Below are 117566 nucleotides of genomic sequence, written 5' to 3'. Positions count from 1 at the left end.
GGTGCCGGCTTTTGATCCCCTCCCGACAGCCGGTCGGACGACCCCCGGTCATGGTCTTACCATTCGGGTCACTCTTCATCTCCCGACTGAAGAGCTGCTGCCAGAGGCCGATCAACCGACTGCGCCCGACACACTATCACCCTGAAGGGGCCTCTCGCTGAGATGTGGGCCGACGCTCGGGCACGCGTCGCCCTGATCCCCATCGGGAATTTGGCTAACAGCCATATGCAGCAAGCCACGGGGGTAAGTTTGTAATCTACCAAGTTTTGTCTTCCTTCCTCCCGATCGGCCACTAATAGCTTCTAATTCTTCTCGTCAGAGATGGGTAGAAGAAATTGCGGTTTCCAATCGCTTGGCCTTGGTGGATGAAGAGCTGCGACAACTGAAGGCTGCGGTTGGTCCGTCCGGCATTCAGGGCCCTTCATATTCCGATCTGCAGAAGGAGCTGAAGAAGGCCCAAGATATGCTGGCGGCCGAACAGAAGAGAACAACCGACCAGGCTCATCATTTGGCCGAGCTCGAGCGACAAGTCAAGTCGCTCGACAAGTCAAGTCGTTCGACCAAAAATTTACCCTGGCCACCACTCGGAAGAATACGGCCATTTCTGACTTGGAAAAGAAGAATGTGGAGGCTCGAGGCCTGGAGCTGAAGGTCAAGGAGATGGAACAGCTTGACCAGGAGAAAGTAAGCCGCTCGGCCGACGCAACCAAGCATAAGGACGAGCTGACCGCTTTGCAGGAATCCCTCTCTGCAGCTCAACTGGCATTCAAAGAGTACCAGGAGGCCGAGCCGAGTCAGGTTGCAGCTCTAAGACAGGGCTATATCCGCTCGCCCGAATTCTTGGAGAAAATCTGCGAGCAGATGTACACAGCTTTCGACTTGGCCATGACTGCCACTATGACTTATCTGAAGTCGAAGGGCCTTCTCCTCGAGTCCACTTCTATTCCGGCCGGCGACCAGGTGTCGCTTCTGGATAACATCCCCAAGACCCTTTATGAATATATTGAGTAGTTTCTGTAATTTGTTCACTTGATTGAACCATCCTTTTTTGTAATTAGGTCACTCGACCTAAAGTTTTGACTTTAATGCAATGTTTTCTTTATATTTGCTGTCTTTTTACATAACCAAAATATGTGTTCATCCGCTCTCCCATTATCACCCCTCTGGTATTCGAAAGGGATTTTTACTAAGTGCCTGGCATTGCCCTGTCGTTCGGCTAAACATGTAATACTTCGCATACTTAATTTTCCGCTCTGATAGCAGAGGTCCTTCGCTATGTACCGAGCAAGTACCTTTTGGCTCTGGGCCGAGCGGAACATAGAGACGATTTAATGATATTGAGGGCGAGTTTCTGGGGCAATTGTATTCTTTTTATTGGCATTCCCCGCTCGGACGTTTATAGACGTCGGCTCATCTCTCGATATTTAACGTCGGAGCACGACGGTCTTCCACTCGGACGTTTATAGACGCCGGCTCGTCTCTCGATATTTAACGTCGGAGCTCGACGGTCTTCCGCTCGGACGTTTATAGACGCCGGCTCGTCTCTCGATATTTAACGTCGGAGCTCGACGGTCTTCCGCTCGGACGTTTATAGACGCCGGCTCGTCTCTCGATATTTAACGTCGGAGCTCGACGGTCATCCGCTCGGACGTTTATAGACGCCGGCTCGTCTCTCGATATTTAACGTCGGAGCTCGACGGTCTTCCGCTCGGACGTTTATAGACGCCGGCTCGTCTCTCGATATTTAACGTCGGAGCTCGACGGTCTTCCGCTCGGACGTTTATAGACGCCGGCTCGTCTCTCGATATTTAACGTCGGAGCTCGACGGTCTTCCGCTCGGACGTTTATAGACGCCGGCTCGTCTCTCGATATTTAACGTCGGAGCTCGACGGTCTTCCGCTCGGACGTTTATAGACGTCGGCTCGTCTCTCGATATTTAACGTCGGCGCTCGACGGTCTTCCGCTCGGACGTTTATAGACGCCGGCTCGTCTCTCGATATTTAACGTCGGCGCTCGACGGTCTTCCGCTCGGACGTTTATAGACGTTGGCTCGTCTCTCGATATTTAACGTCGGAGCTCGACGGTCTTCCGCTCGGACGTTTATAGACGCCGGCTCATCTCTCGATATTTAACGTCGGAGCTCGACGGCCACTAAGGCTAATTTTGACACTGCCGTTCGGCGAAGCTATTTGTCATCCTTTAATTATTTCTGCTTCCTGCATTACAAGGACATAAGCGACCGAAATGTATATAAATTTACATTTAACGCACCTTTCACCCAGCTCGGATAACGTACTCCCGGCCGAACGGCTCGAGGTCTTCTTCGTCGAGCGCTTGGCTTGGATAACATACTCGCCGGCCGAATGGCTCGGGGCCTTCATTGTCGAGCCTTTGGCTCAGATACTGTACTCCTGGCCGAACGGCGCGGGGTCTTCCTCGTCAAGCGTTTGGCTCGAATATTATACCTCCGAACGACTCGGGGCCTTCGGCATCGAGCGCTTGGCTCAGATACTATACCTCCGGCCGAACGGCTCGGGGCCTTCATTGTCGAGCCTTTGGCTCGGATATTATACCTCCAGCCGAATGGCTCGGGGCCTTCTTCGTCGAGAACTTTTGGCTCCGATGATATACGCCCGGCCGAACGGCACGGGCCTTCTTTCGGAAAAGTACGATGAATTCTATTCCTGAAAGAAACTATATCTGAAAGACTAACCTGCCGATCAGCATAAGATCTGACTCAATTTCTCAACTCCTGAATACCCGTGGAGTGAGGTGGATACAACGTACTCGTCAAAATTTATCAAGGCCAGGAGGATGGAGAAACTTCCCGGTCGGTCCTCCATGGCCGCTCGACCCCCCCAGAGGTGGAGGCGGCCTGCTGCGTTATCCTTTTACTTGAGCCTTCCGCTCCTGTTGCTCCACGAGCTTAGCTACTCTTGCCTCTATCAGAGCGTCGAGTTTCTCCATGGAGAGCGTCACCGTGTGCTGTCGTCCAGCCTCGTCCATTGTTTCCGTTCGGATGCAGGAGCGTTCCCACAGACGACGCCAAATTGATCCTGTCCGAATGCTGAATCAACGGACGCTGGGCACGAGGCGCTCTCCGACTGCTGACGTGGATCCTCGACTGGTGGCACGAAGCTCCGGCGAACCTGCACAGAAGTCGGGCCGGGAAGGGGTTCCCAGCGGCGACCCTCCGACGCTCAAGTCAGGCGAAGCTCAATAGAGAAAAAGTGGTTTCAAAACTCGTAGGATGCATACCTCCGGCGAAGAATGAGGGCCTTTATATAGGGCAGCGAAGAAGTGAGTGTACACCTACCGAGGTGTACACGTGTCCATGGCCCATACCCCAGTAAGGGCTTGTCAGTGAGCTTCCCTAACCCATACTGCTACAGTCTAAGCATGTCCTCGATGGGACAGCGGAATCCCCTGTCACAAGATTTGGAGCATGGCCTACACGTGAAACATACCTGCTGCCAGAAAAAGACGTCCCTTGTCCTTTTCCCCTTTGCTCCAGATCTGGCGTCCGAGCGGACAGTTCCCTCAACATCCGGCCGGACATATGCGGTGGTTTACATGGGGAGATTCTCCATCACGTGCTTTATGGAGACTATTAGCAGTATGTTACCTTATGGCTTTGGCCGAGCGTGCAGTCCGCTCGGCCCTGCGACCTTTTCCACTGAGCGCCGGAACCCTGATTTCGACAGGGCGCCTTTAACCATCAGCCAAACATCGTCCGGTTGGCCAGCCGATCGGACCCATCCCTCTCCGGACGTTCGATTCCACCGGACGGCCGGACGGCCGGCCGGCCGTTCGGTCGGACCCGACCCTCTCCGGATGGACGACTGCCACTTTGACTTCCACGTGGCGTTGACTCCACAGGGCGGGGTCCCCTGTTCTTACTACCGGATCATCCAAGATAGATTGTGACAAAAAGAAAAACACTAGGAAAGTGACTCACTCCACTAATGTTCTTTTGGTGCATGATAATCATGCTTTTAATTATGTGTTAAACAAAATATTTAAATTAAGTTTGTCGGTATTATTGATGTGTGTATAAAGTTTATAAGGATTTGATAAGATGCGCATAAAACTCGTGAAGTTTGTGACTTGAGGAGATTGAATCATGATTATTAACTTGGCATGTTATACGGGGTTTTGTGAGTGACCACAAAGGTAAGTTGGAGTCGAGAGTCAAGTTGATAAGGCAATAAAAGTCAATATGAGATGGTAGTCAAAATCAGAAAGTACAGCAGGTCTCCCAGCATAACCCAGGCGATCTTAGAGCCAGTCGGGCATACGAGATTTAGCTTCCCACTTCTCCTGTTCAAATTTTTCAGCATACAACTTGTCGGGCTACAGAGCCGACTGGGCATACGGAGCTTAGCTCTCCACTTCTATTGTGCAAGTTCCTCATCATATAGCCGATCAGGCCATAAAGCAGACAGAACATACGAGAATTAACTTTTCACTTCTCTAGTGCAAGTACTCTCTCAACATACATCTGTCCGAACCCAGAGTTGGTTAGATCTCCAGACTTAGTTCCTCATCTCTTCGGGATGCGGCTCCCAGTCTACATCCACCCGACCACATAGCCAATCGGACCTACGAGAATCAGCTCACTGCTCTTCATATGGGCATGGTTCTCAGCTTAAACTTAGTTGACTCTAGGCTAATTGGATTCCCTCTAAGAGACAACATTATCAAAAAATTATAACAACCTGTCAAAGAATATTCTATTACTAACATATATACACATTGAAGCCTTCTCCTGCCTATAAGAAGATTGTTGTACATCCTCCACTACCCGACCTATGTTGACATCTGACATTCTTTGCAGCCTCATTAATACAGAGGTTATGAAAAACAGTATAAAAAGGGGTCCTCTTCGTTGGACAAGTACACGTGTGCACACACGTATCCATACTACTGTTCTATTGTTCATCTTCTTCTGCATTTCCAGTTGGGTACTATTCGGACTTGAACATCAGAGTGTCTGCACCAGGAACCCCCTCCCTAGTTCTCTTTCTAACGTTCTCATTGGCTCTGTCTATGACATGCATAAGTCTGCAGCTCATAACTCCAGATTTGTCCACATCATTTGGTTCTCCATCTCTTCATCGTCAATATTAGAGCCACTTAGTCAACATGTCAACTCTCTCACTTTCAGATAAGATCGACATGACTAAATTAGTTTGGTTCGATGGTTCGATGGTTCAAAGGTCCAGTGGAGATGGACGAAGAATGACATTATACACCTGAGAGATGATAGAACGAAGAGGATAGAAAAAGCTTAGCAACTTTAATGGTAGTTGCAATTGATTATGTTTAACCTAATCACGTTGTTTGTGTTGACGATAAAATTCATACATTTTATTAATGATAATATGTGGTATATAAATACCATTACAAAAGTGAAAAATAGAAAAACACATAAAATAGAAAAACATATAAAATACTATAAAACAAATAAATATTTAATAATAATAATTATTCTCTAATAATTAGAAAACAAATAAGTATTTCCTAATAATAATTATTCTCCAATAATTAGGAAACAAATAAGTATTTACTAATAATAATTATTTCCTAATACACCCCCTTAAGGTGGTGTCCCAGAAATGATATCAATCTTGCTGCAAATAGCAAACAACCGAGGTCGAGAAAGTGACTTGGTAAGTGCATCAGCCAACTGATCCTCAGTAAGAATATGAGTAACTCGTAGTTCGGAGGCATGCATCAGATCACGAACAAAGTGATAGTCAATAGCCAGATGCTTCATCCGAGAGTAAAAAAGAGGATTAGCTGAAAGATAGGTGACACCCAAATTATCAGTGAAGAACACAGCAGGCATGGTAACCGGAAGAAGCAGGTCTGTCAAAGTGACTTAATCCATTGGATCTCAGATGTCGCAGAGGAAATGGCGCGATATTCAGCCTCAGTTGAAGAGCGCACAACCGTGCACTGTTTGGTAGATTTCTAGGAAACCGGATTAGCACCCAGAAAAATAATAAATGCACCCATAGAACACTGATTATCTGGATCTCCTGCCCAATCTGCATCGGAGAAACCATGAAGAGTAAGAGGTGTATCCGCAAGAAGACGAATGTCAAGATCCCTAGTTCCACTGAGATATCAAAGTAGATGCTTCACAGCGCCCCAATGCGTCTCTGAAGGAGCATGTATAAACTGTGAGAGCTTATTGACTGCAAAGGAAATATCAGGACGAGTCATACGGAGATGTTGTAAGATCTCAACCACTTGTCGGAACTTAGTCGCATCAAAAAATGAAGACCCATCATGTAGAGTAAGACAAGAGCCAGCAGTAATAAGAGTGGAGATCGGCTTGGAGTTAAGCATGTGGTGTTTGGAGAGAAGATCAATGACATACTTTTGCTGAGACAAGAGAAGACCATTTGAGGTTGGGTGAACCTCAACACCACAGAAGAGGGAAAGAGTCTCAAGATCCTTAATCACAAATTTTGCATGAAGTTTACATACTATGACATCAACAGAAGAAGCATCACTCCCTGTAATGATTAGATCATCAACATATGTATGGAAATAGATAAGAGTACCATTATGAAAATAAACAAATAAGAAGGTGTCTGCCCGAGATGTGACAAAGCCATGAGAGACCAAGAAAGTGCGAAGCTCCAAATACCATGCGCGTGGAGCCTGCTTCAGGCCATAAAGCACCTTATGCAAATGACACACATGATCTGGAAACTCAATACTGTGCATACCCGAAGGTTACACCATATAAACCTCCTCTTCAAGGCAACCATTAAGAAACACATTATTGACATCAAGTTGGCAAAGACATCACCCCCGATTCATAGCCAGACTAAGAACAATGCACATTGTTACTGGATTAATAATAGAGTTGAATGTATCATGAAAGTCAACACCAGAACGCTGATGAAAACCTTTAGCAACAAAGTGAGCCTTATATCAATCAATTGAACCATCAGAATTACGCTTAATGCGAAACACCCACCTGTTACTCACAAGATTTTGGTCTAACAAAGGTGGGACAAAAGTCCAAGTCTAATTATGGAGAAGTTCATCATACTCTTCGTGCATGGCTTGCACCCAATTCGAATCTTTGAGCATCTGCATGACAGAGGAGGGTTCACAGGATTGTGGAAGGCTGGTATGAAGAAAATACTTTGAATTGGGTTTGTAGATGGTATTTTTGGAGAGAGTTTGCATGGGATGTTGGTTTTGAGAAGCAAGAGGGGGATAGAGAGGCGGTAAGCTAGAGGGGCGGTCGCCACCAGGCAGCGTGGACGGCCTGACAACAAGAGGTGGTGATGACGACGATGATGACAGCGATGAAGAAGTCGGTTGTGGGCAGCTACGGCTAGTGGCAGATTGTCGAATCGGTGTCGGAGGATCCCACGAGAGGACTGGTGCAACAGAGAGCTTAGAATCAATGTATATTACTGTGGAATTCAAGAAGGAGGTGATGACAAATGGAAAAATATACTCCACAAACTTAACATGACGAGATATAAAAACTCTTTTGAGAGTGACATCATAGCACAGGAAGGCACTCTGGGTGAGAGAATAGCCAAGAAAGACACAAGAGGTTGACTTGGGATCAAGCTTGTGGTGATATTAGGGACGCAGACACGGAAAGCATAGACACCCGAACACTTGAAGCTTAGAAAGATCAAGAATGGTGGTGAATAATTTTTCAAAAGAGGACATGTGGGAAAGACCAACCTTATGCATGCGGTTAATCAAATAGACTACCGCAGCAAAGGCATAAGGCCAGAAAGTGAGTGGAATAGACGCTTTCTGCAAGTTCGTGCCGTCCCTATTACCTTTGATGAGCTATTCGAGCAACTCCTCAGCTATCCGAATAGAAGAGACGTGAACTGTAAGCGCCAGGCAGAATAATTGGAGGTGGTGAGCTTCAACGGTGCTTGAGCATTGACATTGAGAACCACAAGGGCGGAAGGTAAATCAGGAGTATTTGTGAGAGATAGCCTGCGAGTGATGTCGTCGGCGACAACCATTGTAGAAGACGGCTAGTGGATATTGTGGAGAAAAGAAAAAAAAAAAATTGTTGTTAAGCTTAGCGCTCTGATACAATGTTGATGATAGAATTCATACACTTTATTAATGATAATATGTGGTATATAAATACCATTACAAAGTGAGAAATAGGAAAACACATAATATAGGAAAACATATAAAATAATATAAAATAAATAAATATTTCTAATAATAATTATTCTCTAATAATTAGGAAACAAATAAGTATTTCCTAATAATAATTAATTTCTAATAACTAGGAAACAAATAAGTATTTACTAATAATAATAATTTCCTAATAGTTTGGTTTGACCTTCCATAAGACTTAATAAGGGCTTACTCGACCGACAAACTTGATGATCCAAGATGAGTAGTTGAGCCAACCCAATCAGTTTAGTCTCTCTAACCTATCCACTTGATTTGTGCCTTTAAATTGCCTGACCCGATCCGATCAACTTACTAGACTCAGTTGGGTTAGATAATTTTGTAGGACTAACCAAATGTGCATTTGAAGATATAATAAATTACAAGCAGTGGGCTTTGACTTAAAAAATAAAGGAATAGGTTGCCTCGAGTAATGGTGTAACGGAAGTGTGCTCTGATAGATCGTCAATTGTGATTGTTTCTTCATTTATCTGTAGAATCGAGATACGCTAGAGGGGGGGATAAATAGCGCTTGTAACTTTTTCATACTTTTTGGAAAATAGAGAATAACGCAGCGGAAAGAAGGAAAAGAAAAACAAGGCTAACAAGATCAAGTTTTACTTGGTTCGGAGCTTGTGACAACTTCTACTCCAAGGCTCACGATCGTTGATCGCTTTCGTTGGGCAATCACTATAATTTCAAAAAAAACTTTACAAATTGTGGAATTACAAGTGCAAACCTTAATTACATAAATTTAAAATTATACCGACAACGTGGAATTCTGAAATTAGAGCTTTCAGTCATCAGAACAATGTTACGGCTTCATTGGATCATCTTTAGAGTAGCACGCAAGAGAAAGATTGTGAAGATGAGTTGTATTGAAGCATCTGCTCTGTTGGTACAGGTTGTACTAATAATCTGATTTTGATGTATAACAAATAGATTAAAGTTAGATGTAATGTTTATCTAACCTTTTCTACCAAGTGTACAGTAGTTAACTGGTCAGAGGGACCTAATACCAGGCTGAAATCCAGCTAGCTCCGTGGGCCTAATAACTGGTGGGAAGTTGAGATAGGTCTGCAGGACCTGATATCTATCATGAAGTCTGGTTGGATCCGCGGGACCTGACAACCGACCGAAGTACAGTTGGGTTAGCGGACATGACAACTAGCAGAAAGACATGGTGGGTCAGAGGCAAGTCAAGTGACTACAAGTGATAAGTAAAGGTAAGCAACTGGAGGAGAGTTCCAGTGAGGACATGTTCTCCATTAAGCGTCGAGCAAACTTAGATCTATTTGAGAAACCTAAGTTAAGATCTTGACTAGGTCTTGATCTCGTGGAGACAAGATCTAATTAATACTCATATTTTATCATGTTGCGCTAACTCTGTTTTACAGGGTAAAATCCATTTTTTGATTGTCTGGACTAACATTTTCTTGCAGGTGGAAGTTGATGAAGAAAAGGGTTCGGGCGCCTAGAGCGGGCATGTCCAATGGGTGCTGAGGGCGTCCAAGCGATCCGGGTACTTGGAACAGAAAAATCATCCACAAGCTGATGTGGAGTGCGTTGATTGACCGACCCATATGGTTCAAGCGCTTGGAGGAGGTTCCAGGCGCCTGGAATGGACCTATTTAAAGGCCTTCGACCCGGAGCTGCAAAAGAACAACTACAACAACCTTCTCTTTTGCTCGGTGCTTTGAAAAGGCTCTCACAATGGTACTACGCTCCACCAACAACCGAACTTCAGCTTTAATTAGTTTTTTATTATCGGTATTTTTTATATATAGTTCTTGTACTTGCAATTTGTAACCATTTCGAACTATTAGTGGATTACCCAACAAAAGCACTCGACGAGTGCAGACCTTGGAGTAGGAGTCGTCGAAGGCTCCGAACCAAGTAAAAATTTGGTCGTGTTAGCATTGATTCTTATTCCTCCTCTGCATATCTGTTTTAAATCGAATTTTTGACGATCATTATTCACCCCCGTTCTTTCCGATGATACATGCTCATGGTCTCCTTTTATGGACTATTGAAAACGCCTTCAACCCCATTGAAGGCTCCTCCAGCTCGGATTTTTATCCCCAAATCTGTGGTATTGATAAGCTCTGCTTTCTACGAACTTCATCCGTTCGAAAGCGCCTTCGTGCCTCTCCACGCGGGCTTTCATCCAAGGGTCTCGAGGTGCCTCCAATAGCCCCGGAGGCACCTTGAATATTGTTTATCCGAACCTTTTATGTGATTTTCACTTCTTGCCAGATACGTTAGTCCAAAATACCAAACATATCCTGTAAAATAAAGTTAGCATAATTAAATATGAATAATAAATTATTTGACAGTTTCTAGACTGTCTGGTTCTAACTTTTAAATTTTTCGGAAATCCTAGGTCGAACTGATGTTTATTGTTCCCTCAACGGGGAATGCATCCTCACCTACTCTTCTCAGGAGAGTTTACCTTTTGTCAAACCAGTCCCTTAGATCGACTGGACTTTTGTTCAGCGTCCGAGGCTTCGAAACTTCATGCTAGAGTCTGCTCCACGATCTGTCCAGTCTTCCACCTAGTATATATCCGCGACCCCCAGGATTTTCACTAGAGTCCTCGACTCTAGGATTTTTCCCAAAATTCTCGATTCGCCAAGACTTCGCCCAATTCCTCGGACTAGAACTTCGTTGTCTAACTGCAGCTAAGACTTTCTACCTGCTTAGAATCTACTAAGATTTTTACCTATGATAACTTAGGACTTTACTGTAGGTTTAGTTACACTTGTTAGATAACAAGGCAACTTAAATTTGAACTTTTTACTATTATTAAAATATAAATTTGATCATTTAGTGCTTCTTATACCAATATTATCTGAATAGTCGATGAAAATTTTTTATAGGACTGGAATGGAATGATTATTCCAAAATTAGTCAACGTAGGAAAAAAAGAATAGTTGTTCCACACCACTCGAGTTTAAAGAAAACCTCGCGAGGGAAACCGGACAGAGCATCTGCCGCTATATAATGCAACCTTGTGGTATGAACTCACATAGACTTTAAACAGCCACACAATGAGGGCAACTACGTTCCTTAAGTTGTTCTTGTGCTTGCTTCTTATCTCCTCTAGCTCCGTCGGCAGCTCGGAAGCCCGGCTACTAGTGCCACACGGTTCGGTTGCGTATTCTCCGACGACCACCGCTGCAGGAGGAGCAGAGCAGACGGCGGAAGAAATTAACTACGAGGACTCCAAGAGGCTGAGCCCCGGCGGTCCAGATCCTCAGCATCATTGAACGCCCCTTATTTTTCAAGGCTTTGCACATTGTTCTTAATCTGAAGTTACCGAATTGGTCGATTGTTTCTCTTGTAGCCCGTCTTGTACTTCAGAACTTGGATCATATTAATCTCCTCGACGCCAAGATAAAGCTCCATCTATAATAGAATAGATATGGAAGTGCGTTCTCTTTTGCCTGATAGTGCAGTTTGGTGGGCTTTGATTGATTAGGAGTAACGAATCTCCTTTAAACGACTGAAATCTATTTAAGAAAAGGTCATTTGATCAACACAGAGTTAATAATATACGTTAAGTGGCCCAGAGAGTGCTGTGTGTATACATAAACCTCAACTTAACGTAGACGAATTAATTTGTAGTTTCTGAAAGGTGCAATTGGTGACAGATTGTCCTAAAAGTTTTAAGTGCTCTTGAAAGCTTAACTTTGAGCACTATAATCATTCCGTTGAAGCATGATTAGTGTGTATATTATATATGTACACCGAGTGAACAGCCTGACATTAACTAAATAATATTTTAAATAAACTCAAAACTCTAAATATAAAAGATAAAAATAACCCTACTAGAAAAAATAAAAATATTTTAAAAAAGGAAAAAAAAATCTTCGGATCCTTCTGCATCATTTGTGTAACGATAGAACACTCTTCTTGAGCAGGCCAAACTCACAACATAAACATACCAAAAAAAACAGAGTAACAGATGATGAAGGCTTGCAAATTCTTAGATTATTCTCTATATGTGAATGAAAAGATAAGTAAATGTTGACCCCATTCTTCGATCTTACTTGAGAACGTCGACAAACGAACCATCAATGAGTTGGTGGAAATGCTAACTTGGTTGCCAATTGCCTAGCAATAACTAGTATTGGAGGGGAAATTTGTGAGAGTTTGAACGGAAAAAGATGAAAGAAAGAGGGTTAGAATGAGATGAAAGAAAGAGGGTTAGAATGACAACCAAAGGATTCCTTGGCGCAGCCACTCCGGTGCTCAATTAAAATTTTGGCGGAGGGGTCAAAAGAAGAACAAAGAGGTGTTTAGGGTTTTGAATATGTGTGTACGTGTATATGAGCCCATAGGGCGGACTACTTTTTATAGAGTGATGACTAATTTTGATGTGTTATTTACTTATTGAAATAGTCTGAAATTCTGAGATCCACGCGATCGCTATCTTCTTGAAATAGTCTAAAACCCCAAGATCCATGCGATCGTTGTCTTGTTCTTGAAATAGTCTGAAATCTCAAGATTCACGTGATTGTTATCTTCTTGAAATAAACAGGAGTGTCATGGAGTCGGCGGGCATTATCGAGTCTAGAGGCGGCTCGGAAACATTAGACCTGGGATCAAGAACGTCATGAAGTCGAGATACCGTTAAGTTGGGGGCAACTCGGGGACGAACAACTTGAGGTCGAGAGCATCATGGAGTCGAGGGCTATTGATATTTGAGGTCGTACGGACTCAAGGAGTGACTCAACTTTTCCTCTACTCTTCTTGTCACCTCAACAAGATTGTTGACCTTCTTATCTATATGATGAGCGCAGATCTCCCGAACTACTTTTTTGTGGTCCAGGGGATGTGTCACTCGTATTTGCAGCTGAATCGTGGTCGCGATCCGGCCGCAAATTGTTGCGATCCCTTTCTGGGTTCACCGTCCCCATCAGGTTATAGTTTTTGTTCGAAGCGGGCGGCCGGAGATCCCTTGGAGGCCTCCGGTGGTAGATAAGTGGCCAGGTTATTACGCGTCGGACGAGGGTGTCCTCCGAACGACCTCCGGCCGCCCGCTCCGAATAAAAACTATAACCTGGTGGGGACGATGAACCCAAAAAGGGATCGTAACCATTTACAGCCGGATCGTGACTACGATCCAACCGTAAATACGAGTGACACATCCCCTACATCATAAAAAGTGGTCCAAGAGATACTGCCTCCTATATGATGCCTTCTAATTACCTCCCGGATGAGTACACAAAACTAAAAGGGTTTTTTAGGAGAATACTCTTTTTCACTTAGAGCGATGCCGTAGCAGTTGTATCTAAACCAAACTAAAAGGAGAGCTATCATGTCTAGCTCAAACTTATGGGCTCGTACTAAATAGATGGGCCATGCCTACACTTGCCTGACTTGTGTGAAGTGAGACACAGCCCGAGTGCAAGTTTGGTCAAGCATTACCTGTGCGCTAACTTAGGCACAAGTCTTGCCCAAGACAAATGGTCTGACTCCAGAGATTTCCCCTAGCATTAAAATTTAAATGGATGTTTTGGCCAAAATTCTTCCAATTGTTAAAAAGAAAATAGCTAATTAATTTACATAAGTATTTTGGTCAAATATTCCTAAATTACAAAAGAAAATCCAATAAAATATTATAAAATATTTTAAATTTATTTGTAAATACCCTTTCCAACATACTCTCATCTCAAATTAACACCCTCACACTATAATACACTTTCTCCATTATCCTAAGCGAGAATCACTAGTGAAATATGCTCGAGTTTGAATCGGATTTGGACAATTTTCCAAGATTTTATTGTTTTTTTTCTCTCCACACCTCTAATTGAAAAAGTAATGTATTTAAGATGTTTTTGCTATCACTCTAATTCTTGTTTGCTGTTCCAGACCTAACAAAAATGGATGATAATTTTTGATGCGGTGATGAGAAGGGATCCCAATCTGTGGAAGATAGTTGTCATAGTGGAGATCAAAGTCAAGGTGGTTAACGGTCAGATATCATTTGTCGGTCGGACGACCATATCCTGACTGGAGGGAGAAGGTCCCGATCCGTCGCCGCCTTCGACACGGGGAGGAGTCAAATGACCGACACTCAATAGAGGAGACGATGTGCAGAAGTCAAGCCGAGCGGTTTCCCCGCTCGGCGAGGCAACAGGACTTGACATTGACAGAGTGGAACTTCTACAGAGCGACTACCCCGCTCGGACAAGCAGCAGGATTCGACATTGGCACAATGGAGCCACGGCCGAGCGGGCGTGACACTGGCACACTGTTGTTTTGGCCGAGCGGACATAGCAAGAGCATAGAGGAGTTCCGGCCGAGCGGACGCATGCAACGAAGTCTCGATCGAGCATACGGGACACAAGGACAGTGGAGTCTCGGTCGAGTGGTCAGCCCGCTCGGCCTAACAATATACTCTCTCTGTTATCCATCGACATCCTTTTGGGAGTTAATGTCGCTAACACCTGGCATGGTCAACCAGAAGATCGTATGACGTAAACTTCCACTATCACTTCAGAGATATGCTCGGCCTGCTAAGGTACTGTCTCAGGGACACTTTACTGACAAGTCTTTTCTGGAGAAACTTTGGAAAGCGTGCTCACCTTGGGGAACATGCACACGCATTACAGGAGCTCTATATAAAGGGGGTCCAAACATCAGCGGAGGTAGGCGATATTCATTGTTTGCGCTACAGTCTTCTTATTGCTCCGCCTTATATATACTTTATCGTTGGTGACTGACTTGAGCGTCAAAGAGTCAACATCGGGGACCCTTTCCTTGACTCGACACTGACGTCATGTATGTTATAGATCAGAGCGGAGTCTATAGGTGGTCAACAGAAATATCACATCCCTAACTTTTTATCTCTTCACCTTTCGGACAACATCACTTTGCTTCTACTCTTATTCTTGTTTTACATAATACTATAGTTGACCTTGCGAACGAGCTTATCGGTAAAGGATAGATATTTCTACGAAAGGAAGATGGAAGTGCAAGAAAAATTTGATAGGAAGAAATGAAGTGAATGATCAATGAATAACCGCCCCATATCATATATACTAAATGTTGTTTAAATAGAGCACTAACACAGTAATTGCACCAAAATAGCAAGCATGCAATAAACAAGTAAATAGATGAGTAAGGTTAAGAAATTGGTCTCTCCGGTTGAAGCGTCGGCGTGCCGACTGTCTTTAGAAAATTTATTGCCGCCCACGGTGCAGAGGCTCTCCGGGAAAATTCTCCTAAGATCTGACAACCACTCGCGTCATCCGTAGGTGCACTCCAAGACGAACGTCGCACTCGGATTCAACCTCAGATCGCGGAACACCAAGCCTCAGAACAGGGAAAAACTAAACTCTCAGTGAGGAGGAGAAACCACAGATAGATAGAGAAGGAGGAGAAAGCAAACTGCTTTTTTTTTGGTGTGAGGAATGATGAACAGAGACGCAACATTTATTCACGCTGAAGCATTGCTTTGCCAGTGAACCGGGCAGGTGCGTCGCTTCCTCACGCCCGGGCAGGTGCATTGCTTCCTTACGCACGGGCAGGTGCACCGCTTCCTCATGCGAGGACCAAACCCAAGTGTGCTTCCTCACGCTCGGGACAGAACCAAGAACCAGACCAAACCAGAGACTGGCAAAAACAAACAGGTCGCCTGCAAGCGCGAAGCCCACGGAGCCCCCCCACGAGCGATGATTGCGTGCGTCTCGCCCAGTTTATGGATTTCCGGCTCGAACCCCCCGAAACCACTTGATTTGGGCTCGGTCCGCGCATGCGTGTAGGTCCCTTTAACTTTGCTAAGCAAGGATGGAAGAGCTCCATATATAAGGCCTTCCAACCTTCTTAGCTTAGCAATGTGGGACTAAATGCATACACATATTCATTACAAAAAAGAAACAAAAGGAATAGTTTGAATTGAAACTCAACAATCCCCCACTAATTCAAATTATTTTTTGGTCGAAAACAAAGATATGTTCTGAGACTTGGTTGCAATGAGCTTTTAGTGAAAATACCTTTCGGTTAGAATTTTCACCTAAGTACATCAATCTTATTCACATAGGTTTGAAGAGAACTCAGTCTTGATTTTAAACCTTTTATATGTGAAAATCAATTAGTAACAACTCATCATGGGTGACGGTTGAATCCTTCTGGGTTAGTGCATTACGGTCATACCACCGAATCTTGTTTCATAAGTGCTAAGGAGAGTTGCCTAGACCCCCCACACTGCGGCCCCACAGTTACACTTACATAGGTGAGTTCTCCAAGGATGTACTGCGAGCATCCTGTCATTAAGACCTTGAACTCATTAAGAGCTCCTAAGATCATCCTTACTAGCAGTCAAGCATCTATCCAGGGAAGAGACTATGAGATTACATTTCAATCAATTTGATGTTTTCGGTTCACCCTTATAGCTTGTTTATACCACATTGAACCTACTTCTTGGGATCTCCAATCAGATAGGTTGGGTTACCGCTATAGATGAAACTAGGATAGGCCTCAGTCTCATTCCCTTACTGGATCTCTTGATTTTCTCATAATCAAGTCCTTTAGTGAGTGGATCAGCAATATTATCTTTTGAACTTATAAAGTCCAATGACACCACTCCAAGAGACACTAACTCACGAATAGACTTTAATCTTATTCGTACATGTCTATTTTGTTTCTGGTTATACTTGGAGCTTCTAATCTGAGCTATTGTTGTTTGATTATCACAGTGTACTGAAATAGAAGGTATTGGCTTCATCATCAAGGGAATTTCAGAAAGAAGACCCTTAAGTCAATCAGGTTCAGTTACTGTGGTATCCAAAGCACACAATTCTGCCTCAGATGTAGAACGGGTTATAATCGTCTGTTTAACAGACCTCCAAGCAACTACACCGCCTCCAAGTGTAAAGACATAACCAGTAACGCCTTTACACTCAACAGTTTCAGCTATCCAACTAGAATCACTATATCCATCCAGGACTGCAGGTAATCTCCCATACCACAAGCCCAAGGATATAGTGCATTTTAGGTATCTGAGTACTCTGTCTAATGCATCCCAATGCGTTCTGTCCGGACAGCTAAAAAACCTGCTCAATTTCGTTATAGCAAAAGAAATATCAAGTCTAGAACAATTTGCTAAATACATTAGACTACCTATTATTTATGAGTATCTTAATTGAGACACTGCACACCACTCTTATTCTTGTGGAGAGTTTTTAAAGGATCATAGGGTGTGACGACAGATTTAACTTGGCTATAGTCATATTTCTCTAATACTCTCTCAACATAGAGTGACTGAGAAATTGTTATTCTATCAGTTGATCGAGTCAATTTTAGCCCTAAAATCATATCAGCACAACCCATATCCTTCATATTAAACTTACCACTTAAGAGGGCCTTAGTCTCATTAATAATAGAAAAGTTAGAACCAAAAAGTAGAATATCATCTACATATAAACATAAGATAATACAATGATCACCTTTCATTTTAGCATACACATATTTATCAAAGTCATTCATTTCAAAGTCAAACGATAGCATAACTCTATCAAATTTTTCGTGCCACTGCTTTGTGGCTTGCTTCAAACCATAAAGAGATTTAACTAACCTACAGACTTTATTCTCATTTCCAGAAACTACATGTCCCTAAGGCTGATCCATATATATCTCTTCTTCAAGATCTCCATTAAGGAATGTCGTTTTGACATCCATTTGATGGACCTCAAGATATATGGATGTCAATGCTATTAATACTCGGATTGTAGTAATTCTGGTAATAGGAGAATAAGTGTCAAAATAGTCAATCCCTTCTTTCTGTTTGAATCCCTTAGCAACTAGGCGGGCTTTGAATTTATCTACTGACCCATCATGTTTTAGTTTTTTCTTAAACACCTATTTACATCCTATAGTGGTACACCCAGGAGGTAAATCTACCAACTCCCAAGTGGCATTAGAGATAATAGAGTCAATTTCACTTTTAATGGCCTCTTTCCAGTGCTTAGCTTCAGGAGAAGCCATAACATCTCTATATGTCACAGGGTTACCTTCTATATTATAGGTGATAAAGTCCTGGCATAAATCTGTAGACACACGTTGCTTCTTGCTCCTTCTCAGTTCTGTATGCTCACTAGATTCATCTAGTCTAGAGTGACTTGAGAAAGGTGTACCTTCTACGGATAATGGGGCCTCTACGAAAGTAGACATATCTCTAGTAGGAATACCAGATATAGACTGAGGTGTTCTCGTCTTCATAGGAAATATATCCTAAAAAAAATGTAGCATCACAAAGTTCTACAATAGTATTTGCATCTATTCCATAAATTTCAGATTTAATAATCAGAAACCTATATGCAATACTATTTTGAGCATAACCCAAGAAGATACCATCTACGGTTTTTGGACAAAGTTTTTTCCTTCTGTGTTCAGGTACTAGTACCTTTGCAAGGCACCCCCACACTTTAAGGTATTTCAAACTTGTCCTCCGGCCTTTTCAAAGCTCTATGAGTTTTTATCCCTTGACTTCATGGGGACTCTATTCAACACATGACATGAAGTGTATAGAGCCTCCCCCCACATGAAGTTGGGTAACCTAGAACTGCCTAACATGGAATTAATCATATCTTCAAGGGTTCGATTTTTTCGTTCTGCTATACCGTTGGATTGAGGACTATATGGAGCAGTTACCTCCTGAATTATACCTGTATCTTGACAAAATTTTTGAAACAAGTTTGAGGTAAACTCTCCACCCCTATCAGACCTTAACCTCTTAATAGATTTATTTGTTTGATTCTCAGCTTCAGATTTAAAAATCATAAATTTATCTAAAACTTCATCCTTAGTTTTCAGCAAATAAACAACAATAATGAGAGTAATCATCAATGAAGGTAATGAAATACCTTTTATGGTCTCTCGTTATTACATCGTTAAACTCACAACAGTCAGTTTGAATCAATTCTAAAATATCACAATTTCTATCAACTGATTTGAATGGTTTTCGGGTTTGTTTATATTGCACACAAACTTCACATTTTTTCTTATTATTTATAGCATGCTTAGGAATCATGTCTAGATTCATCATTCTTTTTACGGTATTAAAATTGACATGTCCTAATCTGTCATGCCATATATCATAAGACTCAATGTTATATGAACAACCAATATCAGTAGATTTATTTAAGGTAGCATTTTCTACATTGAGTTTAAATAAACCTTCATTAAGGTAACCTTTTCCAATAAAGGTTCCTAAATGTAATATTACAACTTTATTACATTTAAAGTTCAACTCATAACCAGCGCAGACTAACTTTGACCCGCTAATCAAATTCCGACGGACCGCTAGAACATGATGCACCTCATGCAGTGACAGGACTTTTCCAGAGGTGAACCTCAGGTCAACTTGTCCTATCCCAAACACCCTGGCTGTAGAATGGTTCCCCATGGTCACGGAAGTGCTTTCAATTACCTGATAAGTAAGGAAGGCAGAGCGATCAGTACAACAGTGCACATTAGCACCTGTATTAACTAACCATTCATTGGGTTGATAGATCAAGTTTAGTTCAGGTTTGAAGGTAACAAACCTATTGCTGGTGCCGTCACTAGCAGTCACAACATTTGCTTATGCCTTAGTGTTGGATATATTCCTCTGGTTTTTCTTCTTAGGGCAGAATTTGGCATAATGTCCAACTTGTCCACATGCCCAGCACGGCTTGGTTCCATTTTTCTTTTGAATCTTTAGTTTGGGTTTCATCTTGTTCTTCATTTTCTGATTTTTGAATCTTTTTCTTTTCAGATGAGACTACTACGTTTGCCTTGGAATAAAATCCATAGGCGTTCTTTTATCATCATCTTTATGTTGCTTCCGATGTTCTTCTTCGATATTTAAGGCAATCATCAAATCTTCTAGAGAGATTTTACCTCTCCTATGTTTAAGAGTCATGCCAAAATCTTCCCAACTCGGAGGCAATTTTTCGATGATAGACAAGACCTGAAAATTTTCAGGTAATGGCATATCTCCTTCAGCAAGACCATGAATTTGAACTTAGAATTCATGTGTCTGTTCAACCACAGATTTGCCTTCAACCATTTTGAAGTTTAGGAATTTTTCCACAATATACTTTTCTAAACCAGAATCTTCGGAGTTGTATTTTTTATCCAAAAATTTCCACAGCTCTTTAGCCGAAGATGTTGAGCAGTATACATCAAATAGTGCGTTTGAGAGGGCAGATAGGATCCTCCCATGGCAGAGGTAATCCCTTTGCTTAAACCTCTGTAAGGCAACACTATAGGCAGGTTCCTCTTCATCAGGTGAAGGAGGATCTGTTTCTATAACGGAGAATAGCCCTAGTGTAGTAAGCCAAAATTTCATCCGTTGTTGCCAACGTCTAAAGTTTTACCCGAAAAATCTTTCGGGTCTGGCACTAGCCTCATCAGACCCCGTTACCCTATCATTCATCATGTCTATTGATGCTTACAATAAATTCTCTAAAATTGTTGTTTGAGGAGAGCACTAACACAGTAATTGCACAAAAATAGCAAGCATGCAATAAACAGGTAAATAGATGAGTAAGGTTAAGAAATTGGTATCTCCGGTTGAAGCGTCGGCGTGCCGACTGTCTTTAGAGAATTTTTTGCCACCCATGGTGCAGAGTCTCTCCGGCAAAATTCTCCCAAGATCCGACAACCACTCGCGTCGTCCGTAGGTGCACTCCAAGACGAACGTCGCACTCGGATTCAACCTCAGATCGCGGAACACCAAGCCTCAGAACAGGGAAAAACTAAACTCTCAGTGAGGAGGAGAAAGCAGACTGCTTTTTTTTTTGGTGTGAGGAACGATGAACAGAGACGCAACATTTATTCACGTTGAAGCATTGCTTTGCCAGCGAATCGGGCAGGTGCGTCGCTTCCTCGCGCGAGGACCAAACCCAAATGCAACCAGACCAAACCAGGCCACCTGCAAGCGCGAAGCCCACGAGCTGGGGATTTGCACCCCCCTGCGCGGGATGATCGCGTGCGTCGCGCTCGGTTTATGGATTTCCGGTTCGAACCCCCCAAAACCACCTGATTTGGGTTCGGCCCGCGTATGCGTGTAGGTCCCCTTAACTTTGGTAAGAAAGGATGGAAGAGCTCCATATATAAGGTCTTCCAACTTTCATAACTTAGCAATGTGGAACTAAATATATCCATATATGCATTATCAAAAAGAAACAAAAGAAATAATTTGAATTAAAACTCAATACTAAATGGATGTCTTTGAGTACTTTGGCTTTCCTTTAAACTTGAGAAAAGAGAACTTCACCTTGATTTATAGCTCTTCCTTGGAAGTGTGTGGTCTTTCTGAAATATTCCTTTTCCTCTGTGTTTGTGTCAGTTGTGTTCTTTAACAGCTTATTATTTCTTGGCATGCCCTTCGTTTCATTTGTGCATAAGATGACAGCAAGAACATGAAAACTCAAGAACGGGTAGCAGGATTTGACAGCATCCAACTCCTGATCATCCACCTTTCACTTTCAAGGTCTGTAACAAGGTGTGGTAGATTGGAGAAGAATTAAGTAAGATGTCAAGAAACTATGATTGATTTATATGAAACTGCAGGAGTATAATTTATTCCTTGCACACGTAGCATACCTTTTGATTTTTTAAATAGCAATTGGTGATATTTCTTAGTTGCTGTAGTTGGTGCATTAAACATTTTATAGATAAGTAACGCCATCATTGGCAATGTTAAATCATTTTCTTTGGCCGACTTATTTTTTATGTTAGTGAGATCGCTGTCGAGTGAGTCAGTGAAAAGTAGCTATCAGGAAGAAGGTTGCAGATGATACGATGATAAAGAAAAATCATAAAATTCCTGTGAACACTCAACAAGTTAGTAGCTAGAATGATTCTATGTGACTGCTCCGAAGCTCAAGTTAGTAGCTAGAGAAAGGTGAAAAGCAATGGAACATTGATGCGGGTTCAACAGAGTAATTTTTCAGAGATCATAATATTTGACTCAGGACTTGGAATCAGACTTTATCGATGGTCACGTGTGCAAAATTTAAAGAACTATTTTTGTTATTGGGGAACTCATAATCGTCAAGTTTCGGATCCAAAATCTACATCTGAGCCTTCAAATATATTTTTACTATTTTTGATGATTTCTATTTTTATGGTATTTAAAGTATTTTTGATATTCTTGCATATATGGGTTAGAATTTGTTTATATCAATGCCCTCTCTTGTTAATTAGGATTTCTATTAAGAATTTTTTTTTGGGTATGATTTCTTTTCTTTTTTCATAAGATAAAAATTGATTAAGTCCATAATAAGTATTTCTTTCTTTTCTTTCAGTATTATGGTTGGAGACTATGTATCCATTTTAGTTGTAAAAGAAAGTTCTTTTATTAATGTAATTTTAACTATTATCTCCTCTTTCAAATGATGAGTTTACCTTTTTATTAGTATTCTTGCACGAATCAATAAGGATTAGAAGGTCGCTTTCGATATTCATGTGCAAATCAACGGATTCAATAGTCACTTCCGGTATTCGTGCACAAATCAATGGAATCAATAGTTATTCACTGCATCAAACATTGAAGAGTTTGAATATCCGTGTGTGCGTACCTAAGCCCGTGAGAGTGGACAACCTAGGGCTGTAGCTATACCCTTACGTTACTCACGTGTTTGCCCATGACTTTGAGAAATGGCTACGTTGCCCACTTCCGGAAGAAATGATTATGTTATTTACATTCTTCGAGAAAAATGGTACAACAAGCTAAGCAGGGGTGTAGCTATATAAGGCTCAAGGGGTGCGGTCACACCTCCTGGAATTCAAAGAAAATATTAATACGGTGAAAAAAACATTAAAAAAATGTATAGTCATAAATTTTGAAACTTTATTATCTTTTTAACAAAAAATTCCAATTAAAATCCTTTCAGCCAAACCCATTTTCCTCTTTTCCCGAATTAATTTTTTTTCTCTGTCCATTTTCTCCTTCCTCCTCTAATCTCGAACTTTTATTTTCCCCTTTTCATTTTTTTTCTTACTCTAATTTCTTTTCTATTCTTTTTCCTAACTCTAATTTTACCCACAAGATCTTCCGCGACATGTCGCTACCGTTATAGCAAGTCACCATCGTCGCACACTGATTGCTACCATCATCGCTATCATTTGTTGCATGTCTGTCGTCTTCACTTGGCTAACGCAATCTCTTCGCCGGAACACCTTTTAATTGAGGTGAAATTTTCTTGATTGATTTTTTTCGCTTAGTCGATGTCGTTATTTTTCGCCAACATCATCGTCATCATTTGACTCTACCCCTCCTGAATGAAAATCCTAACTATGTCACTGAAGCTAAGTAGGATGTAGGCCCCAATCGAAGGTAATCAAGTTGAAGGAGTCTAGTAAATTGAGTTGAAGGGGTCTGTTAACTGAACAGGAGAAGTTAGATGACTGAGCTAAAGGGAGGAGTCTGTTGAACTGAGTCAAGAAATCTGTTGATCGAGTAAGAGGAATCAGATACTTTACTTGACTTTTAACTAAGACCTTTGACCGGACCATATCAGATATGGTGCCCATGTCGACCACATCAGTTAAAATCTAGCGTAGATTGGGAAAACAAAGTGGTATATCTTGTCACTGTGATGGTTTGGATAAGGCAAATCCTGACTACTATAACTCTACATCTTCTTTTTTGTCCATGCAACTTGCAGCGAACAGCAGAAATTAAAGGCAATGCTGCACTATCGTTCTGTTAAGGCGCTGCCAACTAATTTGCTAGCTAGCTCACCTAATCCACAACCTTCTTGCTGGAAAAGAAAACATAAATGAGAGAGTTGCTTGTTAGTTGAACAGACTCAAGTTTCCTTAAAATATTATCACGATCCCAGATGTAGCAAGAAATTAACAACTTGCTCTTATGCTTATTAAATCAATCAGTAAATCTTTGTCTATAATTTTTCGCACCTTGCCCTGTTTCCATTGTTGCACTAACTATGCAGAATTGGTGATAACTTGTAATGCAAAACAAGCATAGATTCTGTGCTAATGTGTTTCTTATTCAAACTTTCAGCAATTGGCCACAAGATAAAAACATTAAGAAGATGGAAGTCAACTGTGGCCAGGTAAAATTTGAATCCTATTCCTGCCATTAATTACTAATAGTGCCTGCCTTATTTATCCATGAAAAATTTTAATAGGACAATAAGTCATCTCAGATTTGATATTTAAAAAATGAATATTTAAATTGATAGAACAGTGGTTGACGCGAGAAATGATGCACCATGTGGCTTTTGCCGGGTCCAATCGCGCCATTGCTTGTGGTTTTAAAACAGTGCGTTTCCAAGCCACGACGAGGAGGAAGACTCTTCTGCGACAATGGAGAATCTCGCCCTCTTCTTCTTCTTCATCCTCCTCCTCCTCTCCGCCTTCCTCCTTCCTTCCTCGTCTCATCAGTACAACGCCTTGTTCAACTTCGGAGACTCGATGTCCGACACCGGCAACGTCCGCATCGGCCGCCTCCCCTACGGAATGACCTTCTTCGGCCGCGCCACCGGACGCTGCTCCGACGGACGCTTAGTCATCGACTTCATCGGTACGCACGCAGCACGATCGAGAAAGTCGATATAGCTACTCTTGATTAATTAATTAATTAGCATATGTGTTGGGAATTTGGCAGCCCAGGACCTGGGATTTCCATTGCTGCCGCCGTCGAACGAGAGGGAGTCGAATTTCAGCAAGGGCGCGAACTTCGCCTGGGTGGCGGCCACCGTGCTCGGCTTCGACTTCTTCAACGAGCGAGGGCTGAGCAAGGGCCTGTGGGTCAACGCCTCCATTTACATCCAGGTCGACCGCTTCGAGAAGCTCCTCCCCTCCATCTGCGGCTCCACACAAGGTGCGTGCTCCGTTAGCTTCATTCTGCAGCTTGATGTTCACTCTGAGCTAGCTCCCTGAAGTTAATTAATGGTTACGGACGTTCATGACGACGCCGACGGCCGGCGGCAGACTGCAAGGATTTCCTGGGCAAGTCTCTGTTCGTGGTGGGCGAGTTCGGGGGAAACGACTACAGCACTGCTCTCTTCTTCGGAAGGTCCGTTGACGAAGTCACCACCTTCGTGCCTCACGTCGTCCGCGCCATTTCCGACGGCGTCGAGGTAATTATATTTGAATTAATCATCTAGACCACAGAAGCTCAGAATTAACTGAAAAAAATGTGGTCGCAAGCAGAGGTTGATCGGGCTCGGGGCGGCGGACATCATCGTGCCGGGGCTGCTGCCGGTGGGGTGCTTCCCCTTGTACCTGTCCAACTACCACACGCCCGACCCGCAAGACTACGGCCCCAGGACCGGCTGCTCCCGCAGATACAACGCCCTCTCCTGGCTGCACAACACACAGCTCCGGCGAACCCTCGACGACCTCCGGCGAAAGAATCCGGCCATATCCATCCGATACGCCGACTACTACTCCCAAATCTTCGATTTCGCCATCAACCCGCTCAAATACGGTCAGTCTTCTTCTCTTCCCATCTGCATTCTGAAGAAAAGTCAATAGTTCAATTGTCATGAGCTGATATCATCGAGGCTACCGCCATTGATCTGCGCCATCGCTAGCTTTAGGTTGAACTGACCTTGTCAGCGACGAACTAGCCACCCACCTTGCGTGAATTGAACAAATTAAGCATCAATTTGAAATTGACATGGCTCTTACGTAGCAGAGTTTGAATCTTCCATGAATAAGTCACGATCGATCATATGCAACTCAATTTTCTGATAGTTTCTTCGCACGTTCTCTGCGATCCTGTAGTGGTTGGGTGATTGTAAAAGATAATATATACAAGAATTCGGAGGTGGAGTGTTAGGAGATGAGAAATAAGAAATAACAATAATTGAGTTGAGAATCCTCTTACAAAAATATTTGACAGAGTTCGATCGTAATTAAGTTAACCCACCACGATCGAGGTGTTTGGTTGACGGTCGCATTCTCGGGTCAGTGTAGGGCATTATTTAAGTCGAATAAAGCTGAGGGAATTATGGAACCCTTTTGAGAAGGCATCTCCCCCCATGTCATGTCCTGCCAAGTTCCTACGTGACGCACGCGAGGGGGACCGATCGATGGTAGGGCACTTGAGGTGGCACACGCCGGTGGCTGGACTTGTTCATGCCTACTTTTCCTCCATTTGGAAGAAACAGAGAAACAGAGCATGCAGTTGGGCTTCAGCTCTTCCTTCTGAAATGTCTGTCGACTGACCGTTACCTGTTTTTTCCGACCTGGCAGGGTTTACTGCGGGAGCGCTGAGAACTTGCTGCGGGAACGGCGGGGGGCTTTACAACTACGACCAAGGTCGCCGGTGCAACGACAAGGGTTTCACGGTGTGCGAGAACATATCGACCCATGTGAACTGGGATGGAATCCACATGACGGAGGCTGCCCACCGTGTGATCGCTAATGGATGGCTCTACGGACCCTACGTCGACCCTCCCATTTTGACCGCCTCCTTGAAGAGCTAGCTTACCCGTTGTAATTAAGGAGGTGTTAGTCGCGTTATTGGCTACAACACCTACTTATCTATTCTTAATCATTATTGTTCTTGATGATTATAAATCAATGTAACGTCGATTATTTTAAAAGTTAATTTTTATGGGGGAATTTTGAGTCTCTAGATTTAAAAGAATAAAATTAATTTAAAATAAAAAATAATATCCTAACAAATAGTCTTAAAATCCAAGAATAAATCATCTGTAAAATTATGGATCAGGAGATGATCCATTGATGAGGACCTTTGATCTCTGATTCATAATTTACGGACAAAAAAATTCCTACTTTTAAAATCCTAACGAGGTAAAAATGAAAATAATCTTGACAAAACTTATTTTGAAGCCCGCCTCTGTAAAGATTTTGAACTTTTTGGGCTTGGACTGGGTCTCAAAATTCGGATTCTCCTACCTCATAATAACAATGTGATATTTTTTTTTGTTTAATGGTTATTAATGCATGCCCTTAAATTGCAAACTATTGCTTAATTAAAAACATTAGAGAAATTGACAATTTATTTGAAATTAAGTTGAATAATAGAAAGGAAGAAAAATAGATAATTCAGTTTAGGAAATTACAAAGTCTTATTTATTTCAAGGATAGAATAAATAATGCAGAAAATCAGAATAATTTGTATCTTTTATTATTTTGATCTTTGGTATTTTAAATATTTTTAATAATTTGTGTATTTTATATTTTTAGATTTTAAGTCCGTTTAGAATATTTTAAATTTTTAGTATTAATCCTATCTGAAATCGGTAGAGAGTTTGGAGATAACATACTAGGTAGGTGGTCCAGATATTGCATGTGTAAAGACTCCAAACTAGAAAAGATGACTTCGAACGGTCTTGCGCGTCCAAAGGAACATTAACAATCGGGCCAAGAAGAGGGTCCCTGGTGTAAGCCCTCCAACGCTCAAGTTAGTAATCTGATTAAACATGATGAATAATAAATGAACAGTGACTATGAGTATGTAAAATTATGTACTATAGCATATATACTTGCGCCTTTAGATGGAATCCCCTTTTATAGTGTTACTATTTATTTATGCATGAATCTCAAAGTGTTGCGTGGCAACACTTTGACACCTTTCTCAAAATGGACTCACAATTCCTATGTTTGGCAGGTTGGAAGCTTCTAGCGTACAGTTTGCATAGAGAATATCATCTATCCTACGTGGCACAAAATGTTGAAAAGGAATATGAGGTCATTAGGTTGAGGGCCCTACAACATGTTCACCTGGCAAGCTGATCGAGTCCTTCGTAAAGCCCAACCGGCTATTGCTTGCAAGAGTCACGAGGTCAGATTTAGGAGATGTTGTCGAGGATTCCTCCTCCCCTCTGCCTTTCAATTTGGCCACTGAGTTTGATTAGACCAAGTGTCCATTTTACCCGATCGGACCATAGGTACGTTCAGTTGGATAACTCGGCCGGAATAGTTAATCATGTTAGCTACAGTGATGAAGAGGATGTTGGATCGAAAGCGCTAGAGAGGAGGAGGGGGTGAATAGTGCTCGTAACTTCACTTTTTTCGTAAAAACTCGATTAGAATAACGTAGCGGAATAAAGATAGTAAACAAAAGTAAACGCTAACACTTTTCTTTTACTTAGTTCGGAGCCTGTGACGACTCATACTCCAAGGACTACGATCGACAATCGCTTTCATTGGGAAATTCACTATCAATTCGTAAATTACAAGTACAAAGATGAGTATAATAAGATTATAATATAAGTGCTATAGACAAAAATTATATTGATGACTCAAGGATTTGGAGAGTCGTGCTTTCAGTCGTTGGAGTCGCGTCGCAGAGTTGTAGAGTCATCTTTGAAGTAGCGCGTAAGAGAGAGATCTTCAAAATGAGTTGTGTAGAGAGATCTTCAAAATGAGTTGTGTAGAAAGGGCTACATGCACAACTCTTTTATAAGGCGTTGAGAGGGCCTCCAACATCGCCCGAGGTGCCTCCAACTACAGATTTTATCCCCTACGTCTTTGTTGCGATAAACATCGCAATCTACAATTTTTATCCTTCCGAATGCGCCTTCAAGGCACCTCTAGCTGCTCCAGGGTGCCTTCCATGCGCTCTAGGACACCTCCCCATGGCGAAAACCTTAACGCCAAGGTTTATCAGCGCGAGGGCGCCTTCCACTAGTTCCAAGGCACCTTCGTGTAGCTCTGAGATGCCTTGAGCACTGTTCACTTGAGACTAACTTGTGTGCTTCAGTTCCTATAAAACACGTTAGTCAAAATATACAAAGATACCCTGCAAAACAAATTTGGCATAATACAAACATAGTTTTATTAATTTGATAGTCTTCAAACTGTCCAGTTTTGACTTCTACGGGGAACGTCTGTTGGTGCGGGAAGCATCAGATGATCGAACCCAAGTTTTGATAATGGAAAAAGGTTCAAAGTTAAGTCGTCTTGTGATCTAACAAGTTCATGGAGCTTGCAAGAAAGTCTTAAGTGGTACTTAGGCAAAAGTCCTAGCTGCGGTTAGGCAGGTGGAAAACTCTAGGGGGTGGTAACCCTATGTCATAGGGGGTGGTAACTCTATGTCATAGGGGGTGGTAACCCTATGTCATAGGGAGTGGTAACCCTATGCGAAAAGTCTTGGCGGGTCAAGAGCTTCAGGCAAAAGTCCTAGGGGGTGGTAACCCTAGGTGGAAAGTCCTGGTGTCGCGAACCAGGTGGAAGACTGGATTGGCCGGGAACCGGAAGTCCAGCAGAAAGTCCGGAAGCTTCAAACACTGAGCAAAAGTCCAGTCGATCTGGAGGATCGCACTGGCAATAAGTAAATATCCTGAGTGGAGTAGGTGAGGACGCGTTCCCCGTAGAGGGAACAGTAGGCGTCGGGTCGACTTAGGGTTTCCGGTTGGAAATCCGAAGTCAAACCCGGACAGTCCGATGACTGTCGATTATATCATTTATCATATTTCTGTGCTAACTTTGTTTTGCAGGGTTTGTGTTTGGGACTAACACATTTTGCAGGAACAAAGAAGCACATTTGACCTCGGATGAACAGTGTCCCATGGAGGCGCCTCAGGGTGCTAGCCAGAAAAAGCCAGTGCAGCAGAGCTGAGGCGCCTCGGACTAGGCTGAAGGCGCCTTGGACCAGGCGTTGGAGGCGTCGTGGACCAGCCTTGGAGGCGCCTTCAATGGGATAAGGCGCGACCAAATCAAAGCTGATCCACGCGTGCGACTCGGCGGCCTGGAGGCGCCTCGGACAGGCTTGGAGGCGCCTCCAGCACAGTATAAAAGGGGGGTCGAGGCAGCAGCTCAAAACAACAACTTCCGAGCAATCCTAACGCTACAAGTTGCTAACGAGACGATCCCGAAGTGCTGCAACATCATCCCGACGACCCGGAGCTTCAGCTTTCATTTCTTTGTTGTCAGTATTAAGTTGATTATTATTTTTCTCTGTACTTAGTTTGTAATACATTTTCGAGATTATAAGTGTTGCCCAACGTAAACGCTCAACGAGCGTGGGCCTTGGAGTAGGAGTCGCTCAAGGCTCCGGACCAAGTAAACTCCTCGTGTCTCTGTGTGTGGTTTTGTTCTCTTTACTTTATTCCACTGCTTAAACTCTCGATTGATTTACGATTCCGAAACGAACGAAATAGCCACGAGCGCTATTCACCCCCCTCTAGCGCTTTCGATCCAACAACGCCTACTGAAACCCTAAGTTAAACTGATATTGTTCGCTCAACGGGGAACGCGTTATCACCTACTTCTCTTAGGAGAATTTACCTGTCAAACTGGTCCTTCAGACTATTTAGACTTTTGTTCAGCATCTGCGACTTTAAGACTTTCACCTAGTGTCCTCGATCCTAGGATTTCCTACCTGGTGTCCACGACCTCTAAGACTTTCACCTAATGTCCTCAACTCTAGAATTTTGTCCGACGTCCTCGACCGATTAAGACTTTGCCCAGTCCCACGGACCAAGACTTCATTGCCTATCTGTAATTAGGACTTTCCACCTACCTAGTGTCAACTAGGACTTTCACCTTGCCTAAGATCACTTAGGACATTTCCTGCACACTCAATTCAACTTGTTAAAATAACAAGATAGCTTAATTTTAACTCTTTGCCAATATTAAACCCAAATTTGATTAGCTAGTTCTTCCAGCGCCAACAGAGGACTTTGCTATAGAGGGTAATGACTCAGTTTAGAACTCCAACCATGATCCGATCGCCCAAAGGGTCCGATCGGATGAAGGGTCTGGTCGAATGAACACTCGGTTGAGAGAATCGTATGCACTAGCCCTTAATGATGGCGCTCTTTGACTGTCATGTCAAGTGACCTCCTTAATCTTGACCTGACTTAGAGGCTCTATCTTATTCACCGCATCAAATATGTTTAGAATTTTTTTGTTTTATGTAGGATTTGTTTTCTTTGTTTGTGTTTTAGAGTTTGAAGTTTATCTTGTAATTCTTTGGGTTGATGTAAAGAAAGCTTTTGATTAATAAGAATTTATTATCGTACCATTCTTTTCAAACGTCGAATTTGATTACTTATCTCTTAGTATGCTATCGAATCAATCGAATTTATAATATCGTTTCCAGTATTTATGCGTAAATCGATATAGTTATCTGCTTTATCAATAAATAAGAAATTTTAATCTCTAGAATTGAAAAAGTGATTATTCTTATGATTTTAGAATGACTGTACATTTATTTGACAATCAAGGATATAAAAAATTGTCAAGAAATAGGATAGCGATTTTTTAACAACTAGAAAGTAAAAAAAAAAGAAAATTTTGCAAACAATATGGACTAATTGATCTGAAAATTTCTTTTTTATTTGAATATAAATTTTTAAATGGATTTATATATTTTATTTATAATAAAATTTAATGCTAATTATAATTTAATTTAATAGTACCAACAATAAAATATATACAATTACCAATGTCTAAGCACGTTTTAATAGTACCACCAACAATAAAATTTAATTTGAAAAAATGTAGTCAAAGTTCTCAATGTTAAAACTTAACAAACACTTCAAACCGTGAATTATTTTAATGTCTAAGCACGTTTTAGCACCTTCAATTTGTTTTTCTTTAAGATGTGAGTTCAAAGCGTGATTTTTTTTTTCTAATTTAATAAAAAATTATTTATATTCGTTTCAATTAAATGAACAATGTTTGACAATTCATTTTATTGAATAAATAAATACTATTTAATTCAACCTTGTAAAAAAATAAAGTTAAACTTAACCATCACTTCAACTATTGAATTTATTTTAAACTCAGCATGATTTAATCCGGTCACCTAACTAACGACGATCTGATTATAAATTAACATATAATTTATTTCATTTCATATAATTTTACGTCTTTTCGTACATATAAGTAAATAATAGTAAAAGATGGAATTTATCATTCTAGAATCAATCTCACAGCTACTTGTGCAGCGCAGATCCTCTGGACCCGTTCTTCCCTGGTCCCTCCCTGGACCATGAAACCCATATAAATTACTGCATCACGTGTAGCTCACGTGCAGAGCCCACCCAGAAACGCAGAAACGCATATCGCAAAAAGCGCAGAAACGCAGACGCGACGGAGCCCTAACCTCACCTCGCGCGATCCGACGTCTCCGCCGGCGGTGCGTTGCCATCCTCCCGCTCTCCTCCTGTGATCTCCTTGAGCAAAACCTAGCCGGCGACACCTTCGCCGGCAACAACCTAGTGCTCCCACCACACAGAAAACGTAGAACTGTCTCTTCCGAGCAGTTCTGCGACTACGGCTCCGCAGAAAACGCATCAGGCAACGACCCAGTTCTCCTACTCCTCCTTTGCAAATCTACCTCCTCCGAGCACGAGCCCGAGCACGAGCTCTCGAGCCCGAGCCCGAGCCCGAGCCCTATCTCAAGATCCTCAATCTCTATCGTCCTTAGGGCTAAATTGCGGTACTTGTGAGGAGAAAAATGAAAAAGTCATAGTTGACTAGAACTTTTTTCTCTCAGTTTCATCCCAATTTAAATTTTTATAAAAGAAAGCTTCGGAACATGGAATATCCTGGTCAATTATTAATGCACAAGATGCACAAATCACAACGTGGTGCATGAATGCAAGGATGACCGGATCACAATGAATGCAAGGATGACCGGATCCATCTCCTGTTGTTAAACAAAGACTTCTTGGGCAATGACTAGATCAAATATTCCAGTACAATGCTAGTGATTTCAGTCTGACCCACATTAAGATAAATTCATATGACTAGTATATATATTTTGACCTATAAGATAAAAAAAAAAAGAAATCGTAATATATAAAGGAAAAAAATCTTAAAAAATTAATATGAAATAAATTATCAAAATAGGATGTTTACTTTAACTTATAAATATCTTACTTATCAAAAATATCTTAAATAACATAAAAAAACTACTAAAAAAAATAAAAATATATCCAGAAGCTCTAAAAAGAATTCAAACCGTAATTTTTAGGTCTAAAATTTGGCACTTATAAATTTTAGTGTAATAAATATAGATTTTTAAATTTTATAATTTTATATTAATAAATATATATTTTTAAATTTTATACGTGTGAGTATTGATAGCGTATATGATTCTAAATTTGAATAAAAAATTATGACAGATACAAGATTGAATACTCTGTTATTAATAATGTGTCACTATTTGAGTGTCTTATCGTTGTATCATGCATCAGGGTTGATTTTTTAAGTTTATGATTTAAGGACCCATTTTATTGATTAGCTGACATAAAAAAAAATAATTTGTTATCATACGATTTATGATGGAATATTGATAAAGATAAATAATAATAATAAATGGGATTTAAAAAAAAAACAATTTACATTTTGTTTTTTTTTTAAAAATTTTTTTCCAGTACTGAAAGTCTGAAACCATTCCCATTCCTAAATCATCATAGTTTTTGGATGAAAAAGATAAAAAATAATGAATTAAGTAATATTAAATCTGGAGTGGTCAATTTAATCCAATGAAAATTTCTACTAGATATCTAAATAAATTAGGGAAGTGCATATGAATAAGAGCCCCCTGCCCAGAGCATATACATGGCTTTATATTCATGTGAGAGGAGTAGATACATATGGAGATCATGGGAAGATGGGGCGGAGACCATGAGGGAGTAGGGAGGAAGCTCATGGGGGAGTGGGGATCATGCCCCATATCTTCTTATGTCCGATTGAACTGGCTCGACAACTCAGTGGCTCGATAAGTCACATCGACTCTAAAAGTTGGATACTATCACATAAATTCTATATTGACCAAGTCCTAATGAATACACCTAAATTCCCTATTGACCAAGTTAAGGATTTGCCACATGAGCACTTTGATATGCATAATCTATTTTAATCAACAATACAGATTCAACTTTTTTATCTATTATTTATGTTATAATAGATATGACATATACCTGTTATAATTATGTAACAGTTGGGGTTTCAAAACAGCTGCAACAGATCTTTTATTATAATTTAGACAGAAAATAATAAAAAAATAATACAGTAGAGAATAGTTGCGTGAGAGTGAAACACTTTTTTAATAAAAAAAAATACAAGTGGAATATCTTTTTCGATGATTTGGAAAAAAAAGAAAAAAGAAAAAAAGCCTTTTGATTTTTCCAAAAATAAATGAAGTTGAGATCAAACCCAAATACCGAGGCGGGATGGCTCGTAGACTCCGGCGACGATGGTTGTCTGCTATTTCTTCTTGTTGGAAAAATAAACTAGAAGTTTCTGGGAAGAAGAGAGGCTGGAAGAGGGTAGTGGTTGAATCTGCGTGCTAACAACCCACGGACGAGTCCGTGTTTCCACCTTCTTGTTCCTTGTCGTTTTCGTTCCGGCGGCTTCCGGTCGCAGCGACGGCGATGGAGATGGCGGAGGCGGGCAGTGGCTGAATCTGGGTGACGCTGGAATATTGATGTTGTTGTTTTTGGCGGAGCGGCTCTTGCCCGTACTGGTACAGGAAGAAGAAGCTTAGGCGTAATAACGGTGTGCATGACATATCTATGAAATCGATTTTCAAAAAAACTGACTATCTGATACTTCTTTTTAGGTGGGTGGACATAATAGCTAGGTGGCAGAAAAAACGTCATGAATGACGTTTTTGGTAGATGTTCTTGTAGTGTTGTGTTTATGGGAGAGGACGTCATGGATGACGTTATTAAGTCTCCATTAAGTTGTCGAGATTATTGTCACTGGTAAGATCCAGAGAGGGAGTTTGTGAACTTCCGGCTAAGTCTGACTGCATACTTCTGTTGAGTGCTGCTCTATATGCTCTAGCAGAGAGAACAGAGCTGGCTAGTCTCTTCTGACAGTATCTTTCAGTTTTTCTTTTATAATGTTGAAGCAATGTCGTATGCTGTGTTTTGAAGGAGAAAGGGAGGAATCTAGTCCCCATATCTTTTGGCCAATAGATCTTCTCAGTATAAGTTTCTCCTATTAGGAAGTAATTATCTGGATCTGTCAAGCGATCCCAAGCCCAATTAGTTCCTTGTACTGATGCTCTCCAATGCTTTAATTGATCTTCAATAGTAGGAAGAGCTTCCCAATGGAGATCGGGGTCAGATGGGTAATCTTCAAGTTCTGTTTGGATACCCCCGACTTCATTGATATCTAGCTTAACCAGATGTTTGGCTGGTTCAATATTAAGGTTAAGCCATTCCGGTGGAGAGCTGTCAAAAGTACATACAACAAACGTTTCCTCTTCTTCGAGGGCCAGAGAAATAATAGTACCAAGCTTTTTAGGAAAATCTTTAACAGAATCTGGATCATGTATCCAGACTTTGTATAGTAGTCCATAGTCCATCAGAAGAAAAGGAGTAATAAGCCTTCCTTTGTATGAAATTGCTTTATACCTTTCATAGTCTAAGTTGGCTTTTCGGAAGGAATATAGCAACTGGCATGGACATCCGTATTTAGCAGAGTCTTCACAGGTTGGCCCAATTTTCTGACATTTAAGTTTTGGGCCAAATTCTGCTTCATAGGTAATAGTTAGCCCAGGAGGGGGATTTTTGTGGAAGGCCTTTAATGCTTCACATAATTCAAAAAATGTCTGTAGTGTAGATTGTTCTGCTAGGTTCCGAACGTAGGAATTGATATCCTCAGGTATAGTGTTGGGCAGGCCCAATATATGGGCTGCAGATGTTCTTTGAGCAAAAGTTGTAGCAGCTTGTTCTTTTAACTGGGCCAGTGTTAGATAATTGGCCCGTTGTGGTTTCTTTTCTTCTAATGTTGTGGAAGAGGAAGGAGACCCATGAGTTCCTTCAGTAATTTGTGCATATGTAGGAGTTTCTTCTGATTGTGAGCTAGTTGGCACCATAGTTGTTGTTTTTAATAAAGTGCTAATAAAGAAATTAGCACCAAGTTGAGTCCTGGCAGCATTAAAGGCTTCTTCAAGTGAATAATACCCTTTGAAGAAAGGATGTTCTAAGCCTTGTATGGCCATATTTGTTTCCTCCCAAGTAGCATATACCCCAGCTTGTGGCCCAGAAAAGACTACATAGCAAGAGAATTTCTTGCCTGCTGGCTTTTGTATGGTTGTTAGAAAGTAGTTTGTTAAAGCATTTATGACTGCTATCTTGTGTCCTGAGCTACCAGGGATGGTAGGAATGTGCCAAATGTTATCTATCAAACAGTGTTGAATGTGATCTAGTTTGTCTCTGAATAAAGAGCGAAACTGATCTTCTTGCTGTGTAAACTGTTGTAGTTCTTGTGTTCCAAATCTTAATGTTTTAGTAGCAAACGATGTGCGAACTTTCCTTGGCCGATCCATTACCTAAACAAAAATTGTTAGTGGAGTAAACGAGATAAAGTATCAGCTAAAGAATTGTTAATTCCTTTTATATGTTCCCAGTGAATACGTAAACCTTTATTAATAATAGTATCTGTGAATTTTAGCCATCTCTTAGTACTTAATCCTTTTCTTAATCCTTTAGTTTGTTGGCTATACTTGACTATAGCTTCGCAGTCGGTTCGAATGGTAATTTCTTGCTTATTACAAATGAATAATCTGAAGGCTTCTAGACAATAAATAACTGCTAATATTTCAAAATCTAACGAGGTAAGATGTCCTTTTTCTTGAAATTTTCCAGAGGCATATCTGCATAAGGTTTCTGTAGTTTTAGGATCATACTTGGATGTTTTTCTAAATAAAATTCCTCCCCATCCTGTTTCACATCCATCTGTTTCGATGACTAAGTAGTCAGCATCAAGTGGTAGTGTTAACATGGGAATTGTTTTTACTAATTCTTTAATCTGTTTTACAAGTGCTATATCTTGTTGATTAAAGTGTTTTTGTCCTATTAAGGAGGTTTTGTTGTATAAGGGGCTGCTGATTTTTCCTATATTTTTTAAATAAGGTCTAGCATAATTTAGGAGTCCTAAAAAGGCTCTTAGAGTTTTAGTGTCTTCCATCTTATCTGGAAAAGCAAGGATTTTAGCAGAGATATGAGGTTGAAGGGCTATTTGTCCCTGTCCTATTTCTGCTCCTAAGAAATCAATATGAGTAGTGGCTATTGTCATTTTCTTTCGAGAAATAATCAGACCATGTTTCTCAAATAAATTAAATATAATATGAAGATGAGCATAATGTTCTTGTTTAGTCTTAGAGAAAACTAAAATATCATCTATATACACACAAGTGAAGAGAGAAAAATCTCAAAAAATGTCATCCATTTTCCTTTGGAATATTTGAGGAGCGACCTTAAGGCCAAAAGGCATAACAAGCCACTCAAAATGTCCTTCGGGACAGGAAAATGCTGTCCATTCAATTGACTCAGGATGCATTTTAACTTGCCAAAATCCTGATTTCATGTCAAATTTTGAGTACCATTTTGAGTTTTGGATTTTATTTAAGAGTTGGTCTTTGTCGGGCCAATTTTTTTTTTTTTTTTTTTTAAACAGAAATAAAGTAGATTAACAGTAAATAATAACAGAAGTAGATTAACAGTAAACAAAAATAACTTGACAGTAAACAGTAATTGTAAAACAGTAATAGTTAACAGTAAATAGTAAATAGTTTTTTTTTTTTTTTAAACAGAAATAAAGTAGATTAACAGTAAATAATAACAAAAGTAGATTAACAGTAAACAAAAATAACTTGACAGTAAACCAAATTTTTTTTTTTTTTTTAAACTAAACTGCTTTCTTTTCTTGTTTGTTTTCCAGGGAGCCTCACCTGTTCAGGACCTCACCTTTCAATCAGTGCCCCGGCTTATGCGTAAGTTTTTGGGTTGCTACCCTTCTTACTTAGCCCGCACAGGTCTTATATGATTTTGGTTATTCCTGATACAGTTACTGTTCACCTATCGGTTACTAAGACAAGGACTGAGGAAAAGAACCAAGACGAGAGAGACAGAAACTTAGATTATCAGTATAAAACAAGCAACAAGCATAGATCTTATTTAATAGAGAATTTTTACAGAGAGTTACATAAAATTTTTACATAAAGATAGCTTACATAGAAGACAACATATATTACATAAAAGTACCGAATTTTTACATAACTTAACAGAGAGAACTTACAAACACACTTGCGCAAACTTGAAGAACAGCGGAAGAGTATAGACAGTAGTGAGTGCAGTGGGGGAAGTGGATGCCTCAGCAAGAGAGTTTTGGGGTCTTTTTATAGGAGGAGGAGAGAGCTTTTCTTGGAGGAGAAGGAAAGCAGAGAAAGAGAGGGGCCTGGAAAGAGAAAGCTTGGCGAAGGACAAGTGGAAAGCTCTAAGAAATAGAAAGGGGGCCTGGCAAAAGAAGGGTTTAGTTGAGAGGACAGATGGCTTCTTTTTAGGTGGGTGGACATAATGGCTAGGTGGCAGAAAAAACGTCATGAATGACGTTTTTGGTAGATGTTCTTGTAGTGTTGTGTTTATGGGAGAGGACGTCATGGATGACGTTATTAAGTCTCCATTAAGTTGTCGAGATTATTGTCACTGGTAAGATCCAGAGAGGGAGTTTGTGAACTTCCGGCTAAGTCTGACTGCATACTTCTGTTGAGTGCTGCTCTATATGCTCTAGCAGAGAGAACAGAGCTGGCTAGTCTCTTCTGACAGTATCTTTCAGTTTTTCTTTTATAATGTTGAAGCAATGTCGTATGCTGTGTTTTGAAGGAGAAAGGGAGGAATCTAGTCCCCATATCTTTTGGCCAATAGATCTTCTCAGTATAAGTTTCTCCTATTAGGAAGTAATTATCTGGATCTGTCAAGCGATCCCAAGCCCAATTAGTTCCTTGTACTGATGCTCTCCAATGCTTTAATTGATCTTCAATAGTAGGAAGAGCTTCCCAATGGAGATCGGGGTCAGATGGGTAATCTTCAAGTTCTGTTTGGATACCCCAGACTTCATTGATATCTAGCTTAACCAGATGTTTGGCTGGTTCAATATTAAGGTTAAGCCATTCCGGTGGAGAGCTGTCAAAAGTACATACAACAAACGTTTCCTCTTCTTCGAGGGCCAGAGAAATAATAGTACCAAGCTTTTTAGGAAAATCTTTAACAGAATCTGGATCATGTATCCAGACTTTGTATAGTAGTCCATAGTCCATCAGAAGAAAAGGAGTAATAAGCCTTCCTTTGTATGAAATTGCTTTATACCTTTCATAGTCTAAGTTGGCTTTTCGGAAGGAATATAGCAACTGGCATGGACATCCGTATTTAGCAGAGTCTTCACAGGTTGGCCCAATTTTCTGGCATTTAAGTTTTGGGCCAAATTCTGCTTCATAGGTAATAGTTAGCCCAGGAGGGAGATTTTTGTGGAAGGCCTTTAATGCTTCACATAATTCAAAAAATGTCTGTAGTGTAGATTGTTCTGCTAGGTTCCGAACGTAGGAATTGATATCCTCAGGTATAGTGTTGGGCAGGCCCAATATATGGGCTGCAGATGTTCTTTGAGCAAAAGTTGTAGCAGCTTGTTCTTTTAACTGGGCCAGTGTTAGATAATTGGCCCGTTGTGGTTTCTTTTCTTCTAATGTTGTGGAAGAGGAAGGAGACCCATGAGTTCCTTCAGTAATTTGTGCATATGTAGGAGTTTCTTCTGATTGTGAGCTAGTTGGCACCATAGTTGTTGTTTTTAATAAAGTGCTAATAAAGAAATTAGCACCAAGTTGAGTCCTGGCAGCATTAAAGGCTTCTTCAAGTGAATAATACCCTTTGAAGAAAGGATGTTCTAAGCCTTGTATGGCCATATTTGTTTCCTCCCAAGTAGCATATACCCCAGCTTGTGGCCCAGAAAAGACTACATAGCAAGAGAATTTCTTGCCTGCTGGCTTTTGTATGGTTGTTAGAAAGTAGTTTGTTAAAGCATTTATGACTGCTATCTTGTGTCCGGAGCTACCAGGGATGGTAGGAATGTGCCAAATGTTATCTATCAAACAGTGTTGAATGTGATCTAGTTTGTCTCTGAATAAAGAGCGAAACTGATCTTCTTGCTGTGTAAACTGTTGTAGTTCTTGTGTTCCAAATCTTAATGTTTTAGTAGCAAACGATGTGCGAACTTTCCTTGGCCGATCCATTACCTAAACAAAAATTGTTAGTGGAGTAAACGAGATAAAGTATCAGCTAAAGAATTGTTAATTCCTTTTATATGTTCCCAGTGAATACGTAAACCTTTATTAATAATATTATCTGTGAATTTTAGCCATCTCTTAGTACTTAATCCTTTTCTTAATCCTTTAGTTTGTTGGCTATACTTGACTATAGCTTCGCAGTCGGTTCGAATGGTAATTTCTTGCTTATTACAAATGAATAATCTGAAGGCTTCTAGACAATAAATAACTGCTAATATTTCAAAATCTAACGAGGTAAGATGTCCTTTTTCTTGAAATTTTCCAGAGGCATATCTGCATAAGGTTTCTGTAGTTTTAGGATCATACTTGGATGTTTTTCTAAATAAAATTCCTCCCCATCCTGTTTCACATCCATCTGTTTCGATGACTAAGTAGTCAGCATCAAGTGGTAGTGTTAACATGGGAATTGTTTTTACTAATTCTTTAATCTGTTTTACAAGTGCTATATCTTGTTGATTAAAGTGTTTTTGTCCTGTTAAGGAGGTTTTGTTGTATAAGGGGCCGCTGATTTTTCCTATATTTTTAAATAAGGTCTAGCATAATTTAGGAGTCCTAAAAGGCTCTTAGAATTTTAGTGTCTTCCATCTTATCTGGAAAAGCAAGGATTTTAGCAGAGATATGAGGTTGAAGGGCTATTTGTCCCTGTCCTATTTCTGCTCCTAAGAAATCAATATGAGTAGTGGCTATTGTCATTTTCTTTCGAGAAATAATCAGACCATGTTTCTCAAATAAATTAAATATAATATGAAGATGAGCATAATGTTCTTGTTTAGTCTTAGAGAAAACTAAAATATCATCTATATACACACAAGTGAAGAGAGAAAAATCTCAAAAAATGTCATCCATTTTCCTTTGGAATATTTGAGGAGCGACCTTAAGGCCAAAAGGCATAACAAGCCACTCAAAATGTCCTTCGGGACAGGAAAATGCTGTCCATTCAATTGACTCAGGATGCATTTTAACTTGCCAAAATCCTGATTTCATGTCAAATTTTGAGTACCATTTTGAGTTTTGGATTTTATTTAAGAGTTGGTCTTTGTCGGGAATTTTATAACCGTCTTCTTGACAATTATCATTTAGTCTCTTGTAATTAAATATCATTCTAGATTGGCCACGTTTTTGTTCTGATCCTTTATTAACTATAAAAGCTGGACTTCGGTGCTTAGATGTAGACCTTTGAATGGCTCCTAAAGTTAAGAGTTGGTTAATATGCATTTTGCATTCTTCAGTTTCCCAATTTGTATATTTTAAGTCTTGGGTCTTAATTGTAAGGTCTGGATTAATGATTGATAGCTTGCAGTATACTTTATCTCTGTCCCAATATTTAGTAGGATTTTCTCCAATTATTTCTAATTTTTCTAATCTAGAAATGAGAGAGTCTAAATCAGGTTTATGTGTGTTTATTAATTGAAGTAACTATTGTGGGAGTATAAGATCATATGGGATACATGTGTCATCAGTTATAGGGCTTGACCAGCCAAGTGGGGCTAGTTTTCCGAGTCTTGGTAGTCAGAAAAAGCTAGGGCACAGGTCTGGTTATCCGGTTGTGTCTTCTTACTAGGTTGTTTACAGGCATTTTTAGGAGAACATTGACAAGATGTGTTTTCTGAAGGTAGAAGTTCTATGTGGGATTTTGTATTTAAGGGATGGACAATAGAGGGATAGTCTGATACTATTGGAGATATTATGGGTGAGGAAAAGAAAAGAGCATAATCCTTAGTTAGAAGACAAGCTCTATCTGATGCTACCAGAAAATTTAAACCTAGGATTAAATGAATATTAGGATGTATGAGTGGCTTAATCCATAGCTTAGGAAGTGAGAGTGGTGTGCCGTATTTACCACAGTTGTCATAAAATCTTAGATGGGTGTTAGTAACAAATTGCGTGCAAGCTAACTGTTGGCCATCAAATTGTGTACTTAGTAATAGTTGTGATGCTGTTTTTATAAAAGTTTTTGGTAAGACAGAAAGAAGTGTATTTTCATCTATGGTGGAGTTGGTAGCTCCACTATCTAAAAAGGCATGTAGGGTGAATTCATGGCCATGGATATTTACTAGACATTTGACTCTAATGTCTAAAGTTTTTCCTGTATTACATATACTAGAGGCTTTTATAAAGACTAGATCTCGATCTATTACATCTGTTGGTATAAGTTGTAAACCTTTTCCTTTATCAAGGGTAACCTGAGAAGAAGAATGTGGAGGAAGATTTTCTTTTATTTGTTTATCTAGGATCTCAATTTCTGTTTCTAATTTATTAATACGTGTTTCTAATACAGAAACTCTTGTTTCTAATAAAAAATTTCTAGTTCCTCCTTTAGAGAGCTGGCTTATAGGTATCGTAATAGAGAATAGTTGTTGAAGACAAAGATTACAGGCTTGTTTTTTACATATTTTGCAGGTTCCTCTTTTGTCTAAAGAAGGATAATAACTACAAAAGAAACAAGGAATGTTATCAGTTCCTGTTTTGAGTATCCACTCATGTATGCAGTTAAGTTCTTCTGTAGTCTTATTGTTAAGTTGTTTAAACATTAGATTTGTATCTGGAAATAGAGAGTCTTCCCATAATTCATCTAGATTGTCTAATGTATCATAGGGTATGTAATTTTCAGGATATAGGTTATACTGCTGATGCGAGGGTTGCAAGAAAGAGTTTACAAGACTGTAATCAGAAGAAGGAACAACTTCTTCTATGTCATCTACAGAAACAATAGAGTAGATAGAGGATGTATCAGAAACATCTGATTGTACTTCTATTAAATCTAGATTTGTACAGGTAACTAGTTTTGCTTCTCTGGTATATAAATTCTTTTTATTTGGGCAGGCAGAGGATAAATGACCTGGTTCATTACAGGCAAAACATGTGATAGTATTGGCATATGTCTTCTTTAGTTTGAACTTCCGTACATGTTTTTCTTTATTTAAGTAAGGTTTCTTTTCTCTACTTTTTCTAAGATAATAAGTCTTTTTAGGTTTTATTGCCTTTGACCTTGTTACCAATTTTCTGGGTGTTCTTGATGAATGATTTAGTCTTGATTTAGGTTGGGTGAGGCCATATTGTTGAGGGGTATATATCTGACTACAAAATTCATATTGTTGATTTTTTAATTGCTTTTGTATATGGATATAGGTACATTTTTCTTTAAGTATGGAAATAATGTGTTGAATTCTTACTCCAATATTATCGTATTGTGGTGCTACATTCATGTCTGTCCAGGCTTTATGTATTTCCTTTCCTAAATCTCCTGGAAGTTTGCTAAAAAGTCTTTCCCCTAGTTCCGGGTTACAATAGTTACCCGAGACTACTGTTAATGCTAGAAAGTCATTACAAAAAGGTTTAATCCAGTTCCAACTAAAGAGTTGTAATTGTTCTAAGTCTCTCATAGCTTCTCTTTGTCTTATATCTAATCCAGTATTAGCATCTCTGGCAGTAAACAACCTATGAATTGTATAGCAAAAATTGAGTATGTTATTTCCTTGTGATGTCATCCTGGCTACTTCCTCAGGATATGTAGTTTTATAGGCTTCCCATGCTGCTCTGGCAACATCACCTAGGTAATTTTCTCCTACTCTTATCATGGCTTCTCCTGTTTCTATGTCTAGTTCATGTCTAGCTTGATAATCTCTTTTAACAGAGACTATCCATTGTTCTAGATAAGTATCATAAAGTTGCGGATCATCGCATTCTCCAATATTTAACAAGACCGAATTCTTGCCAAAGTAAGTAATTTCAGGTGGTCTTCTTTTTCCTATTGTTCTTAATAAAGGATTATTATTAGTATATGGGGTAATCTTTGTTCTTGGGGGATGTCCTTCCCCATAATCCATAGTTCTCATAGAACTTTCAGGGTATCTTACTTGTAGCGGTTGTGGTCTGAAGTTACTAGTGCTACTAGATTCGGCTGGATTCATTAGATTTACTGTTGAGAAGTAATCTTGTTTTTTAGCAATTATGTTATGCTCTTCGTCGAAATATAACATCCAGTCAGGCTCTAATTTATGGTGTAAAAGGTCAAAAGTTTCTAATTCTTTTAAATCTTCTTTAGTGAAATAATTGGCTATTTCAAATGGAATGTAAACATATTCATTTAGATCGTCATAAAATAAATAATTACTTTCCGTATTATTGTTTATAGGAGTGTCAAGTATGCTATATTCAATGTTCATTAAATTCATGTTAGTTTGAGTTTCTTCATTATCTTCTTCCTGTGATGTTGAAGGTTTATAATTATGAAATCTTACTATAGAGCTTCCATGTCTATCTTTATAAATAATGGATTCTGTTGGTTGTAAGGTTTGTGGTTTATTGTTTAATTCTAAATTAAGAGTCCAATCCAATCCTGCAAGTAATGTTGATGAGAAGTCCTTAGGTTTGTGGAAATAAATGCCTTTTGTCGTAAGGGTTTCAATAACACTAGTAATTTGAACTTTAAAACTATTGTTAATATTTGTCATAGTTTTCCCTAGAAAGATTATGTCTATTTGAATATTATGTCTTTGAAAGTCTCCATACCCTCTGGCTTGTACTGAAATTTTAATATGTTCTATAAAGTCTGGGATTGTCATATTGAAGTTTGGACAGAAATAGGTAATTCCTAAATTGCTATTCATATCTACTTCAATGAGTCCAATAATTGCCTTATCATTGTCAGAAAATCTTGAGTCATAAAGGACTAAAAATACTTTAGCTCCTATACTTTTTCTAGTAAGTCCTCTTAGTCCAAATCCTATTAATCCTAGATGTATGTAGTGATGTTTTCTTTGTAAAAGTGTTCTTGCCGATTCTTCTGTCATGAGTGTAAATCTTTCTTCACCTCCATCTGGTAGATGAAGTGGTTGTGTTCTGTGATGTCTATAAAGTGATGTCGAGAAGGACAATAGTCCTTGATTATATATTCTTTTGGGGTTTAAGGTATTTAATTGTTCGTTAGAAAAAGTGTCTAAATTTTGTTCTATGTCTATAAGTTCTTCTAATTGATAAGTGGCAATATTTGTTGAGGACCTTCTGGGTATTATGGATAAGTTTTTATTTGGTTGTCTTAAAGTTTGTGATAAACCAGAAAAACTTTCATTTTGTTTCTTTGTTTGTAGATCCATTTGAAATGATATCTTGAGTCTTATAAGTAAGAAATTTATAAGTAGTAGGTTGTTGTCGGATAACTGTTTTTCCTAAAGACAATTTACTAAGGTCTTTGTTAATACTTTCAAGAGTTTCTTTTAGATTACTTGTGTGAGTATCTTTATAGATATGATTTTCTAGAGTAAGTAGTTGAGTTTCTAATACCGTAAGCCGATAATGTAAAGAAGTAAGTAGTGCTAGTATGGTGTTATTTTGTTGTACTAGTACTTGGTCGCCTTGATTTACTAGTGAGACGTTACTGTAACCAGTTTCTTTACTTTTAGCAAATTGTTGGGAAAACTCAATAGCTTCTTCGTAATGAGTGTTTCTAAATTGTAGTTTGTTCATAAATTATAGGGTCCTAAAGGGTCTTGAGGCTCTGATACCAATTTTTTTTTTAAACAGAAATAAAGTAGATTAACAGTAAATAATAACAGAAGTAGATTAACAGTAAACAAAAATAACTTGACATATATATATATATATATATATATATATCAATTATGTATTTATATTTATCATTCTCCACACACACACACACACATATATATATATATATATATATATATATATATATATATATATATATATATATATATATATATATATATATATATATATATATATATATAAAATTTTGATATCCTGCGCACCTGTACAGTGTGCGACTGTACGCCGCAAAGGATATCACTCGTTTTATTTTTTTTAATTTTTGAATTTAAAAAATAAATAAAATATTTTTTTAAAATTTTATTTCTAAGGTTCAGATTTTGAGTTATAGTTTTTAAGTTATTTTTTTTAGATTTTATCTGTAGGATTTAATCTTCCCAATTAGGTTATAGCTTATAGTGTTTGGTTTAAAAAAAAAATTAAAATAAAATAAATTTAAGTATTTATTGAGTATTGTAATAGGTTGAGAGGATATATTAATATATTAGAAATTTATATAAGAAAATATTTATTTTTTAATTAATTTTTTAAATTTAAAATATTAAAAAAAAAATCGATTGATATCCTGCACGTGCACAGTCACGCACTAATCCACTCTCTCTCTCTATATATATAGGACTAGTTCTAAGCAGTGTTGAGAAAATCGGACCGGACCGATCGGTCAGACCGGTTGAACCGCGAACCGGCTCTTGATCCGGTCCGGTTCACCATTAAAGCCAAAAAAAATTAAAAAAATCGGTCAAAATTGTTTAAAATTGATCAAAACCGCTCGAAATCGTAGGTTTAATCAGGATTCAAGCATAATTTTTAATTATTGAAGTATGATATATATATATATATAACAGTTGAATTACCCGTTCGACCGGATCAAAATTTTAAAAATTTTGATCCGGTCATCACACCGATTTAATGGCTGATTCGATTTTCAAAACATTGATTCTGGAAATGTGATGTTCCACGTGTTTTTAGATGGAAAAGAAAAAAACCAATGGTGATTATCTAGTTCGGTATTTTTTTACCGTCCGTCTCAAATTAAAATAATAATAATAATAATATAAAATAATAAATAAATAAGAGGGTGGGCGCGGAAGCGCTGCTTGGCACGGAACGAGCATAAAATAATTTATATTTATCACGCTTTTAGTCCTTTTTAATATGTTTTTTTTTAAGTTTCATATTATTTAGAATTTTAAATTTATTTGAGATGGGAAAAACATAAAATGCACGAAAGCAATTAAGGATGGCCACCGGATCCATCTCCGACGACGCCATTAATGGGTAGCAGCGAATTAATGCTTCCTCAATCTCAAGATGGGAGGGTCAGCGAAGGGCCCGTGCAACCAAGAATCAGCGATCCGATGGTAGGTCGCTTCCGTAGCGTGCCACCCATCCCAATCGATGGCGGCGGACGGCTCTGGGCAGGCGCTCGATCCGGGCTGGCCGCACAGGGCACGCACGTCGAAGTGGTAAGGCCCCTCTCCGCCGCAGCAAGCGTTCAGCTTCGGCCGGTAGCTAAATCCTATTCGATCCAGTCAGATCGACAGTCATGTTTCACGTCGAAATTAATTAATTAAGCAGGAATCAACGGATCCATGCTCACCGAAAGCTTCCGGGTCCTTGGCGAATTCGATGATGGGCGTGTAGAAGTCCGCGTAGCCAATCCTCGCGTGGGGGTGCTCCTTCCTCAGCTCCTCCACCGCGCGCCGGAGCAGTCGGTTGTGGTACCTGATCAAGTCGTTGGCCCTCCTCAAGCATCCCGTGCCCGGCTCCAACTCTTCCGCCCTGGTGCCGTTCAGCAGCGTGAGGATGCTGGCGAAGCAACCGGACGGCGGGTTCCCCGGCACCACCAGATTCACAGCCCCGAGCTCGATCAATTTCTGCGCAGGTTAATTAAAACGTCAGCGGCTATTGAATTTTGTCGTCGCGTTCTTGATGATATATCGATCGTCACCTCCGTGGCGTTCTTGATGGCCTCGACGACGGTGGGGACGTAGGCCGTCACCTGCTGCTCGGTCTGCATGTTGAACGCCCACGGGCCCAGGTAGTCGTTTCCGCCGATCTCTCCGACCATGAACAGAGATTTTCTCCAGTACTTCTTGCACCCTGCGATTGGATATGTAAATTACACTTTAATCGATCAAGATCTGGTCTGTGAATTAATCAGTTCGCTAGCTAGCTAGCTGCAATTGGTCGATCGATGATGACCTCTAGTGGTGTTGCAGAGCGAAGGAATGAGCCGTTGGAACCACTCGAGCTGGACGCTCAGCGACAAGTTAGTCCCGAGTCCGACGCCTCTCTCCTGGAAGAAGGACACGTCGAGAGCGGTGGCGCTGCTGACGGCGAAGCTTGCGCCCTTCGAAAAGCTCTGGTCGTCGCCCGACAGAAATGGCGGAAGCAGAGGAAGTCCGAATGCCTCAGCTGCATTATTTTTTTCCCCTTTTTGTTTGTTTAATTACGTACGGACGTTGATTCAAGGGAAGAGATCGTGGTGGGATTAATTACCGATGAAGTCGACGATGATGCGGCCGTCGGAGAGGCGGCCGGTGGGGTGGCCGAAGAAGGTGATGCCGTAGGGAGGATGGCCCATGTTCGGGGAGGAATCGGCGTTGGCGATGAGGAAGTTGCCGGTGTCGGAGAGGGAGTCACCGAATTGGAATATGGCATCGAAACCGTTGTGGTTAGCGTAGGAGGGATCGAAACAGGAGAAGATGATGAGGAAGAGGAAGGAGATCTTGCAGACGGAAGGATTCATGGCGGCTAAAGAAAGTCGATATGTTTACTGAAGGATTGACATTTTACTTGTACCCTAAAATTGTGAATATAGTAACGATTGCAGGTTGGATCCGTTGACCGGATTGAATTAATTAATGTGATGTATGAGGTGTCAAATCGTGTGAAAGTCACAGACTGATTTGATTGTGCTGCGAGGAAGATCATGGGGTCGTTCTCTACGGTTGACTTTTGGGTTTCAATAATTTTCCAAGCAACCTTTGACGATCATCAAGAAACAATTCATGAAAACTCCGTCTATTTGGAATATTAAAAGGTATATAGCTGACGCCAAATTTTAATAGAAATATTTTAGGGAAGAAATTGAATGACATTAACTCTGAAAATCATGCTATAATATCAATTAAATAAATATTTAAATAGTCTCAAAATAAAGGAATAAAAATTATTCAGAATTTTAAAAAAAATTCAAATAATATTTTTTTTTAGTTTAAGATAGTGTCTTACAGTGACACAGTGCATAAATATGGAATCCGATAAAGTCAGACAGTCAAAAGTTAAGGGGACATGACAGTCAGAAGTCAAGGGGACGTCGTAGTCAGCAATATGGAGCGCGCTGATTGACCGGGCCTACATCACGATCCGGGCATCGCGAAAGAGATCTAGGCGCCCGGAGCACTTCTATAAAAGAAGGCCTCCACTAGAGCTTCAGATAATAACTACCTCCTACGACTTCTCTATTGCGCTATGCTCCTGCGACGCGACGATACTTCTCCGACAACCTGCAACTCAAGTTCTTTTTATTATTGTCGGTATTTTCTTTTTAATAGTTCCTATACTTACTATTGTAATCCTGTTTGCAAACTATTAGTAATTGCCCAACGAAAACACTCGACGAGTGCGGGCCATGGAGTAGGAGTTGACGAAGACTCCGAATCAAGTAAAACTGATTTGTGTTAGCGTTATGATTTTTATTTTCCGCTGCATACTCGCTTCAAATTTTTATTAACGACTTCTACGATCCAACAAAAACAGCATGAGGATTTCCCTCAAGCCTTCTATCAAGAGCCCTACCCGGATTATTACAACAAGGGGCTGACCTGTTATAATAAGAAAGAGCAGCCACATGCCTCCATGCTCGAGAGCTCTTCGCCTAGGGATTCAAAGAAGGGAAAAGTCATAGTCCTCCGGGAGGAGCCCAAGGAGGTGCCTGAGGAGCAAGTGCCATTCTCTCTAAGGGTACTCGAGGAAAAACTACCGAAGGGGTACAAGCCCCCGGCTATTGGAGAATATGATAGTAGCAAGGACCCAGAGGATCATCTCCGAAAGTTTCAGAATGCTGCTCTGCTACACCAATACAGCGACGACATCAAGTGCTGAGTGTTCTTAAACACTCTGTCCGGCTCGACACAAAAATGGTTCGATGGACTACCGAACGGGTTCATCACTTGCTTTCAAGACTTCAAGACCGTTTTCCTGCGTCATTTTGCTAGTAGAAGAAAGTATCAGAAGGCAGCCCACTGTCTCCTTGCCCTCAAACAGGGGTCTGCGGAATCCTTGAGAAGTTATATCAAACGCTTCAACCAGGTAGTCAACCAGGTAGCCTAGGACGTACCATCTGCTACCTCAGAGATATTGATGAACGCATTCTCCCACAGTTTGGTGGAGGGGGAGTAGTTCTTATGGGCGCTCATCCGGGAGCTAGTAAGGAACTTTGATGAGATGCTGGGCAGGGCCATCAGCTACATCAACGTAAAAGAAACCTAGGCGACTCGGCGAAAAGCAGACAAGACGCCTGCTCCTGCCGACAAGCCAGAGAAAAGGCCGCCCCAACTTCCATCTCAGCCCTTTCCCCTCTCCAAGGATTCCCGACCAAGATTCCCGCCAGGTCTGGACTCCAGGATGGCTCAACGAGTAGAAGCTGTCCAAGCCCCAAGACCGGGTCAGTGGGGGCCTCATTATTGTACTTACCATAGGTCCCACACCTATGCCACTGGGGATTGCGTCTAGTTCGCTGGTGATTCTCGGCGCACAGCCGAATTGGGCCTGCCTCCACTTGAGATCTCGCCCAATATTCAGAGGCTGCTAGCTAGCCAACCTACTACAGCAGGTCAGTTAGGTAAATCTCTGCTCGAAAATATAGGTCAGGGAAGCCAACAGCCAGGCCGGGGCAAGGAGTCGGGGGAATCCTTGGAGGAGGAGAATAGGAAAAATATGGCCATCCGAGAGATTGACATAATCTCCGGAGCGCCCACTGATAGAGATTCCGCTAGGGCTCGGAAATCTCATGAACGTCGCTTGGAGATACATGGTCAGTTAGGTAAATCTCTACTCGAAAATATAGTAAGGGAAGCCAACAACCAGGCCGGGTCAAGGCGTCGGGGGAATCCTTGGAGGAGGAGAATAGGAAAAATATGGCCATCCGAGAGATTGACATGATCTCCGGAGCGCCCACTGATAGAGATTCCGCTAGGACTCGGAAATCTCATGAACGTCGCTTGGAGATACATGTTGTGGGATGCAGTCGGGAGCAAGCTGTCGGGCTCCTAATCAGTTTTAGGCCGCAAGACCTGGAAGGATCGGAGCTCCCGCATGATGATGTCCTAATAATCAAAGCCGTCATAGCTAACAATCGCGTGGCCAGAGTTTTCATGGATACCGGAAGCTCTGTTAACGTGTTGCCAAGAATGCGTTCGAGGGCATGCAAATTGATGCCAGTGAGCTCCAACCAGTAACCACTTCATTGTATGGGTTCACTAGCAATTAGGTAAGACCAATGGGCCAAATTAAGCTAGTCATATCTTTGGGTAGTGAGCCCCTAGTGAGGACGCGGAGAAGCACTTTCATCGTAGTAGATTCATCATCCTCTTATAACGTCATCATGGGAAGACTAGCACTGCATGAATTCCAGGCGACAGTCTCTACCTTCCATCAGAAGATTAAATTTCCTATGGAAGACCAGGTCCGGGAAGTCAGAGGCGAGCAACTAGTCTCTCGCAGGTATTATATCTGTAGGATCGAAAAGCGCTAGAGGGGGGGGGGGTGAATAAGGCTCATGGCTAATTCGTTCGTTTCGAAAAACTTAAAGTAAATCCACAGCGGAAAAGTAAAGACACAGAAGCAATGCTAATACTTTTGGTTACTTGGTTCAAGCCTGTATCGACTCCTACTCCAAGGCCTCTGAACGTCGATCACTTTCATTATGCAATCCATTATCAATTCGGAAATTACAACTATAAAATAGAAGTACAATGATTTATATTTTAAGTGTAACAATAAAAGTATACCAACAACTTTTTAGATCTGAATGGTCGTGCTTTTGATAATCAGAATCGAGTCGCTCGGTAGCCGGAGTCATGTTACTAAGTAGCAGGTTCATCTTGTAAAGCAGTGCACAGTAGAACGATCGCAATTTGAAGTTGTTGTTAAGCATCAATTCGTGACTTGCTTATATAGGGTCGTTGAAGGCGCCTTCAATGCTCCTTGGAAGGCGCCTTCAGCGAATTCTTATCCCTCAAATCTCGATCATCGATAAGCTCCACTGCGGTCGCTAATTATCCACCTATAGGCACCTTCAAGCTCCATGGAAGGCGCCTTCCATCAGTTGCCCAAGGCGCCTTCAAGTCCTTTGAAGGCGCTTTCACTCGCTGCCGCGCGGATCCTTCGACCAGAATGCTCAAGGCGCCTTGAGCATTGTTCATCTGAGACAAAAATACCCAATTCGCTTCCTGCAGAATACGTTAGTCCAAGAAACCAACTATACCCTACAAAATAAAGTTAGGATGAGTATACCTCTTCGCAACAAGCCTCGCTTTAAAGGTTTCCACCTTCTCGTCTGTTCCTCTTTTCCTTTTGTAGACACATTTACATCCAATGGCTTTTGCACCATTTGGTGGTTCTACAAGCTCCCAGACTTGTTTAGAATGCATAGATTCTATTTCAGAGTTCATTGCACTTTGCCAAGATGTTGCATATTTATTTTGGAGTGCTTCATCATATGTCCAGGTATCAGTTTCATGTTCACCAGGGATCAAGTCCGAAAGCTCTCCCAAAAATATAAATCTTTCAGGTTGCTTAACAACCCTCCCACTATGACGAGACACTACTTGTAATTGTGCATCATTTGTGACACGTGTTGCAGTTACTTGTGGTATCTCATCTTGTACCGTGGTCCGTTGGTAGTAAATAGAAGTGTCCTCTCTTATTTCTCAAGAACAATTTTACTCATGGGCTTGTGGTTTATTACATAGTCCTCTTCTAAAAATCGGACATTGGTACTAACAATGACCTTCCGATCTTTAGAACTATAAAACAAATCACTTTTCGTTCCTCTAGGATACCCACGAACAAGCGAAATTCTGTATGTGATTTCAACTTATCAGCGTCTCCCTTCAACACATGTGCTGGACTACCCCAAATTTGAATGTGTTTCAAACTAGGCTTACACCCATTCCATAATTCTGTAGGAGTAGAGAGTACTGACTTAGAAGGTACCAAGTTCAAAATGTACGCCGTCGTTTCGAGAGCATATCCTCAAAATAAATTTGATAATTCTGAATAACTCATCAATGATCTAACCATTTCCATAAGAGTCATATTCCTTTGTTCCGCCACACCATTCTATTGGGGTGTACCAAGTGCAGGCAATTGGAATTGAATCCCGACCTCTGATAAGTAATTCCTAAACTCTCCTAAGAGGTACTCTCCACCGCGATCAGACCATAGTGTCTTGATACTTTTACCATGACATTTCTTCACATTAACCTTGTACTCTTTGAACTTATCAAAGCACTCAGACTTGCGGCGCATCAAGTAAATGTACTCATATCTAGAATAGTCATCTATAAAAGAGACAAAATATTCGAAACTACCTCTTACCTGGATAGTCATAGGCCCACATAAATCAGAATGAACTAATTCCAACACTTCGTTGGCTCTATACCGCTTTACCTTAAAAGGCCTCTTGATCATTTTTCCTTCCAAGCAAGACTCACAGGTCGGAAAGTTTTCCACTACTATCGGCTATTAACCTTTGAATCCTACTCAAGTTAATATGACCCAACTTTAGATGCCAAAGATATGTTTGATTCATTTCCGAAGGTTGCTTTCTCTTATTAGAATTAGAAGATGTGTTATTAATTTCCATTTATTGCATCGTGGGAGTTATTGAATTAAAAGTATACAAATTGCCAACCAACACACCATAACAGATAACCACCCTATTTTTCTTGACAACCACTTTGTCATCAAAAGAAACAGAATATTCATCCATAAATAATTTAGAAACTAAAATCAAGTTCTTTCTAAAACATGGTACGTAAAGATAATTTTTCAAAATCAAAGTTTTATTCCTATCAAAATTTAAATAAACATCTCCCATTGCAACAGCCGCCACTCTCATAGTATTACCCATGTAGACGGTGATCTCCTATTCATGTAGTCGTTTAGTTTCCTGGAACTCCTACAATGAATTGCAGACATGATCAGTAACTCCCGTATCTACACACCAGGTACTGGTAGATAACACCGCTAAACATGTTTCAACAACCAATGAATAAGATATACCTTTATTGTTCTCCTTTTTGCGAGGACAGCCCGTCTTCCAATGCCCAGACTGCTTGCATGTGAAGCACTTGCCCTTCAGCTTCTTCACACCTGCCTGCGGCCCAGTCCCTTGAGGTCAAATCATTTTCTTTACCGAACCAACTTGTTTCTTCTTCTTCTTTCCGCCTTTCGGCTCAGAGGCAGAAACGTTTACAGCAATATAAACTTGAGAACTTTAACGAAATAGCTCTTCTGCCGCTTGAAGTTCTGTCAGAAGTTCCGCCAACGAATAAACTCTTTTGTTCATGTTGTAGTTCAGGCGGAACTGCTCAAAACTCTTGGGTATCGTTTGGAGAATGATATCGACCTGGGTTTCCCCATGGATTTTAGCTCTAAGGACTTCCATCTCATTCAAATGAGCCATCATCTTGAGGATATGATCCCTTACGGGTGTCTCCTCAGTCATGGTGGTCGTCATTAAATTTCTCATGGCCTCCTGCCTGACAGTCCGATTCTGGTGTTCGAAGAGTTCCTTGAGATTGAACATTATGTCTAGGGGTGACAATTCAGTTCGGGTTGGCAGGTTTGCGGGTTGTCAAACAATAACCTAAACCCGACCTGATTATTAATTTGGGTTAAACTATTCAACTTGAACCTGATCTGTTTATTTGCACTTGACCCGAACCCGACCCGTTCGACCTGAATTTGATAAATAAATTTTATATATTAAATTAAAAATTATATTTATCTACATAAATTGAAAAATAAAAATCCATATCATAAAACTGCTGATATCTTCTTCATAATCTAACTAGATTTCTAAATTTAATGTCTGACAATATTTAACCAAATCTTTGCATTTCTTCAAGTTAAGCCATTAACTAATAATATAGCAGAAAACTTGATGATAAAAAAAATATAATTTCGCAAACCATGGATTGATACCTAATTTTGATAGCTCTAAGAGTTTTCGTCTGTTTTTGTGTAAGCTTGCATGATCATAACTGTTATCTTCTTTTTTGTTGTTGTTGATGATAAGTTAATTAAAGTCATCTAAATTCTAACACATAATTCATGTTGATTAAACTTGAAAACACACAATAGACTATCTAATGGATCCTATTAATGTAAAGAGCAGATGACTTAGAAGAAAGTCCTAATGTAATCATATTATCAACACAAGCAAAGTCATGATCATTAGAAAACCCATTGACATGGTAGAAACAAACACATGTATCTCCAATAGATCCAAATCCAATTTCATTTTGCTTAAAGAAGATACATCTATGATTACATGAACATAGACAAAAGGTGATGATGATATAACCAACTAGACAATAATAATGAAAACATCTAAAACCAAGAGGGAGTTACCTAAATTGTCAAAATCATCTCACACGGGCTCTTGTAGATCAGTGGAAGTTAAAAAAGACAAGCAAATTTGCAACAAATTAGATATAATTTACATTCACAACTCCATAGACAAGCAAAGTACCAAGAAAACTTTAGTTCTTTAGAAACATGAGTGGATGGATTGGCCAAAACAAAATCTATTTTAAACTTCATTCTCGAAGAACAAGCTCACCAGTCACCACCTCAGAACAAGCTCACTAGTCACCACCTCTTTTCTTATGAACTTAGCTTCAGCCTTCAAACAGAGAGAAGGAAAGAATCATTATATGTTTCAAGTTGGACCTGGAAGAACCTCCAAGAATGATCAGTCTAAAGGAAAGGAAAACTAAAAAAATATTTTAGATATTTTGATTTTTGAGTAGAAGAGGATAAACAATTCAACATTAAACCTTTGAACAAAATGTACTCCTCCATCCATTGTGGCAATTCAAAGTAGAAAAGTTAATTATCCAAATAGAACAACATTACAACATCAAATTCTAGACCAAAAAAATCAGAAATGGGGATGAATTGTGATGATACCTTTCTCGTTCGGTGGCCACGACGATATCTAGGGCTTATCTTGGACGTCGCCACGTCGTGGCTTCGACATTGATGGTCGTCGCGTCGGATCGTCAACGTTAAGGGCGTCGAGGCATCTGGGGGTCAACGTTTAGAACTCTAGGGTTGTCGTGTTGGGGACTCATGGCTAGGTCGTCGCGGAGTTGGAGCATCGGCCATCGGGGAGTGGAGAGCTCTGAAGAAGGGTGAAGAACTGAAGAAGAATCAAAATTGGAAGATGAAAATTGAAAGATTCTCGCGTCGTTGGAGTTCGGCTGTTGCGTCGCTGTTAGAGTGTATACTAAAAGCCTAGCTTTTGGTATAAATATTTATCTAGAAATAAGAATCACATTGGTCAAATGTCTACATATATGATAAATGTAGTTGTTCAATTAATTTATATTGTAGATAACATGGTGTGTGGTGTCACACACAGAGGATCATGTTATCAGTATCTTATAAATTATAAACAGTAGCTCACGACCATAATGGAAAGGAACAAATCATTGGAAGGTCGTAGTGTAATTAGATATTAGTTTATCTTAACTATATAATTACACTAGTACACTTAGAGTGTATTGAGTAGGACCATTAGAGGTCGTTTCTTTTATACTGATTTTATAAAGAAACAAAGACCTCGGTTATTATGGAAGTGTGTGCTCTTAATCCAGATATAATAACAAACACATATATTTGATATTTATTTCTTTAATTTATCAATGGGTGAGATTTAGTTCGATGAATCAATAAGCCCGATAAGTTGGGAAATGGTATCACTTATAGTGTGTATTGTTGATTATAGAAGGAAACTGTGTCCTAGAGATACTAGGTTGATAATGTCCTCAAGAGGAGCTCATAAGGATTGTCATGTTAAACCCTGCAAGTGGACTTAGTTCGACATGACGATAAGGTTGAGTGGTACTACTCTTGGAGCTAGATATTAATTAAGTGAGTTGTCAGTAACTTACTTAATTAGTGGACATTTGTTATCTTAAACACAGGGAGACTAACACACTCATAATAAGAAGGAGCCCAAAATGTAATTTGGGATTGGTGCGGTAGTTCAATAATAGTTCTTTAGTGGAATGAATTATTATTGATGAAATTAAGTTGTGTGTTGGGGGCGAACACGGGATGCTTAATTTCATCGGGAGACCAAAACCAATTCCTCCTCTCGGTCCCTATCGTAGCCTCTAGTATATAGAGATTTATACCCACCGCATACCCACCTTCTTACCCATCCAATGGGGCGGGCCAAGCTAGCTTGGAACCCAAGCTAGGGCCGGCCAAGATCAAGTGGATGAGTCAGGTGGCCGGCCAAAGCTTGGGTCCCAAGCTTAGGTGGCCGGCTACTAGAATATTAAAAGGATTTTTATTAAAATTATTTCTTATGTGGATATCATGATTTTAAAGAGAGTTTAAAATTAAAAATTTCCTTTATAACTTTCTACAAAAGATTAAGAGAAGAGATTAATCTCTTTCCTTATTTGTAGATTAAAAGGATGGTTTTAATTTTGGTAAAACATTCCTTATTTGTAAATCATCTACATGTTTAAAAGAGAGTTTAAAATTTGAAATCTTTCCTTATTTGTTGATTAAAGGAGGATTTTAAATTTTAAGAAAACTTTCCTTTTAACCATGTTCATGATTTAAAAGAAAGTTTAAAATTAATAATTCTCTTTTATTAGTTTCTACAAAGATTGAGAAAAGATTTGATATCTTTCCTTATTTGTAGATTAAAAGAGATTTTAATTTTTAGAGATAACTTTCTTTTTATCCACATGTTTAAAAGAAAGATTTTAATTTATTAATTTTCCTTTTTATAAACCAATCATGAAGGGATTAAATTATTGGAGAAATTTTATAAATTTCTGGAGACAAATTAGGAAGTTTTAATTAATTAAAACTCTCCTTGTTTATAGCTTGATGGTGGTCGGCCATGCAAATTGAGAAAAGGAAAATTGTTTTAATTAAATAAATTTTTCCTTTTCATGGTAAAAGAATTAAGGAAGTTTTAATTAAATTTCCTTATTTGCCAAGACCAAGGATTATAAAAGAGGGGTAGAGAAGGCTTCGTGGAGAACAACCTCTATTATTTCTCTCCCTCTTTTCCTTGGTGTTGTGGTCGCCAACCTCTTCCTCTCTTCCTCTTGGTGGTGGCCGAACCTTCTCTATTGGCTTGGAGCTCTTGTGGTGGCCGGATACTACTTGGAGAAGAAGAAGAAGAAGGAGAGAAAGCTTGTATCCCTTGGAGCTTGGTTGGTGTTTTGTTCTTCATCCTTGGTGAAGCTTCTTTGTGTTGGCCGAACCTAGTTAGGAGGAGAAGAAGGTGCTTGGTGGTTTCTCATCTCGGAAGATCGTTGCCCACACAACGTCCGAGGTTAGAAGAGGAATACGGTAGAAGATCAAGAGGTCTTTCTAAAAGGTATAACTAGTAATTTTTCTTTCCGCATCATGCTAGTTATTTATGGAAATAATACCAAATACAAGAGGCTTACGATTCTAGTATTTCGAATATGTTTTTTCGAAGTTGTGTTCTTTTGTTTTATTTTTCCTTGTGATTTGATTGTTCTTTTCGGTTAACCTAAAGTTATTTTAGGAAATTAAATATTAGATTTCTATAAAAGGTTTTGTCTAGTCGGTGGTGGTTGCTCCCATATCCAAGAAGGCCATGTGCCTCGCCACGTCAGTACTGGGAACCAATTATGGAAATTAATATTTAATGGAATTAATAACTTAAGGTGATTTGGGTCGAACGTGTTAAGTTCCGCAGGAGATCCAAGTCAAAACCTAAAAGAACAAATAGATTAAGTTTTGGATCAAACGTGTTAAGTTCCGCATCCAAAATTTAATTTAAAAGAACACATGGTAGCTAGGAAAAGGTTCGACCTTTGTACAAAATTTTTGTACAGTGGAACCTCTAGGTTTTCCGAGTAGCAACCAACAATTGGTATCAGAGCTAGGGTTTTGCCTCTGTGTATTTGGTATTAGTTTAATTATGCACATGTCATACATAATTTAGGCAGGATAATAGTAGGATGTGCTAACTTTGTGGATGCAGGATCCAACTATTATGGCTTATAGTTATTATGTGTGTGATTGGACCCTTGGACATGTCAAGGGCATTTTATTGTGTGTGCATGATTGTATTATAAAATACAGCAGGAGCTGTATTTAGTTTTATTAGGATTTTATTTTTGATCTAGATACATGTACATTCCTTTTATGGAATATAGGATCAAAATGTAAAATTCTATTTATGTCATGGATCGAATCTTGCAAAGCGTGGAACCTTCGAAGGACCAGAGGCGCAGTGGAACTAGAAGCAAGACGGCTAGACCCGGTGGCGGTGGCCAAATATGGCAGCACTTGGGATGACAACACACGGAGGATAACTAGAGATAAAAGCCATAATAGTTGAAAATTAGATTTTCTATTTATTGCTTTTATATTGTCGGTGCATGTTGGTTTACATATTTAGTAGGCTAGCATAGTTAAAATTCCTCATTTATAAATAACTAAGTGGGAGAGGATTTTAAGTAAATCCCATGGTCTCCATTCTGGTTTGTAAGTGATGCAAACAAGCTTGCTTGGCTCGAGTGCCTTCCTCCATAACGGATGAGCTTGTTTGTGGGTCACTAGAATGACTTTCATTTTGGATGACTATAGGAAGTTAATTAAGAGCGTGTGATCTTCCCAACGGAAGGGGCATAATCTTATTAATGGACTTAGTGTCAAGTAATGATATACACTTAGACACATTTAATAGTATCCTCTCCAACGGAGTCACTACTATCACTTGTGTGACCAAAGGGAAACCAACTATTGATTTGTCATAAAACTAGATTGGCAATATAATAAAATTAATAAACCTCTCTTACAAATGTTTGAATTTGTATACGTCCACACTAACATGACATACAAGATTCATGGTGTTTGAGGTAATTTTATTTGTCAAAAAGTTATATTGACAAGATAGTCAATGGGTAAAACCCTCCTCTTACAAATGATGAATTTGTATACGTCCACACTAACGTGGCATGCAAAATTCACGGTGTTTGAGGTGTTGGTAAATTTAAATAATATTGTTTGAGGAATCAATGTTATTTTAAATTCAAAGAGTTTTGACCAAATATTTGATCAAAGATAGATCAACTATTAATTTTATTCGTCATAAAGTAAAGTTGACGAGATAATAAAATTAATGAATAAAATCTCCTCTTCGATTTTGTATACACAAAATTCATGGAGATTTTAAGGAGTTGATCTTGACCAAATATTTTTGAGATTCTTAGGATGTTTGTCAATCCCTAGTAGTCATACTATAGAAAAGACTTAGTAGTCCCAATTGTAATGATTGGAAATAGGACTTGGACATTAAGGTAGACTGTCTTCTTAGAACTAAGAACAATTTAGGTGTATTTAATTCATTAGTTGAAACATGTCTAGTGGTGTTATCTACCAGAACCTGGAGTGTAGATACAAGATGCCATTAATCATGTCTGCAATTCAGGGTTCCAGGAAACCCGACAACTAAATGAAAGGTAAATCACCGTCCACATGGGCACTACTGTAAAAGTGGTAGCTGTTGCAGTGGGAGATGTTTATCCTTTGATAAGAATAAAATATGGATTTTAAGTAATTGTCTTTACGTACCAAGTTTAGAAAGAACCTGATTTCAGTTTCTAAACTATTATAGATATTGTGTCTATTTTGATAACAAAGTTGTTATCAAGAAAAATAGGGAAGTTATCTATTCTGGTATGATGGTTGACAATTTATAATCCAATAACTCCCACGATGCAACAAATGGAAATTAGTAACACATCTTCTAATTTTAAGAGAAAGCAACCTTCGGAAATGAACCAATTATATCATTGGCATCTAAAGCTAGGTTATACTTGAGTAGGATTCATTGGTAGCTGATGAACTTTTGGGTTCATTGGTAGTGGAAATCTTTCCAACCTACGAGTCTTACTTGGAAGGAAAATAACCAAGAAGCTTTTAAGTCCAAGGGGTATGGAGTCAAAGATATGTTGAAAACGGTTCATTCTGATTTGTGTGATCCTATGACTATCCAGACAAGAGGTAGTATTGAATATTTTGTCTATTTTATAGACAACTATTCAAGATACAAATAAATTTACTTAATATACCGCAAGACTAAGTACTTTGATTAGTTCAAAGAGTACAAGGTTGATGCGGAGAAATGTTAAAGTAAAAAGTCACTATGGAAGATCGTAGTGGCAAGTACCTCTTGAGAGATTTTAGGAGTTGCTTATCAGAAGTTGGATTTCAATCCCAACTAACTGCATCTGGTACACCCCAACAGAATGGTGTAGTAGAAAGAAGGTAAAAGACTCTTATGGAATAATTAGAAAGATGATGAGTTATTCAGAAAATTACCAAATTTGTTTTAAGGATAAACTCTGAAAACGAAAGTGAACATAGTACCTTCCAAGTTAGAACTCTCTACTCATATAGAATTGCTGAATAGGTGAAAACCTATTTTGAAGCATATTCGGATTCGGGTAATCCAGCACATATGTTAAAGAGAGACAATAATAAGTTGGATAGGAGTTCACTTGTTTGTAAGTTATCCTAGATAAACAAAAGTAGGTTTATAGTCTTAAAAATTAGAAGGTCATTGTTAGCATCAATGACTGATTTTTAGAAAAGGATTATATAATGAACCACGTGCTCATAAGTAAATTTGTTCTTAAGGAAATAATAAAGGACATGTCTAACCTAGTACCAACTGTACAAGATGAGATACCACAAGAAAACTGCAACACGTATCACAAATGATATACAATTGTAGAAAGTGCCTTGTCGTAGTGGGAGGGTTGTTAGGCAACCTAAATAGGTTCATGTTTTGGGAGAGTTTTTGGACTCGATCCCTGAAGGACATAAACCTGATCTCCGGACATATGACGAAGCACTCCAAGATAAATATGCAGCATCTTGGCAAAGAGTAATGAATAATAGAATTAGAATATATGTATTCTAATAAAATCTGGAAGCTTGTAGTGGTGTAAAAGCCTTTGGGTGTAAAAAGTCTATAATAGGAAAAGAGGGATAGACAGGAAGGTAGAAACCTTCAAAGCAAAGCTTGATGAAAAAGGAAACTTTTTTCACTGGTAGCCATGCTTAAGTCTATCCGGATTCTTTTATCTATTTGGCAAGTGGATGTCAAGACAGCATTCCTTAATGGAAGTCTTGAAGAAAGCATCCATATAAAGCAACCAGAAGGGTTCATTGCAAAGGGCTAAGAGCATCTTGTGTAAAGCTTAATCAGTCTATGGACTGAAGCAAAGCTTCAAGGTCTTGGAACATCCGGTTTATCAAAGTAATTCAGACCTATGGATTTATTTAGTAACCGGATAAGTCTTGTGTATACAAAAGGTGTGATGGAAGCGTGGTGGTATTTCTTGTACTATACGTAGATAACATTTTTGGTAGTTGGAAACAATATCAAAATGTTGTCAGAAGTAAGGGTATGGTTGTCCAAACAATTTGATATAAAGGACTTGGGAGAATGTATATATTCTTGAGATCAAAGTAATAAGGGATCGCAAGAAAAGAATATTTTACTTATCCCAAGCTTCATACATCGGAAAAATCCTTGCTCGTTTTAAAGCATGCAAAACTCCAAGAAAGGTTTCTTACCTTTTTAGGATGAAGTAACTTTATCTAAAGATATGTCTCTGTAGACATTAAAGGAGATAAAGGAAATAAAGGCAGTTCTTTATGCTTCGGCTGTCGGAAGCCTAATGAATGTTATGCACGAGATAAGAAATCTATTTTGCCAAGGGCATAGTTGGCAGATATCAAAGTAACTCTGGACAAGGACAGTGGACTGCAGTAAAGCATATATTGTAGTACCTTAGATGCACTAGAGATTATATGCTAGCTTACAAGGCAGTTCTTGTGGGTTGCATGGATTTTGACTTCCAATCGGATAGGGACAATAATAAGTCAACCTCGGGGTTTTGTGTTTACTTTAGGAGGTAAAGTCATAACTATGGAAGAGTGATAAGCATAGGTATTTTTCTGGACTTCACCATAGAAGCTTAGTATATGGCAAGCCTCTGAGGTAGCTATAAAAGCTGAATGACTCAATAACCTCAAGATAGACTTAGATATGATTTCTGGTTTGTCCAAAGATTATTACAATTTATTGTAATAATGATGGTGCAATAGCAAACTTGAAAAACCATAAGTCTATAAGGCAAGTAAACACAATAGAGCGCAAGTACCACCCAATACGAGAAATCGTATAAACGAGGAAAAGTTGTTGCTGCCTAGAATGCATCAGATGATGACCTATAGATCTTTTCACTAAGGTCCTTAAGGCGAGAGCTTTTGATGGACATGTTGAAGGGTTGGGAATCAGATGTATGGCAGCAGATATGACACCTTAGTCTTTTAGTATAAGTGGGAGATTGTTAGAGTGTATACTAAAAGCCTAGCTTTTGGTATAAATATTTATCTAGAAATAAGAATCACATTGGTCAAATGTCTACATATATGATAAATGTAGTTGTTCAATTAATTTATATTGTAGATAACATGGTGTGTGGTGTCACACACAGAGGATCATGTTATCAGTATCTTATAAATTATAAACAGTAGCTCACGACCATAATGGAAAGGAACAAATCATTGGAAGGTCGTAATGTAATTAGATATTAGTTTATCTTAACTATATAATTACACTAGTACACTTAGAGTGTATTGAGTAGGACCATTAGAGGTCGTTTCTTTTATACTGATTTTATAAAGAAACAAAGACCTCGGTTATTATGGAAGTGTGTGCTCTTAATCCAGATATAATAACAAACACATATATTTGATATTTATTTCTTTAATTTATCAATGGGTGAGATTTAGTTCGATGAATCAATAAGCCCGATAAGTTGGGAAATGGTATCACTTATAGTGTGTGTTGTTGATTATAGAAGGAAACTGTGTCCTAGAGATACTAGGTTGATAATGTCCTCAAGAGGAGCTCATAAGGATTGTCATGTTAAACCCTGCAGGTGGACTTAGTCCGACATTACGATAAGGTTGAGTGGTACTACTCTTGGAGCTAGATATTAATTAAGTGAGTTGTCAGTAACTTACTTAATTAGTGGACATTTGTTATCTTAAACACAGGGAGACTAACACACTCATAATAAGAAGGAGCCCAAAATGTAATTTGGGATTGGTGCGGTAGTTCAATAATAGTTCTTTAGTGGAATGAATTATTATTGATGAAATTAAGTTGTGTGTTGGGGGCGAACACGGGATGCTTAATTTCATCGGGAGACCAAAACCAATTCCTCCTCTCGGTCCCTATCGTAGCCTCTAGTATATAGAGATTTATACCCACCGCATACCCACCTTCTTACCCATCCAATGGGGCCGGCTAAGCTAGCTTGGAACCCAAGCTAGGGCCGGCCAAGACCAAGTGGATGAGTCATGTAGGTGGCCGGCCAAAGCTTGGGTCCCAAGCTTAGGTGGCCGGCTACTAGAATATTAAAAGGATTTTTATTAAAATTATTTCTTATGTGGATATCATGATTTTAAAAGAGAGTTTAAAAATTAAAAATTTCCTTTTATAACTTTCTACAAAAGATTAAGAGAAGAGATTAATCTCTTTCCTTATTTGTAGATTAAAAGGATGGTTTTAATTTTTGGTAAAAACATTCCTTATTTGTAAATCATCTACATGTTTAAAAAGAGAGTTTAAAATTTGAAATCTTTCCTTATTTGTTGATTAAAGGAGGATTTTAAATTTTAAGAAAACTTTCCTTTTTAACCATGTTCATGATTTAAAAGAAAGTTTAAAAATTAATAATTCTCTTTTATTAGTTTCTACAAAAGATTGAGAAAAGATTTGATATCTTTCCTTATTTGTAGATTAAAAGAGATTTTAATTTTTAGAGATAACTTTCTTTTTATCCACATGTTTAAAAGAAAGATTTTAATTTATTAATTTTCCTTTTTATAAACCAATCATGAAGGGATTAAATTATTGGAGAAATTTTATAAATTTCTGGAGACAAATTAGGAAGTTTTAATTAATTAAAACTCTCCTTGTTTATAGCTTGATGGTGGCCGGCCATGCAAATTGAGAAAAGGAAAATTGTTTTTAATTAAATAAATTTTTCCTTTTCATGGTAAAAGAATTAAGGAAGTTTTTAATTAAATTTCCTTATTTGCCAAGACCAAGGATTATAAAAGAGGGGGTAGAGAAGGCTTCGTGGAGAACAACCTCTATTATTTCTCTCCCTCTTTTCCTTGGTGTTGTGGCCGGCCAACCTCTCTTCCTCTCTTCCTCTTGGTGGTGGCCGAACCTTCTCTATTGGCTTGGAGCTCTTGTGGTGGCCGGATACTACTTGGAGAAGAAGAAGAAGAAGGAGAGAAAGCTTGTATCCCTTGGAGCTTGGTTGGTGTTTTGTTCTTCGTCCTTGGTGAAGCTTCTTTGTGTTGGCCGAACCTAGCTAGGAGGAGAAGAAGGTGCTTGGTGGTTTCTCATCTCGGAAGATCGTTGCCCACACAACGTCCGAGGTTAGAAGAGGAATACGGTAGAAGATCAAGAGGTCTTTCTAAAAGGTATAACTAGTAATTTTTCTTTCCGCATCATGCTAGTTATTTATGGAAATAATACCAAATACAAGAGGCTTACGATTCTAGTATTTCAAATATGTTTTCTAAGTTGTGTTCTTTTGTTTTATTTTTCCTTGTGATTTGATTGTTCTTTTCGGTTAACCTAAAGTTATTTTAGGAAATTAAATATTAGATTTCTATAAAAGGTTTTGTCTAGTCGGTGGTGGTTGCTCCCATATCCAAGAAGGCCATGTGCCTCGCCACGTCAGTACTGGGAACCAATTATGGAAATTAATATTTAATGGAATTAATAACTTAAGGTGATTTGGGTCGAACGTGTTAAGTTCCGCAGGAGATCCAAGTCAAAACCTAAAAGAACAAATAGATTAAGTTTTGGATCAAACGTGTTAAGTTCCGCAGGCGATCCAAAATTTAATTTAAAAGAACACATGGTAGCTAGGAAAAGGTTCAGACCTTTGTACAAAATTTTTGTACAGTGGAACCTCTAGGCTTTCCGAGTAGCAACCAACAGTCGCAGCGTCGGTCGCTGAAGAAGAATAGAAGATGCGTCGGGAGTCTCGGGACGGGTAGGGTACTAGGGTTTTTACTTCTTAACTTTTTTATTTTTTTATTTGTAATTTTAGTTTGAACTTTAAATTTATAATTATTTATAAATTATAAATGGGTTCGCGGGTTGTAATTGAGTCATTTCAGGTTGACCCGAACCCGACCTATTTATTAATTGGGTCAATTGGGTCGACCCGATTTCGACCCGAACCCGAAACTACCGGACCCTAACTTGATTTTTTAGTATTCGGTTCGGGCCATGTTTTCATGTCGGGTCAAAAATTGCCTCCCCTAATTATGTCATAGGCAGTGGGTAGGGCATGATGCTGATGTTGCAGCACATTTGACATAGAAGCCAAAATATAACATCGCACCATCTCATCGGCCTTGACCCATTTCCTATGTCTCTCTATCTCCTCTTCATTAGAATCCTTATCTGGCATGCTAGGATAGATCTCAAGAAGTATGAACTTGTATCTTTCAGCAGTTAAGACAATGTCCAAGTTTCGTTTCCAATCAATATAATTTGGACCAGTAAGTTTGTTTTCTTTTAAAATAACAACAAGAGGATTGAAAGTCATTTTGAAATCCTAAGAATCACAAAATAAAATATTTGGTCAAAACTTTATAATTTAAAATAATATTGATTCCTCAAATAATATAATTTAAATTCACCAACACCTCAAAACACCGTGAATTTCGTATGCCACGATAGTGTGGACGTATACTAATTCAAACATTTCTAAGAAGAGGTTTTACCCATCAATTTTATTATCTAGTCAACCTAGCTTTATGATAAATAAAATTAATAGCTTGTTCATCTTCGGTCACACAAATAATAGCAGTGACTCCGATGGGGAGGATACTATTAAATGTGCCTAAGTGTATACCATTACTTGATACTTAGTCCATTAATTAGGATTGTGCCCCTTCAGATGGAGAAGATCACACATACCTAAATAATTTCATATAATCATCCATAGAGGAAGTTTGATCTAGTGATCCGCAAACAAACTCATCTGATATGGAGGAAGACACTTAAAGCCAACGCGCAAATTTGAATGCATCACTTACAAACCAGTAATGAAGACCGTAGAATTTATTTAAATAATCTCTCTCCCACTTAGTTATTTAAATTGAGGAATTTTAACATGCACACACATCACAACACATAAAACAACATATAAAGGCAATAAATATGAAAATAAAATTTTCAACTATTATGGCATCATCCATCTCTATCCTCCAATATACTGCCAATGGATCAAGCCATCGCGTCTATCTTGCTTCCTTCTTCGCCGCACCTCCAGTCCTCAAAGTAGCACTATGCATAGCAAGGATACAAGATGTAAAAAAAATAAATAAAATTTTACATTTATCGATTCTATATTCAACAAAGAAATTTACATGTAATATAAATCGAACAGAATGAAAAATAATACAACAACCAGCCGTATTTAATATATTATTACAATCATGCACAACACAAAACACCTCGACATGCCCGAGGGTTCAAATCATACACAAACATACAAAGCCATAATAGTTGGACCTAGGATGCCTGCAACCACAGAGTTAATCTTTCTTGCACATCCTACTATTATCCTGCCTAAACTTATATACGAGCAGTGCATAATTTAACCAAAAACCAATCACACAAAGTCAGAAAACTCGCTCTGATACCACATAAAGGTACTGGAATTCCGTTCTGTTTAAATTTCCCTGTACAAAAATTATACAAGTATAGAACTTTTCCTAGCAACTCGCATGTTCGATCAGACATGTGTTTGATCAATCAAGCAAGTTCTAGGCGGATCAAAGCACACCTTGATCGAAGTACAAGATCGCTGCCCTCTTGTGTTGGTATCCAAGATCAATACAAAGAAAACTAAACTAATTACGTAGCGGAATTAAAGAACTAGTTGTACCTTTTCTTTGTAGCTAAAGACCTCTTGATCTTCTGCTGTATTCCTCTCCTTTTCTTGGACGTCTTGTGGGTGACGATCTACCAAGATAACAAACACTCTTCCCTTCGTTGTTTCCAAATCTCCGACCACTAAGAGAAGCTTTAGGATAAGGCACCTTCTACTCTTCTTCTTCTTTTCCAAGCCGATGGCCACCAAGGAGAAGAAGAGGCGCCAACCACCAAGGAGAAGAAGAGGTGGTGCCGACCCTAGGAGGAGAAGAAGGTGTCGCCGGCCTTAGGTGGAGGAGGTGGTGCCGCCGACCCTAGGAGGAGAAGAAGGTGGCGCCGACCCTAGGTGGAGGAGGTGGTACCGCCGGCCCTAGGAGGAGGAGGTGGTGCCGCTGGCCCTAGGAGGAGAAGAAGGTGACGCCGGCCCTAGGTGGAGGAGGTGGTGGCATCGACCCTAGGAGGAGGAGGTGGCGCCGGCCCTAGGAGGAGGAGGTGGTGCCGGCCCTAGGAGAGGAGGTGGCGCCGAAAACCAAAATTAACAACTCATGGATGGGTGGATGCGAGACTTTATATAGAGGCTACAACAGGGATCTAGAGGAGGAATTGGTTTAGGCCTCCTGATGGGCTTGAGCTTCCTGTGTTCAGCCCGAACACCCAACTCAAGTCCATCAATAATAACTCATACCACTAAAGGGTTATTATTGAACTACCGCACCAATCTCATATTACAATATGAGCTCCTTCTTTTCATGAGTGCATTAATCTCCCTGTGTTTAAGATATCATATATCCGTTAATTAATTGAGTTACTGACAACCCAATTAATTAACATCTGATTCCAAGAGTAGTACCACTCAACTTTATTATCATGTCGGACTAAGTCCACCTGTAGGGTTTACATGATGATCCTTATGAGCTTCTCAAGGGAACATCATCAGCCTAAATAATTAGGACACAGATTCCTTCTATAATCAACAACACACCATATAAACAGTACTATTTCCCAACTCATTGGGCCTATTGATTTAATGAATAAATCTCATCCATTGATAAGTTAAAGAAATAAATACTAAGTATACGTGCTTGTTATTATATAGGGATTAAGAGGACACACATCCATAATAACAGAGGTTCTGTTCTTTTATGTAGTTAGTACAAATCGAACAACCTCAAACGGTCCTGCTCAATACACACATAGTGTACTAGTGTAATTTTATAGTCAAGATAGACTAATATCAAATTACACTACAACCGTTCCAATGGTTTATCCCAATCCATCTTGGTTGTGAGCTACTATTTATAATTTATAAGGAATTGATAACATGATCTTCTATGTGGTATCACACACCATGTTATCTACAATATAAATTAAATGGACAACTGCATTAACATATATATAAATATAAAATACAAACATTTGATCAAAGTGATTCTCATTTCAAAATATTTCAAAATAGATGTTCATACAAAATCTAGGCTTATAGTATACATCCCAACACTACTATACTGTGTAAGAAATACAACCAAGAGATAAGAAATTAGGCATCCTACAATCTAAAACACAAGATAGAGAAGAGAAGAATGCTTATCTATGCATCATCGATCTTCTTGGATGGAATCTAGCTCTGGAGGTGGACGAATCATGCGGATCGGGAAAGATGAAAGCCTTAGGGTTCCCCAAGGGGGAGAACCCTTCCCTATGAAGAGGGGAAGAAACCCCAATCTAAAGATGAGTGACAAGGGGAGAAAACCCCCTTTATAGCAAGGACATAACCCCCTCATTTTCTCTGCCACATGGTCGTGCCAAGGGGCACGACCATGGCTTGTGGTGCCACAAGGATGAGGGGCATGCCCTTGTGAAACTACACAACTTGCCCCAAGTTCTTCTTTGGTAAGGAGGCATGACCATGCCTTTTGGCATGACTAGGTCGTGTGGCCTGCTGGAAGTTGGGGACAAGGCCGTGCCAGGAGGCACGACCTACCCATGTTTGTCTCTAGTGGGGGCATGACCATGACCCTATGGCACGACTTGCCCGTGGATGGTTCGGGTAGAGGCACACAACCGTGCCAGGGGACATGATCAAGTTGCGGGATCTTCACAAGTTGCTTCAATATGTGTCTTTGCTCTATTTTCACTCTAATTTATATTTTGTCAATAAAAAGAAGCAAAAAGAATATCTCCAAACCAATATAATGGAAGTATAATATAATAATAGAATAAGATATGATAAACATAGATTATACTCATAAAATGCAAATACAAGTGCATCAAATAATGCCTAAAAATATATATAATCTACGCACATCAACACCATCAAGGAGAAGTGCATTGTGCACTCGTTTAAGGACTACATCAAGCTGGAGGATGTCGGGGCCGAGTACTTCTTCTGCTTTGAGTATAAGGCAACCATTGGAGCTTTCATGCCTGATTGCGCTGCAATGTAGGATTTGCCTGTTGGTTGCTACTCGGAAAGCCTATAGGTTCCACTGTACAAAAATTTTGTACAAAGGTCTGAACCTTTTCCTAGCTACCATGTGTTCTTTTAAATTAAATTTTGGATCTCCTGCGGAACTTAACACGTTTGATCCAAAACTTAATCTATTTGTTCTTTTAGGTTTTGACTTGGATCTCCTGCGGAACTTAACACGTTCGACCCAAGTCTCCTTAAGTTATTAATTCCATTAAATATCAATTTCCATAAAAGGTTCCCAGTACTGACGTGGCGAGGCACATGGCCTTCTTGGATATGGGAGCAACCACCACCGACTAGACAAAACCTTTAATAGAAAGCTAATATTTAATTTCCTAAAATAACTTTAGGTTAACCAAAGAGAACAATCAAATCACAAGGAAAAGAAAGAAACAAAAGAACACAACTTCGAAAAATCATATTCGAAATACTAGAACGTAAGCCTCTTGTATTTGGTATTATTTCCATAAATAACTAGCATGATGCGGAAATAGAAATTACTAGTTATACCTTGTAGAAAAACCTCTTGATCTTCTACCGTATTCCTCTTCTAACCTCGGACGTTGTGTGGGCAACGATCTTCCAAGATGAGAAACCACCAACCACCTTCTTCTCCTCCAAGCAAGGTTCGGCCACAAAGGGAAACTTCACCAAGGAGGAAAAACAAAATACTAACCAAGCTCCAAGAGATGCTAGCTTTCTCCTTCTTCTTCTTCTTCTCCGAGTAGTATCCGCCACCACAAGAACTCCAAGGAGAGGGAGAGGTTCGGCCACCACAAGAGGAAGAGAGGGAGAGGGTAATGGCCGGCCACAACACCAAGGAAAGAGGGAGAGAAAACAATAGAGGTTGTGTCTTGTGAAGGCACCCTCACCCCTTCTTTTATATTCCTTGGCCTAGGCAAATTAGGAAATAAATTTTCCTTAATTTCCTTGTCATGATTTAATTGAGATAAATAAAATAAAATTTCCCCAATTAATTTGTGATGGCCGGCCACATCATTGGAAGGCAAATAGGACAAGTTTCAATCAACAATTAAAACTTCCTAATTTGTTTCCGGAAATTTTAAAAAATAAAATTTCTCTTTAAAATCTCTTCATGGTTAATAAAAGGAAATATCTATAATTTTAATTTTATTAACATGTGAATAATTTTAAAGAGAAAATAAAATCTCTCCAATCTACAAATAAGGAAAGAGATCTAATCTCTTTCTTTAATCTTTTGTAAATCTTTTACAAGAGAGATATTTTAATTTTAATTCTCTTTAAAATATATCTTCCACATAATAATAAAAATTAAAATTAAATTTCTTTTTAATTTATTTTGGCCGGCCCTACTAGCTTGGGTTCAAGCTAGGGCCGGCCACCCAAAATCATACCTAGGCCGGCCCTAGCTTGTTCCCAAGCTAGCTTGGCCGGCCCCCATTGGGTGGGTATAGAAGGTGGGTATAGGTGGGTATAGAACTCTATAAATAAGAGGCTACGATAGGGACCGAGAGGAGGAATTGGTTTTGGTCTCCCGATAAAATTAAGCATCCCGTGTTCGCCCCGAACACACAACTTAATTTTATCAATGATAATTCATTCCACTAGAGAACTATCATTGAACTACCGCACCAATCCCAAATTACATTTTTGGGCTCCTTCTTATTATGAGTGTGTTAGTCTCCCTGTGTTTAAGATATCGAATGTCCACTAATTAAGTGAGTTACTGACAACTCATTTAATTAATATCTAAGTCCAAGAGTAGTACCACTCAACCTTATTATCATGTCGGACTAAGTCCACCTGCAGGGTTTAACATGACAATCTTTATGAGCTCCTCTTGAGGACATTATCAACCTAGTATCACTAGGACACAGTTTCCTTCTATAATCAACAACACACACTATGAGTGATACCATTTCCCAATTTATCGGGTTTATTGATTCATCGAACTAAATCTCACCCATTGATAAATTAAAGAAATAAATATCAAACATACATGCTTGTTATTATATTAGGATTAAGAGCACACACTTCCATAATAACTAAGGTCTTTGTTCCTTTATAAAGTCAATATAAAAAGAACGACCTCAAATGGTCCTACTCAATACACTCTGAGTGTACTAGTGTAATTATATAGTCAAGATAAACTAATACCTAATTACACTACGACTTTCTAATGGTTTGTTCCTTTCCATTCTGGTCGTGAGCTACTGTTTATAATTTATAAGGTACTGATAACATCATCTTCTGTATGTGACACCACATACTATGTTATCTACAATATAAATTAAATGAACAACTACAAACAAATGTATATGATTAGACCAAATGTGATTCTTTATTCATAATGAATGTTTACAAAGCTTAGGCTCTCAATATACACTCCAACAATCTCCCATTCTACAAAGACTAGCTCTCACCATATGATTCATTCCTCCCTAAAGCTGGTCAAATTGCAAGGATTGGTAGTCCGCTCACTACCGATGCACGATGACAATTCTCCTCTTCACGATATCTCGTATCGGTGGTACTTGCGCTCAATATGTTTACTCGCCTTATGAGCTCGTGGTTCCTTCGAGTTTGCAACTGCACCGCTATTATCACAATAAATTGTGATGATTTTGGGCAAACCAGGAATCACATCTAAGTCCATTAGAAAGTTCCTGAGCCATACTGCTTCTTTAGCTGCCTCAGAGGCTGCTACATACTCAGCTTCCATGGTTGAGTCCGAAACGCATTTCTGCTTAACACTCCTCCATGAAATGGCTCCACCTCCTAAAGTAAACACATAGCCTGATGTAGACTTACTGTTGTCCCTATCTGATTGGAAATCTGAATCCGTGTAACCCATAGGGAGCAAATCGTCTGCTTGGTAAACTAGCATATAATCTCTAGTCCTTCTCAGGTACTTTAATATATGCTTTACCGCAGTCCAATGTCCTTGTCCAGGGTTACTCTGATATCTGCTAACCATGCCTACGGCAAAACAGATATCAGGTCTCGTACATAGCATTGCATACATTAGGCTTCCTACAGCCGAAGCATAAGGAACTGCTTTCATGTCCTCTATCTCTTTTGATGTCTTCGGAGACATCTCTTTAGATAGAGCTACTCCATGCCTAAAAGGTAAGAAACCTTTCTTAGAATCTTGCATGCTAAAACGAGCAAGGATTGTATCTATATATGAAGCTTGGGATAGACACAACATTCTTTTCTTGCGATCCCTTATAACTTTGATCCCAAGAATATGTGCACATTCTCCTAAGTCCTTCATATCAAATTGTTTGGACAACCATACCCTTACGTCTGATAATACCTTGACATTGTTGCCAATTAACAAAATATCATCTACGTATAGTACAAGAAATACCACCACGTTTCCGTTACACTTCTTATATACACAAGACTCATCCGGACTTTGAATAAATCCATATGACTGGATTACTTCATTAAACCGGATGTTCCAAGACCTTGAAGCTTGCTTTAGTCCATAAATGGACCGATTGAGCTTGCATACTAGATGCTCTTTGCCTTTTTCAATAAATCCTTCCGGTTGCTTCATATGGATGTTCTCTTCAAGACTTCCATTAAGGAAAGTCTGTCTTGACATCCATTTGCCAAATCTCATAATCCATATGAAAAGAATGGATAAGAGTATCCGGATAGACTTAAGCATGGCTACTGGGTGAAAAGGTTTCCTCATAATCGATTCCCTCTTTCGAGTGTACCCTTTCGCAACAAGCCTAGCTTTGAAGGTTTCTACCTTCCGTCAGTCCTCTTTTCCTTTTGTAGATCCACTTGCATCCAACGGCTTTTACACCATCGGTGGTTCTACAAGCTCCTGACCTTATTAGAGTACATGGACTCTATTTCGAATTCATTGCCTTTTGCCAAGATCTGCATCTATATCTTGGAGTGCTTCATTATATGATCGGGATCAGGTTCATGTTTACCCGGATCAAGTCCAAGACTCTCCCAAAACATGAATCTTTCAGTTGCATTACAACCCTCCCACTACGACGAGGCACCGTGCGTGGTTGTGTATCATGTGTGACACGTGTTGCGCTCTTGTGGTACTTCATCTTGTCTTGTTGGTACTGAAGTAGACATGTCCTCTCTAAGTTCTTCTAAAACAATTTTACTCGGGCTTGTGATCCATTATATAGTCCTCTTCTAAAACGGGCATTGGTGCTAACAATGACCTTCTGTCTTTAGGACTATAAAATAAACCACCTTCGTTCCTTTGGGATATCCTACAAACACGCGAACTTCATACGAGATTCTAACTTATCAAGATCTGGTTTCAGACACATGTGTCGGACTACCCATATCCGAATATGTCTTAGACGGGTTTTCGCCCATTCCATAATTCTATGGGAGTAGAAGAAACTGATTTAGAAGGTACTAAGTTCGTAACATAGTTTCCAGAGCATATCCCCAAAACGAATTTGTAATTCGAATAACTCATCATTGATCTAACCATCTCCATAAGAGTCCTATTCCTTCGCTCGCTACACCATTCTGTTGGGGTGTTCCAGTGCAGATAATTGGGAATCCGGCCTCGATAAATAATTCCTAAACTCTCCTAAGAGGTATTCGCCACCACGATCCGATCAGTAGTGTCTTGATACTTTTACCTAGTCGCTTCTCCACATCACCTTGTATTCTTTGAACTTATCAAAGCACTCGGACTTACGCATTAGGTAAATGTATCCATATCTTGAATAATCGCCCATGAAAGAGACAAAATATTCAAAACCTCCTCTTGCACGGACAGACATAGACCACATAAATCGAGTGAACCAACTCTAACACTTCTTTGGCTCTATACCCCTTGGCCTTGAGCGGCCTCTTGGTCATTTTACCTTCTAAGCAAGATTCACAAGTTGGAAAATTTTCCAACTCTAATGAACTTAAAGTCCATCAGCTATAAGCCTCTGAATCCTACTTAAGTTAATATGACCAAGCCTTAGATGCCAAAGATATGCTTGATTCATTTCTGAAGGTTCTTTTCTCTTATTAGAATTAGAAGATGAATTATAAATTTCCATGTTTTGCTTTGTGGAAGAATTTGGATTTAAAATATACAAATTGCCAACTAATGCACCGGAAGATAATCACTTTATTTCTTTTAATAACTACATCATTCTTGAAAGAAACTGAATATCCATCTAAAAACAGTTTGGAAACTGAAATTAAATTCTTTCTAAAACTGGGTACATAAAGACAATTTCTTAAAACCAAATTTCTATTTCTACTAAAAGATAAGTAGACGTCTCCCACTGCAACAGCTGCCACCTTAGTAGCATTGCCCATGTAGACGGTAATTTCTCCTTCAGATAGTCGTCGGGTTTCCTGGAACCCCTGCAAGGAATTGCTGACATGACCAGTGGCTCCCGGATCTACACACCAGGTGCTGGTAGATAACACCGCTAAACATGTTTCAACAACTAGAGTATGAGATATACCTTTGTTTTGGTTCTTACGAGGACAGTCCGCCTTCCAATGTCCTGCCTGCTTGCAGATGAAGCACTTGCCCTTCGGCTTCTTCATTCCAGCTTTAAATCTCGTACTCTGAGATTTATTCACTTTCTTTGCTGAACCATTTTGTTTCTTCTTCTTCTTACCTTTCGGTTTAGAAGTAGAACCATTTTCAACATAGTGAATTTGAGCATTGTGACGAAATAACCCTTCTGCTGTCAGTAGTTTCCCTAATGAATAAATCCTTTTATTCATATTATAGTTCAGGCGGAACTGCTCAAAACTTCTAGGTAGGGTTTGGAGGATCATATCGATCTGGGTTTCCCCATCAATTTCTCCTCCAAGGATCTGTATTTCGTTCAGATAAGCCATCATGTTTAGGATATGATCCCTTACAGGAGTACCCTCTTGCATGGTGGCTGTCATTATCTTTCTCATAGCTTCTTGTCTAGAAGCCCTATCCTGATGACCAAAGAGTTCCTTGAGATTGTTCATAATATCATAAGCTGTTGGTAAATCTTTATGCTGATGTTGCAATACATTTGACATTGAAGCCAAAATGTAACACCGCGCCATCTCATCTGCTTTTACCCATTTCCTATGATATTCAATCTCCTCTTGGGTAGATTCACCAGTGGGTGCATCAGGGCAATGCTCAGTCAGTACAAATTTATAGCTTTCAGCAGTAAGAACAATATCCAGGTTTCTTTTCCAATCTATGTAATTTGGTCCAGTAAGTCTATTTTGTTGAAGTATGATGGACAGTGGGTTGAAAGTCATCCTAAGAATCACAAATAACTTTTGGTCAGAACTCTAAATTTAGAATAATATTGATTCCTCAAACAATACTATTTTAAATTAACCAACACCTTAAAACACCGTGAATTTTGTATGCCACGTTAGTGTGGACGTATACAAATTCAACATTTGTAAAAGGAGGATTTTAACCCATTAATTTTATTATCTTGTCAACCTAACTTTTTGACAAATAAAATTAATAGTTGGTATTATTTGGTCACACAAATAATAGCAGTGACTCCGATGGGAGGATACTATTAGATGTGTCTAAGTGTACACCATTACTTGACACTAAGTCCATTAATAAGATTATGCCTCTTCCGTTGGGGAAGATCACACGCTCTTAATTAACTTCCTATAGTCATCCAAAAATGGAAGTCTGTTCTAGTGATCTGCAAACAAGCTCATCCGTTATGGAGGAAGGCACTCAGAGCCAACGCGCAAGCTTGTTTGCATCACTTACAAACCAGTAATGGAGACCATGGGATTTACTTAAAAATCCCTCTCCCACTTAGTTATTTATAAATGAGGAATTTTAACTATGCTAGCCTACTAAACTTGTAAACTAACATGCACACACAATATAAAAGCAATAAATAGAAAATCTAATTTTCAACTATTATGGCTTTTATCTTTAATTGTCCTCCGTGTGTTGTCATCCGAAGCTGCTGCCATATTTGGCCACCGCCACCGGGTCTAACTGTCGCATCCATCTTGCTCCTAGTTCCGCTGCGCCTCTGGTCCTTAGAAGGTTCCACGCTTTGCAAGATTCGATCCGCGACATAAATAGAATTTTACATTTTGATCCTATATTCCATAAAAGGAATGTACATGTATCTAGATCAAAATAAAATCCTAATAAAACTAAATACTCCTGCTGTATTTTAATACAATCATGCACACACATATAAATTGCCCTTGACATGTCCAAGGGTCCAATCACACACATAATTAACTAAAAGCCATAATAGTTGGATCCTGCATCCACAAAGTTAGCACATCCTACTATTATCCTGCCTAAATTATGTATGACATGTGCATAATTAAACTAAATACCAAATACTCAGAGGCAAAACCCTAGCTCGATACTGTTGGTTGCTACTCGGAAAGCCTATAGGTTCCACTGCATAAAAATTTTGTACAAAGGTCTGAACCTTTTCCTAGCTACCATGTGTTCTTTTAAATTAAATTTTGGATCTCTGCGGAACTTAACACGTTTGATCCAAAACTTAATCTATTTGTTCTTTAGGTTTTGACTTGGATCTCTGCGGAACTTAACACGTTCGACCCAAGTCTCCTTAAGTTATTAATTCCATTAAATATCAATTTCCATAAAAGGTTCCCAGGTCCTGACGTGGCGAGGCACATGGCCTTCTTGGATATGGGAGCAACCACCACCGACTAGACAAAACCTTTAATAGAAAGCTAATATTTAATTTCCTAAAATAACTTTAGGTTAACCAAAGAGAACAATCAAATCACAAGGAAAAGAAAGAAACAAAAGAACACAACTTGAAAAATCATATTCAAATACTAGAACGTAAGCCTCTTGTATTTGGTATTATTTCCATAAATAACTAGCATGATGCGGAAATAGAAATTACTAGTTATACCTTGTAGAAAAACCTCTTGATCTTCTACGTATTCCTCTTCTAACCTCGGACGTTGTGTGGGCAACGATCTTCCAAGATGAGAAACCACCAACCACCTTCTTCTCCTCCAAGCAAGGTTCGGCCACAAAGGAAACTTCACCAAGGAGGAAAAACAAAATACTAACCAAGCTCCAAGAGATGCTAGCTTTCTCTCCTTCTTCTTCTTCTTCTCCGAGTAGTATCCGGCCACCACAAGAACTCCAAGGGAGAGGGAGAGGTTCGGCCACCACAAGAGGAAGAGAGGGAGAGGGTAATGGCCGGCCACAACACCAAGGAAAGAGGGAGAGAAACAATAGAGGTTGTGTCTTGTGAAGGCACCCTCACCCCTTCTTTTATATTCCTTGGCCTAGGCAAATTAGGAAATAAATTTTCCTTAATTTCCTTGTCATGATTTAATTGAGAGAAATAAAATAAAATTTCCCCAATTAATTTGTGATGGCCGGCCACATCATTGGAAGGCAAATAGGACAAGTTTCAATCAACAATTAAAACTTCCTAATTTGTTTCCGGAAATTTTAAAAAATAAAATTTCTCTTTAAAATCTCTTCATGGTTAATAAAAGGAATTATCTATAATTTTAATTTTATTAACATGTGAATAATTTTAAAGAGAAAATAAAACATCTCTCCAATCTACAAATAAGGAAAGAGATCTAATCTCTTTCTTTTAATCTTTTGTAAATCTTTTACAAGAGAGATATTTTAATTTTAATTCTCTTTAAAATATATCTTCCACATAATAATAAAAATTAAAATTAAAATTCTTTTTAATTTTATTTGGCCGGCCCTACTAGCTTTGGTTCAAGCTAGGGCCGGCCACCCAATAATATACCTAGGCCGGCCCTAGCTTGGTTCCCAAGCTAGCTTGGCCGGCCCCCTTGGGTGGGTGTAGAAGGTGGGTATAGGTGGGTATAGTACTCTATAAATAAGAGGCTACGATAGGGACCGAGAGGAGGAATTGGTTTGGTCTCCGATAAAATTAAGCATCCCGTGTTCGCCAACACACAACTTAATTTTATCAATGATAATTCATTCCACTAGAGAACTATCATTGAACTACCGCACCAATCCCAAATTACATTTTGGGCTCCTTCTTATTATGAGTGTGTTAGTCTCCGTGTTTAAGATATCGAATGTCCACTAATTAAGTGAGTTCGACAACTCATTTAATTAATATCTAAGTCCAAGAGTAGTACCACTCAACCTTATTATCATGTCGGACTAAGTCCACTGCAGGGTTTAACATGACAATCTTTATGAGCTCCTCTTGAGGACATTATCAACCTAGTATCACTAGGACACGGTTTCCTTCTATAATCAACAACACACACTATGAGTGATACCATTTCCCAATTTATCGGGTTTATTGATTCATCGAACTAAATCTCACCCATTGATAAATTAAAGAAATAAATATCAAACATATGTGCTTGTTATTATATTAGGATTAAGAGCACACACTTCCATAATAACTAAGGTCTTTGTTCCTTTATAAAGTCAGTATAAAAGGAACGACCTCAAATGGTCCTACTCAATACACTCTGAGTGTACTAGTGTAATTATATAGTCAAGATAAACTAATACCTAATTACACTACGACTTTCTAATGGTTTGTTCCTTTCCATTCTGGTCGTGAGCTACTGTTTATAATTTATAAGGTACCGATAACATCATCTTCTGTATGTGACACCACATACTATGTTATCTACAATATAAATTAAATGAACAACTACAAACAAATGTATATAATTAGACCAAATGTGATTCTTTATTCATAATGAATGTTTACAAAGCTTAGGCTCTCAGTATACACTCCAACATTGCCTACTTTGCATCTATTTTCTTCATTATTTGTGATCCTAGTTTTTTGATAATTGGATTTTTACTTGTCAAGTTTGTGTTTTTACTTTTTTTTTTTTTGCTTTAGATATTGCAAGTGTAGAAATCTTATGCGTAAAACAATAACATACACAGTGGAAAAAGGATACCTCTAGGGATCCAAACAAATATTGTATACTACGTTTTTCTACTCTATCAGATAGAATAGTTACCTCTGATACATGAACGACTACTCCCGATAGCAACTTTGATTCAGATGCAGATCTCAGCGCGATCAAGTGGTCACGCCTCTTCAGTATCCACATGAACACGCTCATCGTTCATCGCACAAAGTTGGTATCAGAGAAGAACCACATTTTGAGTGCTAGCAACAAAGAGGGGGTCATCCAAAGGAAGAAGAAGAAGACTAAAAGGTTCACTAAAAATGCATTGCAAAAAATCCTTTTATATATATTCATCCAATGAATACTAAGAATTTTTTGGCCTTTGGTCTTCCTCCATCAATGCATGATTAATCCAAATTAATCATCATTATTCTTCTTTAATGAGTGGATTCAATTGAGTCTAATTCGGATTAGACTCAATCCAACCCAATGAGTCTAACTCAGATTGGACTCAATCTAATGATTGGATTCATTTGAGTCTAATTCAAATTAGACTTAACCCAATAATCTTAAGACTCATATAATTTAGTTAAACTAAATTAAATCTATCTCCAAATCAACATGTTCTTTGTGTGTGACCCAATAGGTTCTCGTAACATTGATAGTGTCTCTAAAATTATTTTAGATACACAAACAATGAGTGACATCAATAAATATAATAACATACTAGCTTAGGGCATTATTATACTTATTCATTTGACATAGATCTGAAGTAAATATAATAATCATAACCTTTTCCTTTTATTAATGAAATATGATACAATATGATCTAAGTCAATCAACTCTTAATTGGCTCTTAGGACTTACACTAATAGCAAGTGTGAGATGCCTTACAACCCTGATGATTTGATGGTCTAATGTGATGGATGTAAGAATTGGTAAGTGAGTTTGGTTACTCATTCACGTGTTGCTTGACTTGGTCTTTTCTATAATTTTTTCAAGCTAGGGTTTGGAGGTGGGATCGTGGAATAGAACTTGAAAAAAAAACAATTCTGGTAGTTTGTTAAAGTTGAAAATATGAATGTCTGCGCATGCACTTATGATTTAAAATGCTAAAGTTGAGGAATTTCTCCAACATGGGCTTAGCCTTTCATCTTGCAGAATTCCTAATCTTCTAGTTGATTCTTGAGCTACTTCTCGCCTTCTCCAAGAGCTGCTTCGTGCATGACAATTTATTGAAATATGTATACGCTAATTATGTGGTTTGTGCCTAGTATTCCTTTGATGCAAGAAGGAATTGGCTTTGTTTCAAGATCTTAGGAGATAATAGTGTCATTAATTCATGGTCTCATTCATCATATCTTTTGTATATAAGAAAGAGAAGTTAGTCATCTTATAAATTTTTCTTTTTGGTCAGGTTTTAGAAGGGTAATTTCTTCTATATGTTGCAATTTCACATGTATTCTTTATGTGCCAGTTTCTTTTAATCTCAGAAAATAATTCTATCTTTCTTTATGTACAAGTCCCCTCATACATTTCATGGTCTATGGCTAGAAGCTATGACAATGAAGTTGTTGCAATATTTTCCCTAATTTTCACTTTTTTATCTCTATATCAATGTTAAATCTTGTTATTTCATGTGTTCTGATTTCATGTTCCTCTTGTTTTATGTAAAAAGTCGATAACTTAATTATCCAATTATTGGCCTAATGTTAGTTATTGTTTGTGACATTTTGTTTTACAAGTCTTTTGATATCAAGAATTATATGCAGACACTGAATACTGGATCCCTTTTTTATGCTACTCTGAATGCTCTATCATATTTCTACATGATAAAGCATGCTCTGTCTTTTATTCATCAACTCATCTTCCAATTATAAATTACAGTAGTATCTTATTATTTGCAGGTGTGCTCTTGGGGAGGCTATACATTTATTATCTACCTTATTCCAATGCATGTTCTTTTGTGCTTCATTCTGCATGATACATAACATGACTAATGTTAAGTTCCCTTAAGAAATTGCTACTATTTAGTATAAATAGTTACAGTCTACATTCTAACACTATCATGTTTACATAACATAATCTATAATCTTATTAAGGTAAATACCCATAGGTAAGGGGAAAAGGCACACATCAATTTGGATCATGGATATTTTTATATATTTTGAATTCTAGTACCTTCAAGATTGAATTCATTAGTTTTCTGTCGTAATATGGTAGAAGAGCTTAAAGTATGTCTGTATTTCTTAGCAACACCAAACCTATTGCTAGTGTCTTGAATCCATAATGCTTTTATATTGACCTGACCTCTAATTTGCAGGTTTTCATAATCATTCACATGGTTGCTCTAGTTTATTATATCAAAGGAATATTATCTCCTAAGATGTTTAAGTGGTTGGATAAGGGACAAGAGAGATGCAAGAAGAATTTGCTTTGTTTCAAGGTCGCCTTGTTAATGCAGAGAAGACATTTTAGACATCGTGAAAAAGTTGATTTATGATTCAATGGTGCTAAATTAAGATATGTATAGTTAATTTTGTAAATTTTAAATTCAGATGTGTACAACTAATGTGACAATTGATTTTAAATTGTAGTTGTGAAAAGTAATTAAACACAACTGTTTTGAACTATTGTTGAACCATCTTCTAACATTGAGGACCTCAAGAAAGAGAACAGTGTTTAACTATTGTCAAAAGCATCTAAAGATAATAATTTTTAAATGTTATGAAACTGTTATCTTTGATATTAAAAGATAACAATTTAAAATCGTTGCAGAACTGTTGTCTATCGCGCTCAAAGACAACAGTTTAAAATTATTATCGTTAACACACTTTTAACAACAACACCAATTACAATAGTTTTTATAGGGAAAAAATAATGGATAAAATCCATTGTCTATGAGTATTTTTGTTATAGTGATATCCGGTATCAGAGCCATATACACCAATGGCTTCGATGAGCTCCCTCCAAGTGACAAAGTTAACTAAAAACAATTATAAAATATGGAATATACAAATGGAGACTTTATTAGATTCTCTTGATGTATGGAACCTTGTGGAGACTAGCTATACTACTATTTATATAGCCGAAACAAATGATGGGAATGAGAAGCTCTTAAGGAGATGAAGAAAATAGAGAAGAAAACCTTATTCACTATCTATCAAGGGGTAGATGAAACCATTTTTGAGTTGATTGCTCTAGCAACAATTGTAAGAAAATATGTTGCTAAACACGCAAACGTGCAGCGGAAAAAACATATTTCCTCCAGAAGATCCATGCGAAGGGAAATAAAATTATATACTAAGTCTATATCTAAGAACATGATAGAGTATACCTTTGTTGCATGCTCACGGACTCCCGACAGCTCGTATCTCAGCACGAACACACGCTCGTGCCTCTGTGGTATCCACACGAACAAGGGTTCATTTGTCTCACAAACTCACTAAGTGGAGATGCTTACCACCTAAGGTTGTGCTAGTAACCTATGAAGGAGGATTTGGCCAAGAGAAGAAGAGAGGGAGGAGATAATGAAGAAGTGAGAAAAATGAGAGTAAAATTGGCGTAAGTATTTTCATCTAATGAAAATACTTAATGCTCATTAACTCCATTAATGAGCCTTAATGAGTATTCACTCTGCATTAAGGGTCATTTTGAAACTCCTCATCTTTCATATTCAATTTCAAAAAATTGAATCCAATGATTCATTGAATTCAAAATTCAATGAATGTCACCATTTATCATTGAATTCAAAATTCAATGAATATTATCATTAAACCTCACTTGAGTTTAACTCAAGTCTAACTCACTCGAGTCTAACTCAAGTCTAATTCAATTGAGTTTTACTCAATTAATTCTCATGCAATTCAAATTCGATGAATCACTATTTCATTAAGTTGAATTGACTTTCTCTAGTCTAGTTTGAATTGGACTTAATTTAATAATTAGATCCAATTGAGTCTAACTCAATAAGTACAATTCGGATTAGACTTAATCTAATTATTCATCATATGAATATATTTTCAAATCTACTTGTTCTTTGTGTGTGACTCAATAGGTTCTCGTAACGTTGGCAATGTACCCAAATCAACATTTAGATACATAAGCAATGAGTGACATCTAGCAAGGCATCATTGCTACCCAAGTGACGAGAAGGTCAAGATCCGACCTAACCTGTCTATGGCTATTATCTTGTATGACTTGGTCTCTCTATCCTTGATATCTAGATTAATCAATGAGGTATAGACCGTGTCATCCTCTTATCAACCTTTGTGTTTCTTGATCTCTAAGTAGACACACTCAATCAAATAAGCTCAATATCTCATATTGACTCATTTGAGCATGACCATACTTTCTTTGTGTCCTACTAATCAAGGGGCCCACAGATATCGCTTCTGTCATATGGAAGAGATAGATCTCATCTGCATCACTCACATCCCTCCACATAATTCATTGCATACCCAGTTATCGAATTTATTGTCCACCTTGTTACAGGTGATGTTTGCCGATACCAAAGTACACAACTCCTTATGTAAGGAACCGTAGTGACTTCAGGTCTAAGGATTATTCATACCAATAGTCACATGAGAATGTTTATGACACTCATATAACGATCCATGAAATATTTTCATGGCGAGTCATTCAGTATATATTCTCTAATATATACCCATGTGTAAACCTGATATCTCATATCCATGACTTGTGAGATTAAGTCATCCGTTGACCTACATACTAGTTTCAACACTTTAATATTGTCCTTGTATATTAATGCTTGACTAGGAATAGTTAAGAGTAGTATTCTATATATATATATATCTACATATCTCACTATCAATTCAACTAATTGATATGTTGTAGATAAAAACCTACTACTCAAGGACATTATTATACTTATTCAATTGACACTAAACTGAAATAAATATAATAACCAACTTTGCTTTTTATTAATAATGATATATGATACAAAATGAGTCATTTACAATCATCTCATAATTGATACTAGAGCTAATACTAACAACAATGTCATGAGAGGCTTGGGAGATATTGAAGACAACATATGATGGAGTAGACAAAGTAAAGAAGATTCGCCTACAATCCCTACAATCTCAATTTTACTATAACAAGAGAACTCAAAAACAATTTCTAATTATTTCTCCCAAGTTATCTCCATTGTTCATCAAATGAGAAGAAATGGTGAGGAACTAAAAGATGTTTGAGTCGTAGAAAAGATCTTAAGTTCTTTAGACTCAAAGTTTGATTTGTGGCAATTGAGGAATCAAAAGATTTGAAGATGATGATTGTGGAGGAGCTTGTGGGATCCCTTCGAGCATATGAATAAAGAATATTAAAGAAGAGTGAAGGAAGAACTTTGGAGCAAGAACTCCAAGCCAAACTATCATTCAAGAAGAATGAATCATTCAACGGAGGTCCTCAACGAGGAAGGGCTTCTACATGGAGAGGAAGAGGTGGTTGTTGAGCACACTCAAAATCAGAATGATGAAATGAAGATAACCAAAAAGGATATGGACATGGAAGAGACTATGGTAGAAGCCGAGGTCAAAGTCATAGGCGAGGTGGAAACACTAGTTGGAGGTATGATAAAACTAAATCTCAATGTCACATTTGCAAGAGTATGGTTATCACTATAATGAATGTTTGGTATAATACTAACATGAAGAAGAAAAAGTAAACCTTGCTAATAAGAAGGTGGACAATAAAGGACTAGTATTATTGATGGCATGCGATCAGCTAGAATCTGTCCAGCCTATTACATGGTTCCTAGACAGAGCAGCAAACCATATGCGTGGGAGAAAGGAGTTGTTCACAAAGCTTGATGAGAGGCCAATAGGCAATATCACCTTCAGAGATCTCTCACAAAGGCTAATTAAAGGAAAATGTGACATTCTATTTGAATTGCAAAATGGAAAGAAGGTATGCATCTCAAATGTTTATTATGTTCTTGATATAAAAAATAATATTTTGAGCATCAGTTAATTATTGGAAAAAGGATATATATAATATATAAATAAAGGACTTGGCTTTTAGTATTGGTGATAAGAGAAATAATTTTATTACTCATATCACAATGGCTAAGAACAAAATGCCCCCACTGAAGTTAAACATCAATAAAGGGATTTGTTTCAAGGTAAACACTGTGGACAATTCCACTCTTTGGTATCTTCGATATGAGCATCTAAATTTTGAGGCATTAAAGCTACTTTCAAAGAACGATATGCTAATTGGATTGCCAAAGATTAAAAATTCCAACAATTTATATGCAATATGTGTTGTAGAAAAGCAATAGAGGAAGTCATTCAAAAAGTACAAATTGAGGCGAGCATCTTCACAACTTGAATTTGCACACTCCGATATTTGTGGACTCATCAAACCAATCTCTACAAGTGGAAACATATATTTCTTGACTTTCACTGATGATTATAGTGGAAAATCTTGGATATATATATGTTGAAAGAGAAAAAAAAGTTTTCACCAAATTTAAGGAATTTAAAATTTTGATTGAAAAACAAAGTGGATATCAGATAAAATATCTATGAACTGATACCGAAGGTGAATACACAAGTTTACGATTTTTTTTCAAAAAAAAAAATAGTATTATTCACCAACTCACGATGCCTCAAACACCATAACAAAATGGTGTATTAGAAAGAAAAAAAAATCTAATTATTCTAAATATGGTTCAATGTATGTTGAAGAGAAAAATATCTCAAAAGAATTTTAGGAAGATATTGTTGCTTGTGTTGTATATTTATTGAACAAGTTTCCCCCTAAAATAATTGGAGACATCACCTCAGAAGCTTGGAGCTTACACAAACCAAGAGCTAATCATCTTCGTTTTTTTGGGGACCATAGCATTTGCAAAAAGTATAAGAAGAGAAGCAAACAAAACTTGAAGATAAAAGTCCGAAATGTATTCTCTTGGGCTATTGCAAAAATGCTAGCAGGTACAAACTATACAATCTCATAACTCAAAAGCTCCTAGTATCAAGAGATGTGGAATTTGATAAAGAATAAACATGGAATTGGAACAACAACAAAAATGATGACATGAAACAAATCTCATTTGAAGAACAATATAAAGTGAAGAAAGACAAGCAAGGAGAGAATGAAGAAGTATCACACCCCAACAAATTGATACTTAGTTAGAAAGTGATAATCCAAACAGTCTAATTATGAAAATGATGAAGAGCATCCAAGACATATATGACTCCAGCCGAGTGATTGATACTAACTTTGATATTAATAATTTGTGTCTATTTGTAGGATATGATCTTATAACTTATGAAGAAGCCTCCAAAGATACAAAGTGGATAAAAGCAATGGAAGAAGAGATTCATATTACAAAGAAAAATAACACATGGGAGATCACTTCGCTTCCTTAAAGAGATAAAGCTATTAGAGTCAAATGGGTGTTCAAAATAAAGACAAATGTAAAAGGAGAAGTTGAAAGGCATAAAGCAAGATTGGTTGCTAAAGGATACAAGCCAAAGTACGGGATTGACTATGAAGAAGTCTTCGCACCAATAACTTGACTTGAAATAGTAAAACTACTCATCTCTCTTATAGCTCAAAGAAGATGGAAGATATATTAGATGAACTTAAAATCTACTTTCCTAAATGAAAATTTTGAAGAAGAGGTCTATATCGAGCAACTACCAGGTTCTATCATCAAAAGGAAAGAACAAAAAGAATACAAATTAAAGCTCTTTATGGACTCATGCAGACCCCTAGAGGTTGGAACTTAATAATTAATGAGCACTTTATAAAGAAAGGCTTCATAAAGTGCCCCTACGAGCTTTCTTTATATTTGAAGAATAATTCATATGGAGATATTCTACAGATAATAATACCTCCATGGTTAGAGAATTCAATAAATCAATGGAGAATAAGTTTGAGATAACAGATCTAGGATTGATGAGATACTTCCTTGGCATTGAAGTACAACAAAGAGAAGAGGGAATATTTGCATCACAAAAAAATATGCCAAAGAGATTCTAAAGAAATTCTCAATAGAAGATTGTTATGCTATGGATACGCTCGTTGAGTATGACATTAGAATGACTAAAGATGGAGAAGGCAAACCTATAAATTCGACTTATTACAAGAGTTTTGTGGGTTACCTCAGGTACTGTACAAGACCTGATATATTATTTGGAGTTGGTTTGGTAAGCAGATTTTGGAAACTCCAAAAACTTCTCACTTATATATAGCTAAAAGGATTCTTAGATATATCAAAGGGGCAATTGATTATGGGCTTCTCTATTCATCAACGAAAGATATGGAGTTATTTTGTCTCAGTGATAGCGATTGAGCTGAAAGTTATTATGATTGCAAGAGCACTACTAGATACGTGTTTTATCTTAGTAATACTGTATTCACTTGGTCTTCAAAGAAACAATCAGTTGTTGCTCTATTAACTTGTGAAACTGAGTATATTGTTGTAGCCTCTTGTATTTTTCATGCTATTTGGCTAAAAAGATTACTCCAAGATCTTAGATTGCAACAAGAAACTACAACCAAGATCTATGTGGATAACAAATTGATAATTACTTTAGCAAAAAACCCAGTTCATCATGAAAGATCCAAACATGTCTGATCCAATGATAAGGACGGGGGACCCTCGTGGGCGAAAGGTCAACGACACGTGGAGGTCAAAGGTCAAGAGATTCAACCCGAGACCCTGCCGACTGGACTAAGCAGGCCGACCGACCGGACGAAGCAGGTCGACCGGCCGTGAATCCCCCCCGCTGAATGAAAGACAACCCGACTAGGGGTCGGGTTTCCGATGCTCAAGGCAAAAAGGTTTCATGGCCAAGCGGGTTGTCCGTTCGACCGGTACACAAGGCAACAAAGGCAGGCAGGAGCAGTCTCATCTGAGCATACGATCGAGGCAGAAGTGATATGCCCGCCGAGCGGGCGAACCGCTCGGCCCTGGAACAAACAGGATGCGCAAGAGGACGAAGGAGACAAAGGATAACATCATCCTCGAGACGTCTACCGCTGACAGGCAGCAGGGTTGGCGGCCGAGCCGTACACGGGATCATACGATGGAAGCTTCCACCGTCACATCCGGGATATGCTCGGACGATTGCGGAATGGAGCCAGAGGTACTTTTCTGACACAGGCTCGTTAAAGTATGTTTGGGGTGTTAGGATCTTCGGATAGCGGCTAGAGAGGGGGGAGTGTGAATAGCCGACCCCAAATTCTCGTTTCTTCCTACAATTTGAGTTAGCGCAGCGAAAATAAAGAGTAGAAACGAAAATGGAGAAGATCAAACCTCAAACGCGACGATATAACGAGGTTCGGAGATGATAATCCTACTCCTCGGCGTGTCCGTAAGGTGGACGAATCCTATCAATCCGTCGGTGGATGAGACCCCGGAAAACCGGCTAATAAAAACTCCTTCTGGGTGGAGAAACCTCGCCACAATCTCTCTTGCAACAGCAAGATCGGAGTACAAGAAATACAGCAAGAACCAAGAACAATATGAATGTAAAAACACTAGTTTGCTTGCCTTCTTGTCGACTGTTGATGAAGCAACAACTTCACGGATGCCAACCACAGCACAGCAGCAACTGTTCAGTTGGAAACTCAGCCGAGGGAAGCTCACACGAAGCTTCAGGGATGAAGAGCTCAGCAAAGCTCAGATCGCAAGGAGGAATAGTCAAGAAGAAGTCCCAACAGTAGAGGCCCTCCACCTTATATCAACCTGCGAAGAAGACAAAGAAGAAATCTAGCCGTTGTGACTCAACGGCTAGACCTGGACCGATCAGGCTCCACCCTGATCGGTCCAGGGTGGATCTGATCGGTCAGGGGACCGATCAGGCCCTACGCTGATCGGTCCCCAGACCGATCCCAACTCTCACAGAGAGTTGGTTGCGATCCCTGATCGGTCTGTGGACCGATCAACCTTCTTACTGATTGGTCACCAGACCGATCAGATAACTCACAGAAGGTTTCTGTGTGGTTACTGATCGGTCCACAGACCGATCAGATAGCCCAGTGTTTCACTGGATCGGTCAGCAGACCGATCCAATTACCCAGCCTTAAACCTAAAGCCTTCCTGATCTAGAGAACGAGCTACCGAGCCCTCTCTGACCTAGTCCGGAGAACGAGCTACCGAGCCCTCTCCGACTTCCACGTCCGGTCCAGAGAACGAGCTACCGAGCCCTCTCTGACCTAGTCCGGAGAACGAGCTACCGAGCCCTCTCCAACTTCGTCCGGTCCAGAGAACGAGCTACCGAGCCCTCTCTGACCTAGTCCGGAGAACGAGCTACCGAGTCCTCTCCGACTCCATCCAGTTCAGAGAACGAGCTACCGAGCCCTCTCCGACCTCCCATGCCAAGCTTCCATACTTGGACTTTTCCTCGTGCCAAGCTCCCTGCTTGGACTTTTCCCGTGCCAAACTCCTTGCTTGGACTTTTCCGTGCCAAGTCTTCATACTTGGACTTTTCCCGTGCCAAGCTCCCTGCTTGGACTTTTCCGTGCCAAGTCTCCATACTTGGACTTTTCCCGAATCAGGTCAACTCAAGTCGGGTCAACCAGATCAACCTTGACCAAAGGTTGCACCCACAATCCCCCAAGTTCCTATTCTTGTCAAACATCAAAATATAACTTCTCTATTCTTGTCAAACATCAAAATATACCTCGAGTCAGGTCAACTCGAGTCGGGTCATCCAGGTCAACCTTGACTTAAGGTTGCACCAACAATTTCCCCCTTTTTGATGTTTGACAAAAACCATAATCAAGTTAGCTTAACTCGATAACCTAACTCAGGTTTTCCAATAGTTCTCCAATGTTCTTCCTTGAACATTCTCCTCAAACTCCAATGTTCTTCCTTGAACATTCTCCCCCTTTTTGACACACATCAAAAAGAGTGAATCAAGGTCAAGAGTTTCTTCCTAATGAAAGTCTCATACCTTTCATTGAAACCCTTAATTTCCCCCTTGATACTAAAATCAACAATCAACTTTGTGATAATCCCATATCACTCATCCTCAGAAATCTTGACGAGTAAAAACTCCCCCTAAAGGTCAACTCTCCCTTGACCATTAGGTAAAACTCCCCCTAAAGGTCAACTCCTCCTTGACCATTGCACCAACAATGTCTTGGAGAGTTTCAACCCTTTAGAAATCTAAAGCACCAACTTCCATAGCTGAAATTTCAGACAACAGTCGAAAATCAGCATTTTGGCACGCTCTGATCGGTCACCAGACCGATCCACACTTCCCTGGATCGGTCCAGTGACCGATCCAGACTTCCCTGGACCGATCAGGATCCCCTCTGATCGGTCCACAACTCTCTGATAAGGATTTCTGATTTTTCTCCCGAAATTCAGAATCCCCTAAAAAATCACAGAAAATTCCAAAATTTGTAAAATTTTGAGGATACATTCCTCATGACATATATTATCATGGAAAAATAGTTTTCTATGAAAATAACTTCCATTTTTAAATCTTGATACAAAGTTCGAAAGACTTTGAAATAGCTCAAAGTTAATCCATCTTTCTATCAACTTGCTCAATGATGAATGCTATCACTAGAAAAGCTTCATCAAGGTTTTTTTTCAAATCAATTTTGAAATGATTTTAAACCATTCAATTTAGGACCACAATCTTAGGACTAAATGTACATGACTTGTACACAAGTTTTCTCTATGATCCTCAATTTTGAATTAGGCTCATCTAGGTACAAGAACTATGCACTTTGATCCTAACTCATCATCCTAATATCTCACACACATCTAAGGTGTATCAAACACATCCAAGTCAATTTTGATGTGAGATATGAGTTTAAGTCATCTTAAGCTAAGTTCTCATGCATTTTCTAAACAACAATTAGATTTCCATATCAAATTGTGTTTTTATCCTTAAATCAATTTAATTGATCATAAATGCAAGAGATGATGACATGGCATAAAATAATATCATAAGTGGAAATAAGTGTCAATGTCCTGATGTCATGGCATAAAGTATGAAACTTAAATAAGGCATGACATATAACTAACCTAAGCATTATCATGACATTTCAAATGATAATAAAATAAATATGATGTCATGACATGGCATATGACAAACAATGTATGGCAAATAACATATAAAGGTATAGAAACTACCTAATTCTAGCCTTAGTTGTCATTTTTGATAATTTTGATCATTTTACCATAACTTCTATATTCCTAAGTGTAATAGACCTAAAATCATATACTAAAGATTTTTAGATCACTATGTGCCAATTAGATTGACCCTAGAAAACTCCTCAAATGTGGTTGGCACATCCTAATCACCTTAGGAATAATTTTTAATTTCATTTTCAAGGCTTGATTACACCTTGAAAATTCCTAAAATGCCACCTTTTGCCATGAGTAGGTTAACTACCTATCCAATTAAGGTTGGCACACCCTAAACCATCTAGCGTGAAGGAATCACGCTCCTAGGAACCCAATACCTATTTGAGCTCATTGGGTTCACTAAATATTCACTAGGGATGACTTCCCTAACAACCCTCCTAATGACCCTCCTAGGCTTTAAAGCCTTGGTCATTTGGGACTCATCAAGATCAACTCTAGGGGTGACTCCCCTTGTGACCTTGGTGATGGTCTTCCTAGCCCTAGGTCTTGTTCCATAATCGAATGGAACATTATGATACGTGGGCTTGACCACTTGAGACTTAGGTTTGTGACCCAACCCTCTCATGTCCTTGGGCTTTGATTTTTGACCCTTAGACCCTAGAGTTGACTTCTCCAAATTCTTAAGAGCCTTTTCTAAAGTGTCAAGTCTTGACCTTAAGACTTGATTTTCCTTCTTTAATACCTCAAGCTTTAATTTTCCATTTTTCTTTGAGGTATTCCTAGGCATATGTCTAGTTGTTTTGGGATTCCTATCTAGGTTTTCCTTAACCTTAGATGAGTTAACTCTAGGGTTGGCATTTCTAGCATTGTCCTTATCTAGGCTAACATGTTTGGCACCTAAGCACATGTATCAGTTTCTATGGTTATCATGCTTATCATTATTGACAATTGCAATAAAACTACTAGCATGTGTCTTATTAGAATTGCAAGAATGTGCCTTAAAGGATACCTTAGGGTTTGCCTTAGCTCCCCCCATAGATGTGCTTGGTCTCTTTTCCTTGTGAGGTTGCCTCCCCCTTGGACATTGACTCCTATAATGTCCCCTTTGCTTGCATTGGAAGCACACCACGTGCTCCTTGCCCTTGCGTATCGGGACTCCGGCTTCCTTGACTTTTGGTGCCGGTGGAGTCTTCCTAATCCTCTTTGGACATTTACTTTTGTAATACCCATATTCCCTACACTCAAAGCACATTATATGTAATTTACTTGAAATTAAGTTGCTTTAGTTACCTAGGGTTGAGGATGGATATAAGCTCTCTCCTTCATCCCTTCCGGAGGTAGAGACTTCTTCTTCTTGCTCCAGTCGTGAAGAAGAACTCTCCTCCTCTTCTTCCTTAGATGTTGAGTAGCCCTCAACTTCTAATTCCATACCTCCATGATGTGAGCTACTTGGCTCACTTGACTACTCTTCATGACTTGAATTGGAGCTCTCCTCATGGAACTTAGCTAAGTTGTTCCACAACTCCTTGGCATTGTTGTATCTATCTATCTTACACAAGATATCATTAGGTAATGAATATTCAAAGATTTTCGTTACCTCGTCGTTGATTATGGATTGGTGGATTTGTTCCTTCGTCCACTTCTTCTTTTCAAGAGGTTCTCCTTCTTTATCCACCGGAGGAATAAAACCTACTTGTACACAATTCCAATTTACTAGGTTAGTCATAAGAAAATACTTCATTCTTACCTTCCAAAACGCGAAGTCATCGCGATCGTAGAAGGTTGGAATCGTGACGTCTTCTCCAAGTTGATCCATTTTCTAGCTCGTGCTCCCCCGGGTGTTAATCCGACGAAGAGCGACCTCGCTCTGATACCACTTGTTAGGACCTTCGGATAGCGGCTAGAGAGGAGGGATGTGAATAGCCAACCTCAAATTCTCATTTCTTCCTACAATTTGAGTTAGCGCAGCGGAAATAAAGAGTAGAAACGAAAATGGAGAAGATCAAACCTCAAACGCGACGATATAACGAGGTTCGGAGATGATACTCCTACTCCTCGGCGTGTCCGTAAGGTGGACGAATCCTATCAATCCGTCGGTGAATGAGACCCCTGAAAACCAGCTAAAAAAAACTCCTTCTGGGTGGAGAAACCTCGCCACAATCTCTCTTGCAACAGCAATATCGAAGTACAAGAAATACAGCAAGAAGCCAAGAACAATATGAATGTAAAAACACTATTTTGCTTGCCTTCTTGTCGACTGTTGATGAGGCAACAACTTCACGGATGCCAACCACAGCACAGCAGCAACTGTTCAGTTGGAAACTCAGCCGAGGGAAGCTCACACGAAGCTTCAGGGATGAAGAGCTCAGCAAAGCTCAGATCGCAAGGAGGAAGAGTCAAGAATAAGTCCCAACAGTAGAGGCCCTCCACCTTATATCAACCTGCGAAGAAGACAAAGAAGAAATCTAGCCGTTGTGACTCAACGGCTAGACCTGGACCGATCAGGCTCCACCCTGATCGGTCCAGGGTGGATTTGATCGGTCAGGGGACCGATCAGGCCCTACGCTGATCGGTCCCCAGACCGATCCCAACTCTCACAGAGAGTTGGTTGCGATCCCTGATCGGTCACCAGACCGATCAGATAACTCACAAAAGGTTTCTGTGTGGTTACTGATCGGTCCGCAGACCGATCAGATAACCCAGTGTTTCACTGGATCGGTCAGCAGACCGATCCAATTACCCAGCCTTAAACCTAAAGCCTTCCTGATCTAGAGAACGAGCTACCGAGCCCTCTCTGACCTAGTCCGGAGAACGAGCTACCGAGCCCTCTCCGACTTCCACATCCAAGGTCCCAGACTGGGCCCTCTCTGACCTAGTCCGGAGAACGAGCTACCGAGCCCTCTCCAACTTCGTCCGGTCGAGAGAACGAGCTACCGAGCCCTCTCTGACCTAGTCCGGAGAATGAGCTACCGAGCTCTCTCCGACTCCATCCAGTTCAGAGAACGAGCTACCGAGCCCTCTCCGACCTCCCATGCCAAACTTCCATACTTGGACTTTTCCCTGTGCCAAGCTCCCTACTTGGACTTTTCCCGTGCCAAGTGTTGGTGCAACCTTAGGTCAAGGTTGACCCGACTCGAGTTGACTTGACTCGAGTTGTATTTTGATGTTTGACTTGGGAAGATTGTTGATGCAACTTTAGGTCAAGGTTGACCTAGTTGAGTTGCATGTTGATGTTTGACACTCGTGAGAGAGTTCTATTCTTGATGTGAGACAAGAATAGATGTTTGGGGGATTGTAGGTGCAACCGTAGGTCAAGGTTGACCTGGTTGACCTGATTCGGAAAAAGTCCAAGTATGGAGACTTAGCAACGGAAAAGTCCAAGTATGGAGACTTGGCACTGGAAAAGTCCAAGCAGGGAGCTTGGCACGTGGGAAAGTCCTAACTGGGATGTTAGGCAGTGTGGAAAGTCCTGGTGAGTGGAGCCAGGCAGTGGGAAAGTCCTAACTGGGATGTTAGGCAGTGTGGAAAGTCCTGGTGAGTGGAGCCAGGCAGTGGGAAAGTCCTAACTGGGATGTTAGGCAGTTGGAAAGTCCTGGTGAGTGAAACCAGGCAAGGGAAAATCCAGATGGATCAGGGATGATCGGACTTCTGGTGTTGGAAAATCCAGATGGATCAGGGATGATCGGACTTCTGGTGTTGAAAAGTCCAAGTAGGTCAAGGGAGTGATCGGATACTTGGCACGAAGAAGAAAATCCAGATGGATCAGGGATGATCGGACATCTGGTGTGGAAAAGTCCAAGTAGGTCAAAGGGATTGACCGGACACTTGGTGGAGAGTCTTAGCAGGTCAAGGGAGTGACCGGATGCTAAGCATGATATACCAACAGGTCAAGGTTGACCGGATGTTGGCTTGGGAGACTTGGGACTTGGTTTGGGCAAAAACCAAGCTCTGGATCGGTCTGCAGACCGATCCAGTGATACGGTTGGGTATCTGATCGGTCTGGTGACCGATCAGATAACCAACAGAAGGCGATCATGGTTCTGTGGGCTTACTGATCGGTCTGGGGACCGATCAGCATGGAGCCTGATCGGTCCCCGGGACCGATCAGGGACGCTGAGGTGGGATCGGTCCAGGGACCGATCAGATTCCACACAGAGAGTTGGGCAACTCTCTGTGAAGCCTTCTGATCGGTCTGGGGACCGATCAGCACAGGGCCTGATCGGTCCCCACGACCGATCAAAGCACGATAGCGGAGTTCGGGAGAAAGCGCTGATCGGTCTGTGGACCGATCAGGCACACTCCTGATCGGTCCACAGACCGATCAGTGACGATCCACTTCCTCCCTGATCGGTCTGCAGACGCAACGGCTAGTTTTCTCGCTGTCTTCTTCGCAGGTATAAAAGGATCGAGGGCATCTTCTGTGCGACAACTCTTCTTCCTCCTTCCTGTTGCTAAGTGCTGCTGTGCTTGAGTTTTGTTGAGCTCGTCCAAAGCTTCGCGTGAGCTTCCCCGACTGGAACAGCTGCTGCTTCATCCGGACTCCAGTCGACGAGAAAGCAAGATTGGTAGAGTGCTTGTGTATTCTTATTGTATTTCTTGCTTACTCTTTGTTCTTGTACTCTTTGTTTGCTGTTGCAAACGTTTGTGGCGAGGTTTCTCCACCCACAAGGAGTATATTGTATTAGCCGGTTCTCCGGGGACTCATCCACCGACGGATTGACTGGACTCGTCCACCTTACGGACACGCCGAGGAGTAGGAGCCCTAATCTCCGAACCTCGTTACATCCTCGTGTTAAGGTTTGGTTTTCTTCTCTTTCGTTTCTTTGTATTTTCCGCTGCACTAACGAATTGTAGGAAGAAACACAGAGAGATTTGGGGTCGGCTATTCACACCCCCCTCTCTAGCCGTACGAAGGATCCTAACAAGTGGTATCAGAGCGAAGGTTCGCTCTTCATCGGATCAACACCCGTGGGAGCAAAGCTAGAGAATGGATCTCTATGGAGAAGATGTCACCATTCCACCCTTCTACGAATGCGGCGACTTCGCGTATTGGAAGGTAAGGATGAAGTATTTTCTTATGACTAACATAATGAATTGGTTTTGTGTACAAGAAGGATTTACTCCTCCGGTGGATAAGGAAGGAAAACCACTTGAGAAGAAGAAGTGGACGAAGGAACAAGTCCACCAATCCACGATCAACAATGAGGTAACTAAAACAATTGAATTTTCATTACCTACTAATATTTTGTGTAAGATAGGTAAATACAACAATGCCAAGGAGTTGTGGGATAACTTGGCCAAGTACCATGAGGAGAGCTCCACTTCAAGCCATGAAGAGGAGCCTAGTGAGCCAAGTAGCTCACATCATGGAGGGAGCGAATTAGAAGTTGAGGGTTACTCAACATCTAAGGACAAAGAGGAGGAGAGTTCTTCTTCAAGTTCAGAGCAAGAAGAAGAAGCTTCTACCTCCGAAAGGGATGAAGAAGAGAGCTCGCATCCACCCTCAACCCTAGGTAACTCAAGCAATTTAAGTTCAATTAAATTACACATTATGTGCTTTGAGTGTAGGGAACATGGACATTACAAGAGTAAGTGTCCAAAGAGGGTAAGAAAGACTCCACCGGCGCCAAAGGTCAAGGAAGCCGGAGTTCCGATACGCAAAGGCAAGGAGCACGTGGTGTGCTTCCAATGCAAGCGAAGGGGACATTATCGGAGTCATTGTCCGAGGGGGAGGCAACCTCACAAGGGCAAGAGACCGAGCACTTCTATAGGGGGAGCTAAGGCAAACCCTAAGGTATCATTTAAGTCTCATTCGTGCAATACTAGTAAGATGCATGCTAGAAATTTTATTGCACTAGTCAATAATGATAAGCATGATAACATTAGAAATCGATACACATGCTTAGGTGCCAAACATGTGAGCCTAGATAAGGATAACACTAGGAAAGTCAACCCTAGAATTACCTCATCTAAGGTTAAGGAGAACCTAGGTAGGAATCCCAAATCAACTAGACACATGCCTAGGAATGCCTCAAAGAAAAATGACAAATCAAAAATTGAGGTATTAGAGAAGGAGAATCAAGTCTTGAGGTCAAGACTTGATACTTTGGAAAAGGCTCTTAAAAACATGGAGAAGTCATCTCTAGGGTTTAAGAGTCAAAAACCCAAGTCCAAGGACAAGAAAGGTTTGGGTCACAAACCTAAGTCCCAAATGGTCAAGCCCACTTACCACAATGTTCCATTTGATTATGGAACAAAACCTAGGGCTAGGAAGACCATTACCAAGGTTACAAGGGGAGTCACCCCTATAGTTGACCTTGATGAGACCCAAATGACCAAGGCTTCAAAGCCTAAGAGGGTCATTAGGAGGGTTGCTAGGGAAGTTATCCCTAGTGAATATTTAGTGAACCCAATGAGCTCTAATAGGTATTGGGTTCCTAGGAGCATCTTCTCTATCCCATAGATGGGTTAGAGAGTGTCAACTCCAATTAGAAGGGTAGTTAACCCAACTTTGAGGAAATTGACACTCAATGAGCATTTTCAAGGTCTTGATAACCCTTGAAATTGAAAAAGGATTATTATTTACTCCTTAAAGAGTAAATTGTGCCATATTTGAAAAATATCGATTTTAATCTCATTTGGCACAATTTAAGAAAACCTAGAGAAATACCATAATTGGGATTTTGGTTGTCTCTTAGGGATATATGGGCAATCTAGGGTTAGATTCTAAGTTAGCTAAGGCTAAGGATACTTAGATAGGGAATTTAGGTATTTTATTTGTGCTAACTTCCCATGATTGGTTGTCATATGCCATGCCATGACATCATATTTATTTTATTATCATTTGAAATGTCATGATCATGCTTAGGCTAGTTTTTATGTCATGTTTATTTAAGTTTCAAACTTTATGCCATGACATCATGACATTGGCACATGTTTTCATTTATGATACCATTTTATGCCATGTCATCATCTCTTGCATTAATAATCAATTGAATTGATTTAAGGATGAAAAACACATTTTGATATTGAGATCAAAGTTGTGTTTAGAAAATGCATGAGACCTCAGTCTAAGATACCTAAACCCATATCTCACATCAAATTGACTTGAATGTGGTTTGATACACCTTAGATGTGTGTGAGATATTAGGATCATGAGTTAGGATCAAGGTGCATAGTCCTTGTACCTAGATGAGCCTAATTCAAGAAATGGGGATCATAGGGAACGCTTGTGTACAAGTCATGTACATCTAGCCCTAAGATTGTGGTCCCAAATTAAAGGGTTTGAAATCATTTCAAAATTGTTTTGAAAAACCTTGATGAAGCTTTCCTAGTGATAGCATTCATCATTGAACATTGTGATACAAAGTTGAGTTAAACTTGAACTATTTCAAAGTTTTTGAACTTTGTATCAAGATTGAAAATGGAAACTATTTTCATAGAAAATTACTTTTCCGTGATAGTATATGGTATGAGGTGTATCCTCAAAATTTTACGATTTTGGAATTTTCTGGAATTTATTAGGAGTTTCGAATTTCGGAAGGAAATCAAATCTCGATTCGAGTATGGATCGGTCACGGACCGATCCGGAAGTTCGATCGGTCGGTGACCGATCGGTGACGATCGATGCGATCGATGAGCGTGGATCGGTGCGGGGACCGATCCAGATTCGATCGATGCGAGGACCGATCGGTCGTGCGGTTCGATTTTCAGTTGGTCTGAAATTTCATGGAAGTTGGGTTTTGTGGATTTCTAAAGGTTTGAAACTCTCCAAGACATTGTTGGTGCAATGGTCAAGGGGGAGTTGACCTTTAGGGGGAGTTTTTACCTAATTGTCAAGGGGAGTTGACTTTTAGGGGGAGTTTTTACTCCTAAAGACTTGAGTGATATGGAATTATCACTAAGTTGGTTGTTGAGTTTAGTATCAAGGGGGAAATTAAGAGTTTCAATGAAAGGTATGGGACTTTCATTAGGAAGAAACTCTTGACCCTGATATCCTCCTTTTCTTTTTGATGTGTGTCAAAAAGGGGAGAGTGCTCATTGGAGAATTATTGTAGAACCCAAGCTAGGTTATCGGGTTAACCTAAGCTAGGGGAAGAATGTCAAGGAATGTTCGAGGAAGAACATTGGAATACCTTTTGATGTGTGTCAAAAAGGGGGAGAATTATTGGAGAACCCAAGTTAGGTTATCGGGTTAACCTAAGGGGAGAATGTCCAGAGAATGTTCAAGGAAAGAACATTGGACATTGGAAGATGGTTGGAAAACCTAAGTTAGGTTATCGGGTTAACCTAACTTGATTATGATTTTGTCAAACATCAAAAAGGGGGAGATTGTTGGTGCAACCTTAGGTCAAGGTTGACCCGACTCGAGTTGACTTGACTCGAGTTGTATTTTGATGTTTGACTTGGGAAGATTGTTGATGCAACTTTAGGTCAAGGTTGACCTAGTTGAGTTGCATGTTGATGTTTGACACTCGTGAGAGAGTTCTATTCTTGATGTGAGACAAGAATAGATGTTTGGGGGATTGTAGGTGCAACCGTAGGTCAAGGTTGACCTGGTTGACCTGATTCGGAAAAAGTCCAAGTATGGAGACTTGGCAACGGAAAAGTCCAAGTATGGAGACTTGGCACTGGAAAAGTCCAAGTATGGAGACTTGGCACTGGAAAAGTCCAAGCAGGGAGCTTGGCACGTGGGAAAGTCCTAACTGGGATGTTAGGTAGTGTGGAAAGTCCTGGTGAGTGGAGCCAGGCAGTGGGAAAGTCCTAACTGGGATGTTAGGCAGTGTGGAAAGTCCTGGTGAGTGAAGCCAGGCAGTGGGAAAGTCCTAACTGGGATGTTAGGCAGTGTGGAAAGTCCTGGTGAGTGAAGCCAGGCAGTGGGAAAGTCCTAACTGGGATGTTAGGCAGTTGGAAAGTCCTGGTGAGTGAAACCAGGCAAGGGAAAATCCAGATGGATCAGGGATGATCGGACTTCTGGTGTTGGAAAATCCAGATGGATCAGGGATGATCGGACTTCTGGTGTTGAAAAGTCCAAGTAGGTCAAGGGAGTGATCGGATACTTGGCACGAAGAAGAAAATCCAGATGGATCAGGGATGATCGGACATCTGGTGTGGAAAAGTCCAAGTAGGTCAAAGGGATTGACCGGACACTTGGTGGAGAGTCTTAGCAGGTCAAGGGAGTGACCGGATGCTAAGCATGATATACCAACAGGTCAAGGTTGACCGGATGTTGGCTTGGGAGACTTGGGACTTGGTTTGGGCAAAAACCAAGCTCTGGATCGATGCACCGATCGATGTCTGATTGGGTATCCGATCGGTGCAGTGACCGATCGGATAACAACAAGCGATCATGGTTACGTGGGCTTACCGATCGATGCGGGGACCGATCGATGGAGCTGATCGGTCCCGGGACCGATCGGGGCCGAGGTGGGATCGGTCCGAGGACCGATCAGATTCCACACAGAGTTGGGCGCTCTGGGGCCCGATCGGCGCAGGGCCGATCGGCCTGATCGGTCCCCACGACCGATCAAAGCACGATAGCGGAGTTCGGGAGAAAGCGCTTCGTTGCCTGACCGGTCCAGGCACCTCTGATCGGTCCTGGGCCGATCGGTGACGATCCACTTCCTCCGATCGATGCGGGCCGATCGAGGTTCTAGCGCATGGCTAGTTTTCATTGTCTTCTTCGCGTATAAAAGGATCGAGGCATCTTCGTGGGACAACTCTTCTTCCTCCTTCCTGTTGCTAAGTCTCTTTGTGCTTGAGTTTTGTTGAGCTCGTCCAAAGCTTCGCGTGAGCTTCCGATTGGAACAATTGCTGCTGTTAGAGTTTTTAAAGCTGCTGGACTCCAGTCGACGAGAAAGCAAGATTGGTATAGTGCTTGTGTATTCTTATTGTATTTCTTGCTTACTCTTTGTTCTTGTACTCTTTGTTTGCTTTGCTGTTGCAAACGTTTGTGGCGAGGTTTCTCCACCCACAAGGAGTATATTGTATTAGCCGGTTCTCCGGGGACTCATCCACCGACGGATTGACTGGACTCGTCCACCTTACGGACACGCCGAGGAGTAGGAGCCCTAATCTCCGAACCTCGTTACATCCTCGTGTTAAGGTTTGGTTTTCTTCTCTTTCGTTTCTTTGTATTTTCCGCTGCACTAACGAATTGTAGGAAGAAACACAGAGAGATTTGGGGTTGGCTATTCACACCCCCCTCTCTAGCCGTACGAAGGATCCTAACACCAAGCTCCCTGCTTGGACTTTTCCGTGCCAAGTCTCCATACTTGGACTTTTCCCGTGCCAAGCTCCCTGCTTGGACTTTTCCGTGCCAAGTCTCCATACTTGGACTTTTCCCGAATCAGGTCAACTCAAGTCGGGTCAACCAGATCAACCTTGACCAAAGGTTGCACCCACAATCCCCTAAGTTCCTATTCTTGTCAAACATCAAAATACAACTTCTCTATTCTTGTCAAACATCAAAATATACCTCGAGTCAGGTCAACTCGAGTCGGGTCATCCAATTCAACCTTGACCTAAGGTTGCACCAACATGGGGAAGCGTGCACGCATCGAGAAGCGTGTCCGCATCAAGCGTGCCCGCGCCTCCCCGGGGTCCTATATAAGGACCCCCAGACGTCGACGAAGGTATGCGAAAATCCTTACTGTAGCCACAGTTACGCTGCTTCTCTCGTTGCCTGACTTGAGCGTCGGAGGGCCGTCGCCGGGAAACCCCTCCCGGCTCGGCTTCTTTGCAGGTTCGCCGGAGATCTACACCACCAGTCGGAGACAACAGAGCGTGCCACATCCCCAGCGTCCATCGACTCAGCGCTCGGACAGGATCAATGTCAATACTCACTTTCATTTCATAAGGAAGTATATTTAAGTCAAGAAAAATAATTGCTCCATGTGAAATTAAGTGATCAAGTAGTTGATACATTTACAAAGTCATTAAAGGCGGAAGTTTTTTAATACCTAAGGAATTTGTTGGGAGTTTAAGGAAAAATAAGTTTAAGCGGGGTAAATGTTGGCATGTAAACTTATTTCAAAGATAATTTTTCTTCAACTATGCAAGAACAATACTGAAAATAACTTGATTTCATTAACCATGTAATGAAGTTGTCAAAATCAATTTGACTTTATGTGACTCTTCATGAACTAAGTAAAATTCAATTATCTTACTACATTTAGTGAAACTCTTTATGACAAGAGAATTATTTTGTGATGTATTAATTGTAAAAAAATGTGGAAGCATAAATCTAAGTGTATAAATAGGAATATTATATAATGATAATTTATGATCAATAAGCAATAAACATTCTTCTTCATAGAGTCTCTCTCCGATCCTCATAATTTCTTATAAAGTTTCTCTTATATTCTTATTTTCTCATTCTAGATCCACTAAAATTCTAACACTTTTTTACTTTGGTGAACTCGTAATCGATGTCAGTGTTAGGGAGATGTATCCAACATTGAGAGGATCTTCCTTAAGATATAGACTATGCTTTCCGTTTTGTGGGCGACGAATATGCAAGCTCTCATATATAAACAATTTACCTTTCTTAAAGAAAAAGAAGACAGACATGCCATATACACATTAAGACTCATGATAATACTATCAAAGAACTATATGACTCAATTAGATTGTAATAACGCCTCTAAAGGCGACAGTATACATCATAATACAAAAGCAACAAAGACCACGTTGTCATGAACCTTTCGGCTGCTAAATGATTAACTTGGCACTAGCTCGTTCCACCAAATACAGTATGTATACATACTCAGTTGATGCGGATCCATTATTTGCACCAATCTAACACCATTGATGGACCATATTTAGAGAGAAGGCTAACCCTAATAGATTATTCTACCAAGATCATGCATGATTGCCCACAATTCTATCATCAAGCCACCATTAACATGGATATATGCTATCCCCGACAGAAAAGGAGATAGCACAAACATTAAGTAAATCAATTGGGGGTCAAACACAAACTTTTACACAGCAGTGACAGAGAAGCTTACTCAGACTCGATATATTTGTTTTCTTCTTTGCGATTTGAGTAGCATATCACCTAAAAGCAAGACCATTGGGAAAATGGAGCTGCAGCTTGATTATAAATATATCTGAATTGCTTTTGCTAAGGCGAGAAAGGCCCGTAGCAGACATGTTGGAATTCAAGCTCTAAAACGTTCAGAATGTGAAAGAAAACCTCAGGCTACAGCTCTCCTATTTCCTCGGTCTAAACTATAAAGTGAACAGCCCTGTTGTTTCCAGGTCACCCGAAAGAAGTGTGATCAGTGCATTACAGTGACAAGCACTACGGACGTGCAGGGAAGGGCGTATAAATTCTTCATCGTTGGCGAACTGAAGAACAATGAGTAGATCGATGTTGTTCAAAACAAGGATGGTGTGGATGGTTGCCATGATGATGAGCGTTTTCTCCTCAGGTTCGTTAATTGTCGATACTTTTTCTACGTTTTGTTTTGATGGAAAAACAGGACACGACTCTGTTTTCTGTTGTTTGTCGATCGTAATGGTAGATTTTGGCTTCTTCCGGCTCGGCTCCACGCTCGGCGTTAACTACGGTCAAGTTGCCAACGATCTACCGACTCCGGAGCAAGTTTTGACGCTGTTGACGTGGCTGAAGGCGAGCAGCGCGAGGATCTACGACGCGAATCCGCAGGTCCTCGCGGCCTTCGCCGACACCGGCATCGACCTCATCGTCACAGTGCCCGACGAGGAGGTTCGGCGGCTGACGGACCCCCAGCTGGCCCTGCAATGGGTGGCCACCAACGTGCAGCCCTACTTGCCGGCCACCATGATCACCGGCATCGCGGTCGGGAACGAGGTGTTCACCAGCGGCGACACGACGCTGATGGCCGACCTCGCCCCCGCCATGGCCAGCATCCGCGCCGCGCTCGTCCGGCTCGGACTCGAGACGCGTGTCCATGTCTCCAGCGCCAACTCCCTGGCGGTGCTGGAGAGCTCGTACCCTCCGTCGTGCGGGGCGTTCAAGGGGGAGCTGGCCGGCGCGATGGCGGCGTTCCTGCAGTTCCTGGCGGCCACGGGGGCGCCCTTCTGGGTCAACACCTACCCGTACTTCGCCTACAAGGACGACCCGTCGGGAATTCCGCTGGATTACGCGCTGTTAAACCCCAACGCAGGGATGGAGGACCCCCACACTCGGCTGCGCTACGACAACATGCTGTACGCGCAGGTGGACGCGGCGATCTTCGCGCTCGCGCGGTTGGGGTACGGCGGAGTGGAGGTGCGAGTGTCGGAGACGGGGTGGCCGTCGAAGGGCGACGCCGACGAGGCCGGGGCGAGCGCGGAGAACGCGCGGGTGTACAACAGGAACCTGCTGGTGCGGCAGATGGCGAACGAGGGGACGCCACTGGTGCCCGACCGGAGGCTCGAGGTCTACCTGTTCGCGCTGTTCAACGAGGACTTGAAGCCCGGGCCGACGTCGGAGAGGAACTACGGCCTCTTCCACCCCGACGGCACCATGGCCTACAACCTCGGCCTGGCGGCGCTGCCTTCATCCTCTTCCACGACTGCCTCCATCGCTCTCACCTCCTCTGCTACGACAAGGGTAATTCATTCTGCTTCCTCTCGGTTTCCTTTCCCAAAATATTTGCTTCGTTGTTACTTTTCAATGGAAAATTCAAAAAAAAAAACAAATAAAATAAATAAATAAAAAGGACACCTCAAATAATTCATCGAAAGTCTTGTTTGTACGAGACTGGTTTTTTTTTTTTTGTTTTGTCAGATAAAAGATGATTTATAATATAATTCTGGTCGGATTTTTTTTTATTTTTTTTTGTAATTGATTATGATTTTTTTTTAGATTTATTTTTTCATTTAAATTATAATTTAGATAGAGATAGACAACCAGAGGTAGTCCGAAGGCCTCCCCACTTGGCACTTGGCAATCCAATCATCCGTCTACCGTCGATAATATTCGGATGATTTCTAACCGTCCATCTCAATCTAAACTATGATCAAAATGAGAAAATAAACTTAGGATAGGATCATAATAAATTATGATTGAATCATGATCATGATCTAATTATAATTGCATTATAAATCATGTCAATAAAAAGTGGAAAAAAAATCCTTCAGCTGTTTGTTTTGGGTACTAATAACTATTATAAATACTATCTAATAATTATTATAATTTATTTCGGATGAATTTAAGATTTAGTGTTTAGTATTTACATATGAAAGTTATTTAGTAATAGCTGCTAATAAATTTAATATTTAATATTTAAAATTTAGAATATTTAAAGATGGTTATATCAAAATTTTATTTATCAATTTGGTAAAAATTATCTAATTTTGTTAAAATTATTTTAAATTAATCAAAATTATTTTAAAATAGTGGTATGAGTTATTATATAGTTGTTAAATCCTAAATTCTAAATTTTAAATTTATCCTATTGTATTGAATCAAGAGATATTTTTATAATAAATGAGCATTCATTTGATTTTTTTTTTCAAAAAAAGAATGTCTATGTGATGTTTCTCTTAATTTGGGATCTCCTTTTACTTTTTGCCCCCATAAATTTTACTCAACTTTGCTCCAATTTTGACCAAGTAATGCATTCCATTGCCATCTCGATCACTAACAATATTATGACGATGCTCACAGGAAATGAGCACGAAATTTGGCTGCAGGACCTTGATACTGTTGTTATTCTCTTGGACAATAATCCAAGCTTTGGTCAGCAAAGCAGAGTGAGAAAAGGCTCTGATTTAGACAGACTGTTCCATGAATGCACCATGCCATTTTATCCTCTGTTTTTTTTTTCTTCACTTTATACTATTTATAGAGCACTAGGCAAGTTCCTTGTATTCTTTGCATGGCAATTCAGTCAAGGATTATATTGGATTCCTTAAATGCCCAACAGCTGAATAGTCTTTAGATCCATACAATTTGGACTGATGTAAGCATAAGCTGAGCTTGTAAATTTATTTGATGATTAAGAATTAATATAGATTGTGTTTCATAAGTTTTAAAATTTTAATTAAATGGCTTGATGCCTTTTTATCTCTCATTTCATTAAATAATTAAATGAATATGATGCGGTGATAAGAACCTACATGACACGAGTCAATTATCACAGTGTAAGTCAAAGTCAAGGCGATCAACATCAGGACTTAAGCGAGGCTCAGCTACATCCGGAGGGGAAGCGGATCATCTGTCAATTGGAGGTTCCCTTGTCTGATCGATCATCTGAGTAAGTGAGTACAGTTAACCCGGTCGGCAAGAAAACAAGATAAACGGGCCGAGAGCCCGAGTCGAGCAGAGCACCTGTCCGGCTCGGAGAAGGGCGTTGGCATTATATGTTGGAACCCCAAGGTTATTTTGGTGTGATCAACAAGTTAAGTTAGGTCCTGTGTGTTTTTAACCTTATGTCTAAGTGTGTAGGAGCTTAGGAGTACAGGTAGTCGAGCAGAAGACGCAGCTAGTAAGAAGGACGACACGTGGTGCTTCCGAGGGACGAGGCGCTGCGGAAGAGTACACCGACAAACTAGAAGAAAGCATGCGGTGGTTCCGAGGGACGAGAAGCCGGAGCGAAAGACTACTCGAGGAGGAAGAGATGCAGCTAGCGAGAAGGTCAGCACGGGGGTGCAACCGAGGGACGAAGACTGCGGATGAGTACACTGGTGGATGAGAAGGAAGCACGCAGCGATTCCGAAGGACGAGAAGCTGGAGCGGAAGCCTGCTCGAGAAGACCGGAAGTTGGGTTCGGGTGAGCCCTATTCCGGATGACAGAGATCACCCAAGCGAGCGGAAAACTCGGTTTGAGGCGAACGGAGCCGGAGCAGAAGCCCCGGGCTGAAAAAAGTCAACATCTTTGACTTTCCCAGTCGGGCCGCCCGGAATCCCTTCAGGGTGCCCCGACCAAGGCTATAAATACAGCATTGGTCCAGAAGCTTTTCATCAACTCAGAAATTGTAATTCCAATACTTGTATTCTCAATCTCTAGATTAGCTTCTTTCTTTTTGCGCTTTCATTGCTGTAAGAGGCTTCTCTGTCTGAAGGAGATATTCTAGTGCGACATTTTCCTTGGATTAACAACCTCCCCGGTCGTAACCAAACTATTCAACCCCCCTTCTAGCTGACCGCAACGGTCTAACAAGTGGTATCAGAGCCAAGGCACTTCAGGAGGACTAACCGCCGAACGAAACAACAAGATAATGGCCGGACCAAGCATTTACCCACCAAAGTTCGAAGGAGAATTCGCTAGCCGGAAAAACCGAATGCAGATATTCTTTAAAACCGATTTTGATTTAATGTTAATTATGGAGTTCGGTTTTACAGCACCAGAAGGTAAGGAGAAATACCATTGGACGAAGAAGGAGCAGGATGACTGTGTGGCAAACGGCAAAGCAGAGTACCATCTACTAACTGTTCTTCCGCCACAAGAAGTCAACTGGATCGACAACTACGACTCCGCAAAGGAACTTTGGGAGAAGTTCCTTGAACTGCATGAAGGAACGTCCAAAGCAAAGCTCGCAAAACGGGATTTACTCCGCAACCAGCTCACCAGCCTGCGACTTGGGGAAGACGAGACAGTTGCGCATCTGCACTCAAGGATAAAGGAAATTATCACCGGACTTTCAAATCTCGGAGAGACGGTAAGTAACTGAGATTCGCTAAGGTACGCACTAAATTCATTTCCTAGAAATTCAAAATGGGCATCACTAGTAGATGCCTTTTATATTTCAAAAGACTTAGAAAAAATTACATTAGAAGAATTTTTTTCTACATTTGAAGTGCACGAATCAAGATGTACAGGTACGAAGGAGCCCAAGAACAACGTCGCCCTCAAAGCATCGAGAGACGAACCTGAGCCGGAGTCTTCTCTTGACAACGAGGAAATGGTAATGATGGTAAGACGGTTTAAGAAACTTTGTAAATCTAGAACCTCTAACCATCCGCAGGGTAAAAAAAAAAGGATGATCCGCTACTACCACTGCGACGAAGAAGGGAACGTCAAGGACAACTGCCCCAAGCTAAAGAACAAGGACAAGGATAAAGGTAAAAAGTCTATCCAAAAGTGCAAGGTCCTAAAGGCAACGTGGGACGATACGTTGTCCGAATCGGAAGTCGAGGCGTTCTCCGAGCTCGCATTAATGGCGAGTCATCAAGACGACGACTTCGAGTCAAGCTCTTCGGAAATGAGCATCGAGAGCATCGATGAAGGGGGAGCCACGTCGGAAGATAGTAGCATTTTAGGGGGAGACACGGACAACGAGATCGACAAGATAAGTTAGGTACGATCTCTTCCTCCCGATAAACTCTTTAAATTCGTTAAATCATTAACAAAAGATTGCTGCAAATTTGAAAAAGAAAACAAAAATTTAAAAGTAATACTAGCTAAATCTTGCCCTCTAGAAGATTTAGACAAATCAAAATTAGAAAATGAAAAATTAAAATCAGAAAATAATAATTTGAAAATGTAAATAGATAGTCTAAAAATCATGCATGTTCAAATAAAACATATTTTAGAAAATACAACAATTTAAATTGGTATTTTCGATATCATAAGGGACAAATTAGAAATATTTCAAAGAAAAATGTCCTTAAGAAATTCCTAGTCAATCCAGTAGGTTGGAACTTATATTGGGTTCCAAAGTCCTGTTTGACTTGAACTTGAATTAATTAGATTTAAAGTTTTCAGCGAGAAAACAAGACATTAAAATTAGACATTAATTAGCTTTATGTTGCTCCAATAACCAAGAAGGTCTAGTGTCTCGCCACGACCTGGAAGTCAAAATATTGAAATAAAAATATTTAATTAACTTTCTGATAAAAGCATTAAGGTGGAAATTTAATAATGCTTTAAATAGTTTTTAAACATTTTTTTAAAAATTTTACAAATTTTTTTTAGAAAATTTCTTTGTGCATAAAACTTTTACTTAAAAGTTAAAAGTCTTTCTGAAATTAAAAATTTATGCGTAAATCTTTACTTAGAAAAATTTTCAAAAATATTTTTGTAAAATATCTTAAGTCAGAATTTTTTTTTAAAAAAAAAATCTCTTACTTAAAGTTTTTTTTTAACTTAGAATATTTTTTTGCTAAAAATTATTGCAAATTCTCTAACTTAGAATTTATTAAACTTAGAATCTTTGTTAGGAAAGTTAGAAAAAAAATTTAACCCTTAGATTTTTTCGGAATCCCATTTTTTATGTGATCAAAGGGGGAAAAGGAAAAGTATAAGTCTAGAGGGAGGTAAACCAAAATTTAAATTTTCTATCTTTTTGCACTTTATTACAAAATTAGTTAGTTTATTTTTTATGTCCATTTTCCCTAACTTAACTTGGGTTGCTCACATCAAAAAGGAGGAGATTGTTGAAACCCCAAGATTATTTTGGTGTGATCAACAAGTTAAGTTAGGTCCTGTATGTTTTTAACCTTATGTCTAAGTGTGCAGGAGCTCAGGAGCACAGGTAGTCGAGCGGAAGACGCAGCTAGTGAGAAGGACGACATGCGGTGCGTCTAAGGGGCGAGGCACTATAGAACAGTACACCAGCGGACAAGAAGAAAGCGTACGGTGGTTTCAACGGACGAGAAGTCGGAGCGGAAGACTGCTCGAGGAGCAAGAGACGCAGCTAGCGAGAAGGTCGGCACGGGGTGCGACCGAAGGATGAAGACTGCGGATGAGTATGCTGGCGGACGAGAAGGAAGCACGCGGCGATTCCAAGGGACGAGAAGCCGGAGCAGAAGCCTGCTCGAGAAGACCGGAAGTTGGGTTCGGGTGAGCACTATTCCGGATGGCAGAGATCACCCAAGCGAGCGAGAGACTCGGTCTGAGGCGAACGGAGCCGGACCAGAAGACTCGGGCTAAAAAAAGTCAACAAAGTTGACTTTCCTAGTCGGGGCGTCCGGAACCCTTCCGAGTGCCCGGAGTTGACTTTTTGACCAGATCGGGTCAATCGTGATCTAAACGTTGGGGGATAAAGTTTTATCCCACGCAGGGCGCCCGGAACTCTTTCGGGGTGCCCGGACCAAGACTATAAATACAGCCTTGGTCTAGAAGCTTTTCATCAACTCAGAAATTATAATTCCAATACTTGTATATGCTCAATCTCTAGATTAGCTTCTTTCTTTTTGCGCTTTCATTTCTGTAAGAGGCTTCTTCGCCTGAAGGATTAACAATACTTGTATATTCTAGTGTGACATCTTCGTTGGATTAACAACCTCCTCTGTTGTAACCAAGCTATTCAACCCCCCTTCTAGCCGGCCGCAATGGTCTAAAATTATATACAATGAATCGATAAAATGATAGGAGAGGAAATAACGGATAATTAATAAAGGAAGGAGAAAATCAAATAAAACACTCTATCTATCATTAAATGGGGAAGAAGACAAGATAAAGACATCCTCCGTCGGTAATCAATAATATTAAACAGGAGAATATGAAAGGTCGCCCAAAAAGGTATAAAAAGGGGATATCAGGTATGATGAAAGGCATGAAAAAACTTTATCCTGAGTGCTTACTATTTCCTCTCCTATTGCTGTTTCTGACTTAAGCGTCAGAGGGTCAACGCTAGGGACCCTTTTCTTGGTTTTGGTTTTGTTTTACAAAGAACGAGGTCTTCATCTAGTCAGCGAAACTGCCACCTCCCTGGCTATCCAGCTTCGTGCCCTCGGACAGGATCATTTTGGCGTTGTCTATGAGAACGTAGCCTGCATCCGAGCAAGAAGATGGAAGACGTTGGACGACTCACCACAGTGACGATGACATGAGAGGATCTCAACACATTAATATAGGCTCAAGTGGCAAAGATATTGGAGCAACAGCAACAATAGGCGATGGTCGAACGGAGAGTACAGGAGCCTACAGCTTCTGCAGATGGTTGTCGGGTTGAACGAGAAGATCGAACGGAACATCTTTCCAATCAGGACCCGAATGGAAAGAGGTCAATCGACACCTATGGGGAAGAACCTCATGCACCAGTCCCCCTGCTTCAAGAGCCATTCTGGACCCCTGCAGAAGAGATGGGTCGGGCTGACAAAGATTGGGGATTATCCTCTAATGAGACACCTGTTCGAAGCACAAGAAAAAGGAAGCCTGGGGAGGACGACTTGCTCGAACAGGTCAATCAACAATTTTAAGAAGGGATTCTAAATGACCCTCTGCCGAAGCATTACACCCCATTAACGATTGGGGAGTATAATGGGATGACCGACCCCGATGACCACTTGGCCAAATTTGACAATGCAACCACGCTGCACCAATACTCAAACGGGGTAAATACTGAGTTTTCCTTACCACATTATCTGGATCAGTGCAACACTGGTTCAAACATTTGTCGAATGACTCAATACATAGCTTCAAAGACTTCCAAGCGGGCTTCCTACATCATTTTGCTAGCAGTCATCGCCGCCAAAAGATGAATGTGAATCTGTTCTCACTGAAGCAAGGGTCGTGAGAGGTCTTAAGAGCATATATACAACGCTTCAATCAGGTGGCGATGGACATTCCGACAGTCTCCTCAAACGTATTGGTAAACGCTTTCACTCAGGGACTTGCTAAAGGAGAATTCTTCCGGCACTCATCCGAAAGCCACCAAAGGAATTTAGCCATCTACAGAAAAGGGCCAATGAATTCATCAATGTAGAAGAAGCTCAAGCGGCCAGAAAAACAGAAGTACCCACCGAACTAGTGGCGGCATCAACCGAGAAACCATCAACCTCCTAAAGGGCCCCGATCGGGAGGAACTCAATCACAGCACGAGCCTTGGATGCATGTTGTGTGGCACGTTGGGTCCGGGCGCCCAAAAACCTCTAAGGGCAAAATATGGGCGTTGATATTTTGCTCTTTCCATCAGTCGGTGACTCATAATACCCGGGACTGTTACCTGGCTAGCAGCCCGGCCCCGAGAAGGTAGTATCATCAAACACCATCGCTCGATCGGAGATAAATGCGCCGACCAACTGGGCGAAGGGAAGGCGAAAGGACAGAGGTCGAACCACATCATAATCTGTCTCAACAACGAAGCAATCCAAGTCCTGTTTGGGAGCAGGCCGAACGAAGACAATCCTCGGCTCGGGAGGAAGAAAATAGGAGAAACGCTGCTCGGGTGAGATAGGAATGATCGTCGGGGGGCCGACCGGCGATGATTCCAATCGGGCGAGAAAGTTGTGTGCTCGACGACTTCAAGTTCACACGGTTGCCTGCAACAAGGAGAAGGTCGAAGGACCTAATATTAGTTTCAGCCCGAAGGATTTGGAGGGGATAGAGATCCCCCATGACGATGCCCTAATTATCCAAGTGGTAATAGCTAATTATATTATTCACCTCACCTTTATTGACATAGGAAGCTCGATAAACATCATATTCAAGAAGTTGTTCGATCAGCTGTAAATTGATCAATGCGACTTACTACCATGACGACTTCACTCTACGGGTTCACCAACAACGAAGTGTTGTCGATCGGACAACTATGCCTGGCCATCTTGCTCGAGGAAGAACCGCTGAAAAGAACACGGACGACTAATTTCATCGTGGTGGATGCACTGTCAGCCTACAACGTCATTATGGGCCGACCGGCTCTGAATGAGTTTCGAGCAGTGGTATTCACTTTCTATCAGAAGATCAAGTTCCCGGTAGAGAACAAGGTGGGTGAGGTCAGAAGTGATCAATTGGTTGCTCGGCGTTGCTACGTTGAGATGGTTAGAACGGAAGCGCGAGCTGCCCAGAAGACACTGCGCTTGGAGGTAAGCGCTATCATGGAGAAGCCTCCTGCTCTGGTCTACGATGGGAAGGAGGAGGTCCAGATCCATCCGAATCGATCGGAGGCGACAACCTTTATCGCCACTGATCTAGAGAGCAAGAGAAAAAAGCAAAGTTGGTTGCCTGCCTCAAACGAAACTATGACGTGTTTGCTTGGATGACACACGAATTATCTCGCATTTCTCTGAGTGTGGCTCAGCACAAGCTACATGTCTGACCATATGCCCGTTTGATTAAACAAAAGAAGAGAGATTTCAGCCCGAAACAAAATTTGATCATCCGAGCAAAGATAGAGAAATTACTGGAGGTCGGCCATATACGGGAAGTCCAATTCCCGAGTTGGCTCGCTAACGTGGTATTAGTCTCTAAGTCAAGTAATAAATGGCAGGTCTACATCGACTTCCACGACTTAAATAAGGCATGGTCGAAGGACTTCTATCCGTTGCCTCGAATAGACCAAATGGTGGACTCCACAGCAGGTTGCGAATTAATATGCATGCTGAACGCATACCAAGGCTACCGCCAAGTGCCACTCGCCTAAGAAGATCAAGAAAATGTCAGTTTCATCACAGCTGATGGAATCTATTGCTACAGCGTCATGCCGTTCGGGCTGAATAACACCGGAGCAACCTACCAAAGGCTGATGAATAAAGTGTTTCGTAGGTAGATCGACCAAAATATGGAGGTCTATGTCGATGACATACTAATAAAATCCCTCCGAGTGGTCGACCTTTGTGCAGACGTCGAGGAGATGTGCCAAACTTTGAGAGCCTATGGGATAAAAATGAATCCCAGCAAGTGCTTGCCCGGTGCGAGGAGCGGTCATTTTCTCGTGTATATTGTGACTGAGCAGGGGATCGAGGCAAATCTAAGTAAGGTAAAATCCCTACAAGACACACCCCCGCCCCGTAATTTGAGGGAGGTTTAACGATTGACCGGGTGAATCACTGCACTTTCAAGGTTCATCTCTGAGACGTCCGATCAAAGTATGTCATTCTTCAAAGTATTGTGCCGAGCTACCAGATTTCAATGGAACGTAGAGTGCAATCGAGCTTTGGAAGAACTCAAGGAGTATCTTAACTCCTTGCCTATAGTAGCTAAGCTGAACACTGGAGAAACTCTTTGGATCTATTTGTCATCCATCGAGCATGCGGTCGGATCAGCATTGGTCAAGAAGAATGGCCATGAACAGTAACATGTGTATTTCTTAAGCCATATATTAAAAGATGCTAAATCTCGCTACACTTGTCTCGAAAATTTAGTTTATGCTCTCGTACTTGCCGCTCGTAGACTTCGTCCATATTTTCTTACTCACCCGATTGTAGTCATGACCAACAGTACCCTGGGAAGATTTCTCCTCAACCTAGAGGCATCCGGGAGGCTGATCAAATGGACAACCAAATTGAGCAAGTTTGATATCCAATATCAACCCTGAACGGCAATCAAAGTTTAAGCCTTGGTTGATTTTGCTACAGAGGTTCAGAACGCTGAGCCGACAGTAACTTGGAGAATATATGTTGATGGTTCGTCCACTCGACAAGGCAGCGGGGTCGGCATTCTACTCATTTCACCACAATAATACCGGATATAACTTTTCGTTCAGCTGGATTATTGGGCCACCAACAACGAAGTTGAGTATGAAGCCTTGATAGTCGGCTTATAGGCAGCACGGCATGTCGGAGCCACAAAAGTTCTCATTCACTCAGATTCTCAGTTGGCCGCCCAACAACTATCAGGTACGTTCGAAATTAGCAGCTCCCGACTCAAGTTGTACGCATAAGCCTTCGAGAAGCTAAAGGCAAATTTTCAAGAGGTCACTATACAAAAGATCCCCTGATCAGACAATCAAGTGGTAGATGAGCTAGCTAAGTTAACTAGTTTATTATCACCAGTCGTGATCAACCATCCGATTGAACAGGTCTTGTTGGTGGCACACATCAACCGGATGGAGGGAGTAGTTTACTCAAGTGACTGGAGATCGCCACTAATTGACTTCCTCCAAGCAGGTATCATGCCGACCGACCAAGAAGCAGCGCGACTATTAAATAAAAGGGTCGGGTGGTTCACCTTGATCGGGGATCAGCTTTATAAGAGAGCCTTTTACAGGCCCTTACTCAAGTGCGTTGGACCGGAGGACGCAGAGTACATTCTACAGGAAGTGCACCAAGACTCCTATGGAAGTCATCCGGGAGGTCGTTCCCTAACTCGAAAGATCCTCCTAACCGGGTATTTTTGGCCAACTTTTCAAGAGGATGTCGCTCGAACAGTGTCCACCTGTCTGTCTTGCCAAAGGTATCACAACATCCAGCAATGACCAACTGAGGAGATGAAGGCATCCATGATGTCTTGCCCGTTCAACCAATGGGGCATGGACATCATAGGTTCATTCCCCATGGTGACCGGTCAGTGGAGGTTCCTGCACATCACTGTGGACTACTTCTCAAAGTAGGTGGAGGTCGAGCCGCTGGCAAAGATAAGTGAGCAAATGGTCATCAAATTCATCTGGCAAAACATCTTGTGTTTATTCGGCATCCCCCACCGACTCGTTACAAATAACGGAAGGCAATTCACTGGTCGGAAGCTCAAAGAATGGTGCAAAGGTTACGGAATTCAACAGACCTTCACCTCCATGGCCTACCCCCAAAGTAACGGTCAAGCGGAAGTCGCCAATCAGGAGATACTAAGAAGACTGAGAGCTTGGCTCGACCACATAGGAGGCAGTTGAGTTGATGAACTCTCAAACATCCTGTGGGCCATGCGTACGACCCCAAAGGAGACAATCGGCGTGACACCATTCCATCTGGTGTACGGCAGTGAAGCACTAATCCGACCGAGTTCAACACTATGACGAGGAGAACAACGAGCAAAGATTAATGGAGCTAGACTTGGTCGACGAGACATGAGACAAAGTTGTTGTTCGGCTTATGGCGTACTGACAGCGGATGAAGTAGAACTACAACCGAAGGGCGATCCGAGATCTTTCTAGGTCGATGCTCTAGTGTGGAAGAAGAAAAAGTCGAACGACGACGTCACCAAACTCGAAGCTCCATGGGTAGGACCTTACAAGTGTTGGTGCAGGTAGCACTAACGGTCTAACCCAGGTTTTGATGAATGACAAATAGGTTAAGTTAGTTGTGTTGTTGTCTGACACTTTGATCAAGTGTGCAGGAAAAGTCCAGCTAGGTCGACGGGCTGACCGGATAGCTGGCGAGAAGTCCAAGCGGGTCGACGGGCTGACTGGACGCTTGGCGAGAAGTCCAGCTAGGTCGACGGGCTGACCGGATAGCTGGCGAGAAGTCCAAGCGGGTCGACGGGCTGAC

General features: G+C 40.1%; 3 protein-coding genes and 1 long non-coding RNA gene across 5 annotated transcripts; 2 read left to right on the top strand and 2 right to left on the bottom strand.

Annotated features, from left to right (window-relative positions):
* Window positions 1-24243: 24243 nt before the first annotated feature.
* On the bottom strand, window positions 24244-26191 carry LOC122045340. Its single transcript, XR_006129973.1, has 2 exons — window positions 26045-26191; window positions 24244-25935 (listed from the first exon to the last, which is right to left on the bottom strand). It is a non-coding gene; the product is annotated as an uncharacterized LOC122045340 (long non-coding RNA).
* On the top strand, window positions 24463-26784 carry LOC122045339 (GDSL esterase/lipase At5g45910-like). Its single transcript, XM_042605520.1, has 5 exons — window positions 24463-24733; window positions 24818-25033; window positions 25144-25292; window positions 25366-25642; window positions 26413-26784. Exons 1-5 carry the CDS (start codon window positions 24517-24519, stop codon window positions 26643-26645), a joined length of 1092 nt encoding a protein of 363 aa, XP_042461454.1. The 5' UTR covers window positions 24463-24516; the 3' UTR covers window positions 26646-26784.
* Window positions 26785-46943: 20159 nt separating this feature from the next.
* LOC122048995 (GDSL esterase/lipase At5g45910-like) lies at window positions 46944-48581 on the bottom strand. The gene is made up of 5 exons (XM_042610499.1): window positions 48287-48581; window positions 47990-48202; window positions 47736-47887; window positions 47385-47661; window positions 46944-47303 (listed from the first exon to the last, which is right to left on the bottom strand). Exons 1-5 carry the CDS (start codon window positions 48534-48536, stop codon window positions 47074-47076), a joined length of 1122 nt encoding a protein of 373 aa, XP_042466433.1. The 5' UTR covers window positions 48537-48581; the 3' UTR covers window positions 46944-47073.
* A 56072-nt stretch (window positions 48582-104653) lies between these two features.
* LOC122045338 (glucan endo-1,3-beta-glucosidase 11-like) lies at window positions 104654-107795 on the top strand. 2 transcript variants are annotated; one of them, XM_042605519.1, is made up of 3 exons: window positions 104655-104943; window positions 105037-106088; window positions 107148-107795. In XM_042605519.1, exons 1-3 carry the CDS (start codon window positions 104871-104873, stop codon window positions 107235-107237), a joined length of 1215 nt encoding a protein of 404 aa, XP_042461453.1. In that variant the 5' UTR covers window positions 104655-104870; the 3' UTR covers window positions 107238-107795. The 2 variants fall into 2 exon arrangements, with proteins under 2 accessions (XP_042461452.1, XP_042461453.1); XM_042605518.1 differs by lacking the exon at window positions 107148-107795 and having other exon boundaries at window positions 104654-104943; window positions 105037-106267.
* Window positions 107796-117566: the final 9771 nt, after the last annotated feature.

This window comes from Zingiber officinale, chromosome 2B (genome assembly GCF_018446385.1).
Source record: "Zingiber officinale cultivar Zhangliang chromosome 2B, Zo_v1.1, whole genome shotgun sequence".
Taxonomy (NCBI): domain Eukaryota; kingdom Viridiplantae; phylum Streptophyta; class Magnoliopsida; order Zingiberales; family Zingiberaceae; genus Zingiber; species Zingiber officinale.
Note: the sequence above shows the minus strand (reverse complement) of the source record. Positions and strands in the feature narration are given on the sequence as shown.

Coding starts and splice junctions, on each gene's coding strand:
- LOC122045339 (XM_042605520.1), top strand. CDS start 24,517: ATGGAGAATCTCGCCCTCTTCTTCTTCTTCATCCTCCTCCTCCTCTCC. Junction 25,293..25,365: donor CCATTTCCGACGGCGTCGAG/GTAATTATATTT, acceptor GGTCGCAAGCAG/AGGTTGATCGGGCTCGGGGC. Junction 25,643..26,412: donor CATCAACCCGCTCAAATACG/GTCAGTCTTCTT, acceptor CCGACCTGGCAG/GGTTTACTGCGGGAGCGCTG.
- LOC122045338 (XM_042605518.1), top strand. CDS start 104,871: ATGAGTAGATCGATGTTGTTCAAAACAAGGATGGTGTGGATGGTTGCC. Junction 104,944..105,036: donor GATGAGCGTTTTCTCCTCAG/GTTCGTTAATTG, acceptor TCGTAATGGTAG/ATTTTGGCTTCTTCCGGCTC.
- LOC122048995 (XM_042610499.1), bottom strand. CDS start 48,536: ATGAATCCTTCCGTCTGCAAGATCTCCTTCCTCTTCCTCATCATCTTC. Junction 47,888..47,989: donor GCTCTGCAACACCACTAGAG/GTCATCATCGAT, acceptor ATCCAATCGCAG/GGTGCAAGAAGTACTGGAGA. Junction 47,662..47,735: donor CCATCAAGAACGCCACGGAG/GTGACGATCGAT, acceptor TAACCTGCGCAG/AAATTGATCGAGCTCGGGGC.